Source organism: Galleria mellonella, unplaced genomic scaffold (assembly GCF_026898425.1).
Source record: "Galleria mellonella isolate WM207_F2 unplaced genomic scaffold, CSIRO_AGI_GalMel_v1 utg35, whole genome shotgun sequence".
In the NCBI taxonomy this organism is placed as follows: Eukaryota; Metazoa; Arthropoda; class Insecta; order Lepidoptera; family Pyralidae; genus Galleria; species Galleria mellonella.
In genome coordinates, this window is record NW_026442082.1 from 4,374,421 (window position 1) to 4,518,599 (window position 144,179).

Below are 144,179 nucleotides of genomic sequence, written 5' to 3' on the forward strand. Positions count from 1 at the left end.
TTCCAGGTGTATTCATCACGATGGGCTAACTAATCTACCTTTTCATACTCACCTATCATCCGTCACTGGTACTCCGCCAGCGTATGCCGACAGCGTGGACGGGGTAAGTATTCCATTATCATCCATTAAAAAAAAAACCACCGCGATGGTGTCTTAGAGAAACCGCGTGGAAGTAAAAGGGTATATTGCTAGTACCGGGGCTTTTAAATCTTCATTACTAACAATCTTTTTCTCCTACAATTCTTATTTAATATTTAATTAATTAAATAAATAATTTAATTAATAATTGTCATTATAAATGACAATTATTACGGTCGAAATATGTAAGATAAAAGTGACAAAAAGGTCAAGTAAGTGACAATAAATCACTTTCGATCACGTGAAGTAAGATCATATGCGAATCTGTCGTGCGGGGGGGGGGGAAGGGATTGTTAGTAATGGGGTCTAATTGACCCACTGCTAGCAATACACCCTATCAGGTCGATCTCCACGTTGTTCCCCCTAGAAACCATCATGATTAATTCTAGTGGAATTCGTCATGATGGGCTAACTGACCTGCTTTCACTACTACATTATCACTCATTAAAAAATCCGTCGTGCGATAAAAATGAAAAATATTTCTGTATAGACGTAGACTTCTCATGTAACACGGAACCCTACAATGTAGACGTGCTTGCAATTTATTCTTAAACCACTTTAAGTGGTTTCTAGTTTAGAAGAAACTTTAAACAATTTTACTCTATTAAAACCTTACCTTCAATTCAGTAGCTAGTAATCAACCGACTTTAAAAAGGATGTAATTCTCAATTCGACAGGTAGGTAACCTTCCGAATCCCACAGCAGTTTAAAAAAAATTACGTTTTAAAAAAACTTGTAAACAAGTCTATTTAAATAAAGATGATTTAAATTTGAATTTGATATTACACTGAGAAAACAATATCTCTGGTGTTGTGGGTGATCATGGGTGGCGGTAGTCACTTACCATCAGGTGAGCCGCACGCTCGTTTGCCCCTTGTGTTATAAAAAAAAACAATAGGCGACCTTATCGCTAAGAGCGATCTCTTCCAGGCAACCTTTGGATAAAAAAGAGTATATATATATATATTGTGACTATTAATAAATAAATAAATATGTAATTATAGAATAGATACTTCATACATTAATATATAATTTACCAGAGGGAGACTTTCTACAAAAGTCGATTGCTTGGGTACCTCTATCCCATTCGTGTTTCAACCGTGAAGCAGCTGTGTTTGCATGGCTGTGTTTCGGTTTGAAGGGTGGGATATTGCGTAAATTTACTGGGTACAGAGGAATAACACCTGAGTCCTAAGGAATGGCAACGCACGCAATATCATGGGCGAAACAGTATACTCTGTTACGTCCATGGTACTGCTCATGTCTATAGGTGACGTTTACCACTTTACATCAGGTGGGCCGTCAGCTTGTTTGCCATTCTAAGTTGTATAAAAAAAAATATAATACTATATAATATTAAATTATTTTTTATCCCTTACTGTTGCTTTGAAGTTTCATACCAGATTGAGCTCATAAATTCAATTACATGAGATGAGAGAAAATACTTTTCACGTGCGTAGAGGTATAACAGTAATATTACTGATTAATATTATATTTTGCAAGATTTACCAGATTTTGTCTTGACAATTGAAAAATCAATTTTATAGAGGTTTTGCTGCATCGGCAGTTATAAAAAAGACTTGGTAAATAATTTCAAATTTGATTTGAAACTAACTTTAACTGGTTTTAACTGGTTTTTTTTTTTTTCTGAAAATAATATACAGCGCATATAGGTCGCTGATAATTTGGCTTTCCATTTATTATTATTATTTCAGCCGTTGACTGTCCACTGCTGAGCAAAAGCCTTGCCCATAAGGGGAGTTTTGCCAATAGTAGCCACGCTTCGCAGGCGAGTTGGCAACAACAATTAGGCTTTTAGAGATGTTTTAAGAGAGACGTTACTACTCATCCCTTGCCACCACCTTAGTCGCCTTTTACGACACCCACGACACACTATAGGTGGACGAATTTTAAGAAATCAAATCTTTATTATAATATTAGTTTAGAAAACCTATTTCGATCATAAAAATGCATATGGAATCAATTTTATTGATAACAAAATTAATCTTCAAAATGTTTTTCAAATTTATTATTAAATCCTGTCTACCCCATTTCCTAAAGGGGAAACAGGCATATGATAGATGTGTAAATTTAGTGAAAATCATTTGGAATCATAAACAATGCGTCTATAAATACGGAAAATTTGCGTATTACCCTTAATGTATGGAATACAGGAAGAAATCAAATAATAAAAGTTCGAAGAGCAAGTAAGCAATACAAAAACGTCAGTAAGCAAAAGTTTGTATTCTGCTGACCCACTTAAGTTTTTTTACCTTTATAAAGGTACTTAACCCTTCCCGCCTCCCTCCTGCTCCCGTAATGGAAAAAATCTTGGAAATACGAAGCCCCTTTTGTAAATTCAAACTCTAGTCACGTATTTGATTGACGACACCTATGGTATTGACGGCAACCGGTGGAAAGAAAAGGTTCTTGAATGGCGACCCCGTACGGGCAAATGCAGTGTAGGACGACCGCCCCACTAGATGAAGTGACGACCTCAAATGCATTGCAGGGAGTCAGTGAATGCAGGTGGTTCAGGGCCGTTTTTTATGGCAGTCCATGGAACAGATTTATGTCAGCAGTGGACAGGTAATGGCTAAAACGATGATAATGATTTGATTCCACGAATTATTCGTAAAATCTACGATTTCTGTCATCCATAAACATTGCATTTTATATGCAACAAAGGATGAGCCTCCACAAGATAAGATGAGGCGACGACTTCGAATGCATTGCAGATAATCAATGTATGGAGGTAGCTTCACCAGAGGGAGACTTTGTACAAAAGTCGATTGATTGTGTACCTCTGTCCCATTCGTGTTTCTACCGTTAATCAGTTGTGTTTGCATGGCTGTGTTTCGGTTTGAACGGTGGGATATGGCGTGGATTTACAGGGTACAGAGGAATAACACCGGAGTCCTCAGGAATGGCAACGCATGGTGGGTATTATGGGCGAAACAGTACACTCTGTTGTGTTCATAGTACTGCCCATGTCTATAGGCGACGGTTACCACTTTCCATCAGGGCTGACGGCCCCAGCTTGTTTGCCATTCTAAGTTGTATAAAAAAAAGCTTGAGACCGTTCTTTATGGCATTCTAAGGAAGAATCCTATATTCAGCAGTGAACAATTAATAGCTGATACGGTGATGATGATGATGATGAAAGAACAATCGATCATACAGTCCGCCTGATGGTAAACAATAGACAATCCATAGATTAAGAACAGTACCTGTGATTATACAGTTTATAAATAGGTATTAGTTTATTTTGTTTACTGTGTAAATACATGCACTGATTGATGATTTTAGTGGTGTGTGAATAGGGGGAGTTGCTAGTAATCACTCAGGCCGACCTCCACGCGGTCCTTCTGGAAATCCAATTAATTTGAACTAATTCTCATCTTAGTTTTTATTGAGGAGCAATGCCCCGCCTTATAAGGCCCAATGCTCCTACGTTAAAATGAAGGGTTACAAGAAAATTAAATACGTTTGGTTTTCTTTTTGAAGCCACTTAAATATGGCTTTTGAACTACCAAGAAATTCTTTTGCCCTACCTTAAACATGGTCTAGCTACAGTTCTGATCGATATATATTGTAGATAGACAAATAAACAAAAAGGTAAATATATATACTATACGAGTACTAGAGTTTTTTGGGGGAAAAGGGATTGTTAGTAATGGGGGTCTAATGAACCCATTGTTAGCAATACCTATCAGGTCGACCTCCACGTGGTTCCCCCTGGAAACCATTGTGAACAATTCTTGTTGAATTCGTCACGATGGGCTAACTGACCTGCTTCATCCTCACCTATCATCCCTCACTGGTGCCCCGCCGGTGTATACCGTTAGCGCGGGTGGGGTTACCATTCCATTATCACCCTTAATGGAAAACTATACAAGTACTTTAATAGCCAAATAGTTCCAAACGCTAGTATCATCACCATCATTTCAGCCATTACCTGTACACTGTTAAACATAGGCCTCCCCTATAAAGAGTATTTTGCCTGTAGTTGCCACGCTTGGCAGGTGAATTAGCTAGTGCAGTTAGACTTTTGGTTATATTTTTAAAGGCACTACTATCTACGTGTCGATTATTTAGTATAATTTTAATAAAACAGTAATATAATTTTGTTTAATAAAATGTTTAAAGTGTTGGTAATTAAAGTATGGATACCTAAAAACAACGTCGTTTATCACAGTTAAGACAAGGTACAAGACAAAATAATGCTTAAAGGAGTACTTCACTACTTACCTTATATATTTAAGCCTTATCTTTTATATAATATTTAAAAAATAAACAATATAACTTAATAAACAGCTGAGTAGGCACTTGTCAACAATTGTGGACTTATGAGTTCGAGTCGGCTATTTTTTCATTTGCTCTTTGGATTTTACTTTTAACTCGCGTCAAAGCGAATTCGTTATTTAGTTTGAGATTCACTTGTTTTTTTTTTTCTTTTTGCTATTTATTTTTTATTTAACATTAGGTTAAAAGTTTTCCTTTTTTGTTTTTTTATAATGGCAATACCGAGATTAAATTCGTTTCTTACTGGGTGTGTACGTCACATGAAGAATATGTGTATAATATGTGTATAATAATCATTGATTATTTGATTAGACGTATTTTGTTTAATTCCGCTACCATTAGTGTGTGTGTGACTGTCAACACTCAAAGATTGACCACCACTATTACTACCAGACGTTACACTTAAGAACAGAAAATATAATTGAATTAAATTAAAATTGTTGTTTTAATATTTTTTATTACGTCACACTGTCAATTATATTTTCTATTTTTTATTGTACGAGGGTGTTTTGAAAAGTTATTAGCCTAACATACTTAATAAAACCACACGATTTTGAGTTTATTTTTCAACATACTCTCCTCCGAGCTTAAAACACTTTTTCCATCGACCCGGTAGGGCTTCGATATTTTAAAAAAATCTTCGTCTAACTCCTCAAAATAAGCGTGCATACTTGTTGCTAAATAATGTAACTACAAAATGAGGGTAGTTATAAAAAAACCAATGACTTTAACCATGTTATGGTTAGGAGTTTTCAAATGACCCTCGTACCTGTCTACGGTCGATTGGTAGATAACGCCGGGTGGTGCTAAGTCCGCTATTTACTCGTGTACTTTCTTAAATAGTTTCTTAGATGTATTAAAGTTTATTAAATAAATAAATATCCTATGGTATTTATTAATTATTTCTGGGTGTGTACACTCTGTCCTTTACATCGCATTGAATATACAATTTTTTTTTAATACAAATTAGAATGGCAAACAAGCTGACGGCCCACCTAATGGAAAGTGGTAACCGTCGCCTATAGACATGAGCAGTACCATGGACATAACAGAGTATACTGTTTCGCCCATATTACGTTCCAGTCTCCCTGCCTTGCCATTCCTGAGGACTCAGGTGTTATTCCTCTGTACCCAGTAAATTCACACCATATCCCACCCTTCAAACTGAAACACAGCCATGCAAACACAACTGCTTCACGGTTGAAACACGAATGGGAGAGAGGTACCCAAGCAATCGACTTTTGTACAAAGTCTCCCTCTGGTCTCCTTCTTAATACATTCCGATTTACTTACGAAATAAGTAGGTATATTTTCGTGTTACTTATCTTCATGTGATAATGTGTTTGCAACAAATCTTGTTATAACGAATCGAGGAGAGAGATTTGTTTGTTATTTACGATTACAGTGACAAAAGCACGTCCATTAGCGGATTGGGGTTGAATAGGCATAGATATGTACAATCTGGGTAAAACGACGATTACATTAGCCGGCGGTGTTGCCAGATAGGGTATTTTTCCACAATTTAGGGTAAAAAATGTTTTTGTTTAAATATTTTAGAGTGAAATGGCTCATTGAAAAAATCTAGGTAACATATCGGCCCTCAAGTGTCCAATGCTGAACATAAACCTTCCCTATAAGGGGAGTTTTTCTAGTAGTTGCCACGCTTGCTTGGCAACCGTAGTTTGATTTCTAGAGATTTTTTTTATTTATTTTTTTTTTATTTTTTTATTTATTTATTTTCTCCACAAATCTTACAGAATGAGTTTCTAGAGATATTTTAAGAGAGACGCTGCTGCCCATCATCCCACCATTAAGTCCCCATAGTGCCTCTTACGATACTCTCGAGAAAGAAAGGAGCAGCCGTTTTTAGGGTTTCGTACCTCTAAAGAAAAAAAACGGATCCTTATAGAATCACTTCTTTGAAACCATCCATCCGTCCGTCTATCAAGACCCTTTTTCTTATGAACGCGTGAGGGTATCAAGTTAAAATTAATATCATATACTCAAGTTTCGGATCTCTTAAAGAAATGAAAAAATTAAGCTTCTAAATCAACGCAATCAATAGAAATGGCCATTTATGTTCCATTTATATCACATATTTTGACATTCGCAAATGGAATGAAAACCTATAGACCTAGAATCATGAAATTTGGCAAGAAGCAATGTTATGTAGCATATTAGAAGTAACAGAAAAAATCCGAAAGCCGTAACTTTGTAGTTATTTCGCAAAAACAATAATTTGATGATTTTGTACGGAACCCTCGTTGCGCGAGTCTTACTCATACTTGACCGACTTTTTTTATATGTAAACCTTACAGCGGTTCAGAAATTTGTATATTACTTTTAAAATTAAATATTTAATCACAGGGACCGTTCTTGAGGTACCATTCTTCTAAACCTAATATTTCCAAATTAATATAATAATAATTATTATTAATACAAAATACGTAAAAATACTTAAATAAGTAATTATTTAAAAAAAAAGAACATTAAAATTGCGTACATTAGAGTCTAAATCTATCTCTAAAATTAAATTTTCTATTTAATACCACAGGGAAATCTTTATTGTATGGACGAATAGGAACAAAGTATCTAATAAGATTGAAAGTAGAATCATTAGAAATTTAATTTACGATGGTCCATAAAACACTAATTTCGTGAAATTATCCAATTAAAATAATAGTAATAGTAATAAATTTATTTGTATTTAATAGGGCAATAAATAACCACCGATACCTAGGTGGTCTTATATTACATAAAGTCTCATGCCTATTTAGCCATTACAGTATAGCATGCAAATGTCCCCAAAATAAGGTTAGAGATGAGTTTAGAATAAGAAGAATTAAAAGCACCTCAGAATCGACACCACTATAATTATATAAATACACACACACACACACACACACACACATGCGCGCGCACATATATGTAATATGTGTACAATCTAAATACATATATAAAATTAAGTTAGGTTAGTTACACCATTTATTTATATTTAAAAAACGATTGGACCGATTTTAATGATCTCTAATTTGCTGGATTCGTCTACGATCCGAATAGCAGAATAACTGTTAATATATCAAGGACCTTCAAGAAAAGAGTATATTCCTTTTTAAAAGGCCGGCAGCACACCTGCAGTGCCGTTGGTGTTGCGGGTGATCATGGGCGGCGGTAGTCACTTACCATCAGATGAGCCGCATGCTCGTTTGCGCTTGTTGTAAAAAAAAATCAAAAATATTCTTGGATTTTTTTTAATCCAAAGGACATTAACTGACCGTCACGCGATACGAAGAATCAATAAAATGTATCAATAAAGATAACAAAACAAAAAATTTCAATAAGAGAAGGAGACGGAAAAAAGAAGTTCAACCAAGGGAACGTTCACGAACACTCAGATTATGGAATGAGCTCCCTGCCGAGGTTTCCCAAGAGACTACAGCATGGAGTTCTTCAAATGGGATGTAAAGAGGTATCTTCAGAGTCAGCAACGCGTAATACCCCTGGTATTGCAGGCAGGAATTCATAGGCTACAGTAACCGCTTACCATCAGGTGGGCCGGTGGGCAGGTTTGCCACCTGAGTGGTATAAAAAAAGAGAACATGCATTTTTTATCGTTCGCTTTGCTATACGAAGCAAAATAACACTACAAACATCCATAAAAGTTTGTAACTGGGTAAAAGGGAAATAAATGGTATCGAATAGGAGAAAAAAAAAATATTTGACATGTGGGTAAAAATAAAAATACGCATCTGGCAACCGTTGACGGATAAAATGACTATTTCACTCGCCGGATATTAGAGCCAGTGCCGGCTGCGTTCGGTTCTAAACAGCGCGACAATACGACACGCGTGTACACCGGATGTTACATTTTATTCGGTACGAAACCTTCATTCGCATCAATCGTGATAAATTTAAGAATGTTACTAGTAACTAGACGTTTCCCGCGGCGTTGCCCGCTTCTATGTAGTTCCCGTATATCATTCCCATTGGAACTCCTCATTGATCCGGTCTTTTATGGTATTATATACTTAAATGATAATTACATACCTAATACCTTCAGCTGGAGGGAAAGGGATTGTTAGTATTGGAGACTGAGAATCCCATTGCTAGCAATATACCCAACCAAGTCGACCTCCTCGCGGTTCTTCCTGGAAACTATCGTGGTTAACTCCTGATGAATTCATCATGATAGGCTAACTGGCCTGTTTTCATTCTCATCTATCACCCTTCACTGGTGCTCCGCCAGCGTATCCCGTTAGCGCAGGCGAGGTTACCATACCATTTTCACCCATCAAAAAAAAATACCTTCAGCTAATTCAACTGATCGGTTATTCAAACCGAAACATAGCCATGCAAACACAACTGCTTCACGGTAGAAACACGAATGGGATATATAGAGATAGACAGACATGGAGAAGTTCTGGATTCTTCGTCAAGAGAGCCATCAGCTTATTTAATATTACAAGACACTTACAGAGGCCTTTTAATCAATTCTACTATGTAGGCGTAATACGGGTTTACATATTGTATTTACCCACTTAAGAGCATTCATACTGAAATATGAAGATGCATTATTTAAGTTGCCGTGTAACATTTCTCGTTTATCTCTCATCGTCACTTAAGATTAAGTGAGATTATTACCAAACGCACTTAAATTTAATGTAAAAAAACTACGACAACGTCTGTTAATTTTTAAAACGTATATTTTTTCTTTTAACATAAGGGGCAAACGACCATGCGGCTCATCTGATGGTAAGTGATTACGGCCGCCCATTAGAGAAATTGCAGGTGTGTTGCCGAACTTTTAGAAAGAAATATACTCTTGCCATGAAAAATTCAATGTCGTATCTGTTCGGAAATACTGCTGCTGGAAGTTGGTCCCATATTTTTCATAATTTACAACCCTTATTAATATTATAAAAGTGAAGTTTGTTTGTTTGTTACCTCTTAGCGTCTTAACGGTTTAACTAATGACTACGAAATATTGTATACACATACTTTTGTATATACGGAGAATATAGGAGCTAGGCTATATTTTATTCGAGTAAATGAATATATTCCGGAGACGCGGACGAAGTCACGAGTAAAAGCTTGTAATTAATAAATCAATTTTTAATCATTTAAGCGACTTCCAAAAGTAGGTTTTTAAATCACTAGGCTGTCAAAGCGCATAGTGGTTTTAAACAAACTTACAATCACATTTAAAATATTAGTAAAAATTAAAATTGATACATATAATTTAAACGCTGCAATACTCAGTACAAACAAACGCACTTTCATATTTATAATATTAGTAAAGATATCTATATACATAAGTAAAGGAAAATTGACGAACTCGCTGTGTTTTTGTCGTTTCCGACAATTGTATCGACTTCATCTGGGAGTTTTCTTGTCTCGTCTCTCACACTCTTCACTATATTCGAGGCGAGACGTAACTCAAAGTGGCAAACGCCTCCTGAAGAAGGCTTCCGGATGAAACAAAAAAACACAGTGAGTTTATTAATTTCCCGTTACATATGTGTATAGACATCAAATAAAAAATGACATAAATATTATAAATAACATCAGGAATGATGAAAATTAACAGAAACGAAAATTACAGAGTAATTTGTTAAGTTTCGTAAACACACATTGTATTTTAATTTAATAACTACCAGTTTAACTTATGTGTAATTAGATTGAAAAAGTTCGACTAGTTTCGAAATCAATTCGTGATCCTTAGTAATGAACAACTGTGACGCGAGCACGAACCTGACTGAAACTAGTCGAGCTCTTTCGATCTAATTGCACGTAAATTAAAACCGGTAGTTATTACATTAAAAGATGTTATTTGGACGTTATCAGACTTCGGTATGTACGCCCTTAACATATTCTATTATGTAGGTGTAACATTTCGTTCTAGTTCTAACTCTAAACCGCCAGTGGCGACGCCCACATATAACCTATATTTCTTAATTTAGACCTTTATTTCGTATCAAAATCAACTTTCTAAATGTTATATTGGTCTGAAAGGTCTACGTTAACATATATTGTATACTTTACTCGTATACTAGCTTTTACCCGCGACTTCGTCCACTGGTATGTTTAATAACACGGTGTCATTAGGGTTGAATAAATTATTAGTAATTGGGACTACTAGCCCCATTGCTAGCAATATACCTTACCAGGTCGACCTCCCTATGTCCCCTCCTGGAAATCATTATGTTGAATTCTAGAAAGAGAATGATGAAAGAAATGTATAACAATAGTGAAAATTAATCGAGAAAGAATCAATAGAACTAAAAAAAGGCGTAAATAAATCATAAAAGTTAAGCTAATCAGTGAATTTTAGTGACAATAAAATACCCTAGAACCAAAATGAACTTGCACAGTGCAGTTTTTTTTTAATAGACGATAATGGAATAGTAATAATAATAATCCTCGAAGATAAGGTGAAGCTGGCATCCAAAAAACTCGGTGTGCTCAATAGAGCGAAGCATTACTTCACGTCGGATCAGCGGTTAATGCTCTAGAAATCGCAAATCCGGCCCCACGTGGAGTATTGCTGTCATTTATGGGCAGGAGCACCTGCTTGAACCCTTCGACTCGTTGCAATGACGAGCTATGAGAATTGTCGATGATCCCAGGCTCACAAGCGGTATCGAAACCGTCTTAGGAGAGATTTTGCCTCACTCCGTGTGTTCTACTGCTTGTACAACGGATTGTGCTCAGAGGAATTATTCAATATGATGCCTACAGCCACTTTCTACCATCGTACGGTTTGCCATCGACAGGGAGTTCATCCTCATGTCCTACAGCTTCAATGGTCGCATACTGCGCGGTTCCAGAAATATTTCCTCCCAGTCCCAATGGTTGTCGAGGTTTTCCAAGAGTCTACAGCATGGTGTTCTTCAAAAGGGGGGTAAAAAGGTTTCTTCAGGGTCGACAACGCACGCGTAATACCTCTGGTATTGCAGGTGTTCATAGGTTACGGTAACCACTTACTATCAGGTGGGCCGTATGCTTGTTTGCCACCTCAATGGTATAAAAAAATATAATATTAACGTTGTATACGCTGCCGAGGCACCAATGAGGGATGATAGATGAGAATGAAAAGGCAGGTCAGTTAGCATCATGATGAACACACCTGGAATTCAGTACGATGGTTTCCAGCAGGGAACCACATGGAGGTCGACGTTTCAGGGTATATTGCTAAGAATGTGACTAGCAGTCCATATTACTAACAATCCTTTCCCCCCACACAGTGCGGTTTTAGAAGCGCTGTCTCCAATGAACGCTCAGGCTATGGAATGAGCTCCCTGCCGAGGTTTTCCCTAAAGACTATTGTATGGGGTTCTTCAAAAAGAGCACAGTAAGGGTTTTTAAATGTCGGCAACGTGCGCGTGTGTCATACCTGATATTACAGGCATCCATAGGCTACGGTAACCCCATTTACCATCAGACGAAGCGTATGCTTGTTTGCCACCATGTTAATTTAAAAACACCTAAATAATAATAATAAATTAAACTCGCCATTTGTACAAATTTTATTGTGCAATAGAAAATAAATAAAATATATGAAAACAAAATGTAATTAGCAACAATGTTGGTATTGTACGCGACACATATTGATAACTCGATATAAAACTTAATGCAATGGAAACCATACTTCGCTGCATAAAGTAAAAACAAAACAAAAACATTTACCAACAGTTACAAAAGGGGCAAAACAAAACGTTATTCTCCGTCTGTGTTCCCCACTTTTGCTTCCAAAGTGGATAATTATACAAACAGTGAGGCGACACGAAAATGAAACGACAAATGTTTCGAATATCTGCTATATTAAAATTGTACCCAGTTCAAATATTTTTTTATGTGCATCCGAATACATACAGATACTAAGTATCTGAGCAGACAAAATGGGCATAAGGTCGGGCCAATTATTAATTTGTTTAAATTTTCATTAAACCTCTATTGAAATAGACTATACGTAGATGTATATGCTAAAGAAAGGCATTCCCCATAAGGGGAGTTTTGCTAATAGTTGCCACGAATGACTGCCTGCCATTCACCACAGGCAACCACAGTTAGGTCTTTACAGACGTTTTAAGAAAGATGCTGCTGCCCATCCCTCCACCATAAGCTTCTTTGGTCGTCTCTTACGTGGGTGTTCCACGGGAAAGAAAGGGGTAGTCCATTCTATGCTGGGACCTACACGGCGAAATAATTTTTTTACAGGCACTAAATACTAATATCAGCTATATTATTATAAAAAAAAAAACAAAAAAAATACAAAAGCAGTGTAGGAAGACCCTTTACTAGATGGAGTGATGACCTCAAATTTATTATAGGGAGTTAGCCAGTACAGGTGGCTTAGGACCGTTCCTTATGGTACTCTATAGGGGGAGGCCTATGTTCACCAGTGAACAGATAAAGGCTGATATTTTTTTATACAACTTAGAATGGCAAACAAGCTGACGACCCACCTGATGGAAAGTGGTAACTGTTGCCTATAGACATGAGCAGTACCATGGATGTAACAGAATATACTGTTTCGCCCATGATACCCCCATGCGTTGCCATTCCTGAGAACTCAGGTGTTATTCCTCTGTACCCTGTAAATTCACTGCCATATCCCACCCTTCAAACCGAAACACAGCCATGCGAACACAACTGCTTTACGGTTGAAACACGAATGGGACAGAGATACCCAAGCAAACGACTTTAAGCAAACTTATGATGATGATGATATAAAAAAGATCAAAATATTTAGAAAGTTCCAGTAACGATATATCTATACAATACCAACCTAATCCCGGTACGGTTTCGTTCAAATATTATATGTATTATTGGATTTGGAATACCATTCAGGGCCTTTAAATGCCAGTCGTGGCTTTCTATCAAATAATGTGAAGAGGGCTCTCCATAATAAATATAGTACTGTTCAATTTATCAATAGAATGAATGAATGAAACCTCTTTTATTTATATATTTTTTTTCTTCATAGAATGATAAAGATTAACAATATTAATAATTACATAAACATAATTACATAAAGGCAAGATAAAGAGGCAACAATAAGGGACCTTATCGCTTAATAGTGATCTCTTCCAGGCAATCTAAGGAATAGAATTTATATGCAGTTTATTACATTCAAATATCTAACAATCTATCCCTTAACTCGTTATGTTTTTAAAATATTAGAGTTTTGAATTCTGAATTTTATATATTTTAAATCGACTTCGAAAAGGAGGTTGAAAAAAAATTTAACCAAATTCGGTTGAATTTTTTTTTATGTTTGTTGCCCCATAACTCCGTCAGTTATAAACCGATTTGAAAAATTCTTTTTTTATCTGTAAGAATATACTTACAGGTTTGATCTGTTTATCAAAATCGGTATAGTAGTTTAATTCAAAATAATTATGGTAACCGTCGCCTATAGACATGAGCAGTACCATGGACAAAACAGAGTATACTGTTTCGCCCATGATACCCCCCATGCGTTGCCATCCCTGAGAACTCAGTTGTTATTCCTCTGTACCCTGTAAATTCACGCCATATCGCACCCTTCAAACACAGCCTTGCAAACACAACTGCTTCACGGTTGAAACACGAATGGGACAGAGGTACTCAAGCAAACGACTTTTGTACAAAGTCTCCCTCTTGGACTTCTTAAGCTACTTTTTGTGTACAAACATATTTCATTACGCTTTTAAGCTGCGGGACCCTATACATAACATTTTACATCGATGAAGCCAACTGCTTCAGATCTTTTGTTAGAGCTATCCACTATACGAGGTATCCCTTCATTGTTGTATGGACAAACATTTTGTGATTGATGGCTACAAAATATGTTGCCAAGTAATAAAGATTTTTATCTATATCTATTAGGATTTTGTTAGGAAACCATAAAATAGGGTAAACAACCATGGACAAATAGATCATACAGCGGTATCCATTCCCAAACTAAATTGAAGTAGCATTGTTTATTAATACTAGACAGATGATAAACGTAAGTTTTTCCCATTGCTAGCAATATACCCTGTCAAGTTGACCTCCACGTGGCCCCCTTAAAATCCATCGTGCTGAATTCCAGGTGTATTCATTACGGTGGGCTAGCTGACCTGTATTTTCATTTTCATCTATCATCCGTCACTAGTGCTCCTCCAGCGTATACCGTAGCGCAGGAAGGGTTACCATTAACCGATGATTGATGGGGAAGAAAGATTCTTGAGTAGCCACCCCGTATGGGCAACCGCAGTGTAGGACGACCCTCCACTCATCTATTGGGGGGTCGTGAGGAGTGACGACTTGAAATGCATTGCATAGAGACAGTGGACGCAGGTGGCTCAGAACTTAACTGAAACAAAACAATGAAATGAATCGGTTGCAGTGACCAGAGCAGACCAGTCCCTACAGACAGCACCCGTCTACGAGTATGACGGGTGAGCCAGCCATCAATTGCGCTCAACCATATTTTAGGGAACTCAATAACCAGGCCCACCATACCACTGCTTGTCTGAACATTTTATTGATCATTACTTACTCAAGGCTCCTAAAGATTCATATAAAAGATACATATACGCTATGCAACTACCTTTTACTGTGAATTGTCACTACTTTATTGGGGGGACCTGGTGTCTGAGATACAAGTTACGACTTAGTTTAGGCTCCAGATCTCCCACAAATTACGATACTTTTATTTCGTATAAAGTAAATAATCAATATATTGTAATTTGTGGAAATGAATAAACTAATTATTATTAATTAATTATTAATTATTATTATTATTATATATTTACTTAAAAATTAACGGAGACATTAACAACTATAGCTGGTTATAGGTACAACAAAAATAATCGATTTTGGGACCTCTCCAAGGTTGGAATACAAATAGATTCCTGTTTAGGGGGAATTGTTTAATACGTGAAAAATAATGATAACGACGTTCGTGGAACTCTTAAAATAAAATTATTTATATTAAAACAAATAATATTTACAAGTAGCTACTAGTAGGTACCTACAGCTTGCTTATTAACGCGACGTGAATACCTTATTTATAAATTTCTATCTAACTTTTGCTTACAACTTTGTTACCATGAATTTTGAACTAATTTAATAGATCGCTTCAATTTTTTTTTTATACAACTATAGTGACAAGTCAGCATAAGGCACGTTTGATTGTAAATGGGGTTACCGTAGCCTATAAACGCTTGTACCTCCAGGGATGTCACGCGCGTTGCCGACCCTTAAGGAACCTTAATATGCTCTTTTTGAAGATGCTGTAGTACCATGTTGTACTAGAGAGAGACTTTATACAAAAGCCGCTTGCTTGGGCACCTCAGTCCCATTCGTATTTCTACCTTGAAGCAGATGTTTGCATGGCTGTGTTTCGGTTTGAAGGGTGGGTTATAGCAGTGAATTTACAAGGTACAAAGGAATAACACCTGAGTCCTCAGGAATGGTGACGCATAGGGAGTATCATAGACGAAACATTATACTATGTTATGTCCATGGTACTGCTCATGTCTATAGGCGACGGTTACCACTTTCTATCAGGTGGGCCGTCAGCTTGTTTGCCATTCTAAGTTGCATAAAAAAAGTAGTTTCTAGGGAAAGCCTCGACAAGAAGATCATCCCACAACCTTAACGTTCGCGGGAGAAAGTTCCTCTGAATCCGCACTGTACGTGAATATTCCGATTTAAAGTTGTGAGGAACCCTGTCTTATTTTGATGACGATAAAATAGCGTAAGCGATTGTTTAATTTCATCATTTTCAACAAAGTGATAACAAATAACATTTTAAAAGTACCTACTAGTGATCACTTTTATCAAAATAAACGTTTATTTTCAACTCTGTTTCATTCTATTACATTACGGGCCACCGACAACCGTATCTAATCTAGTTACGGTTCTATTGTGAATTTATATTGGTTCTCAGAATTATGATTACACTGTGATTCCAAATTAGAATTTAACCCCACAATGTGAGAGTTGTGTAAGTGAATTACTCGTCTAATAACACCCCTTAGTACTCAAGATTGGTAACGTGTGAGGGAACGCCATTTTTTTAATGCTTTTTTTAAAATAATTATTAATATCTGCATTATTTTATAGGTGCCCCGCCAGTATATACCACACTGGTGAGGCACCTATAAAAGAGGATTACTGCGGATGAAAAGATAGATTAGTCAGCCCATCGTGACGATTTCAATGATAAATTAGTCACAATAGTTTCCTCGAAGAAATCTGGTTTCTTGGAGGTCGACCTGATAGGGTATATTGATAGAAATAGGGACTAACCTCCCCATTACTAACAATGCCTTCCCTAAACGCCATAGGTGTCACAGTATATTTTATGTGATCCAACAGATGGGCAATACATTATGCTATTTTTCATTAAGCGGTAGTATGTAGTAGGTATGGGTAATATCATTACCACTCTGATCTATATATTGGGTTACACAGGACACTAATAGCGGCAAAAGGTTATCGCCTATATCAGTCAGATATCTACATTCATTTCAATACTACACTCATATATTAAATAACAGGTATTTAATATATTGTTGATATTGTAATCACAATATATAAATATTTCTATATATTATATTACACATCCCTACTATTTAGACTAACAAACAGATGCATGTGCTGAAATCAAATTTTGAAGCCAAAATGTAATAAATCTTGCATTTTGGCTTCTAAATCCAAAAATAAAAATATTTTATTATTTTATATTACTAATATAATAAAATTATAACTATACGACCGTCAACTGCAGTTAAGCTTTTGGTAACGTTTATAGTGGCACATTTCTGCCTATCCATCGACGTTTTATCATCCATCTAGAACTATATAGAAGTAATTTACCTACTTCTTTAGAACAAATACGAAGTTACGGGCAAAAGCTAAATTGAAATAAAATTATATACAAGTTTTTGTAAACCTTGAACATTTTAATGCAAGGACATTTTACTCAATTTACTCTTTTAAAAGAAAGTGAATATATAAAAATTGAGGGCGAGGTCTCTTCAATAAAATGTCATATCCTGAACACTGACATTGGATGTATTTTCTTTTAAAATTTATATTTTATATTAAAACTGACCTTGTTTGATAAAATTGTGACAACAGAAAAGGGATATGAGTATTTTTGGTTGTTTTGCTATTTGACGCTACAAACAAAATATGGCAGTTATGGCTTATGGGATTAAAAACTTAACTAATAAATGAAGACTCTGTAAAAATATGTCATGCATACGAAAAAGTTTTCTCAGTGCCGTGTCCCTTCCTGGAGAATTCTAAAGCATAATATTTTACGACGCCGTAAAAAACCAATTACATTTTGACAGCCCCCGTTGTGAATTACCTATTGTCCCTTCGTACTCTGTACATTAATTTAAAAAGCTTACATCCCACTTAATATTCGTACTTACTAATGAATGAATGAATGAGTATACTTTATTTGCATTATACACTATAGGAAATAAGCAAGACAATTTACAAACACAACGATACAATTGTATGAGTACAGTAAGGCGGTCTTATTGCTGAGAGCAATCTTTTCAAGACAGCCTTAAGGTAAAGAACTAATTGTTGTACAAGTAGGTATGATATATAATATTATAAAAGAGAAAGTATTGTTACCTCCTGGCGCTTGAACAGTTCAATTAATTAAATAATTAAAACTAATTAATTAATTGAGCTCCTATTCATTTTTCTAAATTATATTCTTATTCTTTCTCCATCTAAGCTATCCGTCTCTGGAACTCTTTACCTCTTTTTATTACATCAAAGCAATGTCTTGTCTCAAGAGGCAGGTAAAATTTCATTACTTACATATGTATCTCTCTAATTTGTTTAGTATATTTATATATTATTATTTATATTATATATATGTTTATGTAATTTAGTGTTATTTTGTATATAAATGATATAATAATATGCATTCTATTAGATTACTTTTTTCTATTTACCGTGTCTGACTTGCGCCATCTACCTTTCTCTCTGTACTTATCTACTATTTACGTAAGAGATTGCTTTTAGCAATAAGGCCGCCTTTTGTATATGCACATTCTGTACAAATACTCCTTGTATACATCTCTACTGTGCGCAATAAAGAGTTTATTATTATTATTATTTATTTTTTACAAAGTTCACATCTCCCCTCTTAAGGAGAGGATAAACTAACCCCAGGCAGAAGCACAGTCGGCCGGGGTTCAGGGCCCCAGGGAGAGAAACAGGCGTAATATGTAGGCAGTATCTAAGAGTACTGCTTTCTGCTTCTTTCCCAGGAGTGAGCCGCCGGCATTCTTAACCGTCTGAGGTGTTGTTCCAGTCTGGTTGGGATAAGAGCGTTCACAGACAAAACGATTGGAATGATTTCGATGCACGTCACCCCCCACATTTCGGTCACCTTGTGAGCCAGGTCGAGATATTTTCTCTTTTTCTCGGTTTCGGCTTTCACGAGGTTTTCGTCATGCGGTATGGTGCCAAAAACACCCTCGAGTGTGCCCGATCCATCACCACGATATCAGGTTTGTTCGCGAGAACTGTAATGTCCGTGATGACAGACCGGTCCCAGTAGAGCCTGACGCTGTCACATTCCAGGACCGGCAGGGGCTCGTACTTATAGTACGGCAACCTCTCATTCGCGAAGCCGTACTTTTTATCTCGGCCAATCAATATATTCCAGTCATGCAAACAAAGTCGCAGCTATTCACTAGTGTTTTACAATTAACTATTGCCCCCTCATCTTTACAGGTACTACTTTCGGAAGCGTGGGAGGGGGTTTGGTTAAATAACTTTTGTAATATAGAAGCAAGTATTTTAACAGTGGCACGTGTAAATTTCCTATTGGAGATATCTGCTTCATCTATTTCTAAACATGTCTGTGGCAATAGCGGTTATGGATATGGCAGTGAAATTATGGGACAGTTTAGTTTTTCTGTGACCATATTTAAATATGACAAAAACAAAGATGTTGCAACCATCAACATTGCGGATATAAAAACGACCCATTACTAGAATATACGAAAACAGATCGACTTCCACGCGGTTCCCCCTGGAAACCATCGTGATTAATTTTCGATGAAATCACGATGTGCCAACTGACCTGCTTCATCTTCACCTATCATCCCTCACTGGTGCCGCACGAGTGTATACCGATAGCGCAGGCGGGGTTACCATTCTATTTTCATCCATTAAAAAGAAATCAACACAGCCTAATCAAAAGTCAGCAGCCAGCCAGCCATTAGCCAGCAAAAGTCGTGGATAAAAGTTAATTTACCATAAATACACCCCGTATATGAACTTATCTACTATATATATATATTTCTGTATAATATTTTTATATAGAGAATAGTATAGTACAGTATAGTATAGTATAGTATAGTATAGTATAGCATAGCATAGCATAGCATAGCATAGCATAGCATAGCATAGCATAGCATAGCATAGCATAGTAGTATATCACTAGAATTTTATATAACTCCAATAAGCTTGTCCCGTACTTGAAGGATCTTTTATGAAAATATAATATAACGTTATGAATTATTCGACAGGAATAGTAAAGTGAGAGAAGGACGTCTATCCTGAACGCTCATATAAGATTACATAAATATACAATGACACCGACATCACTAGCTTATATCTTATTTCCAATGTTATAATAATCTAGCGATCCACTCCGGCTTCACAGGGGATGATAAAAAGATAGTGTTTTTTTTTTTACATGTATAAAACTAATTACAAATTATTGGGGGGATTGTTGGTAATGGGGATTAGTAGCCCCATTGCTAGCAATATACCCTGTCAGGTCAACCTCCTCGTGGTTCTCACTGGAAACCATCGTGATTGATTTATTGTTAGATTCGTCACGGTGGACTAACCGACCTGAACTGACCTACTTCATCCTCACCTATCATCCCTCACAAGTGCCCCGCCAGTGTATACCGATAGCGCAGGCGGGTTCACCATTTCATTTTCATCCATTAAAATAAATTACAAATTATTATTATGTAAAACGTGAAATAAGATATAACCTTGCTTATATACCAGAGGGAGACTTTGTACAAAAGTCGATTGCTTGGGTACCTCTGTCCCATTCGTGTTTCTACCGTGAAGCAGTTGTGTTTGCATGGCTGTGTTTCGGTTTGAAGGGTGGAATATGACGTGAATTTACAAGGTACAGAGGAATAACATCTGAGTCCTCAGGAATGGCAACGCATGGGGGGTATCATGGGCGAAACAGTACACTCTGTTATGTCCATGGTACTGCTCATGTCTATAGGCGACGGTTACCACTTTCCATCAGGTGGGCCGTCAGCTTGTTTGCCATTCTAAGTTGTATAAAAAAAGAAAATAACTTAAGCACTGCAACTAGGTTACGTTAATTAAATTCATGGTCACGATTACACAATGGTGTACGCAGAAAATAAAAATTTAGTACCAACAAACAAACTACGTATCAGTAAAACTTCAGCCGAATTCCAGACTTTATTCGTACCTGTTCAAAAGTTGTACGTATGTTTCCTGATTAAACGTGACATTGTATGAACAATATTTAAAACTTATAAAACCAGAAACGTTGTATCATTCTTTGAAGAGAACAATTAGAAGACAATGACGCAATACTGAAATGCCATATCTTTTAACCTAAATTTTTTACTTCTTTTTTTAGAACACAGGGGGCAAACGAGCATGCGCCTCACTTGATGGTAAGTGACTACCGCCGCCCATGATCACCCACAACACCTACGGCATTACAGGTGTGCTGCCGGCCTTTTAAAAAGGAATATGCTCTTTTCTTGAAAGTTGTGATTCTTTTATTTCTTTTTTGCGTATATAGGTATTTATGTCTGTTATTACTTATGTACTGTAAACGATACAAATAAATTATATATCTATCTATGTATTTATCTTTATAACGTTTAAAGTAATTATTTTCTGCGTAGAAAAATGTAGACACTTGTATTATCTGAAAACACAAATGAGAATTTGATACTCCCACGAGAAACAAACCGGGCATCTAATTACATGAAAGTAATCTGAAATGAAGCGAGTAATAAAGCTATTTTAAGGACAGGAGAGCCTTGAGTTCTCGATATTTCTACCAGATTGACGAAAAACGGTAGGTAATATTTTCAACCGACTTCAAAAATGTGGAGGTCCTCAATGTTGTTGTATTTTTTGACGAGTATGTTTGTCATTTTATAACTTTATTAGTTGTAAACAAATTAAAAAAAAATACTTATATTATCTGAAAGGATATACTTAGAATATATATATATATATATATATATATATATATATATATATATATAACTACCTGAACTATGATACACAATAAAGACATATAGATAGAGCATCGAGCCTCAAAAACGCGTCAACTTTTCATCAGCTAATTGTCAAAATAGCTGACTTTTTTTATCAGTGTTCTATATACTTATGCGCATAATGTATCTTGACGTATTGTTTTTAATAAATAAAATGAGTATTTAGGCATTAAAAAGATGCAGAAATTATAAGACAAAATAAATATAGAAGTTATAAAGGAATCACTCATAACTATTTATCACGCAAAATCGTATGAAAAAGTTGACCCGTCTTTCTCGAAGTGGAGATATTCTATCTATATAATCGAAGTATAGAACAAACACAAAGGTAGATCCGTAATTGATAAATAACAAAATGTATTTCAGTTCAGTTCAAAATGTACACAAATTTTGAACTCAACTTATATAAATTTTGTAATTTATTAATTCATTACCTACTCAGATATCGCGTTTCAATTGTACAATGAAATAAATGGCTTTCCTTAACATATTTAATTTTCACAGATTTTTTTTCTAAGTTTTTTATATATCGAATATAAAAAAGTTTTTTTTTTTAAATATCTAAGTGTATTTGTATATAAATTTAAATAATATGTTAAGAGACGGATTTAGAGAAATGACATACATACATACGTACATCTCCCATTAGGGTAGGCAGAAACAATGGAACGCCAAATGCTTCGATTCAAACAAACCTCTTTCGCTTCTTCCACATTCATCAATCTTTTCATACACGCTTGCCGGTTACGGGTACTTTTAATTTGGCCCTTCTTCAGCACGTCGCCTATTTGGTCGACATACGTCCGTCCGTCTAGGGCGGCCCCTACCGACATCTCCATTCATTCTAGCTCGATAAATCTCTTTCGTAATTCTTCTTTCATCCGTCCTCTCCAAATGGCCAAACCAACGCAACATTCCTTTTTTGATTTTTGTCACTACATCGTCTTTCAGTCCACACTTCTCTCTAATCAGACACTCACTAAGAAACAACCCCACTGTATACTTTGGTAGTAGGCAAAAACACGAGTGAGACAGAGATTTCTATTCACATGACTTTGCAGTCCACCTAGCTTCCAATTTTCAATAAACTGAGACCCAATAAAGTTCAAAGGTCAAACAGTTGGCGGCGACCCAATGAACGTGGACCTATTTCACTTCGTGATCTGAAGTTTTATACATTATATCTACAAAATATGTGAGAGGAATGAATTCATGTACTCAGTAGTGAATGAAAGTTAAAAATTAGCAGTCGATTGCTTGGGTACCTCTGTCCCATTCGTGTTTCAACCGTGAAGCAGTTGTGTTTGCATGGCTGTGCTTCGGTTTGAAGGGTGGGATATGGCGTGAATTTACTGGGTACAGAGGAATAACACCTGAGTCCTCAGGAATGGCAACGCATGGGAGGTATCATGGGCGAAACAGTATACTCCGTTATGTCCATGGTACTGTTCATGTCTATAGGCGACGGTTACCACTTTCCATCAGGTGGGTCGTCAGCTTATTTGCCATTCTAAGTTGCATAAAAAAACTACTAATATTAGAATTTTGTATTTTTTTTTTATCAGCCGTTGACTGTCCACTGCAAAGTATATGTGAGGTTTTTCCAATAGTTGCCACGCTTGGCAGGCGGGTTGGCAACCGCAGTTTGGATATATATCGCGCGGCTAAATGTTAAAAATATGAATTTTTAATTAAAATATTTAATACTCGAATACGCTTAAGCAATTAAATGGATTTGAGTGAAATTTAGTACTGTATGGGATTCTTCAAAACAGTGGCAAAGAGGTTTCTTCGGAGTCGACATCAAGCGCGTAATGTTCATAGTCTTGCAGATATTTGTAGGCTACGGTAACCGCTCACCATCAAGTAGACCGTATATTTGTTTGCCAATTCAGTGGTATATTTTTAAAAGAGACAAATACTCATACGTAAAAATATTTTATTTTTAAAAAAATGGAATAAATCTAATAAAATTCTTTAACTGGGTCAAACTAAATGAGTACAAATTAAATATGTAGGGCACAATCTTTGAAAACTTGTGAAAATGACATGAGAAATGTAACAAGAGAAATTTACAGTCCTCGTCACGTTCCTCTGTTAACAGAGATAATTAACTTTTATCTCAATTAAAAAAATACCAGTATGGCACGATTCGTTTGGATTTTTTTAATGGATTATAATGGAATGATAAAGCTACCTATGGTATCTGTATATGCTGTCCAGACACCATTTTTTTAATGGATAAAAATGAAATAGTGACTTCCCCCGGTGTATACCTACCGGTATACACCGGTGGAGCACCAGTGAGGGTTGATATACTAAATAACTAACAGAGATTTTTTTATAGTTCTATCCCAACTATCTGGATGAGTGGCGGTCTTCCACCGTGCGTTTTTCAAGACACTTTCTTCCACGCACAACCACTCTTTGAAATCAATTTCCAGCATCAGTATTTCCAAATAGATACGACATTATAATCTTCAAGAAAAGAGCATATTCCTCTTTAAAAGGCCGGCAGCACCCTTGTAATGCCTCTGTTATTACGGGTGATCATGGGCGGCGATAGTTACTTACCATCAGGTGAGCAGCATACTCCTTGGCCTGTGTTATAAAAAAAGTTCTCGATCGCGTAAGTGACAGAGCGATCCGTCCTAGCTATTGGATACGAGCGACGGGTCAGCTCGAAGTAGGTATAAGAGATAGATTCAATCAATCTTTGCCTATTTTTAAAAACTTAGCTAAATCCCACTACCTATCCTTATAATCACTTAGTCCTCCGTATATATGTATGTATATATATTTATATATGTATATGTATGTGTATGTATATATTTGGATGTATGTGCATATGACTATGCTGTCACAGATATTTATTAATTTTACAAATCTATTTTTTTAACACGCCACCTACCTATTTATGCTTTAATTCCATCTACCCAAAGGTCATCTGGAAGAGATTGCTTAGCAATAAGGCCGCCTTTTGTACAACACTATACGTATTGAAAATTGTTCAACAAATCCTATTATGTTGGTACAATAAAGTGTTAAATAATAAATAAATAAAATAACACCTAGTTCAAGTAAATATAATCCCTTTCCCCTCCCCTCGCTTGGATTTCATTCAGTAGCCCTTTCCATTTCGCGTATAGCCCAAAAGGTTAAGAAAACAACAAATCAAAGGTTAGTCACAAAACGGCCGGGACGAATTCAATCAACGCCGATGAATTCGATCCGTGATCCGAAATCTAATAGGTTTATCAAAAGTCCGCTTTTATACGACTCGCTTTAGAATTTTGTCTTACTTTAGTGATAGTATGAATCACCTCAATAAGTATAAGCTAATATTACTACTACTGGGGGAAAGGGATTGTTAGTAATGGAGACTGGGAATCCCGTTGCTAGCAATATACCCAACCAGATCGAACTCCACGCGGTTTCCCCTGGAAACTATCATGGTTAATTCCTGATGAATTCATCATGATGGGCTAACTGGCCTGTTTTCATTCTCATCTATCACCTTTCACTGGTGCTCCGCCAGCGTATCCCGTTAGCGCAGGCGGGGTTGCCATACCATTTTCAGCCATAAAAAAAACCTGGTATGTACGATAGATAGATAGAGACTCTTTATTGTTTTCTTCAAAAGATTACAATAGTATATAATATAAAAAAAAATATTACTACTAGTAAAACTTATGACCTACTTATTTGTTTGAGGCGAGACGCTGCGACGCAAAGCACCGTGCTCACCCTGAAAAAGACTTCCGGATGAGGTCGAAACTATTGTTTGAAAAGAAAAACGTAGTAAGTTATTCAGTATGAATAATATTAATAATTTTATTTGCTATGATTTTGGATATAAAACATTTGATCTTATAAATTAAAAAATACTTTACAAAATCTGCTAAGGTCAAGCGTGCAAATATTGAAAATAAAAATTACAATAATTTCAGTTTAAAATTCGACTCATATGGGGACCATAATGGATGGTAATTGACTACCGCCGCCCATGATCACCCACAACACCAGCGGCATTGCAGGTGTGCTGCCGGCCTTTTAAAAAGGAATATACTCTTTTCTTGAAGGTTATGTTGTCGTATCGGTTCGGAAATACTGCTACTGGGAGTTGATTCCAAAGAATGGTTGTGCGTGGAAGAAAGTGCCTTGAAAAACGCACGGTGGAAGACCGCCACTCGTCCAGATGATTGGTATGAAACTTTAGTTTGTGGCGGGTTGTACGGTAGTGAAAATCAGCAGCAGGTATCAATCCGAACAATTCCTCAGAACACTCCCCATGATAAATTCGGTAGAAGATGCATAGAGATGCAACATCTCTGCGCAGTTTCAGTGGGTCGGACAGTAAGAAAATGCGACTTTAATCCTCTTAAATACACTAATGTCGAGTTTTCTGAAAAAACAAACACCTTTACTTATTTATGGGACATTACAAAAGCTATAAAAAATAAATAAAAATATCTACCTGTATATCTCTTTATTTATTTATACCGCAAATGCAATTTTATCTTGTTTGAACTACATCTCAAAAAGTCTGGTGAGTGGCACAACGGAGAAAATAGCACCAATAAGGCATCACGACGGCATGCACGGGCGGTAGGATTAAGATCATATTGGCTGGCATGTAGCGATAAATTCTTTTAAAAAAGAAATAAATTAAGAATAATAAAGAATTTTTTTTGGATTTTTTTTTTTGTTTTGTATGTAACAGGACTTGGCGAATTTTTATAAATGAAATGTTGTTAATTTCGTAGTTCTTGAAGTATCTACATAATAACAGTGGGATCGAAACCAAAGCAAGACTTCTCTAAATCAATTTCTAAAATTATAATTTTAATTTGATATCACAGCAAGATTTTTATTATAAGGAATAATAACAAATGATTATGATGATTCGGAAAACAATAATTTCACGAAATTATCAAATAAAAATACTTATTAGATAAAGAAGTCGATTTAAAGAAATGGCGCCTGAGCGTAAAGTAGATATGGCGTTCGTAAACTGTTAAAAACTTCAATTTAACATATTTTTTGAGGTAAGGTTACGTCATGCAAAAATAGGAATCAAGCATACGGTCTATATGATGGACAATATCAATCGTCATCGGTGTACTAAAATTAAAACACAAGAAAAAAAAGTTTTCCTTTGTCTCTACACTAGTGTGTCTATGTGATACTTAGATTATATAGATAGAGTAGCTCCATACAAATACTTCGAGAGAAGCGGGTCAACTTTTTCCTACAACTTTCCGTGACAAATAGTTATAAGTATTTCCTTTATAATTTCTATATTTATTTTGTTTTATACTGTTTGCATATTTTAATGCGAAAAAACTCATTTTATTTATTACATAATTTAATATAAATACGTCAAGATAGATTATAAGTATTATATATAGTGCGTAAGTATATAAAACAGTAATAAAAAAACGAATCAGCTAATTTGACAATTATCTGACGAAAAGCCGACTCGTTTGTGAGATTCGATGCTCTATCTATATATTCTAAGGTATGCTGCATCATATTTCAGTTTCATTATCAGGTCAAACAAATCGCTATGGCTTGCTACTGTGACCACAGCTCACAGCTGTTTGCTCACCTAACAAGATTTCGTAGACGGAAATAAACTTTGTACCTATTTGTTTGTTGCTCTATGTCTATACCAATTTGTAACCTACTATTCCTTTTAAATATATTTTTATTGGTAAAATCATAGAGTATTGCTGCCTTTTATGGACGGGAGCATCTAGATGCCAGCTTGAACCCTTCGAGTGCAACGACGAACTATGAGAATTGTCGATGATCTCAGGCTTACAAGCGGTATCGAATCGGGGATTTTGCCTCACTCTAAGTGTTCTACCGCTTGTACAACGGACTGTGCTCAGAGGACTTGTTCAATATGATGTCCACGACCATTTTCTATCATGTTCAAGGACAGGGACAGAGAGTTCACCCCATACATACCTTAGAGTCTGGATGGTCGCGTACAGCTCGGTTTCAGAGATGTTTTCTCCCAATAAGACTCAGGTTATGGAATGAGCCTCCCTATCGTTTTTCCAAGAGACTACAGTAAACAAGTTTTAAAAAAAGGAGTAAACAAGGTGCTTCAGAATCGGCAATGCACGCGTAATGTCCTGGTATTGCTTGCGTTCATAGGCTACGGTAATCGCTTACCATCAGATAAACTGTATGATTATTTGCCACGTTAGTGGTATAAAAAAAATTAAAAATCAAACCTTATACTTTCTTCCTTCTTCTTCCTTTCGGGTTTTCTAGGTTGACTAGAAGGAATCCCTTTAAGGGATATGTCCACCTGTGTACATTTTTGTTATAATCTATGTTAAAAGTAAATATATAAGAGCAAATAAATAAATAAGAGTCTAAATATGTTTGCTGCATGGGTACTTCTGTCCCGCTCGTATCTGTGCTGTAAACTAGCATTACAGTGAAATCGCGAACAAGGCTAAAAAAAAAACTCTCAAGTCTAGCTTTTATGAATAGCAATACATGAGGGACTCACACGCTCACAGTAAATTCTGATGTTCGCAGTTGCTCAACTTTAGTGGCAATTGGCTGATGGTTTCTAGCCAAAGCTTTATGGTAAACAGAACCTGTAGTCTATGGACAACAAGAGTGAACCCTGAAGACACCATAATATATCTTTTTTGAAGAGCCCCTTATTGTAGACTGTATGCTCTTTTATATTCTATTTCACAATCATCATCATGATATCATCATCATCATGATAGCCGTTTTCTGACGATTATTGAACATAAACCTCCTCCATCGACTGTCATAAGGAACAGGGCTGTTTCTTACGGCAGTTTACTAATGGGAGGATTTTGCTAGTAGTTGCCACGTTTGGCAGACAGGTTGGTAACTGTAGTTTCAGTAATATTTTAAAAGTCTGTCCATAGTGTCTATTCCATTCCTCGATCATAACGTTTCTTTAGACGCCTCTTACGATAGTTAGGGGAAAGGAAGGGGCAGCCCATTCCATGCCGGGACTACACGGCAAGATATTGTATTTACTATTTTTGATATAGTCAAATTCTGTATTTGAGTTTTATTTATATTTATTTTTTCACTTCATTCATGCCTCTGTATTATAACCAAATACACGACTTATAAATCTCATCTTTCTATTACTAATAAACGTCAAAACTTTTTTACAAACTTACACGTCTTTTTGTTTACCAGAGGGAGACTTTGTACAAAAGTTGTTTGCTTCAGTACCTCCGTCCAATTCGTGTTTCAACCGTAAAGCAGTTGTGTTTGCATGGCTGTGTTTTGGTTTGAAGGGTAGGATATGGCGTAAATTTACAGGGTATAGAGGAATAACACCTGAGTCCTCAGGAATGACAACGCATGGGGGGTATCATGGGTGAAACAGTATACTATGTTATGTCCATGGTACTGCTCATGTCTATAGGCGACGGTTACCACTTTCCATCAGGTGGACATTGTTTGCCATTCTAAGTTGTATGCCTCCCCCATAGAATGCCATAAGCAATGTAGTCACATGCAGAAATAAAAATGCAGATATAATATTAATAAAATTATATTTCAGAAAATTATGTCACAAAAGAGAAAATAAAATAGAGCTTAAATATAATTTGAAAAAAAAATACAATCTTACTCTAATGGCACGACTAAGTTACAACGTGATGTGCTGAATATATCTATAATAAACTTTGGACGGTAAATACGTAACATTGGACGGAAAATATATCATAATTTAAGGTACATAAGACAAATTACTGCTATTCTACATTCAATACTTGGGTCCGTTCACGATTCGTTATTAATAATGTTTACGAAAAACGAAACGTTCACATTTAAAAATCGAATCTTGATGTGGACTACATAAGGGTTGCCACAACAACAAAACTATTGCCACTTTAGCCATTTCCGAGCAAAATCTGGCAACATTTTTGGAATGTCAATAATAATTATATTTACTCTGTGATGTATATAGTAGGCAGGGGTAATATGGATATTGAGCCGATATCTATGTATTGGGTTTTCTGGACATTAATGACAGAAAAAGGTCATCATCCATTTCGATATCGCCCATATCGGTCGGATATCTATTTTCGAATAAGTTAAAAGTTTGTTATCCAATATTATTTGTTGGATAACAGACTTGACATATTCTTAATTGGACCAGTATATATATATATATATATATATATTTATTACCCATACCTACTGTGATGTCAGTGATATAAAAAAAAATTACAAGTACGTATACAAACTCAGCTTACGACTAATATAAGGTTTATATAAAAATATATATAAATTGGACGGAAACATTTACATTTCAGTTAAAATACCAATATACTTCACAGTGCCCATAATCTATTTTATATGTGAAACATAAATCACGCGTGAAACCAACAATAAACTGAAATATAGCTACAAAATGTACACTTGTATATAAGCGCTTAAGAATGTTCGTAAAAAAACAAGATAACATTTGAATTATTTGTCAATTTTCAAAAATAAAATAAAGTAATGCCTAAAGATTACAAAGTATTTTTTTTAATATTTCATACGTCAATCTGGCAGTCGTAATGCCAAACGCCTATATCTGTGGGTAAAGGTGTCCCTGAAAAATTTACACGACAAATCTAATATTCAGTTTTCATTCGTGTTTCAACCGTGAAGCAGTTGTGTTTGCATGACTGTGTTTCGGTTTGAAGGTGGGATATGGCGTGAATTTACTGGGTACAGAGGAATAACACCTGAGTCCTCAGGAATGGCAACGCATGGGGGGTATCATGGGTGAAACAGTATAGTCTGCTATGTCCATGGTACTGCTCATGTCTATAGGCGACGGTTACCACTTTCCATCAGGTGGGCCGTCAGCTTGTTTGTCATTCTAAGTTGCATAAAAAAAAAAAATTCAGACATTCCCTATGAGGCTGGCACAGTAGTATACCTAGGGTAGGTATACTGAAGCCTCAATAAAAATTAGAATAAAAAAAAATACTTTGTGCAAGACAATATGATAAAGATTTAGCCAACTTATTGCTTTTGAAATTTGAAGAACAGGAGAATCTACCATGAAATGAAAATCCGAATTTTCTGACTTAATTTCGCGTTTTTCCCAAACCAAAATTAGCCCAGTAGATGGAGTTTAACATTTCGTTCGTCATAAATCCTATCATAACAGTCCATATTAACGATATTTTAAACGTTATGTTTCATGTATTTTTAACATCAAATTTGTTGGTCCCGTTTCGAAAAACATTTCAGGGTAGGCCCTCAGATGAGTTTTTTTTCTTTTTTTATTTTAAAATCTCTCGCACACTCTACACAAATAATAAAAATAAATTATGGGCGGTGAATGTTAAGAAACCTTAGTTATACTTATATAACTAACTTACACTAACTTCAGCCTTCAAAACGTTAATTTAGTTGAGATTTCTCTTTTATTTATAATACTATGTGTTATTGAAATAAAGCATATTATTTCTATCATTTCCCGCTGTGATTAGCTTTACAGGCTTGCTTCACAAACTATTCAGGTAGCAAGACTCCAATAAGCCATAAGTTTTAAATCAATTTATGGTCGGTGACTGAAAATCGACGTCAAAATGACGAATAATTGCTACCTGGGCACCAATCTTAGTCATATAACAGTTCTATCCTAAGTATAAAACCTGTACTAGTATAAAGCCAGCCTTTAAAACAAAAATTGTGATTTTTAATACTATCATTTTCCATTAGGAAAAACTTCCTTGACCCATTTCACAAGTTACCAACCCTATAAAAACAGGGCTGGATTAACCACGTCAGGGCCCCCAGACAATGCACGACTCGCAAAAAAAAAAAAAACTAGTATAAACTTTATAAAATATACTTACAACAAACATTAACACTTAGTGTTAACTTTTGTTGTATTTACATTTACTTATACAAGTCTTTTGTGTTAATACCAATACAAGTCTTACAAACATACAAGCTCTTACGTGATCTACCAGTTTTGCGTAAATCATTATCAAATTTGAATGCGTACTGTCACTTGATAATATTCAACAATGTGAACAAATTGTTGTTGTAACACATTTTTAGGTCGTAAAAATTTTAAATAGTCTTCAAATTCTAAGTTTTACTTCACAATCTTATACTGTCACTTTGTATTAGTATAAAGACTTTTGTTCTACTTATATATACTTATACAAGTTTATAAAAATTGCATGTTTTGACTTCATACGATAATCTTTCATTTTTCGTTACTGTTAATACTTTTGTTGTACTTGTAATATTATGCACTTATACAAGTCTTACAAACTTGTAAGTTGGACTTTACACTTGCACTTGTATTTTCCGTTAGCGTCAACATTTTTGTTGTACTTATATGTACTTATAGAAGTCTTATAAAGTTACAAGTTTGTTGAATATACTTTGTTGTTTATTCTGTTGAGTACCATTTCCAAAACTTTGTCAGTATCTGCTCTTGATCTGAAACAGTATTTTTATTGTCATGTACAACCAGCAATAAAATTATTATAACTTTTCCATATTTGAGTCAAGATCTGTTTTCTATTGGTTTAAAATTTCGTAAATAAACATCATATTTAAATTCTAAGAATTACCGGACTGATTTTTATTTTTGCGCAATCAGGCCAATGTTGCCAGATAGGATATTTTTTTTTTGCAATTTTGGGTAAAAATATTTCTATTATTGCAATTTTGAAGAAAGGGATTAGTTGAAGTTTTTGGAAAAAAATGAAATGTGAAGCAATTTTTTGGGAGTTTCAATATTTACAAACCGTGTACAGTAATACACAAATGTATAATATATAATATATCAATGAAGGATATCAAGTGAAGTACTCAGTGTAGGGGACGGCATTTTTTCGTCGTTCACAAAATAGTTTTATGGTAAAAAACCTAGTAAAAAAACTACACAGGTTTATGATTAGGTAAAAGTTAAGGAAATTTTATCAATTTCAAAATTAAATGAACGGCCCCGAATAAACTCGATTCTAGCCAAGCAATCTCGACAAAATACACGTAAATCAATCCAGTTACTGTTACAACTAAAATATGAACAACAAATATCTCTATTATTAATAAAAAAAAACTAAATCCAACAAACCTACTAGGCTGTGTTTCGGTTTGAAGGGTGGAATATGGCGTGAATTTACAGAGTACAGAGGAATAACACCTGAGTCCTCTGGAATGGCAACGCATGGGCGGTATCATGGGCGAAACAGTATACTCTGTTATGTCCACGGTACTGCTCATGTCTATAGGTGACGGTTACCACTTTCCATCAGGTGGGCCTTCAGCTTGTTTACCATTCTAAGTTGTATAAATAAAAAAAAAACCTTCTTTAACTATTAGTCTTGTCACTGTCATTCAAATTGACAATTCATCGCAAAAAAAGGACAAAACATTTCAATAGCTAAAATATTTTTATAAGATGTTTTTTTTAGAATAAAGTCTACGAAATAGTACGAGACTTACTTATAACGCTAGTACAACATGATCGCCCCGTTGACCTTCTCCTCCAGCGCCGGAGCTATGGTCTCCACGTCGCGGCCGTCCGACATAGCGACCAGGACGCATATGTCGTTGATGAATGCAGCCACAGCCGCTGCCACTACCAACCTGGAAATATAGGAAAGCATTTGGATGATTTTAAGCAACAAAGATTTCTATCTAATTTCAGTGAATATACATAATACTGGCTTGTATTGAATTTGGATACTAGAGCTTAAAAAGCTTTACAAAGTCATTCTGAGAGAGCATTTTTTTTATACAACTTAGAATGGCAAACAAGCTGACGGCCCACCTGATGGAAAGTGGTAACCGTCGCCTATAGACATGAGCAGTACCATGGACATAACAGGGTATACTGTTTTGCCCATGATACCCCCCACGCGTTGCAATTCTTGAGGACTCAGGTGTTATTCCTCTGTACCCAGTAAATTCACGCCATATCCCATCCTTCAAACCGAAACACAGCCATGCAAACACAACTGCTTTACGGTTGAAACACGAATGGGACAGAGGTACCCAAGCAATCGACTTATGTACAAAGTCTCCCTCTGGTAGCTGTCAGTAGATTGCTCCTTAAAACGTAAAATTTCACAAGATACTATCTGATTATGGCTGTTATGAAATAGCCGACTGTAGATAACGATAGAAGACAAAAAATACAGTTGTCTGCATGGCTATGTTTTGGTTTGAAGGGTGCGATATGGCGTTAATTTAAGTCCTCGGGAATGGCATGTGAGGTATCATGGGCATTTTACTCTGTTATGTCCATGGTACTGCTCATGTCTATAGGCGACGGTTACCACTTTCCATCAGGTGGGCCGTCAGCTTGTTTGCCATTCTAAGTTGTATAAAAAAATTCAGTAAACTTTAGAAAAGTTGATGTCTTCAGAGAGTATTTTACAAAATGGTTCGATATTTTAGGGACGTCCGCCTTTCTAGGGATTTGGAAGTTAAAGGCACAGTTAAGAGGTCCACGGGACTTAAATAGGGGTCACACTTTTTGAAAATGACCCACTTTCTTATCAATTATTAGGTGATTATTATTAAAAAAAAAATATTGGCAAAGACAAGATATTTTTAATTTTGATACTCACCAGAAAGACAGTCCCAGTTCAGCCATGCCGTCTGAAGACCACGCGTTGTCCAGGTCTTCAACGGACATGACGTTGTGCTGCAGCCTCAGGAAGTACTCTGTCAGCCATACTGATATCGCTCCCAGGATGAACAGCACTGAAATAATTATACGCAACAATTTCATTACTTTTTTTTTCTTTCTTTGTTACTTCCCTAGCTTTTTTTATACAACTTAGAATGGCAAACAAGCTGACGGTCCACCTGATGGAAAGTGGATGGAAACCGTCGCCTATAGACATGAGCAGTACCATGGACATAACAGAGTATACTGTTTCGCCCATGATACCCCCCATGCGTTGCCATTCCTGAGGACTCGGATGTTATTCCTCTGTACCCTGTAAATTCATGCCATATCCCACCCTTCGAACCGAAACACAGCCATGCAAATATATATATATATTAGAATTAAAACAAATTAGAATAAATAGAAGAATAGAAGAACTAGTTGTCGGCCCACCTGATAAAAAGTCTTAACCATGGCCTATAAACAGGAATAGTACTCAGAAACGCCAGATAGGCCGAGGATGGCTACGATATGTACGTATGTTCTCACCAGCCAATGAATTAGCAATAAGCATGGGTCGCGGCGAGCAGCGGCAGCGCGCGGCGGACGCGAGCGCGGCGAGTACGCAGGCGCCGCCCGCCGCCGCCAGCGCGGCCGCCAGCTGCGCCGCCGCGCCGCACCACGACCAGCGCCGCGCCGGGTGCGTGCCCGCCTTCACTGCGAACACGGGCCACGGACATCGTTTTTATTCAATGGATTATATTTGTATCCCACATAGGGTTGCCATCGCTAAAATTTTTCAACCAGGACAAGACGCGTGAAAAGCCCGGATTTTAGAGCCCAGAGCTTGGACATATCAACGGATTTTTTTAAACATTAGCGATTAAACTAAATCATAGACGTATCCATTTAGAAACTATGCTTTTATATGATTTGTGTCATAATAGATATGACTGTAGTCCAATTATCAATAAGTTGTGTTATAGAATACCCACTAGAGTGCATTGCCGTTATCCAAAGTCTTTGCCACTAGCCGCTGTTGTACAAATTCTGGAAAACGGTCACCTTTGTATAGACTTGTGAATTCATATAACACTTTATTTAATGATGTTGATATTATTAATGAATGCCCAAGCACTTTTAAAAAGCTAATCTCTAAAAGATTCATGTAATTTTTAGCTGTTCTTGTTTGCCCTCCGGGTGATGATGATGATGTTTTAAGAAGGATGCAGCTGCCCATTTCTAGACCCTTCGTCTGTGTCGTAAGGTGCTGCTAAGTTCCCTTAGTCGCCTCTTACTACACCCACGAGAAAGGAAGGGGTAGCCCATTCTATGACGTGACATACACGGCTAAAACTATAGGGTTCAAAGATATAACACCTCAGCCCTCAGGAGCGACAGCGCATGAAGGAAGTCATGAATGACACAGTGTATTTTCCATTAAGTGAGCTGTCAGCTTGTTTGCCATTTTTAGTTGCATAAAAAAAATCCTGACAACTACCTTGATAAATTAGACGACCGTCGTATATTAGAAACTCTACCAAGCCTAATCCTCGTATATTGGAGGGAAAGGGATTATTAGTAATGGGGTCAAATAGCCCTATTACTAGCAATATACCCTGCCAGGTCGGTCTCCACGTGGTTCCCCCTGGAAACCATCGTGGCTAATTCTAGTTTAATTCTAGCTAACTGACCTACTTTCATCTTCATCTGTCATCCCTCACTGGTGCCCCGCCAGTGAATACCAATAACGCAGACGGGGTTACCATACCATTATCACCCATTAAAAAAAATCCTTGTATATTTCATCTGAATCAGACAAATTTCAAGAACTGGTTTTTCTCGAAACTAAGGCTTAGTTAGGGGGAATTATGTAACCACCACTCAGACGCTGTCATATCGACCGTTCGACCTTAATTGTTAATGTTATGACACATAACACAATGCCTTTATATGTCACGCCTGCGTAAGTCCAACCATTACTCTTAACTACAGGTAATGTCACGCTATGCTTAACTGGAATTAGAGTTATTAACTTGCTGACATCGGGGGAGAAGGGTTAGTAATGCGGATTGCCAATCCCATTACTAGTAATATACCCTGTCAGGTGGATCTCCATGGACCCCCTGGAAACCATCGTGCTGATTATTACAAGTTATTACGATGGGCTAAGTGATCTGCCTTTTCGCGTTCTCTTATGATCCCTCACTGGTGCCCCGTCAGTGTATACTAATAAAGCAGGCGGGGTAACCATTCAATTATCATTCATTAAAAAAACTTGCTGACATCGACTAGTGACTAGATACGGCACCCAATCGACTTGCTAGAACTAAATCTAGCAAGTTTAAGGTAGTTCATAACTTTAAATTACCCAAGTGTGGAACGTCTCGATTGTCTTTCAATTTTGAAAAATAAAAAGATCAATTTTCAATATTCCTGAATTAATGTATTATTTAAAAAATACTCTGTTAGCAAACGTTAACCATGCAAATATATTTTTATTAAACTGTCACCAAAAATTTGGATTTTGATGGCAAATATATATTTAAAAAATTCTACAGCAAAATATAAAATAGATGCAAAATGTAGTTCTAACAAAATAGATCTTGTTGTCTGGCATTAAATGGATTTGAAATAAACCCAAGTGAAGTGAATGAAAGTCGCCTGTGGTCCCGGCATAGAATAGGCCACCCCTTCCTTTCCCATGGGTGTCGTAAGAGGCGACTAAGGGAGGGCGAAGGATGGACAGCAGCGTCCCTCTTAAAACATCTCCAAAGCCTAACTGCGGTTACCAATCCGTCTGCTATTAATTACAACTTAATACCTCCACGCGTTTCTAAAAAAAATGTCTTGACAGACGAACGGATTGATGGACGAACAGGCAACGAAGTGATTCTATAAGGGTTCAGTTTTTTTTACTTTGGAGGTAAGTTATAAGTTTGTTACCGAAAACGAAGCAAAGGAATTTTGTAGCGTACCAATTATACCGTCTAAAACTACGTTAACCGATATATTTTCGTTAACATAACATTTCTTGACAATAAATTGAGAAACAAAACTTACCGCTAAAGTCATGGTTTCTCCATCCGTACCCATAGTTGAGCTCCTTGTGACCTTCGAACAATCCAAAACTGATTCTGCCCTCTGACTCGAGAGGGTTCGAGGTCCTTCGAGCCCTCGCGTCTATCCAGTGGGTAGTTCCCAGCGACGCTACAATCAATGCTATACATAGGCACGACCCGAAGAAGGTCGCGAAAATCATCGATCGTTTAAATAGATTGAGCTTCATCTTGGTCCGCACCACTTTCACTTGAACAAGTTCGACCGTCGCCCCCTAGATGGCGTTACGTCACATCGTTTGTTTACCGCCGTTTTTCGCTTCGATTGCTCTTTTTACGATAATTTCTAACTATTCAGCTTGTGAGAGCCCGCGTGAGATAGATTCATTGTATTATTTCTCGACGAGTCGATCATAACCGCGTCTTCTTTTGTCCTGTTTCTTCACACGACGTTTTCAAAAGAAAATCTGAAACAAGAAGAAAAATTATCGTTTTAAATGTGAATATTAGTATCTTTATAATACCCACATTGTAATTATTCTTCGAAGTTTGAAAACTAAGAGACAATAAAATTTATAGACAACTTATGTAAGCGTTGCTTTATATTTTTACACTAGCTGTATCCCGCAGCTACGTCTGTAGTCGTATAATTATGCTGAATAGCCTATATAACCTTCCTTAAAAAATGAGCTATCAAATGCCAAAAGAATTTTTCAATTCTGACTCCGACTAATAGTTTCAATGACAATATACTTCGTCCGCGCGTCGGGAGATCTTTACTGACTGGGATAAAAATTAGCCTATATCCTTCTGCATCCCATATAGCACATATATACCAGATTTCATACTAATTAGTAAAGACGTTAAAGGGCTATAAAGCAACAAAAAAATAAACGCCCGAATGTTAGGGCCTATACAATATGCTGGCTGAAACAGCAAACGTTAACATAACCTGACACCCCTAGTGTTGCAGGCGTCCATAGGCTACAGTGACCGTTTACCATCAAACAGATTGTATGTTTGTTTACCACCTTCGTGATATAAAAAAAAACTAACGATGTCTCCTATCAGTTCAATCAAATTAGTCATTTCATATTACTAATGACATTTAGGACACCCATACCGTGTGATCCCGGCATAGAATGAGCCACCCCTTCCTTTCCCATGGGCGAGTAAGGCGAAGTAAAATAAAGTAAGAGGCGACTAAGGGAACCTAATGGCCGAAGGATGGTTAGTAGCGGTCCTCTTAAAACATCAAAACCTAGGTGTAGAACGAATCCGTTGGGATTCTGGTAGACTACGAAAAGGCCCCCGGGATCCCAACACTAGAGCGCGGCGAGGAATACCGTGGTGGTTTTTAGCCGGTAGGAGTCTGGCAGTACCCACACATCTTCCGCGGGGATGTGGGTCTGCATGATGCATTTTCCCCACGAAAAAAAAAGGTATAGAACGAATAATGTGTATACCACTCATCTTGTTTTGTTGTATTTCGATTATCTCGATGTTGACAACCCTGGTAATGTGTCACGATACGTTAGCAGCACGCAAAGCCAAGAAACCTGTATTATTGACCTAATGCCACAGTGCAACTCTTTGGCACGCATTACGCAGTAAACGACCTGGTATCACAAAGTACACATTTTTTATTATTTAAGCCGTCAACTGCCCAAGTGTCCATTGCTGGACATAAGCCTTCCCCATAAGGGGAGTTTTGTCAGTAGTAGCCACGCTTGGCAGGCGGGTTGGCATTCGCAGTTAGGCTTTTAGAGATGTTTTAAGAGATACGCTGCTGCCCATCCCTCGCCCTCCCTTACTCGCCTCTCACGACACCCACGGGAAAGTTAGGGGCAGTCTATTCTAAGCCGAGGCACACATGGCCAACAGTATACATTAGGGATGGATAATATATTTCTATATATATAATATTCTATATATAATATTCTATATATAACTATATATTTATATAACTATATACAATATTAACTATATATTTCAGTTACAATATCCATATAAGGTTCCATAAATGAATATGTTAAAAGTATGCTATTCAATATTATTTTTTGGAAAATAGATATTTGAAAATAGATATCCGACCAATATCGCAATAGGTGATGACGTTTTATGCACCATCAACGTCCAAAGTGTACCCAATATATAAATATCGGATCAATATCCATATTACCCATCAAGTATGTATACTATGTATCATAAGAATGAAGCCTCTATTTTTTGCGGGATTCTAGATCCTATTTAATATTTTATTTTATTTTTATTTTATCTTTATTTGGTCTACTAGCAATTGTTACACTGATAAGATTTAATATTAAAATTACTGTCTATTTATACTTAGTGTACAATCATTTTAAAGGAAACACAGCATGCTAATTAACATCATAAATGTGAAAGTTTGTAAACATATTTGGATGTTTGTTACTCAATTACTCTTAAATGGATAAACGTATTTGAATAAAATTAGGTATATAGATTGGTTACTTAATTTTTTTTAATGGAAAGGTCAATCGACTTGCGCTATCCGGTATACGTAGAAGGGGCATCAGTAAGTGGCGATAGGTGAGGACGAAAGCAGGTCAGTTAACCCATCGTGACGAATACCACTAGAATTAACCACGATGGTTTCCAAGCGGAGCCGCGTGGAGGTCGATCTGATACTGCTACCAATTGGGCTGTTAGACTCTATTGCTAACAATCCCTTTCCCCAACAAATTGGTTAGTTATGCTGACTCAATAATACAGTATACATTACATACTGATGCGCGAGCGAAACCGCCAAAAACAGCTAGTAATTATATAAACAACGAATATATATAAATATGTATGATTTTAATCACACATCCAAATAGGATTAGATGACATTTCAATTGCTCTTTGTGCCCCAAGGTTGTTCTCGTATGGTCTAATTTATTTGAACTATGTTCATGTCAAAAGAAATAAATATGGTATGTATCTAAATAAGTATGCAACTGACGTAAATGCAATTTGTCTGCCTATTAAAAAAAAAACAATCATTTGTTTGATCGATAGGTTGATTGATTTATTTGTAGGCACGTCTAGCAGTTCTAGTACATGCGTGACACATTTATTATATAATTGGTAACGAGTAATTTAAACACTTACGACTCAACAGTGAGATAGTAACGAAGTGTTCCCAATTTCTTTTGTACTACTCACTGTTTTTTTAATACTTTTCAACTTCTGCGTTTCATTTAATAACTTCGATCAATTTTTATTCTTTTTTTAAATTAACATGGAAATGGTATAATCGGTATAGGTACTTTTAATAGACGAATATGGAACGGTAACCCGGCCTGCGCTAACGGTATACGCTGGCAGGGCACCAGTGAGGGAAGATAGATGAGACTGAAGCTGGTCAGTTGGCACATTGTGACGAATTAAATAATTAATCACTGTGGTTTCCAGGTGAAACCGCGTGAATGTCGACCTGATAGGGTATATTGCTAGCAATAGGTTTGCTCATCTTTATTACAATAATCCCTTCCATCTTCAAGCAATATAGATGCATTGACGAGGTACCAAAAAGACAACAAGGAGTGATAAGTGAAGATAAAATCGACTGCTCAGATCAGTGGCGTCCAAACTCCAAAATCCAAACGTGGCGAAGTCACTAAGAGTTGACCACGATGGTTTCCAGTGGATACGCACGAAGTATGGCGTGAATTTACAGGGTACAGAGGAATAACACCTAAGTCCTCAGAGTGGTAACGCATGGGGGTATCATGGGCGAAACAGTATACTCTGTTATGTCCATGGTACTGCTCATGTCTATAGGCGACGGTTATCACTTTCCATCAGGTGGGCCGTCAGCTTGTTTGCTATTCTAAGTTGTATATATATATAAAAAAAAGAAGTAATTGCTAGTAATGTGGACTAGTGACCCCTTTGCTAGCAATATACTCTGACAGGTCAACCTTCTCACGGTTCCCCCTAGAAACCAACGTGATTTATATTTTATATAAATAAAATTAAAAAAAATCTATTTTTTTATTGGGTGATAATGGAGTAGTAACCCCACCCGCGCTATCGGTATACACCGGCGGGGCACCAGTGAAGGATGATAGGTGAGGATGAAGCAAGTCAGTTAGCCCATCGTGACGAATTCAACAAGAATTCACGATGGTTTCCAGGGGAAACCACGTGGAGATCGATCTAATAGGGCATTTTGTTAGCAATGGAGCTGTCAAACTCCATTGCCAGCAATCCCTTTCCCCCATCCCCACCTACACCCCCACCTATTAACCCTCACTGGTGCACCGTCAGCGTACACCGACAAAAAAAGAGATGATTCTATATTAGTGTAATCGTGCGAGAGAGGAAGTATCTTGAAAAAACGCATGGTAGAAAATCACCACTCAACCAGATGGTCGATATAGATCTTTAGGAATAGGAGCAATAGTGCTTTCCAGATAGTATTTATCTAGTTTTTCATTGTACTAATGTTAGAGAACAGATAAGATGAGTAAATTACTGTGATGCTATCAATATTTTGTTCTCCGTTTGAGAAAAACTGTAATTACACCACCATCTTGTAGATGTGTGGAATAATTACTGGCACACCCATTAAATTAGGGTTGTCAACCAGCGACATTAAAAAATAATTTATTTCTTAACATAAATGTTTTTTTAAAGATTGTGTTCCACAAAAAAAGAAAACCAACTACAATTGAAACATAACTATGTAGATATTATGATCTAAAAATTAAACTAATAAAGTGATTTTGATAAAATTTTTAAAGGACTAATCCTTTTAGATAAAAAAGAATTTTTGCTAAACGATTTAGAAGTAACAGAGTTATGAGGTAACAAACATGAAAAAGTACACCAATTTATAACCATTTAAAAAAATGGTTATAAATTGGTGTACTTCAGATATTCCAAGATGAATACTCTGATCTTAACTAGATACAATATCCTTTTATGAGATTAGCGATTTATGAGAATTTAGATACATATAAGAGATTTATGAGAGAGCTAATTATGAGATATAACATTAGAAAGTTAAATTTACAATTACAATATGATTTAACTAATCATATTGTAATTGTAAATTTAACTTAGAATTATTTTGTTTAATGTAAGCGAATAAGTGTGCATGTAAATATTTGAAACGTTTTCAAACATACTTTTATGTTTTAGGTACACTATCGGAACTTAACGCGACGATAATTGCAGGTAAATAGTACCTACATACCTGACTTTTATTGCTGATTTATTATTACTTTTATTATTAAGTCCCAATTGTATTTAAAATATGTGCCAACAACGTAAAAGTTTAAAATTATCTTAATTTTTATATTTTTAACCAATGTTTTTATGAATATGTTTATAACGTTCCGTGTTTACATTCAAAGTGATTTTAAAGAAATCGTTAAAAAGAAATTTGTATCTAATTAATAATATAAAACGTTATTTAATTTCTATTCAAAGAACAAAGTGCCCCTGGCAATCTTAAAACAATATAAAAAGTATTTAACATGTTGTAAATGCAATGAATTAAACATGGAATCACGCGTGCCTCGAGTAGAAATCATATAGCCATAGAGTGGATAGTAGGATAGTCAAGTTTGTGTTTTACCGACATCAAAAACGACCAATTCCCTTTAAACATCTATATTTATGATAATATAAAAAGGAATGATTTTATATTTTTGTACGTTATTTTGTTTGTAATGGATAAATTCGAAAACTAATTTTAAAAAAACCTTTAATTTCTAATAAACTACATACAAGTAAGATAGGCTACATTTTTATACAACTTATAATGGCAAACAAGCTGACGATCCACCTGATGAAAAGTGGTAACCGTCGCCTATAGACATAAATAGTAATAACATAAAAAAGTCATCTAATTGACAACTTTATTTTTGAAATCGGTTAAAAATAAAAACATGCCACTTTTTAAAACCGTTATAAACCGTTTACCATTACATAACGTGGACCCCGGAACCCCTTACTCATTTACCCTATGGTAGGTCAACCTTGACAGTGCCTGTTCATCTGTCCCGTACCCAGTAAACGTTACGGTAGGGTAAGCATGGCTGACCACTCCGCCATAGTTTCATATTATGGTCCTCATTACCGTGAAGGTCATTGGTACACATGTGGTTATGGTGTTATAATACAATAGATGAAATGTTCTACAAAGTACTACAAATCTTTTGTTCTAAGGTTAATATTTGGTAAAAATGTTACCTTCATAAATAATATGTATTTAGACCACATGCATGTAAAGTTTACACTGTAAATAAATTTTTTTATACAACTTAGAATAGCAAACAAGCTGACTGCCCACCTGATGGAAAGTGGTAACAGTCGTCTATAGTCATAAGCAGTACCGTAGACATAACAGAGTATACTGTTTCGCCCATGATACCCACCCATGCGTTGCCATTCCTGAGGACTCAGGTGTTATTTCTCTGTACCCTGTAAATTCACTGCCATATCTCACCCTTCAAACTGAAACACAGCCATTCAAACACAATTGTTTCACGGTAGAAACACGGGGACAGTGATGTCCAAGCAAACGACTTTTGTACAAAGTCTCCCTCTGATAGGCAGTTTCTTTGGTGTCAAAACAGCTTCGAATAAAATTGTCATCTGTGGCCCCTGATTCTGTTCAAATGTTTCTGTATTTTAAACTACATTCAATTCCGTTCAACCATTTAATTGTGATTGATAAACAAACATCTTTAATAAACTTTCACATGTATAATATTGGTAAGTTATTTTCCATGGAAATTCTCATGCGATCGGACGAAAGAATAAAAAGGCGTTTGTCGAGCGAAGCGCAGAAAAATAACTACACATACATAAATATACATGAGATATAAACTTATGAGATGCAATGTATGTATATTTTCTATAATTTATACATTCACATATTGTATTCGTCACGAATATAATTACGCACGTTATTTCTACTATCATAGAGACGAGACACTGTTGTAACTTAGAAGGAAGTAGTTAACCATCCGACTTTTCCTGCAGTAATTCATATGAGGAAATGATCTGAGAACATTGCGAAGTCTGTGTAGGCACTGTAATGAGAATAATAGTGTTTTTATAGTACCATAAAACTAATAATTTACATACACAGTAGATAGCTACTTTGTATGTAAATTACTAGAGTTCTTACAATGTCATTTAATTGACTAGATGTTTGTTTGCAAAATATATATGTATGTATTAATACACACACGTACAGATATACTCACATACATGTAAGCACACACACCCAGCCTTTAAAATATCTCTAAAGCCTGACTGCGGTTGGCAATACGCCTGCCAACCGTGGCAATTACTGCCAACCTCCCCTCTCCCCCTTATAACCGCAGCTGCTTGGCAACAGAATTAAAACAGAACAATAATACTGCACACAAAGAAATTAATTTTATTCCTCGTAACTTGCCATCCACTATGTGGTTCTAACATAGAATGGGCCATATCTTCCATTCCCGTGGGTGGTAAAAAAAAACTGCAATAGTAGAGCCATTGCAACTTTACAGAACCTCAAAAGCATATTGCATCACTTAACAATAAACTTTCTAACAATAAACATTCAGCAATTTTTATGCGAATGTAATTCAATGTTTATGAGCGGTATCAAAATGGTAGATATTAAATTAAACGCTAGAGGTTCTATGAAAAATGTAATGACATTGTGAACGGTGCTTCATGTTGTCCGTGAATTATTGGGGTTCCGTCCATAAAAATGAAGATACAGAAATTTTTATAGAAAGAAAGAATTTATTCAGAGAATCATAAGACTCATAGAGTAAGAATTAAATTAAAAAAAAAATCTTAATTGAGAGGCAAAAGTTAGATGTTCCAGCAAGTTATCTCTATGTTCCATTTGTCTGCTAGATAGACTGTCATATCTCTCTGTTTACTGTATATCTGTCTATTTACTGTAATCTAGTAGTATTATTTTATTGTTACCCTATTCCCTTTGGCCACAACAGAATATCAGTGCTTTGCTCTTTTGAGGGCGAAGCAATAAACTGAGTTGTGACCATTTTGTATTGTTATGGCACACGCACAAAAGGAAAAATTGTACTTGGCTTTATGTATTTTTTTTGTAATCATTTATGTAATCTCGCTTTTTATGTATATCTGTATATGTTATAATTTGTGTGCAGTATGTAATGCAAATAAATTATATATATAATATAAAAGAAAAGCTAAGTGATATAACAGTACCAAGGAGATCTTTTATTCCCCAAAAACCAATAGAAAGAAAATAATATAGTATATTATTTCCTTCCATAAATCAAATTACTGCTTCCGTATAATTTATATTGCTATATAATTTAAATTCCGTATAATTTATATAACATAACTGTCAGTTTATTTTTCATCTACCTGTGTGAAGCCAGGTTTTTTTTTAAATGGGTGAGGATGGAATGGTAGCCTGCTTGTGCTGTGGGTAAATATTGGTGAGGCACCAGTGAAGGGTGACAGGTGAAGATGAAGGCGGGTTTGTTGGACCATAGTGACCAATTGAACCAGAATTAACCACTATGGTTTCCAGTGGGAACCGCGTGGATGTCAACCTGATAGGGTATATTGCTAGCAATGGGGCTATTAAATCTCATTACTAACAATCCCTTTTATTCCCTTTATTCCGCAACTATTGATAGATTTGTATGCGACTTGCACAGGGAGGCAGTTTACGAGTTAGGATAATTCATACTTAATTATAAAATGTTGTCGATTTCCATTCAAGTACTTTCAATTGACTATAAATGCTTATCGAAATGAATCAGTTATTACCAGAGGAAGATTTGGTACAAAAGTCGATTGCTTAAATACCTCTGTCCCATTCGTGTTTCAACCGTGAAGCAGTTGTGTTTGCATGGCTCTGTTTCGGTTTGAACGGTGGGATATGGCGTGAATTTACTGGGTACAGAGGAATAACACCTGAGTCCTCAGGAATGGCAACGCATCATGGGCGAAACAGTATACTCTGTTATGTCTATGGTACTGATCATGTCTACAGGCGACGGTTACCACTTTCCATCATTTGGGCCGTCAGCTTGTTTACCATTCTAAGTTGTATAAAAACAAAAACATAAATATCATTAGGATTTAGTACTTCAAAATGTAACCGAAATCCTACTATCAAAATCCTTTTTCAACCGACTTCAAAAAAGGAGAAGGTTCTCGATTCGGTTGTATTTTTTATGTTTGTTACCTCATAACTACGTCAGTTATAAACCAATTTGAAAAATTCTCTTATTATATGAAAGTATACACTTTCAAATTTGCCCCATAACAATTCTATTAAAATCAATTTAGTAGTTTAGTTTTAAAACAAAATATTTAGTTTTGGCACATTTGAGGTCAATTTCTTTTTATGGAACATGATCTTAAATCATATAGACTTATGTAATTAATTATATTATTATTATTTAATTATACTTACTTACTTATTGCTCATGACTCAAGTTTTTTTTGGAAAAAAATGTAAAATTTCATTAGTACAAGTGCTTTAAAATTATGTTCATATTTTTATTTATTTATTTATTAAAATAGTGATACATAGATAATAATGGATGGTAAAACAAGATAAGTCCTCTATGATCAACCCCATATATCGAGGTATACAAATTTGCAATTATATAAGAAAAAACAAATTGTATTATTAAAAAAAATCAACAATGTAACATTTACAGTAAAAAATTATAATATTATGGAAATTTATTACATTTATCTTCAAGGAAATCGTCAATTGAATAGCATGTTCTGGGTATTTTACTCTATATAGAGCTTGCATTTTTTAACATAATAATAAAATAATAATAAAATAAAAAAAAAAAACATAACTGCAATCAAAAAGTTACAAATCCTCTACTAACATATACATCCAACGATACCGAGCCATTCTTCACTATGCGATATACCGTTCATAATCGATTACATTGACTCAACACAATCGAACGGTTATATTAACTGTATTAAGTTAACCGCCCACCATTAACTCGGTATGGATAATTGTCTAACAACAAAACAGTTAACGTCTTCTAGTAAAATGGCGTATGTAGAATCCATCGCGGCGTGTAAGTATGAGTTTCAATAACCTAGAAACATGTATGTATGGACAAACCTTAATTAGTTATATTTAAAGGTTTTTTTCCACAACACAGGGGACAAACGAGCATGCGGCTCACCTGATGGTAAGTGACTATCGCCGCCCATGATCACCTACAACACCAACGGCATTGCAGATGTGCTGCCAGTCTTTTAAAAAGAAATATGCTCCTTCCTTTTTTCCTTGAAGGTTATGATGTTATTATACAATATTATGATATTATTATGCAATTTGCAAGTAAATAATAACGTTTGGCAATAAAAATAGAATGGTTAATTAAATCCAAATACACATTTAAAGACTACCACTCTAAAAAACTCAGTTCCAGCCTGTTTTTGTAACCCATTAGCAAAAACTGTATGGAATTCTAAAGATTAAATTAAAAAAAAAACCTCAGTTTCAAACTTAGATTATATAGATAGAGTATCTCCATACAAATGCTTCGAGAAAAGCGGGTCAACTTTTTCGTACAATTTTGCGTAATAAATAGTTATGAGTGATTCTTTTATAACTTCTATATTTATTTCGTTTTATTACAGAGCCGTAATGTCTCCACCTTTATACCCCATAATTTAACTTCCACATTCCAAAGTTAGGACATTATGCCATTTATGGATGTACTAGTTGTATCCCGTGAACTCATCACCGTAAACAGTTATATAAAAGTATGTTTTAAATTAGAATATAACCTATCCATGTACCAAATTTCATTCAATCCATTCAATAATTTTTGCGCGAAAGCGAAACAAGTATCCATCTAGACAAACAACCAAAGGGAGACTTTGTACAAAAATCGTCAGCTGGGGTACCTCTGTCTTATTCGTCCTTCTGCCGTGAAGCAATTGTATTTGCATCGCTGTATTTTGGTTTGAAGAGTGGGATAGGACAATGAAATTATAGGATACAGAGGCATGATACCTCCTCAGGAATGGCCACACAATAAACTGTTATGTCCATGGTACTGTTCATGTCAATAGGCGACGGTTACACTTTCCACCAGGTGGGCCTTGAGCATGTTTGTCATAAAAAACTTTCGTACACAAAACACTACTAGAATCGTCCGCACTGTCAAAGTGATTCGCTGCACAATTTCACGCAGCTCCGTCTCAATGGAGATCGTCATCATTCCTTGGATTTGCTAATCGCAAGTGAAACTGGGCGCTCGCAATTGAGACGTTTTGGTTGAATTTAATGATCAGTAGTTACGCTCTTTGAAAGCGGCGATTTCTAAATAGCGAACCATGGATGGATGTTTTCTTTTTCTTACGTTGATGATTTGCTTGGACGGAAATTGCTATTGTTGTTGACAACAGTGTTTTTTTTCAATTAAAATCAGTTTTGAAATTAATGACAATGTTATGAACGCTATAACTTTAATGGGGCATTTTTTATAAATAATAAGTCCTACACAATTTTTTGCTATTTGTTAGGTCCTCAAGTTTGAATACTGTATATTATGAGGAACAGGGAATAGTGTAGAGCACCCAGAACTAAACTAATTTAGAAAAGTCTGTTTCTAAAATTGGCCCGACAGGGAATCGAACCCGGGATCTCATTTAGGTATGCAAAACAACGTGTCCATCACTGTTGGCGTTGTTGTAAACTTAAAATGTCCACGTCTCGGCGACCATATTAGAGATCCACAGAACAGTGGGGTGATCTATTGCAGCCACTCAAATTAATTTGGTTTGTTATAAGAAAATATTTTCAAAAATCATATTTGTTTCCAGTTCGAAGATGTCTTTGCAAATTCCAAGTAACAAGGGCTTCAATCCAATCTTCTACTTTGTATTTTAAAGTAATGATGCCTGGCTTGATCTACGCTAAAATTATATTAAAAGCTGGTATCTTAGTAGTGATTAGTAACCTCTTAGCATCATACCCGCACAGTTACTTGCAGGTTGCGTAAAGAGAAAAAAAAAACCTAAACGTGACCAGAAATGTATACAGAAAAGAAGTCGAGAATTGCTAATTTATGCAAAGACGATAGGAATATCAAATTAATCAATCCGATTGGCTACCCTTTCTTAGCGTTGATGCTAAGGTCTAATAGATCTACGTGCCATAAATAATTGTTGGAACATTAAAAATTACTTTTTAAACGATTACATAATCATCCAATAGGTAAGCTACTCTTACGTAAAGACAATGAATACTTCGCGTGACCTCCGCCAAATGCGCATAAATCTATTAAAGGGAGATGGAAGATTTTCTAATAAAGGAAACTAGATGCTGTTACTAGTAATATAGGGTATATTGACGGCTGACGACTGCGCCGTCTCCCTATAGATACCATCGCTGTTGATTCTGAAATCGTCATAAATGTAAAATAGCTTATATGGATATACCACTCCATTTTCGTCCATTAACAAAATTTATAATTATAATAACTACATGACAAACATCGAAGCACTGAGACGAGAAATTGCTACTAATGTCAGAAAGAAAAATATTTACATTGATATACACATGATCCTATTAGAAACCATAGTGGCCAATTCCTGGTAAATTCATTACAATAGGCCAACCGACCTGAGGACCTACATACAAATGTTTTCCGAAAGTTCGGGATCTAACGAACCACAAATTTGATGTTAAATATTACATAATAAACATCGTTCAAAGATATTGAAAATGTTAAAATATTGTTCTTTTGGACTTTCATGGTAGGATTTATAACAAACCAAATGTTTAACTTCATTTACTGGGTTGATTTCGGTACGCATGAAAACACAAAATTGAGTCCGAAAATTCCGAATTTCATTTCGCGATATATTCCTTAATTTCATCCACATCTATCCCGCCAACATAAAATAGCGTACGCCGAGTTATTATCCAGTTTTCATCTATTTAAAAATCTATAGATTAACAAGCATCTAAACGAGTACACTACGTAAAACAACGAGCTGTGTAAGTACGCGGCCAGAAGTTTAAATAAACGTTACATCAACGGAAGAGAAAAAAGAAATGGCCTTCTCTGACGGAACTGTTACGCCACCTGTGACCGATTATGGTAAACAATCGTTGTGGAGTAATGTCGAACTTGGTTGACTTTTGAACGGACATTATCATGAAATAGTGTAAATTGTAAACTATACAAAAGATTTCCTACGATATTTAGCAACCGTTCCATTCTTTAGATTTAATGAATCGGTTATTACATGGTAGTTCGGTTCACATGGTTTATCTGTGTTTTTATTATTTATAATTGTAAGATTCACTGTTACATTTATAACATTTAAAAACCATAGACAAGAAACACACAGCTGTAGTTCCAGACGGAATAGCCAGACTGGGGTCGATTCTGCAAGGATTCGAGGATTTCGAGAGGCCTTTTCTCCAAACCTATGTGTAATATTAAAATTTCTATTTGATATCATAGCCAAATCTATATTCTAAAGATCTAACTACGATGTGTTGAATGTATATGAACAAAAATTGTAATAGATTTAAATCAAAATTATTATATATATATCATGGAAATAGAAGGATCTTGTTTCCTAATAAAAATATAAGATATTTCTAATTCATATTTACTACAACCTTACGAATTAATTAAGTTTGTTAATGATTTCTACCGTAAAAGTCAGAATACTGATACGTAGCATTTTGGTCTCAAACATCACCTCGCAACCATTATTGAATTTGTTTACAACTCCAATTTAAAAGCAAAGTTCGACTCTATTTATGCTACTAAACTCTTTATATTTGAAATCAAAATCCTCTCCATCGATAGTAGGCAGAGGGAACCTCTTGCTTCCTGCACTTTCATAAATCTCTCGACTCCTCTATCAGATAAAACATGCTGTATCTGATATATTTATCAAACTTTAACAAAATATATACATGTATGGGACAAACTTGAGACAAAATCGGGTCAGTCAATGATATACCATAAAATTACATGAAAAACAATTATAAAAATGTTAAATCTCCTTTTATGGAAATCTAAATTAATTAAAAACAACTTAGTTTTTTTATACAACTTAGAATGGCAAACAAGCTGACGTCCCACCTGATGGAAAGTGGTAACCGTCGCCTATAGACATGAGCAGTACCATGGACATAACAGAGTATACTGTTTCGCCCATGATAACCCCCATGCGTTCCCATTCCTGAGGACTCAGGTATTATTACTCTGTACCCAGTAAATTCACGCCATATCCCACCCTCCAAACCGAAACACAGCCATGCAAACACAGCTGCTTCACGGTTGAAACACGAATGGGACAGAGGTACCTAAGCAATCGAGCTCCACTTTTTGAGACATTTTGGTATATACGATTTTATCACTTGTCAACACGCAGTCATAAATTTAAATGCGATGCCCTGTTATTTAGATAAGTCGCTGTCGTGTTCATATATTGTGTCATGTTTGCAAATACGCAGTTGAATATATTAGCATTAATTTGTCTTAGTTATTACAAAGGTGAAATTCTTGGTAACAATTATTTGGCACAAAACCGACGATGATCAATGTCGAAAGATATAGGTATATTGGGGCTATTCAAATGGTTTTAGTCTATAGAAAATCCCCCAAATGACTGTCAAGACTCTTATACATAAAGGTTTCAAAAATAGATTCAATTCTTAAGAAAACAATGCAAATTGTAGAAATTCAATATTACGATTTATTTTATTAAGCGAATTTTAATAGAAATACGCTCTTAATTCGTCTATTTTCAATCGACTTCGAAAAGAAGGAGGTTATTAATTCAGTTTTTTTTTTATGTCTGTTACTTTATAACTCTGTTAGTTAACTCATTTAGAAATTTATTTTTTATCTGAAAAATTATTCTTACAAATAGATCGTCATAGTCGTAGAATACTGACGGATCTGACAAATATTACATATATAGATCCGTCAGTATTCTACGACTATGACGAGATACCCATAGAAATTCTGTCAAAATCAGTGAAGTAGCTTAGTTTTTAAATAGAAATAAATGATTTTGCTACAGCTGAAGTAGTTTTTTTTTTTTTTTATTGAACACAATCTTAAATTATTTGTGTGTGTCTATGTTAATACTTTTATCCATACAATAAGTATACCACTATTTTCGTGACGATAAAAGTTTAATTGTAAAGTTAATGATAAATATTTCTGGCGGAGCAAAATTTACTTGTAAATATGTTTCATCATCATCGTATAAGCCTTTAACTGTCCACTGCTGAATATAAGCCTCCCCCATGGGGGGCTTTGCCAGTAGTTGCCACGTTTGGCAGACGGATTGGCAACCGCATTTAGGCTTTGGATTTAAGTTTTAAGAGGGACGCTGCTGCCAAACCGTCGGCTTGAGAGGGACTGTTAGTAATGGAGAGGTCAGTCCCCATTGCTATCGATATACTCTATCAGATCGTCCTCCACACGGTTCCCCTTGTTCCCCTTTCCCATTTATCATCTTAACTACCGTGACCAAGTTATCATTGAATTCTTACGGTATTATGGTACCTTTATACTTATGGTACCTGCTCACTTAATGCTCACTGGAATCCCCCCCCCCCCAGCGTATACCGTGAGCGCAGGCGGGATTACCATGCCATTTTCGCCCATAAAAAAAACCGTCGGCCTCCCTTAGTCGTCTCTTACAACACCCACGGGAATAGAAAAGGTGGCCCGTTCTATGCCTGGACCACACGGCAATTGTAATTATAAATATGTTTATGGACATTTAAAAATAATGGACATTGTTCAGAGCGTAAATGCGAATTAAAAACACCGCCCTGCCACTCAATAAGCGAGTCACGGGCAAGTGTTAGAAAGTGGAAAGTGAGAAATTATTCACTCTTAACGTGGAATATTAAACAAAACACATTGAAGGCATTAAAGAGGCAGTGCAAATGGCTGGCATGTGTCCGATTAAATTATGGAAGTATAATCGTGCTTAATTTTTTTCTTTATTGCCTATACCTATTGGAAGTTGTCGTGGAATGCCACGGAGTCGGGTTTAACCGTGATTACACTTATAGGTACGTGTTAAACATTTTTTAATGCATGATAATGGAATGGTAACCCCGCCTGCGCTAATGGTATACGCTGGGGGGGGGGGGGGGGGATTCCAGTGAGCATTAAGTGAGCAGGTACCATAAGTATATACACCGGCGGGGTACTAGTGAGGGATGATAAATGAGAATGAAAGGCAGGATAGTTAGCACATCGTAATAAATACACCTGGACTTCACCATGATGATTTCCAGGGGGACCGCGTGGAGGTCGACCTGATATAGTCTATGATTAGAAATGGGACTGGTAATCCGTAAGACTAAGAATCCCTTCCCATCCCACCCGTGGTAAATCTTCATATTTAATCAAAATAAAGAAGAATATGATACACGTGACAAAAACTGTTCATGCCACACAGATCGACAAAAATAGCAACATAAATAAAATAAAAAAAAAATTAAGTAACCCCGAAATGCCTGAACAGATCTTCATAAATTGTAGCTAAGAACCATCTCGATCACGTCGGATTTTAAACAAACAAAGAACACATCAGAATCAGTCATTTATTTAAGAGCTATGATGCTATAGACATGTCAAACTTATAACAGTCCTTTTTTGGTTAAAAATCTATTGCAAATAGATTTTATTGCAAAAATCAATCCCTCAGATCGTAACAGCTTTAATATGTTATCAACGTGGGCACGACACCATTAAGAAATGGTGGAAATATCGCGTAACATACAGACAAAAGATATGCAGGCGAATTGAGTAATTCCTACTTTTTGAAGTCGCTTAATAAAGTATCCAAGCATCCAAGCGACCTGACATCAGCTTTAACGGCTCAGAAAAGAATTAATATTAAAAAAAGACAGATTACAGATACTAAAATTTAGCTTATGTCACGGCTATATATTTTTATTATGAACATAAGAAATATTAAATATCTATAATATATGACATGGGTAACTCTTTCCCATTCGTATTTCAACCGTAAAGCAGTTGTGTTTGTATGGCTGTGTTTCGGTTTGAAGGGTGGAATATGGCGTGAATTTACTGGGTACGGAGAAATAACACCTGAGTCCTCAGGAATGGCAACGCATGGGGGTATCATGGACAAAACAGTATACTCTGTTATGTCCATGGTACTGCTCATGTCTATAGGCGACGATTATCACTTTCCATCAAGTGGGCCGTCAGCTTGTTTGCCATTCTAAGTTGTATAAAAAAATATATATATTAAGAAGTTTTCGCAAAAAATGAAAATAAAATTTAAAATTTTGTGTGTCAATACAATTTCATTACAAATTAAAAGAGTCATAAAACATAAAATTTGCATTGAAATGCAAATTAATTACCAGAAACTTTATATGACATTATTATTATATGCATATCAATTTTTTTTTTTTTTTTGCGAAACATAATGAAATATGGATCAAATGAAAGGTAAAAATGTCATCTCAACACGGTCAAGGTGCGACTCGAACCTCATAGCTTATGGAATGCGACAAACTGAACCTACGTATTATGGAGGTCATCATTCGCATACGATTTGAATTTGAAAACATAATCTAAATTATATGGTTTCGAAAGTGACCAAACATTACGCGTCGCGTTTACGCAAAGAGAATAGTGTATGTTCTATACACTACTTTCCCGCGTACACAGCTATAATTATTATCTCCGTACACAGTATGTGTAATATTTCTCGTGTAGAGTAATTCGGATGCGGTTTGTAATCTTCCATTTGAAGTCACAATAATAACACATATTTAGAATTAGCAGTGATATTGAAAATTTAAATAACCTCAGACAATGCATATTTTTTTTACAACACAGGTGGCAAACGAGCATGCGGCTCACCTGATGGTAAGTGAGTACCGCCGCCCGTGATAACCCACAACACCAACGGTATTGCAGGTGTGCTGCCGGCCTTTTAAAAAGGAATATACACTTATATATACGAAGTTATTCATGATGAGTATACAGTGTCTATACGGAGAAAAATGTGATTGTTAGTAACAAACTGACCCATTGCCAGCAACACACTCCTATCAGATCGACCTCCACGCGGTTCCCCCTGGAAACCATGGTGACTAATTTATCGTTGAATTCGTTACGATAAGCTAACTGACCTGCCTTTTCATCCTCATCAAATATCCCTCACCATCAGCCAGCGTATACCAATAGCACAGGTGGGGTTACCATTCCATTATCACCCATTAAAAAAACGGACCTATTGCCAACATTATACCCTATCAGGTCAACCTCTGGAAACCATCGTTGTTAATTTTAGTGCAATTCGTCACGATGGGCTAACTGACCTGCTTTCATCGTCACCTATCATCCCTCACTGGTGCCCCGCTAGTGTATACCGTCAGCGCAGCAAGGGTTACCATTCCATCATCACTCATTATAAAACCCGTGCCGAAACAGATAAGAATGGAGTTCTGAATCGGTGACAAGTTGTTGGGAGAAAAGGAGTATCATTGGATCTTATGTGATGTTATACTAGTTAACATCACAAAAATTCAATAATTTTTTTTTATACAACTGAGCAAATAAACACCAATATAGTTGAGCACTTTTATGGAAAGGTGGCGATCTAGATTAATTTTTTTATGGTACACAATTTTAGGTTATAATAAATATCTAATACCAGCGACTTCGTCCGCGTTTCCGTCGTTTTTCGTAAAATAAGTAGCCTATGTCCTTCCACACGGTTCAGTGGTTTTGATGTAACAGACACATTTCCCTTCACTGCTCTGCTCCTATTGATCGTAGCGTGATGAAAAGTATACTATAACCTGTCCAGGAGTATGAAGAATAATTGTACCAAGTTTCGTTAAAATACGTCGAGTAGTTTTTGTTTCTATAACGCACATACAGACGGACAGACAGATAGACAGACAAAAATTTTACTGATTGCATTTTTGGCATCAGTATCGATCACTAATCACCCCCTGATAGTTATTTTGGAAATATATTTCATGTACAGAATTGACCTCTCTACAGATTTATTATAAATATAGATAGATTTAATTATCTATTTAAAAAAAAATATACATAGGCTACCTCACTGTAGATATAGGTAAGTCAATGACCTAAGCAATTCCTATAAAAGTTCACCTCTATTATAATATTATACCAGTATTTTGTTTATTAATAAATATTAATTAACATTGCAGATGTAACTTTATGGGACGTTATTTGATAATATTGAATATTAATTCGAATGGAGACAAACATAGCCGCTAATAACTGGAAATGTAAACGAATACCAACCTACTTTTTTTAAAAGATTACACAATTCAAAATCTTGGTTTTTGTATTAATTTATTTTTGATTAACAAGGTCAGGGGTGAAAATGGCACTCTTAAATGAATTATTACAGGATTTAATTCATATAACTGCAAAAAAAATATACTAGAAGATGTCTATTTAATTTGGTTATGTATTTATTTATTTATTTACTCATTAGTACAAATATGTGTACATGTATAATTTATTTTGGTATTTAATTTAAAATTGGCCATTTTAATTTCGGATTTAGTTATTCCTCTAGTTAAATATCTATAGGTAGAGTATAAATATAAGATCTATCACAGAGAACAAATCATGTTTCTTTTGGTTACAGAATGAAAATTGTTTCGAAAATACTTTAACATTGGGAACAATAACTCAGTTGTAACTGATTCAGTTTGATAGCTCTTCTCTCACATATGGTGCTAATTGGCCTAGTATTGCGTTGTGTGAGATCAGAGGAAAGTTGTAAATAGTTGAGGTACAATATGTGGTGTATTTTTAAATTTAGAACTCATCTGTATGTATATATTTTTTAACTTAGCAGTGCTGTTATTTAGGCATTCTGTGCTCCCTATTTGATACAAGTGATGAGATACCTGTTACAATAAGTGAAATTTGGATTTAATTGTGAAATTTTGTATCAAAAATGCTATAGACTTATACTTTTTTCTATTATGTGTCTGCTCGCAACTTTGTATGTGTAAATTTTTTAAGTAGATAACACATATGACACATGTGTGTCATAAATAGCTCAAATAAAGTGTTTATCTATCTATCTATACCAGATTTTAAGTTACATTTTCAGGAACATATCTGTGAAAATCATATTCAATTTGGTACAGTGGCTTATGTATGATACCAAAATAAAAATACAGATAGACAAAAACTTCAAAAAATGATTGTTTTAATATTTTTATCTTGAATATCTCTTATGCACAGACATTGTCTAGTTTCAATTTTATTATAATAGTAAGATAAGATGTTAAGTCATACAGGTAAGCTACATGTGAAAAGTGAAATCCACATTTTATCACTTACTCAAATTATACCCGTATGGATTTCACCAATTTTCACATTACATTTAATTTAGCAAACATTATAAACATTAACCTCATGATATGTAACAATAATGAACCCACATGTTCACTTCACTCTCTACAACAACTTTAATTTGTTTTATAATAATATAATGTACCTGTTTTAATTTTTAATTTTTCATACATAAATAATTTATTGCAAATAAAACAAAAATAATCTTGAGACAAATAATTCCACTTGAATTATTTGTCTCAAGATTATTTTTTCCACAAAAAAAAAAAAAAAACTGACTTCAATTGTGACTTCAAATTCAATTATTTTGATTTAAAAAAATCAAGTCATGCTGACTAAAAAACTAAACTACCCAGATTTGGTAAAATACTTATATAACCAATATGAAAGTATATCCTTTTAGGTAACAAATAAGATCTATAAATTGGTTTATAGATGACAGAGTTATGAGCTAATAAACACTAAAAAAAATACCACTGAATTGAGGACCTCTTCCTTTTTTGAAGTTGGTGAAAATGATATCTTAGATTTGATTCTTAATCGGATTAAATTACAGAACAGTCAGTGAGTACCCTTATAGTCTTTATTGGTACTGCTACGCACAATTAATAAAATATGAGGACTACAAATTAGGATGAATTTTATTTTAATTGTTTATTTCTTCATCAGTACATGTGAGTCCTTGTACACCCATGAACTTTATCCTAAAAGCATTCTCTCCCAGCATGTTAGGGTAATTTTTTTTTTACATTTTCTTTATCTATTTCTATATAAATCTTGTATAAATTCGAAAAATATTTTATTCATTGTGCCCGCTATAAAAAAAAAAAACAGACCAAACTTGGCTAATTTAGTAAATAAACAATTTTGGTACTTATTTTTTAAACAAAATATATTTCATAAAATAAATAAATTACTGGAATAAAAATGTTACTGTGTTAAATAGTTATTTAAAAGGTATGTTTTGTATTTACTGCCTATATTTCGAAAAAAAATAGGTCTATAGTATTATAAGTTCTCGTTTATTGTAACACGTATTATTTAAAAGTTGTTATCCTTACCTAAATAATCAAGGTCTTGCAAACTTAATACTAGTGTTGTGATGTCAGGAAACACACAATTTTGAAAACTTGTTCACTCGTCGACACAAAAAAAAATAGAACACGTCCGTGACACGTAAACTTGTTGTAATATGTAAACATTCACAGGTAACAAAGAATGCTTTTTAAAGGGCGTTAAGTTCTTGTTCTTTATCTAATATTAATTCATTTTAAACTAGTTTCAAATACTCATCTTAAAAATATTTTGTCGTCAAACGTGTTGATGCGACGACGAAACAAACCAAACGTCAAGAACGAGAGTTAGCGAAACGAAAAGCACAAAACGAAACAGTGACATTTAATCAGGATTGCCAGATGCGATTTTTATTTTTACCCCAATGTCATTTATTTTTCTCCAAATTGACACGTCTTGGTTGTTTTAAATCGGCCACCACAAACTAAAATAAACAGAAATCTTTATTCTAAAGACCAATATAAACTAAATTTCTAACAGATTTATAAACGTTCTCATGAACGTTTTTGAAAATTAACAGATAATTGCGACGTTGACACACTTCATCGAGCTAAAGTTATGAATGCTAAGTTAAAATTATTATTAATTCATAATGGTCCCTAAAACAGTAATAATTTCTTTTTAATAGTATTAGAATGGCGTCTAAAATATTCGCGTAGTATCACGATAGCTAAAAATTATATTTGCTGTAATTTTTAACTTTTTTTTTATACAACTTGGCAAACAAGCTGACGGCCCACCTGATGGAAAGTGGTAACCATCGCCTATAGACATGAGCAGTACCATGGACATAACAGAGTACACTGTTTCGTCCATGATACCCCCCATGCGTTGCCATTCCCGAGGACTTAGGTGTTATTCCTCTGTACCCTGTAAATTCACGCCATATTCCACCCTTCAAACCGAAGCACAGACATGCAAATACAACTGCTTCACGGTTGATACACGAATGGGACAGAGGTACCCAAGCAATCGACTTTTGTACAAAGTCTCCCTCTGGTTGACTGTTGTTATTGTATTATCATAGTATATGTTATAACAATAAACATATAAAAGTTGTTGCAGTTAGCTAGTAACACACCAGCGGTGTTACCTTTACAGAACCTGAGTTCTCAGAAATGGTAACGCATAGGGTGTATCATGGGTCAAAAAGTATTATTTCTCTATTATGTTTATGATACTTACATCTCATGTCTACAGGCGACGGTTACCACTTTCCATCAGGTGGGCCATCAGCTTGTTTGCTATTCTAAGTTGCATATAAAAAAAAAGTTTGAAGAGTTAAAATTTTAAAAATTATTTCTGTATTTCGGCACGTGGTTGCAAATAGCGCTATTTAACACAAAGTACATTTAACCCACTAGAAATTAAGAAGAATTAACGTAATTCCTGAATAATATTAAAATTCCTAAGTAGCTACTTAAGGTAATTAACATGTTACATGTTATATATTCTTTATTGCACTTGTAAGTTACATATAAAATAATGTATTTATAAATATTGTGAGCAAGGGTGGACTTATCTCTGACAGAGATCTCTTCCAGTCAACCCAGTACAGTAAGAATATAAAAATAAAAATAAAATTCAAATTATTATAGAAGTAACAACTTTATTGTCCCTCACCTAAATACTAATAACTAATGCCTATTTATAAATATATTGGAGTCAATTTTGAAGCGCCATTCTATAAACCTATTTTTACAATTAAAAAAAATATTTGCATAGTTTTGGGGATAGAATAGTATCAGCGTGCATAAACTAAGTAAGTATAGATTGTCTATGATAACATGGTGCGCCCTTCCAAAATCCAAAGAATTAAAATACAATTGTACACGAGTAAAAGTAAACAAGGTTTCAACAAAGTAATATAACACTTGTCTAGCCGGATAGCTACTGAGGGAGAGAAGGTAGACTACTAGTCACATTACTAGCAATATGACCTCCACGTGGTCCCCCCTGGAAACCATCGTGTTGAATTCCAGATGCATTCAGCAGGATGGGCTAAGTGACCTGCTTTTTCATTCTCACTAGCGGCGGCCTTACTCATTGCGTGGCTACGGTAGGTCTATGCGAGCCCCTTTGTCCTTCGTGAAAAATATGTGATACGAAACTAGGTCTGGTTGTTTGATTTAGGTATTTGGTATGTTTGATGAGAAATGTTAAAGTTATACAAATAAATAAAATTTGAGTTTAAAATTATTGGAAATTTTTCGCTGAGTCAAGAAAACTATGTCTTATTTTACATATTTTTTACAATAGATTTTTTTTTATTTGTATATTTTAGTGTTGTTAATGTTATTCATTTGCGATTAAAATGCCTAAATCGGGAAGTTTTTGCAACTTGCCACTAGACAAAATGTTACTCACTGGTTGTTTAAAATTTGCTTGGGTTGTTACGCGAGACCCTTGCAAGAGCGAGGCCCCAGGCGATTGCCCTGTTCGCCACCCCTTAAAGCCGCCGCTGATTCTCACTATTCATCCCTCACTGGTACCCTGCCAGCGTATACCGTTAGCGCAGGCGGGGTTAATCGTAACCCACTATCATTTATTAAAAAAAAAGATAGCCACTGAAGATGGTTCCTCACAAACAAATAGAACACGTCTATATATGGTCACACAAGTTAAAGCAAAAAAATTGGAGGGGCGTGCCATGTTAACGTAGACTATATCTATCTACCTAATTTTGATTCAAAATAAATTTAGTTCATACTGGTTCTCGAAACAGATTTATCTATAACATTGAAATAAGTAGATTTAAAAAAATAGCATTCCATAATTAAAACCATTATCTTTGTAAAAAATTAGTAGGTACTCTGTATTTAAAAAAATAGATATAATAATAATAGTAGGTACTCTGTTACTAAGTACAAATAGTACTTTTGATATTATTTATTACTAATATTAAATAAGCATATGTAAATTCTATGCTTGATATTTACATGCTATTTCATGTGGCAAATCATAATGGACATCTTGTAAACTTGACAAATGCAACGACAACAATGTTTTTAGTGAATAATTTCATTTCATTTAATAATTAATTATATATTATTATTATTGTCTCTGTGGTCTCACCAAAAGGTAGTGGACAATGACTTATATTCTGTACACAATACATATGTACTGAGATTTTTATTAGGTAACTAACAGATGTAATAAAATATTTATTTATTCTTTGGTGGTCTGGCACCAAAAATAACTGATCCAACACGAACTGTAGTTGCGCCTAATTCAATCTGAAATAAAAATTTATTTATTGTTATTATGAATATTTATGAGGAAAACAATTTGGTACATTAATTAGTAGTACGCAAACATAGTGTGGTCCCGGTATAGAATGGGCCGCCCCTTCCTTTCCCGTGGGTGTTCTAAGAGGCGATTAAGAGGATTTAACTATTGAGGGATCGACAGCTGTGTCCCTCTTAAAATATCACTAAAGCCTAACTGCGGTTGCCAATCGCTTGCCAAGTCTGACAACACCCTCTAAGTCTGATATGATGTAGCAAGCATATTGGTCTATCTGATAAAAAGAAATAATCATCTATTGATTCATGTTGGTAAAGCAGTGAGATATAGCTAGTAAAAATACAGGTAAAATGGGAAGATTTTCTTATTTGAAACTGTTAAAAATTGTTCATAATTTAATGAAACAATGAAAGAAATCCATAACATTTACACTTTAACAAACATTTAAATAGTAGGTTAAGTATGAGTAAATATTTAATTATACTATCTCGACTTTGATGTGATAACAACATCAGTCCATCTATCCACTAAGAAAACTAGAAAAATATATATTACTTACAGCGTGTTCAAAATCTGATGACATGCCCATAGACAATTCCACTTTATTTATATCCAAATTAAGATTTTCACATAACTCCTGTCTACATTTGGAGAGGGTTAAGAAATCGGGATTAGGCCCTTTTGAAACATCATAATCATATTGACCAATTGTCATAAGACCTTGGAAATCCAAATTTGGACAATTTTTTAGTACATATTCTACTAATTTGGTTGTCTCCGATGGATGGATTCCATTTTTTGCTGAAAATTAAAAAAAATTAAGATTTTCAATTTCTTTTTAATATATAGTTATCTATCAGGTCTGTTATGTCACATGCACTGTGTTCTGTTTTCAAATTTGATTCAGTTTAATTCCATTTAAAAATAAAAAAATAAGTATATTTACAATTTCCTTAATTATATAAATTAAGAAAACTGGAAATATATTTACTTTCTTTATACTAGTGATTGTTAGCATTTGGAACTTTATAATGAACACTAAAGGTATATATTAGTTCTTTATGATTTTTGTAAAGGACTTCAATTATTATTTAAAAAAAAAAGAATATTTTCTATTCACTAATGTTCACTAATATTACAGATATCACATAAAATCTACCTTCTTCATTGCTTGTATTTATCTGGATCATAACTTTCAACTTCTCTTCCTCTTTTCTATATTTCAACCACTGTTTGTTTAAATTCTCTGCCAGTTTCTCAGAATCAACAGTTTGCACCATAAAAAGACCAGGTGATCCCAACAATTTATTAATTTTATTTGTCTGCAAATGTCCAATGAAGTGCCATTTGATGTCCTTGCATTTATCTAATATACTTGGATCGCTGGCTTTTTCTGCAAGTTCATTTACATAGTTTTCACCGAAATCTCTCTGTCCAGCCTCATAAGCTTGTATTATTAATGACGCAGGTTTTATTTTTGATACAGCAACTAGCCGTGGTATGACTTGAGGAAGATCCTAGAAACACATATATTTATAATTAATTATTTATTTTTAATAATTATACTTTTTTTACTAATCGGTCACATTTTTTTTTTATTTAAAATTGGAAATACCTATTTATTTATTAATAAAAAAAAAGGAAAAATAATTTCTCATTGATATGAAAAGACACCATAAATAAACAATTCAGAACGTATTTTGTTTATTTTATTAAAAATATTATTGTTCTATCAGTTGTTGTTGTTGTAACTGCCCACTGCTGAACATAGTTTCCCCCATAAGGGGGGTTTTTGATAGTAGTATATAACATTTTTATTATATACATTATTCTTATTATATATAAAATATTATTATTCTAATTAAAATAATTTTCTCTGACTTAACAATATTTATTTAAAAAAAAAAGATCTTTAAATATGTAACAGTGGTTAATGTATGTTTCCTTGTAGTGATTATAATCGGATGCCTAGAGATTTCTCATTTACAACAATAAGTACATTAATTGAACGTGATAACAACAATGTTGAAATAATATTATCAGTTTATTTAAACATTATATAGAAATGTCGTTATCTACTTACTTTATTTCTTCTCCCAACAGCTGCTTCAATTTTTGTCAAGACATTTTTTAAACCAAACATAATGTCGATTTCTGGATCACTTTCCGACGACATATTTTTAAAAAGAATTGATGTTTTCTTCTTGCAATAACTATAGGTACCTATTCTATTCTTATCCTTATCATACTCAATAAGTACTTATTGTAGGTATAAATAATAATATATGCTATTTTAAAATCAGCATCACTTTTATATGGCGTAATTGAAAAAAATTCTATGGTACCACTTACAAATATTAACAAAAGAATATAAATTCACATTTATGATATGTCTTTATCTAGAATATCAATACTAACAGTACAAATAATATAATACTATACTAGTATTGGTAAGTCTAAATCTCAAAAGACAACAATTTTATAGTTTAAAAAGTTTAAATTCAAAGAATTGGTTGCATAGTTTCATTAAAAAAGAAACTTCTCATAAGTCTGTACAACGCAATGATCGGAAACTAAAGTTTAGAAATATACATTTTGTATTATAAATTTTATTTTTTTTATAAACTAAGCCTTCTTTGTTCAATTGTATGTTTATAAACAGGAAAATTTATATTAGCAAACAAAAGAACTTTAATTAAAACTAATTTTGGCTAGAATGAACTTTAATGAAAAAGTATATATTTTAATGCATATTTATTTCTATTTAAATAGTTTTTGAAAGCAAATACTTCCGTCAGTGTAATTGATTGAATGAGGGATTTAGACTGACAGATTGACTGAATTTTTAATTATAAATAAATAGACATTTTCGTTTACCTTGTATTTTCCTATTTTTCCGATGATTTTTCTAATAAAATCGTGGCGATAATGCTAAAATTATTCAAATTAATCGACTGATCAAGAAAAAGCCATGAATTTGTTAGAGAAGGCAGAAAAAGCATTGGAATATTTGAAAGCGAACGATGGATCTACGAAGTAATTTTGTGAACGCTTTACATGACTTGATTATGGATTAATTTAAATATTTGTCTTTTGTGTTAATCATAATATGTGTATATCTTTTTAGAAGTCATGATTTGCAATCGGCGGCTGGTACATTAGGGCGATGTCTGGGAGCTTTAGGAAGCCGCCCGAATTTTGCAAAGCACTATGCAAATTTACTGCATACAGCCATCCCTACTTTGCTCTCTCTGGCCAGTAACAATAGTGTAAGTATTTATTTTTCATTGTAAACATCTTATGAGTTAGATTATTATTATTTCTTGACAAATTTATTAATTTATTGCAAAAAAAAAAACCTTATTTTTGTAACTTTATAATTATAAAATATTTATTGATCTTAATTACAAAATCTATAACGAAACAACAGGTACAAAATTATTTCTGTAAAGATTCTGTTAATATGAGTCTTATTAAATTGTGCCAGTTGTTAATATTATTTAAATTCAATTCCTGTTTTAAATAAAATGAGACAATTAGCTTGTATTTATTGTATACTATAATAGCTTTTACCGATGATCTTCTCTGTGTGACAGGAATATGTTTACTGGCTAGTATCAAAAGTAGTTTATACCCTATCTCCATCCCACATAGTATGTGTATACCAGATTTTGTGATAACTGGTGAAGATAGTAATGGGACAGAAGCAGATTATTCTTAAGATAAATTTGGTATGTGTTAAAACTAGGGGTGCAAGGTTAAAACATGTAAAACTTTTAAATAAAGAAAAATAACATAAAACACATTGAATCACTAGGTATCTATGCATATTACTTTTCTCTATTTAAAGGTTGCCTGGAAGGGAGGCCATCCATTGTTTTCTCAGTGTAATTTTTTTTCCAATTGTTTGTATTTATAATAAGTTTACTATTGTAATCTTTTGGAGGAAACGATAAAGAGTATCTAACTATCTATCTATCTATGCACCTACTTCCACAATATAAAAGGTTCTTTAATTCTATAGAGATTTAGAGTCTTTAGAATGCACACATCAACGGCAGTCAGCAATTGCAGTGATGAGCAGAGATTTTCTTGTTTAAATAGTGAAAAATTGTCTTTGCTCAACCATGACAGATGAGAGATCAAATTCCTTAGCAATACTTAACATTGAATCAAACATATGTATTTTTTCTTTATTGCACAATAAAACTTTGTAGAAGTGACGAGTGTAATGCCATAATGCCTTTTCTATCAGTTACCATTACGTAAAACAGAAAGCGTAAAAAGGGCAGTGGTGGTGAAAAAATATGTGACATAATTATTGTAACATACTAAACTAATTATATACAATACATAAGAAATACATATATAGTACATAAAAACTTTATATATATATATATATATATATATATACTTATATATATATATATATATATATATATATATATATATATATATATATATATATATATATATATATATATTAAAATAATGATAAGTATTATGAGATAATAACTACTGATTAATTTGTAGATAGAGTTAATCTTGTTGACTTAACAAATAATTGCAGTGTTCTTTTAAAAATAGGCCTACTGTGGCGGTCTATAGGGATTTTATTCCAATGGCTGATAGATTGTTACTATCTTTAAACTATAACGATTTTATTGACAATTTTGCAAAATAAAAATGTAGAAGAAGAAACTTGTAATTTTTTCCAACATTTGTCATTGAATGTGATTAGTATAAATTTTTAAATAAATAATTAATTATTAAAGTAACCATAGTTCTCCATCTTCCGCCGGTATCATCCTAAAGACTAAGTAATAGCCTAAAATCATTAAATAGGCACACTAATCAAAATTACCTACTACAAAAGGTTACTATTTTAAATACCTGCCATATTACGAGAAAATTCCTCACTTCCTCTAATATTACATCTTCCTTCTCTGAAACCTCTCCCACATTTTCGTTAAAGTCCGTGTGGGTGATTAAATCCCCTTCCATAAGAAGGAGAGAAAAACTTTTCTAACTTTATTTCTGAAAGTATTACATTTTTTTTTCGTGTTAACACTACAAAGTCTAATCTACATTTCCAGCTTGTCCTTCGACATAGGCCTTCTCAGTGTTTTTTTTTATACAACTTAGAATGGCAAACAAGCTGACGGCCCACCTGATGAAAAGTGGTAACCGTCGTCTATAGACATGAGCAGTATCATGGACATAACAGAGTATACTGTTTCGCCCATGATACCCCCATGCGTCGCCCTTCCTGAGGAATTTTCCTCCATTTTTCTCTATCTATCGTTAATCTGTACCACAACATTCCCGCAATTCTTTATATGTCATTCTCCTTTTTCTGGCTTCCCGTCTTTCTTGTCCCATATCTTGGATACCAGTCTATGATTCATTTTAGACAATTTTAAATATTTAATTTTTTTTCAGGCGGAAGTACGTCTGGTAGGCGATGAGGCACTCAATAGAGCTGTTGTGGGTGGTTTTGCATTCCATTCGCATAAAACAAACATTATTCTGCAAAATTACATAGACACTACTAGAAATGCAAGGTAAATCGATTTATGTTTACATTTTTTTTTTTATAAAATATACTATATATACTAATAATACAAAAACCTATGCTTTTTATACTTAAAAAAATTAATATCTTCTGTATCTAATTAAAACATAATGCAAGATGCAAAACATCAAAGCGGAAATATCGAATATTATAAATACATTAGCTGATCCGTACAACTTCGTCTGCAACGGAAGTTCACAAAAGAAATAAGTTTTTACCGTTTTTGCAAAAAAATTTTATTGATACTCTACTCCTATTGGTCGTAGCGTGATGTTATATAGCCTATAACCTCCTTCGATAAGTGTGCAACAATAATAATATTTTTCAATTAACATATTAAATTAATCCCTTCAATTCAACTCCTTTTTGTATGACTAATATTATATTTTATTATAAATTTTTGTTAATTTAATGTTAAAAGTTGTTAGTTAATCGAAGTTACTGTATGACAAATCTTTTTTTTTTATACAACTTAGAATGGCAAACAAGCTGACGGCCCATCTGATGGAAAAGTGGTAACCGTCGCCTATAGACATGAACAGTACCATGTACATAACAGAGTATATTGTTTCGCCCATGATACCCCCCATGCGTTGCCATTCCTGAGGACTCAGGTGTTATTCCTCTGTACCCAGTAAATTCACGCCATATCCCACCCTTCAAACCGAAACACAGCCATGCAAACACAACTGCTTCACGGTTGAAACACGAATGGCACAGAGGTACCCAAGCAATCTACTTTTGTACAAAGTCTTCCTCTATTTAAAAACGATTAATTATTTTTAGTTTTAATTATTTTTATAATATAATTTAACGTCTAAATCGGAATTAATGTTACGGGAACTACATACTTAGAAGCGACCAATACCGCGGGAAACGGCTGGTAAATAAATAAAACAAAGTTTTCAGCTTTATTATATATTTAATACATTCTTTTTAATTAAATGTTTTACCAGATGGATTCGATCAGCTTTAACCCGTATTTGTCTCGGCGACTCCTGGCTTCGTCCTGGCACTGGCAAGATACGATCACAAGCACAGACATTGATCCCGAAACTAAGCCAAATAGTGCAGCAGACAAGCGAAATTCAACTCATCGTGGAGGCATTAGAGAACAACTTATCTCGGATATTGACTGCATTGGCTGAGTACACAACTGATGAAGAGATGTCTGGTATGTTTTTTTTATTATAAAATATTGTGTATTTCTTTTTGTAATTCGTCAGAAAACGTTAACTGACTTGCTTTTATCCGTATCTGTCATATCTCACTAGTGCCCCGTCAGCATAATAATACCGATAGTGTAGGCCATAAATTAATCCATTAATCTACAATATTAATTCTAATACGAGAACGAAACAAGTTCCATTTTTAAATACGATACGATTTTAGATACGACAACTTTTATTCGAACGAGTTGAACTACAGATTCAAATTTAATTTTTTTATTACTTTATAAAACGAAATTGTTGCAAGGCGAATTATTTTATTTTCCAATTTTTTAAATTAAGAATTGCACATTACCCATATATGTTGGTTAACAATATCTCTTAACAATCTGCCTTATAACTAACTTTGCTTTCCAGATTTATCTAAGGCCCTGTTGTCCCACGTGGAATCAACGGAGCCTGCGGTGAGGCGCGGCGTGTCGTCGTGCGTAGCTTACCTCTGCTCGCATAGAGAACCTCTGCTTACCAACATTTTGGGGAGAGTATTTGGTAAGCTGTCAATTGGTTATCATTATTATATCCACTGTTAACTGTCCTGTATTGGACATAGGTTTACGCCATAAGGGGAGTTTTGCCAGTAATTGCCACGCTTGACAGGCGGGTTAACAACCGCTGTTAGGTTTTAGTGATGTTTTAAGAGGGACACTGCTGCCCATTCCTCGATCGTTTAGCCCCCTTAGCCGCCTCTTACGACACCCGTGGGAAAGGAAGGGGTGGCCCATTCTATGCCGGGACCATAAGGGATACTTAATGTCGTCATCGTTACATGAGCCCTTATTTGTCTACATAGGAAGGGATGGCCCTTTCTATGCCAGGAACACACTCTTATATGTATTTAGTAATAAAATAAATGTTTGTTTAACAGAGAAATTATGGCCGATGTCATCAGAGAGCACCACGATAATGGGCTGGTTTTGCGTTGTCAAAGCCATCTTCCAGATCAACGATATTTCGAAATTCAACGACAATGAGTTGTTCACAGTACAAGATTATTTAGAGGTTAGTTATTCAATATTTTTATTCTATATGGTGTACAGCACAATGGAGTATTTTAAACGATTCGCCCGCGCGGAAGTCCTACTCACGTTTTCATTACAACTAAAAAAACTAAACCTCTTTATGCTTAATTCTTGTTAGTTCAAAACATAATAAAATTTTTCAGGGTTTATAAAAATTATTGCTAGCATGGTTATACAGATAATCAGAATGTGGAGCATCTGATGTTCAAGTGCCCATTCCCATGGGAAAGTTAGAAATTTTAAAATGTATTTTGATAGTTGAATTGTATGCATTTCATTATTAGAATTTTTTCAAAATCGTTTTTGGGGAAAATAGCGACGTTATAGTGAATGAATTTTTATAGGACGGCTAGTGTTTTTGGAATTCTTGCTTACGCAAAAAAAAAAAAAACTCCCTGATTTTTGGGTAATTTCTGTGTAATACCCCAAACACTTATTTAACAAATGATTAATGTGAAATATTTATTTCAGTTATATCATCTGTGTATTCACTACATAGAACAATGTGCTGAACATAATATACAGAACTGTGTGATGGAGTGTCTCACAGTATTGCTGACTCACGCTACTGGAAACTTCAGGAGGGCATTACTGGATAAACACCCTCATATTATCTGTTTGGATGACAGGCAAAGCGATAAAGGTCATAAGAGGAATATCAGTAAGTCTTTTTTTATATGGGCAATTTTATTTCTGATATAACGATTTACCACCCATTTGCTTGCCATATCGGTTACATTTTGCTCTTTGGCTAATTACTGTATCAGTTGTAACCATGATATAAGATTGTACCACAAAAAAAAAAAAACCTCACTTGAAATGTGAAAATCAATTATTTTAATTTAAAAATTGAACTATTGAACAGATTTTCATAAAATTACTATACTATATATATATATATATATATATATATATATATATATATATATATATATATATATATATATATATATATATATATATTATAGTATACTATATATATATATATTATAGTATAATATATATATATATATATATAGTATACTGTTAGCGCGGGCGGGGTTGCCATTCTGTTGTCGTCCATAAAATAATCTTTCTAACATCTGTCATTATGCACGATTGCCGCGAAATTGGCTCTAATGCAGTTAAAAAATAACTCGAGTTCTTCTGTCAGGTTCAGTGAGCATCGTGTCAACACGTTACGTGCCCAGTCCATCGTCTGAGCCGCTGAATACTCTCGAGTTATCGTTCACTGGAGAATTGCAGCTCGGCAGTCTTTTGCAGCTCAACACGCCGAGTTTGAGCGTCGAAGACTTGAGCATACAGGTAATATGGTTTATTGACTATAAATTAATATACATCATTAAAGACAAGGTTCTTAGTGCTATTTTTTTCTTTAACTAAATACAAATTTCAAGGCAATACTTGCTATAATTTTTGGTCTTTTATAATAAGACTAGGTTTTACCCGCGGATTCGTCCACGTGACCGGCATATATTTCCTGGTCGGCATAAAAAGTAGCCTATATCCTCCTCCATCCCATAACTATGTACTGACCAAATTTCATTGTGATTGGTTAAATCATTAAGGCGCTAAAAAATAGGCCTTTATTCAGATATATACAAAGTAAATATCATTAGAATTACATTATTAATATATATTTTATTTATTATGCATATCATGGACTAGTCTATTTGCCACTATTGCCTATTTGGCATGGGCCTCATCCAAGCTCATATATATCTAAGGTAGACACTTTCATATAAAACTTCCTATATATTTCTATAAACTTCCTATATATATTTAGTTACCAGCTTTTACCCGAGACTTCGTCTATGTGACTGGTACTACGTGTACATAGTGACTTATGTCTTTCTCCACCTTTTATATCATGTGTATACTATAGTAATAAAGTAACAAACTCACTTTGATCTAATTAATTGTAGACCCCAGAATCGCCAGCAAGCGAGCCCGATGTCCAACTGCCAAACACAGAGGACCTGACCAAGGAAGTATCGGAGAAACTGCAGGAGTATGGGGAGTGTGATGATAAGGATTATGACCAGGTGGATCAGCCCCAGGATATTGGGTTCAAGGTATCATTTTTGGTTTTTTTTTTCATATTGTATAGTATTGAATTCCAGCAAAGGAATATTAAATGTTTATATAACTGAATGGATTAAACAAGCTTATTGTTATACCCATAGTCTATGGGTCATAATTATGTGGTATCTAAGCAAGCTATTTGATTTTGTGCAATTTATACAAATAATAATTAGTCGTAAGAGGCAATTAAGGTTATTTAATGGTCAATAGAAAGGCAGCAGCATCCCTGTTAAAATATATCAAAGCCTAACTGTGGCTACTTAGAGCGTAACTTCTGGCAAAACTCCCCAAAGGCCTATGTTCAGCAGTGGAAAGCTAACAGCTGATATGATGATCCCATTATGGGATAAGTCCGCCATTGTAAATTAAATCTTTTAATCTGTCCAATGTCAATTATGTTCAATAAAGTTTTTACATCACATTATAATGAAAAACATTTTTTAGGTATTACTTTTTGTTTGACTATTTTAACTTGGCTATTAGTTCCTAGTCAAATTTAATCTCCCTAGTTAAATATCTGTCGATAGAATATAAATATCTACTACAGAGAACAAATGATGTTTCTTTTTCAACAGAACGAAAATTGTTTTGAAAATATCTTAACATTGAGAACAATAACTCTATTGTAACTTTTTTTTTTTTATACAACTTAGAATGGCAAACAAGCTGACAGCCGACCTGATGGAAAGTGGTAACCGTCGCCTATAGACATGAGTAGTACCATGGACATAACAGAGTATACTGTTTCGCCCATGATACCCCCATGCGTTGCCATTCCTGAGGACTCAGGTGTTATTCCTCTGTACCCAGTAAATTCACGCCATATTCCACCCTTCAAACCGAAACACAGCCATGCAAACACAACTGCTTCACGGTTGAAATACGAATGGGACAGAGATATTCAAGCAAACGACTTTTGTACAAAGTCTCCCTCTGGTAATAACTGATTCAGTTCGATAGGCATTTATAGCCAATTGAAAGTACTTGAATGGAAATCGACAACATTTTATAATCAAGTATGAATTATTCTAACTCGTATACTGCCTCCCTGTGCAAGTCGCATACAAATCTATCAATAGTTGCTATTAAAAACGGTCGTTTCGTATCGAAAATTAATTTACAAAAACATCCCATAGATGGCGCTGCTATCAAATAAGAATACACGTCATGTTTTCATGAATCAAGTTAATTCCAACCATCACTATCATTAAGAATATATTTATGAAAATATTAATTTTCAGATAAACATTGGTTCCTCCACGGATGATGATGTCCCTCTAAGATATTGTTCGAGGCTCCTCGCTTCAAAGTATTTACTGACAGGCAACAAAGGAGAGCTCATACATGACAGGTATTAAAGATATTTTCTTATATTATCAAAATTACTGGTTTTGCCACAGTTGAAGTCTGTTTCTTTAATAGAATATGATCTTAAATTATTAATATCAGTGTAAGTATATCCTTTCAGATAAAAATAGTACATTACTGCAGCGGCCAGCAATTAAGGCATTGATGGACGAACGTGCAAATGTGGGCCGAGGCATAGCCGAGGCACACATACTTGAGTCCATTAATGCCTAGTTGTGGCCAAGGCTTGTATAGTACTTTTCTCAAACAATGCGCGGAAATCAAAAACATAATTTTACTATTTAAGTTCAATGACGAATAACGAACAATAATAATTTTTCACGCGCCATAATGTTCCATTGTTTTTATTTCAATAAACAGCTTTTTATTTGCAAGCCAGTTCGAAATTTAAATAAAACCTTTTATTAATTACCTCCTTGGTAGCCATGTTTCGAAGTAAGAGGTCATTCCATTTTTAAATTACAGGACAGATATGAGTTTATATAGTAAATTATCTGGCCGCAAAACACGACAGACATGGATTTTCATACAACTTTTGGCGGCCGCTGCCCGCTTGTATCTAGCCAGTACGGCAATTTTGATTTATCTCGAAGAAGATTGTCAAAATAATGCTCACATTTCCAAGCATGTTTGAGAAAAAATAATTTACCAAATCGTTTTAAAACTGACAGAGTTATGAAGTAACAAACATAAAATAAATATAACCGAATTGAGAATCACCTTCTATTCGAAGTCGGTTGATTACTTTGAAATGTTTTTAATTATACATTATTCATAAAAATTTGCATACCTACTGTTGAGGCAAATATTTTGTTTGTAGAGACGTACCATTTCTTTCACATATACGTTTCTGCTAATAGATTGAGGGATTGTTTGGGAAACAATATGTACTTGTTTTTTTTTATTATTGAATGAAAAGGGAATGGTAACCCCACCTGCGCTAACGTTATACGTTGGCGCAGTGAAGAGTGATCGATGAGGATGAAAACAGGCCAGTTAGCCCATCATAATGTATTCATCAGGAATTAATCATGATAGTTTCCAGGGGGAACCGCAAGAAGGTCGACCTGGTTGGGTATATTGCTAGCAATGGGATTCTCAGTCTCCATTACTAACAATCCCTTTCTCCCCTATGTACTTGTTTTAGGTCAGTGAGGGTATCTGTTAAAGCATCAGCTCTCAACTGTCTATCAGAGATCCTGCACCTGTACCCGCAGGCTATTACTATGTACCTGGACAAAGATGCAGACATGAAGAACCATAACATATCAGGTGAGCATTGTGTTTTTTTTTTTACAACACAGGGGGCAAACGAGCACGCGGCTTACTTGATGGTAAGTGGCTACCGCCCGTGATCACCCACAACACCAACGGCATTGCAGGTGTGCTGTCGGCCTTTTAAATAGGAATATGCTCTTTTCTTGAAGGTTATGTTGTCGTATCGGTTCGGAAATACTGCTGCTGGAAGTTGATTCCAAAGAATGGTTGTGCGTGGAAGTGCCTTGAAAAAAAAATTGCCTTTAGTTTGTGGCGGGTTATAATCGTTATTTATAATAAACCTTCCATAAACTAATATTTCATCCCAACCATCTGGACGTGTAGCGATCTTCCACCGTGCGTTTTTCAAGACACTTTCTTCCACCACCAGGTGGGATGTGGCAGTGAAATTACAGGGTATGGAGGCATAACATCTTCATCATATCAGCTTTTAACTGTCCACTGCTGAACGTAAGAATCTTCCTTGTGAGGGTTTGTCAGTATTTGCCACGCTTGGCAGACGGATTGACAAGTATTGTCAACAAACAATCAAATCTTTCCTCTTTATAATATTTTTATAGTTATTTATTTATTTAAACTTTATATGCACAGTAAAATTGTATGTACATTTGGTGGTCTTAACATAGGTTAGTGTTCCTTACCAGTCAATTATTGGGCAAATCGAGAAATAAGTTGGTGTTGCATTATTGAATAGAGGAAAAGTAAAGATATGATATTATTTAAAATACTTGTATTTTGTTCCACTGTATTTATAGCAAAAGTTTTTTTTTGTATTTGTACATGCGACACTGATGCATTTTTTAATACATCTAAGGATGACGTTTCGAAAAGCATTATGTAATATATTTTACGAGGTTTGTCCGGAAAGTACGTATAAAAGTTTTTTAAAAATTTTATTTTACAATTATTCAGGTCAATCACTTTTATCCCCTTCAAAGTACTCCCCTGTGACATAATGCACTTGTGCCAACGCCGTTTCCACTGTGAGAAGGCTCCTTGAAAGTCCTCTGGTTGTAGGTTTCTCAGCTGCCCCGTCGTAGCTTTTTTTATCTCATTTATGTCCCCCAAATGCCGCCCCCGAAGTACCAATTTGGTTTTTGGGAACAAGAAGAAGTCACACGGGGCCAAATCCGGCGAATGGGGGTGTTCGGTCACCGTAATGGAATTTTTACTCAAAAACTCACGGACAACAAGAGAGGTGTGGGCAGGGGCATTGTCGTGGTGAAGAATCCAACGCCCCTCTCGCGCCAATTCTGGACGAACTCGTGCCACACGATATTTTTATCGACGTAGAATTTTCCATCAACTTCTTGGAGGGACGAATTCTTGATGGACAATCCCCCGAACATCGTAAAAAACAATCAACATTGTCTCGGCCCTCTCTGAATCTTTTTAGCCACTTGTGGACGGTTGGTTCCTTCACAGCATCATCCCCATAAACTGTTCTGAGATCGGAAAAATTTGGTGTTGCATTCTTGCCGAGTTTCGAGAGAAAGTAAAGATTACGATGCTCTTCAACGGAAGCGGGCTCCATGCCGACGGGGTTTCGTTAAGAGGTAACTTTTTTTTTTTCGTACCGCACGGCGGTCAGACCAGAACTGAAGCATTGTTAGGGACATAAGGAAGGGGTCATCTACCTGGATGACTCCTCTTTCTCGCATTCCAGAACACTTTTATATACTTTCCGGACAGACCTTATTTATTTATTTATTCATTAGTACATATATGTGTACATGGCGGACTTAATGCTAAAAGCATTCTCTCCCAGTCAACCATAGGGAAGTGTCAGAATACACGAATGCGGTACTACTAATTATTAATATACATACATACTAATATTACATATATAAACGAATAAATATATATGAATAACAAATATACTTACACATATATGATATATACTATATTATACACGAATTTGGGAATAATATAAAGCACTTACTGTACAATTACAATATATCAATCATATATAGATAAATAATAAAAATAAATACAATAATGAAACATCATTCAATTTCAGGGTCATCAGAAGGCACTGATATGCACCAAGAGCATATAAACGACTTCATTCTAGAACGAAATGTTTGCTACCAAGACTCTTCAAGTGACTCCATGAGCCAAGACTTCCTAAACAGAAGTATGGACAGCCAACAAACGTCAAATTCTCAGCAAATGTCGAAAAAGGAGAGTAAATCTCTAGAAAAGTCGATAGACAGCGAGCAGAAAAGTTCAACTAAGGATGTGCCAAGCGCAATTCTAGATAGCAAATACGCTAAGAGCGATATGGCAATGAGTATCGATAGTACCAACCCTAATATGACTAACAGCAATTTTACAACTAATTCCAATCTGACCGGTAGTACTTGGTACCCAATGTCCAGTAGTGGGGATGTTCTATCGTCCAGTATAGATTTGGACATGAAATTTGATCACTTCGGTGAATCGCCGACTAATTTAGACAACTTGGATGCTTTAAAAGAATTAGAGAAGAAAGAGGACAGGCCGAAAAGACCACTCAGACGTACGGTAGCTAAAAAAGAAGATGAAAAAGACTTAAAAGTGGAGGAAGTAGTGGAGGTGGTAGAGAGGGACTTTGTTTTCCAACACATGTCGGATATTTTCGTGTTATTGGAGGGCCACAATGACCCCCAAATTAGAGGGTTAGTCCGGGTGTGTATTGGGAAGTATTTGAGTGCGGCATTGGACCTATCGCACGGTGATTATCATAGGTGGAGGAACTTCGCGGTGTTGCCCAAGGATGTGAGCAGTAATATCAGTACAGAGAAGCTGGTTGGCATTGTTCTAAAGGTAATATCTTGTAACAAAATTTAATTTAGAATTGGCAAAGATAAAGATCAATTTACAGAATAGACTTGGCCCCTTCAAAAATAGTATGAATTTTCCTATATGTCTTTGCGCGGAGCTGTAAGCTCCGCTTGCATTATTAAGTGGGTACCAGACAATTCTGGGGTGGGCATGGGATGATTTTCAATCGATAGGATAGGGTTTATTCCTTTGTTTCGTATTGACTTAGGAATTTGCCGTATATAATAAAATTGTAACTAGACAATGTCTGTACATGGGAGATATTAAAGAAAAAAATAATATGAGGGGTAATAATGATATTACTACTCCAATGTTTGTTTTGGTTCGAAGTTTCTTTTTTTAAAAAGGAAAATATGCTTTATTTTAGACTTTTCCATTGTTTACACATATTTTAAATACACAATTGGGATTTAATGCGATGAAAAATCTGTTGTGACCACGACGTGGTGCAATCCACGTCGAAAAGTCTGCAATAAAGAAGCAGGTATATAGGTATTATTTACCTGTAAAGGTTTTTCATTACATTAAGTCCCGATTGTATATTTAAAATATACCAGTTATTTTAAAGAGCTATATTTCTTTCAGGGCCTATCAGACGATATTCACTCCACGGTCAACCACACGCTCTCAGCCTTAACCAACATAGCGTCAGCTTTGTGTACAAGCACGCACTGGTTCCTACTGGTGGACGCGCTGAACTCGCTGGTTGCCGTCGAGAATAACGGTTACTGGTTGTGCAGGGTTAACCTTTGTAAGTTCTATGAGAAACTGCCTTATCAGAGGTATGTAGTTGTTTTTTTTTATATGATACTTGGAATAACAAACATGCTTATGGCTTACCCTATAGAAAGTGGTAAACATAGTCTATAACTGTGGACAGTACCATTGAGATTACGGAATGCATTTTAAATACCCATGGAACCTCTCATATGCTGCCATTCTCGAGGACTATGGTCTTATGTCTTCGTGAAGGTCCCGGCATAAAATAAGCCACTCCTTTCTTTCCCGTGGGTGTCGCAAGAGGCGACTAAGGGAGTTTATGGTGGAGGGATAGACAGCAGTATCCCTCTTAAAACATCACCAAAAGCCAAACAGTTATTGCTATGCGTGGCAACTACTAGCAAACTTCACCCCCCCCCCCTGCCCATCCGGAGAAGGCTATGTTCAGCAGTGGACAGTTAACAGTTGATGCAATAACAATATGGTCTTATACTGGTGGAATGGAGATAAACAAGCAGACAACTTACAAAGTCTCCTTGTAGTAAAACTTATTTCCTCTAGGTCCTTTTATATAAATTATCGTCTAGAACATATACTTAAAAAAAAAAAAAACAAAAACTATAAGCCAGCCAAAAGCATAATTTGTTTGGGCTTAATTTAAAATAAACATTTTTCAATGTTGCTGGTAGGTAATTCGATTAAAATTTTCCACATTAGGTTTTTTTTTTTAATATTTGAATTAAGAACTATTTTTCTCATATAATCTGTCTATACATGCTGTGATACTCTACATTATATTTTTTTTAGATTATTCATACTGTACGCAGGATATCATATAAAAAGTAAGGTTATAATGGATACACTGATACGATTATTGGCAGACCAGGACCAAAAAGTGAGGAAAGCAGCGGCCGAAGCCATAGTTAAGTAAGTCACCGTGTTTTTGTTTTTTTTATGTTTTGCATCGTAGCAGTTACCATGTCCCATGACTCATATCAGCAATTTTATATTGTATTTAGTTTTTTTTTTTTTATATTTCTCACTATAACAAGTAATTTTAAAGTACTGTAAATTTTCGTCAAAGTCACATAACTTGGTGTAAGGTGTTATTTCTAGTTTATCTATTCTTATGCTTAAGAAAATAAAATTTATCTTTATTATTAGTATAATGTTGTAAAATAATGTGCTTTGCACGCTTAAATAGCTTTCCATTGTAATAAAAAAAAAACTTACAAATAAAAATGAATTTTAATATAGGACGCCATGACAGAGAGAAGAGTCGTATTATATTTACAATGTTGCCAACCTTAGGCACAAATATCATAAAATATACTACAATTGTCATATTGTTTTATACATTTCTTTTTTCTGCAGCATAATACCAAGAATTTACCCGCCAAAACGTTCCACACCTATCACAATGGTCGCGGACATGGCAAAGGAACACAGCCAAAAGTTTATATTCGACCAGAACAAACTCTCGTTGGATCTGGTCCGCAATATGTACTTCTATAGCGATTTACCGGATCAACTGCGGAGTGGGGATGTTATCAGCAACATGGATAGTCTCAGGATAGTTGTCGCTGATTTGCTGTCGAGAACTATGTCTTCTTCATGTAAATATTATACGGTAAGTATATTTTTTTTTTGTGGATGATAATGGAATGGTAACCCCACCTGCGCTATCGGTATACACCGGCGGGGCACCAGTGAAGGATGGTAGGTGAGGATGAAGCAGGTCAGTTAGCCCATCGTGAAGAATTCAACAAGAATTGTTCACGACGGTTTCCAGGGGGAACCACGTGGAGGTCGACCTAATAGGGCATATAGCTAGCAATAGGGCTGTCAAACTCCATTGCTAACAATCCCTTTCCCCCCAACAGTAAGAATATAATGTTAATTAACTGTGCAATTCTGGCATAGAATAGGCCACCCGTTCCTTTCCCGTGGTTGTAACAGGTAACTAAGGGGAGGTCAAGGGATGGGCAGCAGCGTCTCTCGATAAAACATTTCCAAAGCCCGACTGTGGTTGCTAACCCGCCTGCCAAGCGTTGTAACTACTAGCATACCCCCCAAGGGGGAGGCTTATGTTCACCATTGGACAGATAAAGGCTGATATCATGACGATGGTATACTGTTAATTGTCAATAGTTTATAATCCTATATGTTTGTCTAAAAACTTCCTTAATTCCGTTTTTTTTTTATTTTTTTATTTATTTAAGGAACACCAACAGCATATTGCATTATAACATATAGGTATAACAAACATTAAATACAATACAATATATAAACATAGTTTTATTATGTTTGTTACCTCATAACTTCGTCAATTGTAAACTGATTTGGATTTTTTTTATCTGAAAGTATGTACTTATAAATTGGTCCCATAGAAACTTTATCGAAATCGGTTCATTGGTTTAGTTTTGAAGTCAACCGGTTGTTTTTGTGGTTTATCTATAACATAATGTTAATATATCAATCTATGACAAAAACTATAATAATAGGTGGCAAACAAACCATAGACAATGAAGACTGCGCAGTAGATTTTTTGTATGTAAAACTGTTATTGCGCAGGTTACGTGGCTAAAAAATTGGGTCTATGTAATTTTTATAAAAAATTGAATGCAATAAAAAATGAATCATAATATCAATAATGTTGTAAAATATTGAATGTTTTTTGCACGTTTAAACAACTTTTCCTTGTAATTAAAAAAACGCTTAAAAATACAAATGCACTTAAATATTAGAACGCCATGACAGAGAGAAGTATTACATAAATAATGTTGCTAGTCTTAGGCACAAATATCATACAATATACTACAATATCCTCAACCATTACCCATTTTTAATCATCAGCAAGGCCTACTTGAAACTCTTCAAGCTATATGCAAAAAATGGTCTCCGTGGAAACATGTTGATGCGTACAGCGAGCAAGGCATTTTAAGCTATTGTTTGGACAGTCTCGACTATTGTAACGGAACGGTAGCGGCCAGGACTGTATTGCTGAACTTATGTGCTGCGGTGTACCCTGGTATGTATGTTATATAGGATGTGATGATTTTATACTAATTCGCGAGCAAAGCCGCATGTTACAATTAGTTTATCGCATTTTTTAATGGATGACGGTGGAGTGGTAATTCCGCCTGCGCCAACGGTAGGCGCTGGTTGGGTACCAGTGAATGATGATAGGTGAGGATGAAAAGGCAGGTCAGTTAGTCTATAGTTATTAATACACCTGGAATTCAATACGATGGAGGGGGGAACACGTGGAGGTCGACCTAATAGGGTATATTGCCAGCAATGGGACTGATAGTCCGCATCCCTCCCCCAGTTTATAGTATTACCACTTTGAGCCGGGCGCTGAATTTGCTGTCCTTTCCGATCAGCCGGCAGCCGGCGAGAGATATAATGTTGTATGCTATCGCCAAGAGATTACTTTAGTACTAATGAGATAAGGAATTCTTTGTCGCGCTATTTTGGACGTTTTGGACGAAAGACAGCTACAAATACATATTACTAAAAAAGTTGTTACGTATTGTAATATGTGTAAAGATAAACCGCAGTTTTGTTTAGAATGTTCCAATAAATTTCATTAAAATTATATTTGATTACATTTCATTGAGACTAATTTTATTTTTTAACTCTAATACTGTCGGTCCCACAAACCGACGCCAGCCAAACGAAAATTCTAGTGCCGGTCCCCAGGGACCGACGCTGGCCACACGGAAGGTTCGCTGCCGGTCCCCAGGGACCGGCGCCGGGCCCAACGTGTTAATGATACTATGAAAGGTAAACAAATAATTCATAATTTCAGTGGAAATTCATAATGTAATGAAAAACAAGACATTCAACCGTGATATATTCGAGCGGGACTCCTCAAATGTCAGACAGAGATGGCAACACTTGGAGAACGAGAAAGTCAGTAACCTCGCTGAGAAATTCTTACAAGTGACGTTAAAGATGTTGAATGTTCTAGTCCATTTGATAGAGGAAGTTAATCCTAATGTGCATTTGAATAAGGGTGGTATTGCCTTACCGGGGAGTCCAGTTAGGAGGAAGACTCAAGGTAAGTAATATGTTATTTAAAAGTTTTTTTTTTATTTCTTAGATAGATAGATAATTTATTTGCATTACTTACTTACAGCACACAAATTACAACATACATATACAAAAAAAAAGCGAGATAACATAAATGATAAAAAAAAAAAATACATAAAGCTAAATACAATTTTCGTTTGTGAGTGTGCCATAGCAATACAAAATGGCCACAGCTCAGTTTATTGCTTCGCCCTTGATGACTTATGATTAAGTTAAAGTCACGAGTTTCTCATTTGACTCTAATCTTTGAAGACTGTTTTTTTATACAACTCCCTACTCGAAACAAACAAGTTGATGGCCTGTCTGATGCAGTGATAAGTCGCTTATACCTATGAACATTTTAGAATACATTGTGATCCCCAGGGTACCCGCTGTATTACTATTTTTTTTAAATAAGATGCATCGGTACTCTGTAATTAAGTCTTTAATTGTTCACACTTGACAGGACCCTCGTTATTTCCACTATACGAGGTCTGTTTTTAAAAAATGCGAGAAAAGAGTGCCATAAGCGCAGGGCTTCAGTTCTGGTCTGTGTGAACTGGCTTGTCACGCCATCTGTGAAGTTACCTCTTAACGAAACCCCGTCGGCTTGGAGCCCGCTTCCGTTGAAGAGCAGCGCGTCGTAATCAAGTTTCTCTCGAAACTCGGCAAGAATGGCCGTGAAATTTTTGCCGATCTCAGAACAGTTTATGGGGATGATGCTGTGAAGGAACCAACCGTCCACAAGTGGCTAAAAAGATTCAGAGAGGGCCGAGAAAGCGTTCAAGATGACCCACGTTCCGGACGTCCTTCCACTTCACATTCCGACGAAAACGTGGAAAGAATTCGAACTTGTGTTAATGGGGACCGTCGTTTAACGGTCAGACAGGTGGCTGAAGAGCTTAATTTGGGCAAAACCGTGGTCCACGAAATTCTAAGAAACGAACTTCAAATGAAAAAAATTTGCGCCAAGATCGTTCCGTGAGTTTTTGAGTAAAAATTCCATTACGGTGACCGAACACCCCCCCTATTCGCCGGATTTGGCCCCGTGTGACTTCTTCTTGTTCCCAAAAACCAAATTGGTACTTCGGGGGCGGCATTTGGGGGACATAAATGAGATAAAAAAAGCTACGACGGGGCAGCTGAGAAACCCACAACCAGAGGACTTTCAAGGAGCCTTCTCACAGTGGAAACGGCGTTGGCACAAGTGCATTATGTCACAGGGGGAGTACTTTGAAGGGGATAAAATTGATTTACCTGAATAATTGAAAAATAAAATTTTTAAAAAACTTTTATACGTACTTTCCGGACAAACCTCGTAAATATTAATAATAATGAAAAATATGTTTCCCACAAAAAAAATTCAATTGTGACAAAACCAGTTATTTTGATCCAAAAGTTGAACTACTAAACCGATTTTGATAAAATTTCTATTGAACCTATCTGTAAGTATGTACTTTCAGATAAAAAAATAACTTTTCAAATTAGTTTAGAATTGACGGAATTATGAGATAATAAAAAAAAAGTACAATTGTATAATTGAATCGCTTTTTTTGAAGTCGGCTAAAAAGGCTATCTATGCTTTTCCAGAATCGATACCCAGAAAGGCGAGTAACGCGGGAGAAGCAGTGGACGAGAAAGGCTCTCTAAGGAAGAAGGTTCCAGTGCCGGCTACTAGTTTAAAAGCCAATTTCGCTGGCCACTTCTATACTGAAATGTTTTATATGAGGTTTTATGAGACGCTGAGGGCTACATACTCTAATCATAAGGTACTGGTTAATCATAAGATTTACAACCGTGTTATATATGTATGTATATATATTATTTTTCAAAAAGGTTTGTTTTGTAATTTTTTTATACAACTTAGAATGGCAAACAAACAGACGGTCCACCTGATAAAAAGTGCTAACCTTCACCTATAGACATAAACAGTAGCATGGACATAACGGAGTATACTGTGTCGCCTATGACACTCTTTATGCGTTGCTATTCCTGAGGACAGGTGTTAAGCCTCTGTACTCTGTAATTTTACTGCCATATCCCACTTTTCAAACCGAAACAGCCATACAATTACAACTGCTTCACGGTAGAAACATGAATAGGACAGAGGTACCCAAGCAAACGACTTTTGTATAAATTCTCCCTCTGAGAATGAGTCAAATAAAAATGTATATGATTTGTGATATGTTAGATCACCTGAGATTTGCAAAATTTCATTAAAATTGGTTAAGCTGTTTCAGATATTGTTACTAATTGAGATGTGAGGGAAATATAAATTAATTATTTAATTTAATTTATTTTTTTTATATATTTTAGATATCTTGGATCCATTTTTGTTAGTGAGTGTACTTAAAAACTATGTTAATACTTAATCACTAATAATAATCTAGTCCTCTCGACGAGCATTTTCACGAGAGGACTATCTAATCTATTTACAAAATGTTCAGGATACTGTTGCTACTCCCGCGTATTCGACGTAAAGTGAAAATAAATTCTTCCACAGATAAATCTAGATCCAAAGAACAGTATGTTCCACGATTTCCTATCAACCGTGCTCGATTGCCTGGCTATCCAATTAGAACTGGCCACCGAAAAAGAATTTGGCCCCGTCACAGAAGAAATACTTTACTATCTCAAAGTAATAATGCCATTACGACCTGATACCACAGTGTACTGTGTTACACAATTGTTAAAATGTCTATTCGGTACAAATATGATAAGTCAATATCCAGATTTTATGAGTATATGCGACAAAATTGAGGCAAAGGACAAAACGAGCTTCTTCCACGACGTGATGTTGATAAATTCGTTAAATACCATAGACAAAAGCTCCAGAAGGAGTAGTGTGTGTTCGAATGCTAGTCAAAAATTGTCTCTGGACAGCAAGAATCCTAGGATGATGGAGGAACGGCAGATGTTGATAGCTATGGAGAATTTTTCTAAAAACAAAACTGATAGAAAGTGGAGTACCAATAAGAAGGAGTTGGAGAGATATATAAGGTTGTTTGAGCCTGTTGTCATACAGTCTTTAAAGGTAAAGTTTTATTATACATAGGAAAATGTTCTATATCTAATTTTATATACCTGGGGAAAGGGATCGTTAGTAATGGAGACTGAGAATCCCATTGCTAGCAATATACCCAACCAGGTCGACTCATTCGCCGTTTTTCCTGGAAACTATCATAGTTAATTCCTGGTGAATTCATCATGATGGGATAACTTGCCTGTTTTCATTCTCATCTATCACCTTTCACTGGTGCTCCGCCAGCGTATCCCATTAGCGCAGGCGGGGTTACCATTCCATTTTTACCCATAAAAAAGCTTTATATACCTACACCTTTTTAAAAGACTAGAAAAGCGCAGGCTACTTCTATGGCGTTGTTAGTGTATGTGGGCTGCGGTGAGAACTTACGATTAAGATCTAGGTTATTTAAAATTAAACTTTATTTACAGGGCTATACAATGCAAAACGACATACCGTTGCAGTGTAAAGTCCTATGCCTGCTCAACCAACTCCTCACCTTGAGAGTCAACTATTGTATGCTGGACAGTGACCAAGTATTCATCGGTTTTCTAATGAAGCAATTGGATTTAGTTGAACAACATGAGATACCGTGAGTGTTATGCTATTTTAGACGTTATAATAAAAGCAGTAAGGTGTAATTAAGTTGTATTGATGACTAGTCATCCACTTTAGCTAGATAGAAGTCCAACTCAGCCATATATATTATGTCAGGCTATATTATTTTTATAATGTAACCTATTTTGCTAAAAATATAGCTTTCTAAGATTGAGAGAATTCTTAATAATTAATTTGTAGAGAAGTTTTTGAGTTACAAACAAACAATCAAGCAAGTAGAAACGGCAGTGGGCTGGTAACATAGCTCGAAGCTCCACGTGGTTCCCCTGGAAACCATCGTGAACAATTCTTGTGGAATTCGTCACGATTGGCTAACTGACCTATTTCATCCTCACCTATCATCCTTCACTGGTGCCGCACCGGTGTATACCAATAGCACGGGCGGGGTTACCATTCCATTATCATCCATTAAAAAAAAAACATAGCTGGAAGAGTCGACAACGGATGAGGAAGAAAGGTTTTTAGGATTTTAAGATGTCGATGTTTGGATGAAAAACGTGCATGGTGTTAATATATCATGTATGGGTTTTTAATGACCGTTTAATAGACATATTCACCATCATCGTCATGTCCGCTTTTACCTGTGCACTGCTGAACTTAGACTTCCCCCTATTGGGGGTTTTTTTTCAAGTAGTTACCACGCTGGCATGCGGGTTGGCAACTGCAGTTAGGCTTTGGTAATATTTTAATATGGATGCTGCTGCACATCTCTCGCCCATTAAGTTCTCTTAGTCGCCTTTTACGATATTCACGGGAAAGGAGGGGGTGATTCATTCTATGCTGGGACCACATGATGAAGATTGTATATTTTTTTTTTATAATCTTTATTGCACTTGAACAAAAGATACAGCGATTAGTTTAACAGCTTTTTTTTATGCAACTTAGAATGGCAAACAAGCTGACGGCCCACCTGATGGAAAGCTGTTTATAGACAAATCCGTCATCTATAGACATAAGCAGTACCATGGATATAACAGAGTATACTGTTACGCCTATGATACTCAACAATAACAACAAGTAACAACTTGTTAGCAACGGTGGGCTTATCTCTAAAAGAGATCTTTATACGATATTGTTTAGTAAATAATTTTAACTTTAATTTTCAGGAACTGTTGCGACCTAGTGTACAATATACTACTATTTTTAGTTCAGTTATCGTCATCGAAGCACCATACCAAGCAAATTATAGAGATACCTAAGGTAATCATAGTATTTCTTGTAATTATTTATATTTATAATAAGTTTACTATTGTAATCTTTTGGAGGAAACAATAAAGAGTATCTATCTATCTATCTACGTCATAGATGACCTTCGACTATTTTAATGTAATAACTTACGTGTAATTAGATCGTAATACGTTAGTTTTGGAATCAATTCTGGAACCCTTAATCGTGAGCGGCTATGACGAAGGTGGGAATTTCGTCTAAACTGTTAGCCAGAAATAAAAGATTCATGTCCACTTTTAAACTTTATTAAAAAGTGATCATTATTGTCACCTTCGTGTTTAATACATTATATCATGCGTATTTGTAAATATACTTGTTATGTATATTTTTTTATACAATTTAGAATGGCAAACAAGCTGACGTCCCACCTGATGGAAAGTGGTAACCGTCGTCTATAGACATGAGCAGTACCCTGGACATAACAGAGTATACTATTTCACCCATGATACTCCCCATGCGTTGCCATTCCTGAGGATTCGGGTGTTATGTCTGTGTACCCTGTAAATCCACTGCCATATCCCATCCTTCAAACTGAAACACAGCTGTGCAAACACAACTGCTTCACGGTAGAAACACAAATGGGACAGAGGTACCCAAGCAAACGACTTGTACAAAGTCCATGGTATATATACAATATGTATATATCTATATAAATATGAGTATGCATGTGTATCAATTAATACTAGTACAGTGAACGCTCTATATAAGCAAGCTCTCTATAAGCAACATTCTTTATATTTTATTCATTCTACTCAGCTTAGTTAGTAAAAGAAATAAGTAAAATATTTTTCAGACGGTATTTTTATACTCATTTTTTTCCCTATAAGCAACTTTTCCCAATAAGTTTTTTTTTTAAATTGTTTCAAATGAGTTGCTTATATAGGAGCGTTTACTGTCCCGCATTCGAGTTTTCCATCGCTTCTGTTTGCAACATTTTGCATGTTGCTGGTAAAAAAAAAAAATTAAAAATGTCACCACAAAATTGTACAACTTTATAATCGCGCTATTTTGAAAAAAAAAAGCCTGTGTCTCTCATGTATTTGTAGGGAAACACTCGAAAGGTTATTTATCTAAGTTATATTAATTTTTATTACCATATTTGTGTAAACTACAGCTAATCCAATTGTGCGACGGTCTCATGGCTTCCGGGGCTCACTTGGAGTGCATCGCTGGCTTGGAGCCGGTCGCTGTGAAGGTCTTCAGCAGTATGGGAAGTAAGTTATGGAATATAATGTTGCAGTTTTTATTTGTCGTGTGGTCCCGGCATAGAATGGGCCATCCTTTCCTTTCTCGTAGATGTGAATTGGTGGAGACAAAGAAAAAATAATGGCTAATCACAAAAAGGAAGGGGGGAAGGGATTGTTAGTAATGGAGACTAAGTGTCCTATTGCTAACAATATACCCAACCAAGTCAACCTCCCCGTGGTCCCCCTGGAAACCATCGTGCTAAATTCCAAGTGGGCACGATCACGATGGGCTAATTGATCTGCTTTATCATTCTCACCTATCATCCCTCACTGGTGCCCCGCCAGCGAATATCGTTAGCGTAAGCGGGGTTAATATTACATTATCATCCATTAAAAAAGCAAAGTGAAAAACAAAACAAAAAAATAGAAAAATGATAGGTATTACAGTTTCAACACGAGCACAACATTGATAATGGACAACATAACAAATCTAAATAATACCAAATATATCTAAAAGGATCATATCAAATTAATCAGGCTTTTAAGGGTTAACATTGTATACGTTTATATATGTTTCGTCAACTTTTAATTTAATTTGTCGTTCAAATGCATCTTTTTTCGATCAGGTACAACCGTATTGGGCAGAGCACAGCAGCAAGAAGCCCAAGCGACGAGGGAAGTTTTATTTTATATGCTTCAGAAGACGATGCACCAACATAAGGTACGTATTTGATTTATTTCAGGCACTAAAAGTGTTAACACTTTCAAACACTAATAGGGTAACACTGTCAGAGTCGGCAACGCGCGTGGGATGTGTGGTATAGCGGGCAGGCTACAGTAACCGTTTACCACTAGACGGGTTAGTCTGTCTCGTTTGTTTGCTTGTTTGCCCGTACCAGGGTGGTAAACAAGCGTATATGCTTCTTTGCCACCTTTGTGGTATAAAAAACAAAACTGGGATACAGAAATAATTTAGTTAGATTGATTTATTTGCCAAAACATTATTTTTACAGATTTTTTTTGTCAACTATTTTATTTAAGTAATTTATAAGAAATATTGTAAACGCTCGAGTTACCATTCTTAAGTGACATTTCTTTATTTTTTTTTATTTGATTTTTATTTTTCTTAATTTATTTTTTTATTTCTTTTTTTTTTAATGCAACTTAGAATGGCAAACAAGCTGACGGCCCACCTGATGGAAAGTGGTAACCGTCACCTATAGGTATGAGTATATACCTATAGGTATGAGTATATAATACCATGGACATAGTAGAGTATACTTTAGAGACAACTTTAACAATGTACTTGTTAAACATTTAATTAACCACTTAAACATCTCGAAGGAGACCTTCTCGCGCATCGAAGGTGTTCCGATTTGCGCTATTCCGAGTACCTCTCGCCACTTAAAAATATTATGTTTATATTTTTATCTGGAGCGATACCTTTTCGCCCGTTTCTATTTCATAGAGCTTAGTGTATATTCACTGTATGCTCGTTCGAATTTAGTGCGTGCGCCAGTGCACCAGTTGACCTCATTTCACAGAAAAAACCCTTGCATTAAAGTGGTTAAAATAAATAATTGCATTCATTCATTACTATTTAAGAGCTGCACTCTTGCCGGTGGATCTCTAGCCATTCACTACGATTTTCATACACGAAATCAACTTTTTTCTTGATCTGCCTGATGTAAGTATGCCTTGGTCTCCCCTTCCCCTGCTTCCTTCTATCTTACCTTCTATTATAATGTTCATAAGCTCGTCGTGTCGTATCAAGTGTCCCAATATTTTCTCCCTACTGTTTATATATGCAATAGTTTCATAGTTTCTTTTTTTAAATAACTGCATTAGTTTTTTTTTTTATTTATTTAGATAAAAAAATAATAACAAAATAAAGAATAATAAAAAATATTATTTAAGGGAAATAATAGGTGAAGTTGTCTTCAACACCGGTTACCACAGTTTAGTAAGTTCTACCATGAAGCAGCTGTTTTTGCGTGGCTGTGTTTCAGTTTGAAGGGTGGGATATGCCTCGAATTTACTGGGTACAGAGGAATAACACCTGAGTCCTCAGGAATGGCAGCGCATGAGGGTATCATGGGCGAAACGGTGTACTCTGGTATGTCCATGGTACTGCTCATGTCTATAGGCGACGGTTACCACTTTCCATCAGGTGGGCCGTCAGATTGTTTGCCATTCTAAGTTGTATAAAAAAAAAATAGTAAAGTTAGTTGAAATATATTTGTCTATTTCCCTCCAAGGTACTGGACTTAGTGTCTTGCGTGCTGTCACTCTCGCAAGAGCACCCGGAAAGCTATTACCGCTGGTCGGAGTTAGCGACGGACACGCTACTCAATCTACTAACCCAGAGAACGATCGAAATAGATTCCACCGAGGCCATATCGTCACTGGAGAGGTTATTGGACTCCATATACAAGGATGTACTGCTGGAACCTACCAGGGTGGAAATACTGATGAAGATATTGTTCAAAGCGCCACCAGATCAGGTATTGTGTTGTTTAATTAATATTGTATTTGAATAAGGGCAGTAAGATGATGATGATGATGTGATGTAAATTTGTAATAACTAAAGTTACGAGCATACATACATACATACATATCTGCACGCCTGTCTCCAATTGGGGTAGACAGAAACAATGGAACGCCAATCGCTTCGATTGAATCAGACCTCTTTCGCTTTTTCCACATTCATCAATCTTTTCATACACGCTCGCCGGTTACGGGCACTTTTAATTTGGCCCTTTTTCAGCACGTCGCCTATGTGGTCGATATACTCTACCGACATCTCCATTTATTCTTGCTCGATAAATCGCTTTCGTAATTCTTATTTCATTCGTCCTCTCCAAATGGCCGAATTAACGCAACATTCCTTTTTTGATAAATGGAATGGAGAATATAGCTTACTTTTTATCTTGGTTAATGAACATATATCGGTCAAGTGTAAAAGTTAGTTTTGAATAAATCCAATAAGAAGATATACTAAGATTATGTATGCCTTACTATGTGCGTTCATATATATAATAAAATTCCAAATGAATTTAAATATTTGAATGTCACTTTATTTAGGAAAAGATTATATAACTGGCTAAAGGAACAGAATTTTTATGACATAAAAGATTTCCTTGGTAGACGTTTTTGACATTTGGTATTAACAAAAATTTTTGTATTTCTAACAATGATTGATAATAGGAAACTGAGTTTGCATGCTATATGACTTTAGCAGGACATGTGCACTCTTAAATATAATTATTACATCACTGTATACCATGTTTTAAGCAAATAAATATTTATTATTATTATTATCAATTTGTAATTCTAACATCTTTGTTTCACTTAGGGGGTAGAAGCATTGTTAGTAATCGAGACGTTAATCCCTATTGCTAGCAATATACCCTGTCGGGTCGACCTCCACGCGGTTCACCCTGGAAACCATCGTGATTAATTATCGTCAAATTGGTCGCGATGGACCAACTGACCTGACTTCATCCTCATCTGTCATCCCTCACTGGTGCCTTGACAGTGTATACCGATAGCGTAGGTGGGGTTACAATTTCATTATTATCCACTAGCGGCCTGTCCCGGCGCCACACGGGTGGACATTTTTACATTTTAAATAATGGCCATTAAGGCTGCACACGCGACGGAAGCTTAAAAATAGAGTAACTCCTCCCGTTTTCCCAACATTTTCCTTCACTGCTCTGCTCCTATTGACCGTAGCGCGATGAAAAGTATACCATAACATACCCAGGAGTATGCAGAATAATTGTACCAAGTTTCGTTAAAATCCGTCTAGTAGTTTTTGTTTATATAACGAACATACAGACAGACAGACAAAAATTTTACTGATTGCATTTTTGGCATCAGTATCGATCACTAATCACCGCCTGATAGTTGTTTTGGAAATATATTTCATGTACAGAATTGACCTCTATAGATTTATTATAAGTATAGATTATTTTTTTATTTCAGGCTACAACACCTGCGAAGTTTAAACTTAGATATCTCTCAATAATAATGGTTCTACTTAGAAAAGTATTAATCCTAATACCTGAAAGTGAGATTTTGCTTACAATAAACGATCTCAAAGCGAGCAGCCTCTCACCACAGTCGATCTTCTTCAACGTCAAACCCGACGTAGATCCGTTGAACGTGCAAAACGTCAACGAGAACTGCGCTAACCTGTCGCCAGATGTCGTCCTAGTCAGGTTGTTGTTTAAAACGTTGACGTACGTGATCATCGAAATGGACGGATGTTACGACACTAACTTTGACAGTTCGAATTTGGACCCTGAGAATATTGGTAGTAAGGTTCGAAATGACAAATTGTTGTATTCAGTGTGCGTTAATATTATAGTGCAAGTGAAACACATGCTACATTTGACTAGTAAGTACTTCTTAAAGTTTACTTTGTATTCTCTTAGTATAGTTTATATATTATGGTAGTCAATGAAAATATATATATATATATATATATATATATATATATATATATATATATATATATATATATATATATATATATATATATATATATATATATATATATATATATATATATATATATATATATATATATATATATATATATATATATAATTTTCCTATATTACTTAACATTGTTATTACTTGTAGTTAATGTTTGTATGTGTAGTAAATTCATTCCTTTATTGAAAATATTGCCAAGCGTGGCAACTATTGGCAAAATTCCCCTTATGGGGAAAGTTTATGTCCAGCAGTGGACAGTTAAAATGTTTAAATCGGTTAAACCATTTCTGAAAATAACGTGCATAAACGTACAGACAAACGGACAAAAATTCTAAAAATCATTGCTTTGGCTTCTATCGCGTTCGTAAAGCCCCTTCTATAATAGTTTTTCTTATATATCTTCCATGTACAGGCAGCGATCAGTTATGGTTTTATTATATGTATTAATTATTTTAATGCAAAATTTTAGAAATAAATTCCATATGAAATATTTGCACGCCACACGGTTGAGTGCAGAGGGTCTTTTCTTTAACGTTAAATATATCTAATGTATTAACCTGTATTCGAGGAAATAAAGTTATCATTAATTAACTAATTAATTAATTAATTCATTCATAATTATAAGAGGGAGACTTTGTACAAAAGTCGTTTGCTTGGGTACCTCTGCCCCATTCGTGTTTCAACCGTAAATCAGTTGTGTTTGCATGGCTGTGTTTCGGTCTGAAGGGTGGGATATGGCGTAAATTTACAGGGTACAAGGGAATAACACCTGAGTCCTCAGGAATGGCAACGCATGAGGGGTATCATGGGCGAAACAGTATACTCTGTTACGTCCATGATATTGCTCATGTCTATAGGCGACGGTTACCACTTTCCATCAGGTGGGACGTCAGCTTGTTTGCCATTCTAAGTTGTATAAAAAAAAATAATCCTCAGACGGCTGTCTCTTCCCGCTAACGGCGAAAACGGCGCAAACAATACTGCACAACGAACAGAGTGGGCTCAACACGGGCCTCTACAGCCCCGACGAGAACATCCCGCTGGACCTGCTCAACCTGATCTGCCTGCGCTCGGCGCACCGGGTACCACTGCTCACTGTCCACTGGTCGCATCTCTTGATCAGGTATTTGTTAAAAGTGTTTAGTATTTACTTTTTTTTTAGTGTTCCGTACCTACAAGGGGGAAAATGGAACCCTTATAGGATCACTTCGTTGTCCGTCTGTCAGGACCGTTTTTCTTAGCAACGCGTGGAGGTGTCAAGTTGAAATTAATATCATATATTCAGATCTGCAATCTCATAATATCAAAATAGATAGATTTACTATTAATGAAATAAGTAAATAAGTAATCGATGAAAAGAGATAACCGTTGTGAAAAACCGTAAAGCTGTGTTGTGTTTGCATAGCTGTGTTTCGGTTTGAAAGGTGGGATATGGCGTGAATTTACTGGGTACAGAGGAATAACACCTGAGTCCTCAGAAATGGCAACGCATGGGAGTATCATGGGCGAAACAGTATACTCTGTTATGTCCGTGGTACTGCTCATGTCTATAGGCGACGGTTACCACTTTCCATTTTCCATCAGGTGGGCCGTCAGCTTGTTTGCCATTCTAAGTTGAATAAAAAAAAATCTAAGTGTGAGATATTAACATTTCTTTATTTACTGTTTCAGATTGAATTTCCTAACTCACAAGTACTGGCAGAAACTGATCGGTTTTGCTCGCAACCTGCCGCTTAGAGCGGATAGTGCTGACAAGCAGTTGCTACGAGTCGATCTGCTACAGATTGCATGCGTTATGGCATACTGTGAATATTTTGTAAGTTACCGACATTTTTTATATTATAAATTCCATCTTCATCACCATGTCATCTGTTTCCCACAATCCCTTTTCCCCCACAAAAGTAGGGTAGTGTACGATAACAACCGCATTAGTTAGGGGGGAAGGGATTGTTAGTAATATGAACTACCAGGCCCATTACTAGCAATATACTCTATCAGGTCGACCTCCATGTGGTTTCCCCTGGCTAACATCGTGGCTAATTCTAGTTGAATTCGTCAGGATGGGCTAACTGACCTACTTTCATCCTCGTCAGTCATCTATTATCGGTGCCCCACCAATGTATACTGATAGCGAAGGTGGAGTTACCATACCATTATCACCCATTAAAAAAAACCTACTTTTGTAATTGTAACAAAATTTTTTGGTTCCAATAAAGATTATTATTTTTAAATTTTTACTCAAATTCTCATCTCCTCTCTTAAGGGGAGGAGATGGCAAGTAACCCCTGGTAGAAGCACAGTCGATCGGGTTCAGGGTCCGAGGGAGAGAAACAGGCGTACAATGCGGGCAGTATCTAAGAGCACCGCTTTCTGCATCTTTCCCGGGAGTGAGCCACCTCGGAATCCCAACCGTCTGAGATGTTGTTCCAGACTAGTTGGGATAAAACCGTTCACCGACATAACGATTGGAATAATTTCGGTGGATGTCACTCCCCACATTTCGTTCACCTCGTGAGCCAGGTCGATATATTTGCTCTTTTTCTCAGTTTCGGCTTTCACGAGGTTCTCGTCATGCGGTATGGCGACATCCACCAGGTTATTATTATTATTAAAATATGAGTCAGTGGAGATCTTAAAAATAAATCTGATTGACAGGTGGAAAATGGACTATCAGAAGTGGTGCATCTAACCTGGCTGCTAGTCAACCGGGGCCACATTCTCATCAGCCAATACAAGGAGAGCGTGGTGCAGAGCCTGATATCCAAGGTGCAACAGACCGACAGTGCTTCGGGGTTGTTCCTGCAGGCTATCGCCGCCAGATGCCAGAATTACTTGAAGGTATATTAGACATGGAGTTAGATTACAAAGCGACCAATACTTCTTTTTATTCCTAAGATAACTGTTTTGGGTGATCATGGCCTGCGGTAAGCCGCATGCCCGTTTGCCCCCTGTGATGTAAAAAAAAAATAAGTAACTACAGAAATAAAGCGTAGTAAACCGTGCAAATGTTATGAAATCAAATTTTTTAATACATCTTTACCTGTTATAGGGGGTAGGGATTAGTTCTTTTTTTTATAACACAGAGGTTAAACGAGCATGCGGCTCACCTGATGGCAAGTGACTACCGCCGCTCATAATCACCTACAGTACCAAAAGCATTGCAGGTGTGCTGCCGGCCTTTTAAATAGGAATATGCTCTTTTCTTGAAGGTTATGTTGTCGTATCGGTTCGGAAATACTGCTGCTGGAAGTTGATTCCAAAGAGTGGTTGTGCGTGGAAGAAAGTGCCTTGAAAAACGCACGGTGGAAGATCGCCTCTAGTCCAGATAGTTGGGATGAAACTTTAAGTTTATGGCGGGTTGGAGCATAGAAAGCAGTCTACTAATACCCTTAGTATTAGTGGACTTATTACTATCAATGTAATGTAATATCGATAGCAGTGGGTTCAGGTTTTACCAGAGGGAGATTTTGTACAAAAGTTGATTGCTTGGGTACCTCTGTCCCATTCGTGTTTCAACCGTAAATCAGTTGTGTTTGCATGGCTGTGTTTCGGTTTGAAGGGTGGGATATGGCGTGAATTTACAGGGTACAGAGGAATAACCACTGAGTCCTCAGGAATGGCAACGCATGAGGGTATCATGGGCGAAACAGTATGTGTGTGTACTGTTATGTCCATGATACTGCTTATGTCTATAGGCGATGGTTACCACTTTCCATCAGGTGGGTCGTCAGCTTGTTTGCCATTCTAAGTCGTATAAAAAAAAGGTCAGGTGACTTCTAAGCGGTTACCACTGGATATCAACGTGGTTTATTCTTAACTAGCGACCTGCCCCGGCTTCGTACGAATGCAAAACTGATACTAAATAGCGCCGCATTATTTGCCCCCCAACATGTATTTTAACCTATCTCATAGGATTCAGCCAGCGTTTGCAATGTAAGCGCAAAAAAATGTGTTTATTTACGACATCACATTAGAAACCTCTAAATTTATCAGTGTTTCTCTACAATATTATGCATGTATTATACATATAAACCTTCCTCTTGAATCATTCTATCTATTAAAAAAACCGTTTCAAAATCCGTTGCGTAGTTTTAAAGATTTAAGCATACATAGAGACGGACAGACAGCGACAGCGACTTTGTTTTATAATATGTAGTGATGAATTTGTCACGATGGACCAATTGAGTTGATTTTATCCACACCTATCATTGCACACTGGTGCCCCGTCATCGAATACTGATAGCACAGGAGTCTCTAAATCATTATTATACATAGGAAGCTACCATATCGATCCTTAATGTCTGTTTTATATATTAATAATTGGTGGAAACTTTATTGGTTTTTTTTTTATGGGTAAAAATGGTATGGTAACCCCGCCTGCGCTAACGGGATACGCTGGCGGAGCACCAGTGAAGGGTGATAGGTGAGAATGAAAACAGGCCAGTTAGCCCATCATGACGAATCCATCAGGAATTAACCATGATAGTTTCCAGGGAGAACCGCGAGGTCGACCTGGTTGGGTATATTGCTAGCAATAGGATTCTCAGTCTCCATTACTAACAATCGCTGTCCCCCCAAACTTTATTGGTTACTATATCAGCCGTTAATTGTCTACTGCTAAACATAGGTCTCCTTCTTGAGGAGACAGCAGTTGCCAAGCTTGGCGGGTGGATTGGCAACCGCAGTAGGTTTTTCTATGTTCTAGGAGAGACGCTGCTGCCCATCCCCCGACCATAAAATTCTCTTAGTCATCTCTAACTACATTTACGGGAAAGTATAGGATAGATTATACTATACCGGGATCACGCGGCAATTTTGTTAGTTAGTGGCTATTAAATAAAAAAATTGGAACATATTTATACTGTTTGTTTCACAAGTATATTATTTATTTTATTTATTTATTTAACTCTTTATTGCACCATAAATAAAAATATACAATGACAAGTGAATAATTCAAGTGAAATACAGTAATATAAATACAGATTGAAATATACACATAAAGGTACAAAAGGCGGTCTTATCGCTAGGGCAATCTCTTACAGACAACCTTTGCTTAAAGGAGAACAGATAGAAGTGGGCAGGTGGCGCAAGAGTGAATTAATAATTTTTCGTGCATAAAATACAAAAAACTGTAATGCACAAAAATATCAAATACATATAATTTGTTAAACTACTTTATATATATATATAAATACTAAAAAAATCAATTGTTTCAGGATGAATTTGCATTGAACACTTACAAAATACTATCATTGTGCCACGAAAGTGAATCGGGCGCTTTGATATTCTTTATTTGTCGAATAATTGGCAAACAGGAGCCCGCGATAGCTGTAAGGTAAATATGCATTTATTTATTTACTAGCGGCCCGTCCCGGCGTCGCATGGGTGGACATTTTTACATTTTAAAAGTGGCCATTAAGGCTGCACACGCGACGGAAGCTTAAACTTGGAGTAACTTCTCTCGTTTTCCCAACATTTTCCTTCACTGCTCTGCTCCTATTGATCGTAGCGTGATGAAAAGTATACCATAACATACCCAGGAGTATGCAGAATAATTGTACCAAGCTTCGTTAAAATCCGTCTAGTAGTTATTGTTTCTATAACGAACATACATACAAACAGACAAAAATTTTACTGATTACATTTTTGGCATCAGTAGTGGCCATTACACTTTTTAAAATGTAAAAATGTCCACCCGTGCGAAGCCGTGACGGGCCGCTAGTGTGTAAATAAATTTGTATTGTAGGCATCTTAAGTATGAATATTCTAATAAATTTGTTCATTTCATAATTAATAACACAGATTCGCAAAATTAGCTATCGAAAGGTGTGGGATGCTAAAAGAGTTGAGCGAGGACAAAATAAACGAGCAGCTGTCCAAAGAAGACGTCCAGATTGCGCTCGAGATGCTGCAGCGCGATCAGGCGCATGTGCGGTGAGTGTTCATAAAGATATTTCATGAAGGTAGCTTGAACCTTTTGTTAAACTTTATTTTATTTATTTATTTAGTCATTAGTACAAATACGTGTACATGGCGAACTTAATACTAAAAGCATTCTCTCCCAGTCAACCATAGGGAAGTGTCAGAATACACGAATGCGGTACTACTAATTATTGATATACATACATGCAAAAATTACCTATATAAACGAATAAATATATATGAATAACAAATATACTTACACATATATAGATAGATAGATGACCTTTATTACCATTATTAAGAAAATAAAAAATTAAAACAACAAAAAAAAAAATATTTTCAGGCGGCCCCTTAACTCCTTTACCTTTAGCATATAATTAGCATGAATCACGGTTGAAACACAAATGGGACAGAGGCACCCAAGCAAACGACTTTTGTACAAAGTTTCTCTCTGGTATGATCTTATATAAGAAACACCATCGCAAATTTTAAATACACATTAATGCGATATAAAAGTTTTTACAGATTGCATTACGTCTACCGTGAAGCAGTTGTGTTTGCATGGCTGTGTTTCGGTTTGAAGGGTGGGATATGGCGTGAATTTACAGGGTACAGAGTAATAACACCTGAGTCCTTAGGAATGCCAACGCATGGGGGGTATCATAGGCGAAACAGTATATTCTGGTATGTCCATGGTACTGCTCATGTCTATAGGCGACGGTTACCACTTTCCATCAGGTGGGCCGTCAGTTTATTTGCCTTTTATAAGTTGTATAAAAAAAAATGTTTTGCACGCTTGTTAATTATCTAGATTGTAAGTAATTCAATTTTCGTTAACTGTATGTGGTAGCTTTTAATTAGCTTATTGTTGTCATATATATTTAATTATTAAGTTATTACAGCTCTAAGCTTCCCTTAAAAATAATAAATAAATATTATTTTTTTATGCAGATATCCGTCGCTGGTGATGGAACTCAATTCCCTGGCGTCGACAGTATTCGCTCTCTCTCCCCTGGACTTATCACAAGATCGCGCTGTCAACCCGCAGTATATATCAACCACAAACGTTGATAGCAACTGGTTGCTGAACCAGGTGAAGAGCAGGTAATCGTTTATAGTGCATACTCATAGATATTTCTTTTTTTTTTTATAATGTAGGAAGGTTGACAATGAAGTATTAGTCTCGTTTGACGGTAAACGGTGACCACTGCATATAAATAATTGTATAATGCAAATAATTATATTATCTATTATTATTATTATTATAAAAAAGAGAGATTGGATTTTTGTATGTATGTTATAGATAAACTCAAAAACTGCCTAACAATATTTTTTTATTTATAGAAAGTTACATTATTAGCGAGTGACGTCTATAGGCTAAATATTATTTTAAAAAATTAAACATCCCTGTGAAAATTACAATAGAGTTACCCGAGGAAATATGAATTTGCCTATTAACGCTAATATAAAATACTAATTTATCTTTTTTCTATATACCTGTGCGAAGTCAGGACGCTAAAATTTAAAAAAAAATCAAACCCACTATACCACCCATAAATAATACATACATATACAATAAAACTTTGATTTAACAGGTGTTGTCAAAAAGATTCTACAGCACGAAAGGCGAATAATCAACACGATCTCGCTCTCCTTATGTCAAATCTGTCACAAGAGGAACTGACAGCTGTCACGTCATGTCCCGAGTTTGACAGGAAAATACTCGGCTCATGCTTTAAGATATCTTCTGATAGTTACATTAGAGAATTCTTAAATGTCGTCTCCATTTACGAGTCAAAAGAGATAGAGAAAGATCGGATAAAAGAGCATATGGAGATGAAGAGAATGAGAGAGGAGATGACGTCATCGGTCGACAGTAACAAACTCAACGTTGTCAACACATTGCACGTATTCAAAAGGAGTGATAGCAAAGAATCCAAATCGCAGTTTTTCATACCAATCACGGAAAGTGAGAATGTCAAAGAAAATTTTGGTAATCTCGAGTTGTCAGATGAAGAAACCGAGCTAGTGCTACCGGAGTTGTCAGAATTGTACCGGACGGCTGTGGCGACTTTTGACAAGTCTTTGACAGACGTCATTAGGTTGTTCCCGAAGCAAAATCGGCCGTTGAGCCAATCGGAGAATTTTAGTTTGAATATCGAACAGTCAATAGACCGGTACACGCGTAGATGTCACCAAGTCTTCCAAGATAAACTATTCTACCAGGAGTACACCACTCTTCATACAATTTTGACGGGATACCTTGACGCTTTGAATCGATTAATCGGAACAATCGATGAAACCGATTGCGATTTACTAGAGAAAATAATCGAGATTATTCTACCGAGTAGTTTATCGAAGAATATAGCAATATTTTCAGTGATGTCTTTGCAATATTTATCGTTTCTTATAAAAAATAAGGAGATTGTCGAGAGTCCGATACACACTGATGTGTCGTTTAGAACGACAGATGTCGTAACGGAAAATATAGTCATAGACAATGTAATATTGATAACTGTAGACAATGTTGCAAAAGCACTAAGCTTTCAAGAGATATGGAATGAATTGAATGCAAGCAATATGAATAAAGCTCAGTCGGCCATCAGTTGTTTGTATGCGGTTGTGAAGTATTTAGTTAAGGTAATGTATTTGCCGTATGGTCCTAGTATAAAATGCCCCTTCCTTTACCGTGAAAGTTATAAGAAGAAAGTTTGTGAGGATGATTTATGAATGGATCATTATTATTCTACAGCGCCATCTAGTGATGAGTTATAAAAAATGAATAGCTTAGGTGGTAGGATCAGTTTTCCTTTCTCACAATCTTTTCGTCTTGTCTTTGACTAGCCTTTGTAAGTGATTTTAGTGTTATAGTTATGTTAGTTTTGTATTATTTATATCAAATATCACTAGATTTAGAACACTAGATTTTACATTATAGTAATCTATATTTATATAACTAGCTATCAGGGACGTAGGTTGATCTTAACTTCATATATTAAAAAACCAGTGTGTTCATCGATTTGAACGTACTTTAATAAACGTACATTGTTTGCTTTAACTTAAGAGAATATAGTTTTTATATAGATAAAAAAATGTTTGCTATTTCATTTATACGTTTTCTCTCCAGGATACAAAGCCCTTGGTATTGAATCACTACATTCAACCTCAGGACTCTGGTCCCACCTCGGACATGATCATCATTGGTGATAAACTCATCAGCCTCATCAGTTACTGGGAGCAGAATTTTTACTCGAAACCCAACTGTGTCCTGGGAAACTGTTACGCAAAACACATCGAGAGTCTTCTCGTCAGTTTGTCTCGGTAAGTGTTTTGTATTACTTTTACAAGCTATTAGTTATTTTCTAAAGGGGAGATCTTTCTCGAATAGTCTGTATATTTTTTGGTTTGTATGTCTGGTAATTAAAATTTGTTATTATTTTTAAATTAAATGACCTTATAAATTAGTTTTTTTTTATTTTTTTTTGTATGTTATGGGATTATATTTCCAATTGTGAATTGAATTTTGACATCGTTTTTATGTGGATAGGGTTTTCTTTCGCGTCAAAAAACTGTTTACTGCTAGTTTTAAGATAAAATATACTTTATTCTTTTTTGAAAATTAATGAAGAATAAGAAGAAAATAGACGACGAGCTGAAGAAGGGTCAAATTAAAAGTACCCTTAATCAGTGAGCGTGTATGAAAAAAATATATGGACGAAGCGAGCGGAAGCAAATACCACAAATTAAATTTTTTATAGGTTATTCATTATTAAAGGTTATATATATATATATATATATATATATTTAATTGTAACTGGAAATAATCTCATATATGAAAAATATAATAATAATATTTTTTAGCCTCCATGTAGTCAGCAATATGGCTCTAATTCCGCCAATAGCCTGGTCGTCAGTAGATGTTACATCGAAAAAAGATCAGCCGCTGAAGATAGATTTGCCCCTACAAGCGTTGCAGGACATGGATGTATTGGAAGCATTCTTGTTCAGGTAACTTCATTATTTACTTTTTAATAGACTAATTTTTATTCGCGACTTTGACCACGTGACCGAAATATGTCGATTGATTAAAATAAATGGTATTTTATGTCCTTTTCCATGCCAAATTGCGTGTATATCAAATTTCATAGTGATTGACTATGCAGTTATCGTGCTAAGAGGCAAGGAATAAACAAACACATTTTATTATATATAGTATTGGTAAGAATATTCGGCAGAGAGTGCCTTGCCTGTGTATTGTTAATAAACAATATTATGCTACAGCGCCATCTAGTGATGAGTTATAAAAAGTGGATAGCTTAGGTGGTGTGATCAGTTTTCCTTTTTCACTATCCTTTCGTCTTATCCTTGGCTAGCCTCTGTAAGTAGACGTAATGTTATAAGTATATTAATTTTGTATAATTTATATCTAATAACACTATTGTGTTGTAGTTCTCGCATAGAATGGGCCACCCCTTCTTTTTCCGTGGGTGTCGTAATAGGCAACTAAGAGAATTTAATGCTCGTGCATCAGCGTTCCTATTAAAATATCACCAAAGCCTAATTGCGGTTGCCAATCCGTTTGCCAAGCGTGGCAGCTACTAGCAAACCTCCCCCAACCCCCTTATAGGGGTGGCCTATGTTCTGCAGTGGTCAGTTAACGATTGATATAAAAATCACTGACATTTTCAGAGTAAACCTAATCAGCTGGTCATCAAAGAAGCAATTCGAAGAGATCTGGGTGGCGCTCCTCGGAGCGTTACAGGGTAACGGTACCCACTGGGCCATAATGGGAATTACCGAGCTAATACTCAGTACTGTCCCCAGAGTGCGCACTAAGGGCATGTTACACGTGCCTCGATCGCGGTTACATGTGAGCAATGGGTACGTATATGTAATAATATTTTTTAAGTCTGGCAATATTTGTTTTTTTTTTTTATTATGTGATTGGATCGTTTGTAAATAAACAATATTATGCTACAGCGCCATCTAGTGATGAGTTATAAAAAGTGGATAGCTTAGGTGGTGGGATCAGTTTTCCTTTTTCACTATCCTTTCGTCATATCCTTGGCTAGCCTCTGTAAGATATCGATATAAAATATCCTTAGATTATAGACTAGTAGATAGAGCATCGAGCCTCAAAAAGGGTCAACTTTTTGTCAGCTTATTGTCAAATTAGCTGACTTGTTTTTTTTTTATCAGTGTTCTATATACTTACGCATAAAATGTATCTCGACGTATTATTTTATAAATAAAATGAGAATTTACGCATTAAAAAGGTGCAGAAATTATAAGACAAAATAATTATAGAAGTTATAAAGGAATCACTCATAACTATTTATCACGCAAAATTGTATGAAAAAGTTGACTCGCTTTTTTTAAAGCATTTTTATGAACATACTATATCTATATATCATCCATTCGCTTGAATTACCTGTCATTTTTTAAAATTATATTCGTGTTTTCAGTATTGTTATAGTTTTTTTTTTTTATTTAAATAGCAAACGAGTTGACAGCCCACTTGATGGATAGTGGTAACCGTCGCCTATAGGCATGTAGCAGACCCTTAAAAAGCGCCTATATATATCCTGGGTCATGTTTTTGTCTATAGCTGAAAGCTCCATACAATATTATGGGGTGAGCCTGGAATACCCGGCTCTTTCTCTCTTCTAAATGTGATTATAAATTTACCATAATTTTTGAACATTAATGAAAATTAATCAACTTACTGTGTTATGTTATCACATAATAATTATTATAGTGAATTATTTATATTGCATGTTTAGTTAATTATTCTAATATATTGTTTATGCATTATTTTTATATGTATGTATCTATATAATATAATTTTTGTCTGTTAATTTATTCATACAGGGTTACGCTCTGGGTTTGTTGTACGCATCCGTGTAGCCTAACTTCAGGCTGCAGCTGAAAATCAGTGCTTTGCTTTTAAGCAAAACTATCACTGAGCTGTAGCATATTTGGGTCATTGTGACACACATAGCGGAAACATATTTCTCGTATTTTATCTTTTGTTTTATATTTAAAAAAATGTAATTGATTTGATTGTGTGAATTTATTTGTTATAATTTACGTCACAAATATCTCAAATAAAGTTTTTATCTATTTATCGCATAAATCGTAGTGAGTGGCAATAGCTCCACCGATAAGAATATATATATATATATATATATATATATATATATATATATATATATATATATATATATATATAACATATAATATATAACCGAGATAAATATATCTATCTATCCTATATTAAGAGGTGCGCTCTTAAATGGAATAGATAGATATATTTATCTATCTATATATTAACATTAAATATTTCTCTTTTCATTTAAGAGTTCCCTCTTGTCGGTGCAACTAATTCATTCATTTCCTCCAGCTAGCTCTATCCCATGCCATATCTTTGACCTCCCTATTTGACATGACACCTGGTGTTTCCTATATCTGTCCCATGTAGTTATTCCTCAAACTTTCCCTTCCTCTTTTGTCCTCTATTTTGTTTTTCTACTTTGCTCTATAAAAAATCGTCATGTCGTATAAGGTGGCCCAGCATTTTGTCTCATTTTATTCTCTATTGTTATTTATTATTGTTCTTTTCTCATTCACTCTCTTCAGGACTTCGTCATTCGTTAGTTTTTCTGTCCAGCTTATCCTTTCCATTCTCCTCCATGTACACATTTCGAATGCCTCAAGCAACTTTCTTTCCTTTTGCGTTATTGTCCATGTTTCACGCCCATATAATGCTATGCCCCAAATATAAATATTTACAAATTGAATTTAGACGTCGAGTAAAAAAAGAAAAACAAAATTTTAAAACAATTTTATTTTGCAGTATGCAAACACTACGCAATCTCGTGGTCGGCACGTCCGCGTACAAGATATTCGAGTGCGTCAACTTGGAGCGCATACCGCTCATGAATGATGGCTACAACGGCTATCATTATGCACAGTTCAACGCTGAATATTTGAAATTGGCCTCTGGTATGTTCACATAGCGTCTATTTTTCTATAACGTATGTTGTTTTTTTTTTAATTTTTTTAATTCAAGTTAGACCTAATTACAAACTTTTGAATAGGCAGTTGATACAACAAAATGGAATTGGTCAGGATTTTATTATAATTTTAGTGTAATAAATCAATGATTTTATTTAATTTATTAAACCGTCTGATGGTAAACGGACTCAAAAGATATTTGTTTTGAAAAAGACTTGAATTATTAAATTACTGTTTTTTATTTTTTCTATTTAGATATTGGTAATTTTTTTTTTCTATTTATATATATTATTTATATATATATATATATATATATATATATATATATATATATATATATCAGTTGGAGTACTGAAAATTCAGTACTAATTTCAAACGTACTAATATTCGAGTATTAAAATACACTATCAGGACTTAATGCAATTAAATTTTTTTGTAAATAAATAGTACATACATACCTACTTCTTGATTGCCAACATTTCGAAGTGGATTGCATCTCATCGAAAAAAAAATATTCATCGCGTTAAGTTTTTTTTTTTTTACACAACTTATAATGGCAAACAAGCGGTCCACCTGATGGAAAGTGGTAACCGTCGCCTATAGACATGAGCAGTACCATGAACACAACAGAGTATACTTTTTCGCTCATAATACCCCTCATGCGTTACTATTCCTGAGGACTTAGGTGTTGTACTATGTTATGTACTATTATACTATACACCTATCCCCCGATTTACACGGTACTTGTTTTACACGTTTTCGCTTTTACACGGTTTTCCAAATAAGTTTTTTTTTTTGTTTTTATCGCACTCTACTAAATGCTACTGTGTTTGAACACGTGCTCAATATGAAGAAGTTCACAAAGATCTTACAAAAAAATCGAAGCAATTGTTAATAACCGATTTTATTACCACCTCTCAGAATGTAAATATTTCTGCTTCAAACATCGAATCGGCACAAATAACTTCGAGTGAAGAAAGTGAATTCCAACCTTCGATTCCGAAAAAAAGAATGAGAGTAATTTCTGATAGTGATGAAGGATAATAAAACACCTTTGGGTTTATTTTTTGTTCTTCTGTTTAATGTATTGTAATTAAATAAAAAAACAGTGTTTCCGTAATATATTACATATTTTAACCTGTCAATGCATTTTATTTTTATTTCTGTGTACACCTAAAAATATTGAAAAAAATCACAACTGTTAAATAGCAAAATTATGCATTTTCTGCAAGCTTTTTGATTTACACGGTTTTGACTTGAAAATTTTTAATTTTCGATTTACACGTTTTTCTCAGGAACGTATCTACCGTGTAAATCGGGGGATAGGTGTATATTATATTATACTATGTACTATTTACCAACAAAAATTTGTAATCGCGTTAAGTCCCGATAGTGTATTTAAATATGTGTAAAAAACGTAAAAGTTTAAAATTAACTATTAATATTCGAGGTAATAGAATAGACATAGAATGGGCTACCACTTCCTTTCCCGTAAGTGTCGTAAGTGACTAAGGGAGGGCGAGAGAAAGGCAGCAGCATCTCTCTTAAAACATCTCCAAATCCTAACCGTGGTTGCCAATCCAAGCGTGGCAACTACTGGCAAAACCCCCCAAGGGGGAGTTAAAGACTGATATGATTATGATGATTCGAGCTAATATAATTTATTCAATTAATTGACCAATTAAAAAACTTACGGGCGTGTATGACAAGATTGATGAATGTGGAAGAAGCGAAAGAGGTTTGTTTGAATCGAAGCATTTGGCGTTCCATTGTTTCTGCCTATCCTAATGGGAGACAGGCGTGACAGATATGTATATATGTATGTATGTTTAAAAACTATACTGAATTTTTTTTAAGATTAATTATATATTTGATGGTAATAAATTGCTTAATAGTACATCACTGCAGCGGCCAGCAACCGAGGCATTGATGGACGAACGTGCAAATATGGGCCGAGGCGTAGCCGAGGCACACATACGTGAGTCCATCAATGCCTAGTTGTGGCCAAGGCTTGTATAGTACTTTTCTCAAACAATGTGCGGAAATCAAAAACACAATTTTACTTTTTAAGTTCAATGACGAATAACGAACAATAATAATATTTCACGCGCCATAATGTTCCTTTGTTTTTTTTTTTTTCAATAAACAGCTTTCTATTCGCAAGCCAGTTCGAAATTTAAATAAAACCTTTTATTAGTTATCTCCTTGGTAGCCATGTTTCGAAGTAAAAGGTCATTCCATTTTTAAATTACAGGACAGATATAAGTTTACATAGTAATTTATCCGGCCGCAAAACACGACAGATATGGATTTTCATACAACTTTTACCGGCCGCTACCCGCATGTATCTGGCCAGTACGGCAATTTTGATTTATCTCGAAGAAGATAGTCAAAATAATGTTCACATTTCTAAGCATGTTTGAGAAAAGTGTTTTATTCGAACATTCTAGATTTAACCGACGAGGCGTCGTTCAAAGTACGTCAAGACGTGAAACGCACGAAGATGAACCGTGACCTCGACGTGAACAGCTGTCTGCAGATCTTAATGGATGTCGCCACACAGATGTTGGAGCCGAAGGTAAATAAATATCATCACAGATGTAATCTCATCAAGAAATATCCACTATGGTTTCCAAGGGATAGCGCGGGCGGGGTTACCATTCCATTTTCATTTATTAAAAAAAAACTTGATGAAGTATATTGCTAGGACTATTGATAGGACTTTTTAGAAGAATGCCATTTCTTCTGCCATGAATGCGCATTCAGCGCGGAGCGCCGCGTTCTGGTCGCGGAAGTGTGGAACGACCTCTCGCTGCCGAATGTAGTTTGGAGAATGGTCAGTAGCGAGAGGTCGTGGAAAGCCGTACTCACCTTCTGTGACGCGGTGATGTCGCAGAAGGAAGCAGCCGAGCGGGTGCGTGAGAGTGCCTCCACCGCTCCCGCCATTCGCCGCCGACGAGTCAGGCGAAGGAGAGGGGGCGCGCCCTCTTCTCTCCACCTCACTAGGGCCAGGGTGCAGCCTTGAGGGAGGCACACCCCATTAAGTTCCCTAGGAGGTGTGCGCACGTACTCGTGCGCCTCCTGAGACGGTAGGATGGGAAGGGCATTCCCCATCCTAAATACGAGAGGTGGCTACGCGACGGCCCGCCCTATAGATGTTATAGGGCATAACATCTATAGGGCGGGCCGTCGCGTCGGGCTCCGGTCGTTTTCACTTCGGGAGATTTAACGTTAAAAAAAAAAGAATAGGACTCGTAGTTCGCATTACTACACCCCCTCCCCCCCTCCTTAATAGAGGTAAGATTAGAGAGATTTTTTTGTTGGATGATAATGGATTGGTAATCCCACCTTCGCTAACGGGATACGTTGGCGCGGCACCAGTGAAGGGTGATAGATGAGAATGAAAATAGGCCAGTTACCATGTATCAGTAACCATGATAGTTTCCAGGGAGCACCGCGAGGAGGTCGACTTGGCTGGGTATATTGCTAGCAATGGGATTCTTAGTTTTTTTTTTTTTTTTTACAACACAGGGGGCAAACGAGCGTGCGGCTCACCTGATGGTAAGTGACTACCGCCGCCCATGATCACCCACAACACCAGCGGCATTGCAGGTGTGCTGCCGGCCTTTTAAAAAGGAATATACTCTTTTCTTGAAGGTTATGTTGTCGTATCGGTTCGGAAATACTGCTGCTGGAAGTTGATTCCAAAGAATGGTTGTGCGTGGAAGAAAGTGCCTTGAAAAACGCACGGTGGAAGACCGCCACTCGTCCAGATGATTGGGATGAAACTTTAGTTTGTGGCGGGTTGTACGGTGGTGAAAATCAGCAGCAGGTATCAATCCGAACAATTCCTCAGAACACTCCCCATGATAAATTCGGTAGAAGATGCACAGAGACGCAACATCTCTGCGCAGTTTCAATGGGTCAAGTCGGACAGTAAGGCGTTGACTATCGATAATTCGAGCCGCCCGACTTTGAATGCGGTCTAACGGAAGGAGTTGGTACTGTGGCGCTCCTGCCCACAGGTGAGAACAGTATTCCATATGCGGCCTGACTTGGGCTTTATATAATTTCAGGCGGTGTTCTGGCATGAAATATCGTCTCACCCTATTGAGCACTCCTAACTTTTTGGAAGCTATCTTAGCCTTCTCCTCCAGATGACCGCAAAACTGGACGTCGCAAGATATATCAACGCCCAGAATTCCTAGACTTGACTTTTTATCAAGGGAAGTGCCCTGAAAGTGAGGAGATACGACAAACGGCGTCTTTTTTGCGGTAAACGCGCAGACTTGTGTCTTTTTGGGGTTAAATTGGACAACTTAACTTGGGGTTAAATTTTCATTACTAACAATTCCTTTTTCCCTCCGATCAGAGAAATAGATAGATAGATAGATAGATGACATTTATTACCATTACTAAGAAATTAAAACAACAAAAAGGAAAAAAAAAACAATTAATGTTGCTGGTAATAGGAGCCGCCTCAGCTATTGCTATATATGTACAGCTCCAGCGAGATGTACCTATATAGCGCTGATTTTCAGGCGGCCCCTTAACTCCTTTACCCTTAGCATGCGTGCGGGTCGCTAATACCTATTTCTCGGATGGGAGACTCAACACGCCTACCAACAAATACATAATACATTACAACACATACATAAAACATTACAATAAATACATAAAACATTACAACAAATACACAAAAAATTACAACCAAAACCGAGAAGAATAAACTCTAAATATGAGATTGATTGTTGTGTGCCGGCAGGCGGGCACTGGCACGGCGGCGCGCGTGGCGCTGGTGCGGTGCGTGGCGGCGGCGGCGGGCGCGTTCGCGGCGCCGGCGCCGTGGTGCTGGGCGGGCGGGCTGCTGCTGCGCGCCGCCGCGCACCGCGCGCTCGCGCACTACGCCGCCGCCGCGCGCGCGCTGCTGCTCGCGCTCGCCACCTGCCTCTGCGTGCTGCACCGCGTCGACGGCCTGCAGGTACGCACCACCGCACCACCGCACCACCGCACTCCGTGGTGCTGGGCGGGCGGGCTGCTGCTGCGCGCCGCCGCGCACCGCGCGCTCGCGCACTACGCCGCCGCCGCGCGCGCGCTGCTGCTCGCGCTCGCCACCTGCCTCTGCGTGCTGCACCGCGTCGACGGCCTGCAGGTACGCACCACCGCACCACCGCACCACCGCACTCCGTGGTGCTGGGCGGGCGGGCTGCTGCTGCGCGCCGCCGCGCACCGCGCGCTCGCGCACTACGCCGCCGCCGCGCGCGCGCTGCTGCTCGCGCTCGCCACCTGCCTCTGCGTGCTGCACCGCGTCGACGGCCTGCAGGTACGCACCACCGCACCACCGCACCACCGCACTCCGTGGTGCTGGGCGGGCGGGCTGCTGCTGCGCGCCGCCGCGCACCGCGCGCTCGCGCACTACGCCGCCGCCGCGCGCGCGCTGCTGCTCGCGCTCGCCACCTGCCTCTGCGTGCTGCACCGCGTCGACGGCCTGCAGGTACGCACCACCGCACCACCGCACCACCGCACTCCGTGGTGCTGGGCGGGCGGGCTGCTGCTGCGCGCCGCCGCGCACCGCGCGCTCGCGCACTACGCCGCCGCCGCGCGCGCGCTGCTGCTCGCGCTCGCCACCTGCCTCTGCGTGCTGCACCGCGTCGACGGCCTGCAGGTACGCACCACCGCACCACCGCACCACCGCACTCCGTGGTGCTGGGCGGGCGGGCTGCTGCTGCGCGCCGCCGCGCACCGCACCACCGCACCACCGCACCACCGCACCACCGCACCATCGCACTGCGGCGCCGGCGCCGGCGCCGTAGCCGATGGCATTGAGGACATCTATCGGGCATGTCGCCATCCCGAAAAGTCACTCAGACATGTGCTTTCGGGTTGTTCAGCTCTTGCCAACACTGAGGACTTGCACAGACACAACCAGGTAACCAAAATACTCCATCAAGAGCTAGCTCTGAAGTACAGCCTTGCGAATGAAAGGTTGTCGTACTATAAGTACGAGCCCCTGCCGGTCCTCGAAAACAACAGCGTCAGACTCTACCGGGACCGATCCATCATTACGGACAGGACAGTTTTTGCGAACAAACCTGATATCGTGGTGATGGTTCGGGCACTCTCGAAGGTGTTTTTGGTGGATGTCACCATACCGCATGACGAGAACTTCGTGAAAGCCGAAACCGAGAAAAAGAGAAAATATCTCGACCTGGCTCACGAGGTGACCGAAATGTGGGGGATGGCGTCCACCGAAATTATTCCAATCGTTTTGTCGGCGAACGGTCACTCACTCACTCCCGGGAAAGATGCAGAAAGCGGTACTCTTAGATTCCGCCCGCATTGTACGCCGGTTTCTCTCCCTGGGGCCCTGAACCCCGGCTGACTGTCCCTTCTGCCGGGAGTTAGTTTACCATCTCCCCTCCTTAAGAGGAGAGATGTGAATTTTTGTAGAAATTTATAAAATAATAATAATAAATCTTTATTTTACTTTTTGTTACAATATAGTTTGAAGTCCCTAACTCCCGAGGTAGGTATAAAAACCCTGTGTTTCAGGAGTAAGTGCCCTATTCCATATGTTAAACTAGCGGCTCGTCCCACCTTCGCACCGGTGCACATTTTTAAAACATTTCATAGATCCGCCTGCCCTCACCTGCCCCGCCCACACCGCTACGATGCCTGGCTAGCTAGCCACGCGGCCGACACGGCGCGGGCGTCGGGCGGCGCCTTTTCTATATCTTTTTAACATAATATCTTTCGAGTGAAATATACCCACGATTTGAAAAATACAAAAAGTAATCCTATCATACCTTAAGCAGACAGTTATTATACTGTTTTCTTCGTATTAACATCATCAGGAACTGACAACGGTACACCAGAAATTGCTCAAATCTCTAACTTCGAGCTACGCGCCGCTCCGTCAAGCGGCGCTGCAGGGCTGCCTCCTGCAACTGAGCAGTAAACCGGTCTTTGTCCAGCCGGGAGTTCCTAATCCATTCCAAGAACTGGTCGCCCAGCTAAACGTCGCCGTGAGGCTGAACCTAACACCGAATTGCAAGTGAGTTTGTTTAAAATATATAACACAGTTTGTCTATAGTAAAGCAAGGAGTACCAATCAGTAATTTATCTGTCAACTAGCGGATATGTTTTAACTCGGTCAGTGAATTAAGTGGGATAATTCGCGTAGGTATACCAAATTTTATAATCTCGCAGCAGCTAGAAATAAAATTATAAGATTTTGTATTAACTAATCCAGTCGTGTTTACTAAAAAATCCGTTAGATGGAGTTATGGATGTTATTATGTTACGTTTTATGAATTTTACTATTACAATGCGGATAAAGTACAGGGTATAGCTTGGATGCGTACGTTATCATTGTCATTTACTAGCAATCCACCCGATTTTGCACAGGGATATAGAAAATTATTATTAATTATATTATTCTTTATTATACACAAAAGGTTATTGAAATAGAAAAAAGTACAAAAGTCGATTACTTGGGTACCTCTGTCCCATTCATTCAATTTCATTTCATTTCATTTCATTTAATTTCATTTAATTTCATTTTATTTCATTCATTTCATTTCATTTCATTTCATTCGTGTTTCTACCGTGAAGCAGTTGTGTTTGCATGGCTGTGTTTCGGTTTGAAGGGTGGGATATGGCGTGAATTTACAGGGTACAGAGGAATAACACCTGAGTCCTCAGGAATGGCAACGCATGGGGGTATCATGGGCGAAACAGTATGTGTGTGTACTGTTATGTCCATGGTACTGCTCATGTCTATAGGCGACGGTTACCACTTTCCATCAGGTGGGCTGTCAGCTTGTTTGCCATTCTAAGACGTATAAAAAAAATAAAATAAAAAAAGTGCACAAAGGCGAGCTTATCTCCAAAAGAGATTTCTTCCAGCAAACCCAATATGAGAAAAACTTAGTTTATTAGTAGTTACAGTCAAACATGTGTACCAATCCACTCAAATGGTATAGTTAAAAATAAATAAATAAAATATCTTTACAATTAAAAACACCGATAGGTATAAATAAAGGAATTAAATATATATAAGTAAATATATGTAAATAGATAGATTATATTATATTACCTTTAATAGACAAGCTTTTGAATTACATTATTATAATTTTCATAAGAAGCTATAATTTTTTTAAATATTATTACTATATCGTCTATATTAATCACTGGCAATGAAGCTTTTTATAGATGAACTATATTTTATATATATATATATATATATATATATATATATATATATATATATATATATATATATATATATATTCTTTATTGCACTAAAACATACAGTAACAACAATAAGTTAATAACAATGTTAGCAAAGGCGAACTTATCTCTAAAAGAGATCTCTTCCAGTCAACCTAACACAGTGGCATAGGAAGTAGTGAGTGGGCAGTAGTAGTGCTAAACAGAGGTTAAAATAAATATTTACATAAATAATTCATTATAAACGAACATAGAAAGAATTATTATTTTCTTTCACGCTATATTCTCTGTTCGTAAGAAAGTGACAAAGGTTGTTTAAAGTATGTTTTTTTTTTCTTTTCAGAATATCACTATATGAACAAAGTTTATATTGGACAGTGCTGTTCACGTTGATTGAACTCGGACACCCGGATCTGATAAATGTTGCCGTTGACTTTTTGTTGACACATCCGAGGCATTATTGTGGAGATCTCGTTGTTAAGGTAAGGGAAAAGTGAATACATGCAATCGTGCTTCCCAATGAGTCAAGTGGTCGTTGATGAGATATCGTCATAGTCGTAGAATACTGACGGATCTTTATATGTAATCTTTGTCAGATCCGTCAGTATTCTACGACTATGACGATATAAGCTCCCGGAGTACTATCAAACAAATTAACCTGTCCTTCATTTTAATTTAATCAACTATGCACGTGAAACGCTGATTTTCAATTATGATTTTTTATTTATTTGGTTCTCGACTTTTTTTTTTTTTATACAACTTAGAATGGCAAACAAGCTGACGGCCCACCTGATGGAAAGTGGTAACCGTCGCCTATAGACATGAGCAGTAGCATGGACATAACAGAATATACTCTTTCGCCCTTGATACCCCCATGCGTTAGCATTCCTGTAGACTCAGATATTATTTCTCTGTACCCTATAAATTCAGGTCATATCCTACCCTTCAAACCGAAAGACAGCCATGCAAACACAACTGCTTCACGGTTGAAACACGAATGGGACAGAGGTATCCAAGCAATCGACTTTTGTACAAAGTCTCCCTCTGGTAAAATTGTATTAATTGCCTTAAAAAAATAGTATTCTAGACAAATTCAAGTTCAATATTTTTAATAAATAAACAGGGTCAGTTTTCTGTAATTTTTAAATTTATTATTTTATGATCCGTATAATAGAAAACATTGGGGGAAAGGGATTGTTAGTAATGGAGTCTAATTGACCCATTGCTTGCAATACATCCTATCAGGTCGACCTTCACGCGGTTCCCTCTGGAAACTGTCGTGGTTAATTATAGTGGAATTCGTCACGATGGGCTAACTGACCTGCTTTCATTCTCACCTGTCATCCTTCACTGGTGCCCCGCCAGCGTATTTTATCACCCATTTAAAAAAAATAGAAAACATTAAAAAAATTAATCTTTTTATTATAACAAGGTGTTAATGATGTGCGTTTGCGTTTTGATGATGAACGGATGATGATGATGATGATGAATGTATACACCTAGTATTTGAAGCGGTTTAACTAGGGTAAATAAAAAATAAATAATTTTGAAGCGTTGATGTAATATAAATTTAATGTAACACGCTGAAGTTTGTTTTGCAAGTAAGTTACAGTTTGAAACCTGAAAGGTCATGTAAATTTCACCTGCGTTATGGTTGGCGTTCTCGCGATGTCGTGATGAGCGACACTTGTGACTGGTTGATGTTGTGGGTGATCGTCTATTAATAACTTAGCAGTCGTCTATTGGCTTCACCGCTGAAGACGCTTCATTATACGCAGCAGTGATCAGTATTCATGGCATATTATTTATGCTTTAACAGGGTATATGCACCACAATCCGACAACAGGTATTGCCTAAAGATCTGAAGAATACGGTGATAGAGAGACTTCTGGACAACATGAAGAGCTACTGTGAACATCACGCGGTGCAGATACTGATGGTGCATTTGTTCTCAGGTGAGGTTTTGTCATACCTAGATTCTGTCCGTCCTAGATTTATTTCTAGTCATTAGGAGTGGAAAATATATAGCAGTATCTATATATTGGTCTAATAACGAGTATGTTGAAAATCTGTTATACAAATATCTGTAAATAGATATCCGACCGATATGCCGCTTCAATACCTCTGTTAAATCCTACTACCTCTCACTTTAGTACTATTTTCCTGTGTTCTCTCTTCGTTTTCCTTCGTCATTTTTTCTTCTGTTGTGTGTATGTATGTGTATTTATTTATTTATTCTTTATTGCATTGACATGAGCAATACCATGGACATAACAGAGTATACTGTTTCGCCCATGATACCCCCCATGCGTTGACATTCCTAAGTTGTTATGTTATTGAATTTCATATGATTTTAACTAGTATAACATCACATAAAATGCAATGAAACAATTTTTCTCCCAATAGCTTGTCACCTAGTCCAGTTTAACTCTAAATATTGATACATTATGTCTTCGCAGCCGACAATAAACTGCTAAGCCCAAAACTCACATCCGACGTGTCGAATATGGATCCAGACGTGCTAATGAGCTCCATGGAACGCATCACTTTGCTCTACAAGACTCTGCGGCAAGTTAGGAATAAAGAGAGCAAGACTCTACTCACGTCCGCCATGAAGTACTTCCTAAGAGAGACTCTCCCGCCGGCGGCTACTTTGAGCAGAGTCGTGATAGAGTTTCTGGAGACTTGCAAGGACGCCGAGAAGATGAAGTTGAGCGTTATAAACGATAGGGGGCGCTGGATAGAGGGCGCTGTTTTGAATGCTCAGATCGTTTTTGAGGTTAGTGTTGCTTTAATAGTATTTTTGAAGATCAAAATTTGAAATGATATTGATGTAGTTTTTTTTTATTGGATGATGAATGGAGTGATTACCTCGCCTGCGCTATCGGTATACGCTGGCGGAGCACCAGTGAGGGATGATAGGTGAATAATGAAAAAGGCAGGTCAGTCAAGCCATCGTGATGAATACACCTGGAACTCAGCACAATGGTTTCCAGGGGGAACAGCGCGGAGGTCGACCTGACAGGGTATATTATTAGCAATGGGACTGGTAGACCGCATTACTAACTATCCCTTCCCCCCGATTTTGATGTAGTGTTATATTTGTATTATAATTAATATTTGTTTATTTTTACTGGACAAATAGTAAATTAATCTATTGTTAGGCATGTTTTCGTCACTGCACCCAAGTGAAATGGCAGGACACCGGAATTTGCTGATTTTCTATCTTGTTATAATATTCTATGTGTGGTGGCGAAAGCGAATTGTTGTACTAGGGGTTTGTTTGTCTTGTTAGGGAGACAGAAAAAGGACAAAGTGTAACTAAAAAAAATGGTAGTAGCGCTCTCAATATTATGGATGGTTATTTATATATTATGTACCTCTGTCCTATTCGTGTTTCAGCCATGAAGCAGTTATGTTTGCATGGCTGTGTTTTGGTTTGAAGGGTGGGATATGGCGTGAATTTACTGGGTACAGAGGAATAACACCTGAATCCTCAGGAATGGCAACGCATGGGAAGTATCATGGGCGAAACAGTATACTCTGTTATGTCCACGGTACTGTTTATGTCTATAGGCGACGGTTACCACTTTCCATCAGGTGGGCCGTCAGCTTTTTTGCCATTCTAAGTTGTATAAAAAAAACAAAACACGCTAGCCAACCGCAGTTAGGCTTTGGTGATGTTTTAAGAGGGACGCTGCTGCCCATCGCTCAACCATTTAATTTCCTTAGTTGCCTTTTACGACATCCACGGGAAAGTATAGGGCTCTTAGTCTTAGTACGGACGAAATATCTCCCATGGTACTGTTATAGTTGTAAAAGTACTGAACGTTCATTTTAAATGGTAAATTCTATAAAATGCATTCTTCTCGCAGGTGTTCGAAGCAGCAGTGTCTCAAGATCAACTGCCGGTGCTCAGCGGTTGGATCTTTGAAGCGTTATGCCATTTGCTAAATGGAAAAGTATCACCGACTCTACTGCCGTATTGCGTAACAACATTATTGGTTTCAGCCAGTCCGAACCAGTTCATAAGGAAAGTGGCGCCGCTGTGTTTTAGCATACTTAGAACCGGCTTCCAGAAGTCCGTCGAAAAAGAGATCGCATGGGGTATATTCCGGAATTTCCTCTCAAGCAGCGAGGGCGTCATGTCGTTCACAGATAGAAGGTTGATGTGTGTGGCGTCCACACATTCCAATTTCAGTGGATCTCAGTTGGAGAGGTTGAAAGAATTGTGCGAGAAGAATGATTGTCTAGAAGATGTCTTGCGTTGTTTGAACTTGTAACTTTAGAGCAAATGTATGAGGGAAAAAGCTTACCTAGTCAGTATTGTAACTGATTTTTATGTAGGAACATAGAGTAGTAAATGTTACAGTCTAAAGGACATTCCTGTCAGTCGTCCAAAATGCAAGTGCGATGCGTTAGGAATCGTGATGTAATCGTTCGTGATATGTAAACATGTTGGACTACTGGTAGTATCTTACTCTGTGTAAATGTTTTGAGATGGTAACAAATCGGCGGTAGTTCGATGAAAGCGCATAAATAATCAGACATATTTTATATTTAAATAATAGAACTTAAATTGATTTTTTTTTTAATAATTGACCATGAGCGGCGGTAGTCACTTACCATCAGGTGAGCCGCATGCCCGTTTGCACCGTGTTGTAAAAAAAAATTATTATTTACTTTTTATGTGTTTTATTTTAAATGATTATTACAAATAAAAATACATACATTAAATAGATCATTTGTAGGCTTTTAGACATTTAAAATGTTATCGAGTAAATGGTCCAAGACCATAAATAATTTCTTTCTTCTATATTGCTGGAGATTGTAAAAAAATAGTAGATATCCGTAGACGTTTCATACAGCGCCATCTAGTAACTAAGACTACTAAAAAATCGATAGTCATATTTTTTATAAATACATAGAAAATGGCCAGATCAATACAAAGAATATACATACGAATATAAAATGTTTGTATTGTGCGGAGATTAGTCTAAACGTGAAATAAAAAAAGTGTCATTAGTTTCTCATTGTGCAAGTTCACTTCAGTACGCGATAGATGGCGCTGTATGGCAAGTGTTCAAGGACATAAAATTCATGTTCATTTATTCATCTCAAACCGGTACTACTTATTTTAATGGTGCTCGAAGTATTTTTTTTTTTTTATCAAGTAGAAACAAATCGCTTTTATACTGTCAATTGCATTTTTGTCTATCTTAACTTAATACCTAAAGGTACAAAGTAATTAAAATACATTTTAGATAGTGTAGAATTAATCAAAAAAAAAAAAAACCACTTCATACTACTTTTTACATGACGGCCCAAAAAATGGGTGTAACGTTTTCAAAGATCGTGTATGTCTGTCAGTTTCTTTATTTCATCGTAACTTTTTAATAGCTGAATAAATTTGGATGTATGGGATCGCTAGATTCGTTCATTCTGAGTGATTTTTTGATTTATTTTTTTATAGTATCACAGTTGTGTATTAAAAAAAGTTACTTGTTTATAAAAATAACTCACTTTAAGCTAAATTCACGCTTCTTTCCGGGCACAGAGTAGATTTTATGAAAAACTAAATTTATCTACTCGTCATAAATTTTATTATGAAAATAAAAACAGGATAATGTGTATTAAAAATAAAGACAATTAGAAATAAATGTAAATATTCATATTATGCAATGTATTTCCCTAACAAAATAATGTAGAAATATATGTTCTTTTTTAATTTCTTTTTTTTTATATTGCCTATTTATTTATATATTTTATTTTATACAAGCGAGAAATTATATAACTGAGGCCGATTTTGTGGTGCCATTTGTCTGAATCTATCTCTTAACCCTTTGAGTGCCGACGAGCGCCACCGCGCTCGTGCGCATTGCAACTAAAAGTGCCACGAGCGTCATAGTGCTCGTGAAATCAGTCGCTGTTTAGCTTGCTGTAAAAAAAATATTAAAATTGGATAATTTTTGGAGGAGATACAGTTTTTTTAGAGACAAGGGTAAATGACATCAACACGACAAAGATTTCTTTGGCATTTTTAAGTAGATATGAGTAGAAATCAATGGCACTAAAAGGGTTAAGGTTTTAATTTGATAATTTTGCGAAATTACAGTTTTATGGACCATTATATACTAAAATTATAGTCATTTTGACTTAAGTCTATTAAAAAATTAATTAATCCTTACTAGAAATGGGACCAATATATATATATATATATATTGGTCCAATAACGAATATGTTAAAAGTCCATTATTCAAAAAATAACATTATATAACAGATTTCAACATATTCGAATATAGATATCCGATTGATATGGCCAATATCGAAATGAGTGATGACCTTTCCGCCATCAATACACAAAGGAACTCATTATATAGGAATCGGATATCGGATCGGTATCCATATTACCCATGCCTAGTCCTTACAATACTGTTGCTGATTTTCACCATCGTACAACCCGCCATAAACTAAAATTTCATCCCAACCATCTGGACGAGTGGCGGTCCTCCACCATGGGTTTTTAAGGCACTTTCTCCCACGCACAACCACTCTTTGGAATTAACTTCCAGCAGCAGTATTTCCGAACCGATACGACAACATAACCTTCAAGAAAAGAGCATATTCCTTTTTAAAAATCCGGCAGCACACCTGCAATGCCGTTTGTGTTGTAGGTGACTATGGGCGGCGGTAGTCACTTACCATCAGGTAAGCCGCATGCTCGTTTGCCCCCTGTGTTGTAAAAAAAAATAAAGATTTCGCTATGATATCGAATAGAAATTTTAATTTTACAGATAGTTTTAGAGAAATATCGCCTACAGAATCGAGCCTATTAGCATGCTTTTTAATCAATTTTACCAATGAACCTGACCGTTTTATTCAGGAAAACATGGGTTAACAATGATAGAAAAAGTTATTAAGTACTTAATAACTTTTTCTAAAATGTAACTTCAGTTCTCCATCTCAAATAATACGTGTATACTAAATTTCATAACCATTGGTTGAGCCGTAGGGTAAGAGATAACAGTCTTTTTGTATTTATAATATTACTGTTTCCGCGGCTTCATCCACATAAATCAGGATATAAAGTATTCTGTGTGCTTAGGTTATAACCTATCCATGTATCAAGTTTTATTCAAGTTTAACAGTTTTTGTGTGAAAGAGTAACAATCATCCAGCCATACATTTTTTCGCGTTTATGGCGGTAGTAGGATTAGTAACGACGGACAGATAATTCAGACATTGCTGCCCTTCGCTAAAAAAGCTATTAGATTGTTCAACACCAAAGAAAATGTAATATTTTTGTCCGGCTCGAAGGACCAGGACGATATGAGGGCCGTTACAAAGTGATAACATGATAATGCACAGATTGATAGCCCAATAATAAATTTTATTGATTAAAATTAGATTAATCAATAGATAGATTAGATAAAACATTGCTAAATAAAGATAGACGCCAGCAATATCGCTCTACGATTGAAGTACGTTGATTTAATTAACAATTTTTGTGTCTATGCTCTATATATATAGATTAAAAGTAATATATATATATATATATATATATATATATATATATATATATATATATATATATATAATTAATGAAATGTTCTTCATGAAATTGGGGATCTGCATGTTACAAAAGTTCATGGCGGTTGAGTCATATGTCATACGAGTACGTCTGCAAACACTGCGCTCCTGAAACTAGTCAGACATCTAGAAAATTAAGACTTGAGTATATTCCACATAAATATAATAATTACTAGGACTCACGATTAGATTTTGTTATTCGAATAATTTGTAATTATTAATGTCATAATTCGACTACTGAATTAGTAATACACTAATTATCGTATTCCAATAATTTTACTAATTAGTAACAACTAATTCTGTCTTATGTACTACTAGTACTACCATAGTCTGTTCCCTGTCATCCACTATTACGACATATACATTAGCAGTGCTCTAGCCCATTCTTAAATAAACATTCCAGCGATCGGGTCGACTCGACTATGTTCGTGCCAGTTCGTACATCAACGATTACTAATAAATGAAATTAGTAGTCGGGGGAAAGGGATTGTTAGTAATGGAGACTGAGAATCCCATTGCTAGCAATATACCCAACCGGGTCGACCTCCACGCGGATCCCCCTGGAAACTATCATGGTTAATTCCTGACGAATTCATCATGATGGGCTAACTGGCCTGTTTTCGTTCTCATCTATCACCCTTCATTGGTGCTCTGCCAGCGTATCCCGTTAGCGCAGGCGGGGCTACCATACCATTTTCACCCATCAAAAACAAAAAAAAATTGTAGTCGGACGATATTAGTACGCCGGTTAAATTAGTAGCCGGATTAGTAAAATTGCGCATCGCTACTCACGGTAGTTTTTATTTTTTTATTTTTTGTTTATTTTTGTGTTTTGGTTCTTAGCAAAGATTGTCACTTAAATTGTTAACTTGAACAAATATATGAAATATAACTATATCGAATAAGTGTAATATTGTACAATTGTATATTTTATGAAACTATGTACAATAATTGAAATTATATTTTTTAAATGCAACGCTTCCGCATGAGGTAAATAAATAAATAAATAGTCATTAAATAAATTAGTTTCATTTATTTATCCAAAAGTGTAGAGGTATTTGTTACAACAACCTCGGTTCCTTCAAATGTAGCGTGGAAAAAGACTTAGTAATCCGGCACAGTGCGGCCAACCGTCGAGAGTAGAATAGTCTTTTTTTTCCGTTTGATTGCATTCATGCACCATATTGTCGTTGTCTTTTAATAAATGATAATGGAATGGTGACCCCGCCTGCGCTATCGGTATACGCTGACGGGGCACCAGTGAAGAATGATAAGTGAGGTTGAAGGCAGATCAGTTGGCCCGTCGTGACCAATTTATAAATAATTTAGCACGGTGGTTTCCAGAGGGAATCGCGTGGAGATCGACCTATTAGGGTATATTGCAATGGGGTTGTAAAACCCTATTAATAACAATTCCTTTCCCCGGATCCGGGGGTTAAAAAGGCCTTAATGGAATGGAATTTACTTTGAAAAACTTGTTGATTATAATAGAACTCACACACTGAGGGCGTAATATGTATGTGCGTGTGTGCGTGCGTGCATGCGTGCGTGCGTGTGGGTGTGCGTGCGAGCATGAGTGCCTGCGTGTGGGTGTTGGTGGTGCGTATGTGTGTTTTAATTCACATTATTTGCTTTGTAGTACGCGACAATTATGTAGTGATATCAAATAATATTATCTTCTAATGAGATAAGCGGGTGGGCTCAATTCTAATTGGGAATTTTGTAAACAAAACTGAATGCTATGGTCATAAGGTTTGGTTTAGATGTATGCTATTCTTTATACATCTTAGTATGGAAAACAAGCGTTTTTTACGTTTGATTGCATTCATGCACCATATTGTCAATGTGTTTTTTGATAAATGACAATGGAATGATACCCCCGCCCGCGCTACTGGTATGCGCTGGCGGGGCACCAGTGAAGGATGATAGGTGAGGATGAAAGCAGGCCAGTTAGCCCATCGTGACGAATTCCACTAGAACTAACCACGATGGTTTCCAGGGGGAATCGCGAGGAGGTCTACTTGATAGGGCTAGTACTAGGATTGCTCATCCTCATCATTAAGATTTCCTTCTCCCCTAATATCCACCCCCCCCCCCCCCCCCATCCATATTACCCATGCCTACTACTTAGTCATTAGCGTATTTAAGATTGTTTTACCATAGAAAAGTGTATATGTATTCTCTAGAGATTTCTTTAAATATTAATATACAATATAATACAGGCAAAACTGAGTTGGAAACATACCCCCCCCTGTCCTCTCAAATATGTACTTAAGTAAAATATTGTAATTTAAAAAAATATGAATGCAATGAATTTTTTAGTCCTCTTTAAGGACCTTATTTTATCAACTTAGAATGGCAAACAAGCTGACGGTCCACATAAGACATAAGTAGTACCATGGACATAACAGAGTATACTGTTTCGCCCATGATACCCTCCATGCGTTGCCATTCCTGAGGACTCAGGTGTTATTCCTCTGTACCCAGTAAATTCACGCCATATGCCACCCTTCAAACCGAAAGCATGCACAGCCATGCAAACACAGCTGCTTCACGGTTGAAACACGAATGGGACAAAGGTACCCAAGCAATCGACTTTTGTACAAAGTCTCTCCCTGCGTCCGAATATGTGACATTTCCAGTTATATGCGATTGCTTAACGTTTATTCGTACTCTGTAGAATTTAAATATAAATCCTGTGTTTCTTTATCAAGCCATGAGTGTCTTACCTACATGTACATATAGATTGACACATATATATCGAATGATAGTCACCATATCGTTATCTATTCATAATTATTAGTCTTTTGCTATTTTATCAGTAATGAAATGCCGTCAAAATGGCCGTAACGCGACGCGGATATATCTTTAGTGCGTTTTTGTTGAGTGTTCTTAGTATATTATTAATTATAGTTGCCATAGCAAGTGATAGTTGGGTAAGTATCGATGCACACCGTCAGGATTGCATTTTTGTTTGCGTGTCCAATTGCACGTATGTAATCGGACGATATATGCCTCTGTCAGGTATTGTATGTATTATGAATCTATGGATATATTGATATATACTGCCCTGTAATCCCGGGATGGGATGTGGCACCCTTTCCCCGTGGGTGTCGTAAGTGGCGACTAAGGGAATTTAATGCTTGAGCGATGAGCAACAGCGTGCTTCTTAAAACATTATTAAAGCCTAACTGTGACTGTAAACACTGCCAAGCGTGGTAATTTTTTTTTTAATGGATAATAATGGAATGGTAATCCCACCCGCGCTATCGATATACACCGGCGGGGCACCAGTGAATGATGATAGGCGAGTATGAAGCAGGTCAGTTAGCCCATCGTGACGAATTCAACAAGAATTGTTCACGATGGTTTCCAGGGGGAACCACATGGAGGTCGACCTAATAAGGCATATTAGTAGCAATAGAGCTGTCAAACTCCATTGCTAACAATCCCTTTTCCCTCTACCTTTTTATTCACCTGTGAGAAGCCGTAGCGGTTCGCCAGTGTAAAATAACTGAGGGCTGTTTCAGATAGTGTCACGTGCGTCGGAGGTGGGCCAGGAATTAGACAGCCACTTAAGGTATGGCTTGTTTACGGGGTTATGGCAGGATTACACGTTAATTACGCCCGTAATGAGCACATTACACAGTAAGTAATGTTATATCTTATTACTATTGTTAGTGCTGTTTAAATTAAACTTTCATAAAATTTATAATTACTCGTATAGTTTTTTTATTAAAAGAAATAATACTTAAAATGCTTAAGTTATGAACTCATTACAACAGTAGTAGCTAGTCATATTTTTTTATATATTTATCTAGTTGTAATAAATATGTATATTGCATTGTGGTCCCAGCATAGAATAGGCCACTCCTTACCTTCCCCTAGGTGTCGTAAGAGGCGACAAAGGGAGGTTGAGAGATGGTCATGTTTCTCATGAGTAGTGTTTCTCTTAAAACATCTCTAAAGCCTAACTGCGGTTGCCAATTCGCCTGCCAGGCATGGCAACCACTGGAAAACCCCAAGGGGGAGGTTTATGTTCAGCATTGGACAGTTAAAGGCTGATATAATGATGATGATGATATAAATATTATATAAATATTTATATACTAAATTAAATTTAAGCGAATGGCTGTAAAATTGTTTTATTGTTTTCCATCTTTCTAAATTATTATTACATTACCTGTATACCTTTATTACTATTAAAATTCATAAATTTTCAGTGACATGTGTGCCTGGTAAGAACGCGTGTGCTCAGAGTTGCAAAACGACAAGAGAAGCGAGACTTACAGAGGTAATTATAGGTTTTATCTACATCTACACTAATATTATAAAGAGGAAAGATTTGTATTTTTGTGTGTATGTATGTTTGTAATGAATAAACTCAAAAACTATTTTGCCGATTTCAAGAATTCTTTCACCATTAGAAAGATACATTCACCCTGAGTAACATAGGCTATATTCATTGTTAGGAGAGATTAGGGATTCTTACTAAAACTTTAGTAACGTAACTCAAGGTGTAAAAAATGCTATAAAATACCTTTCGTCGTGTGCGCTGCGGAAACTATTGGTGATAGAACAAAATATGTTTTTACAAATATTGAAGAAAATATCAATAACTACAAAAAACGTAGCGATACTATATGTCCAACTATTATCGTTATGTCACAATAATCACTTTTTAAAATGTTGTAAAAATGTCCACCCGTGCGAAGCCGGGACGGGCCGCTAGTCAATACATATAATAAAATCGTAATTGATCGCTGTCTGTACATAGGAGATATGTATATAAGAAAAACGATTATAAGGAAGCTTTATGAACGCAATGGAACCCAAAACAATAACTTTTAGAATATTTGTCTGTTCGTCTTTACGTCTGTGTAAGCTAATCTCAGAAACGGCTTAATCGCTTTGAATGCGCTTTTCACTAATACGTTGCCATTTGCTCCACTTAACATTTAGTGTTTGTTTTATTTCAATCGGTTCATAAATAAAAAAGTTACATCAATCTAAAGAATCACATATAAAATGCTATAAAATAACCGATCAGTTGAATTGGCTGGAACTTTGTGAAGGTATTAGGTACGTAATTATCATTTAAGTATATAATACAATATAAGACCGGATTCATGATGAGTTCCAATGGCAATGAAATACGGGAACTACATAGAAGCGGGTAATGCCGCGGGAAACGGCTAGTTGTAAATATATCTACTTAATTTGCTATTTCTTGTTAATATAAAGGATTGTATTTTAAATAACTCTTCGACATAATGCCTACAGTTACGTTTTATCATCGCACCGCTGGCCATCGACAGGAAATCCATCCTCATAGTCTAGAACCAAAATGGTCACGCACAGTGCGGTTTCAGATGAGCTTCCTCCCGGAAACGCTCTGGTTGTGGAATGATTTTCCTAGACATTACAATTCTGGTGTTACAAGCTTTCATAGGCTACGATACGAAATGAAAACCCCGTTTACAATCAGGCGGGCCGTATGCTTGTTTATTTATTTATTTTATTTATTTAACTCTTTATTGCACCATAAATAAAAATATACAATGATAAGTGAATAATTCAAATGAAATACAGTAACATAAATACAGATTGAAATATACACATAAAGGTACAAAAGGCGGTCTTATCGCTAGGGCGATCTCTTACAGACAAACTTTAGTTAAAGGAGAACAGATAGATTTACCACCATAATAGTATAAAAAAAATCCTACTCTCGTGAAAATGATGTTTGCAATTTTTAACCTACTCATGTTGAACTTGAATTAATTGAAGTTGTTCCTATAGGAAATAGTTGACTCGGCAAATTTTGTTTCGACCGTTATCAGCCGCCTCAGCTGTTGCTGTATATGCACACTTCCAGCGAGATGCACCTATTATATACAGCGCTGATTTTCAGGCGGCCCCTTAACTCATTTAACTTTAACATTCACGCGGGTCGCCAATACCCATTTTTCGGATGGGAGACTCAATACACTGATCAAAAAAATTAAAAATAAAAACTAGAATTAAAAAATAATAAACTCTGAATGTAAAAGGACAATTGACAAGGACAGCATCATTGTAAAAACTTAAAAGAAAAGAACGCGAAGCGTCAATTTCTCAGCAGTTTAGTTCAGTAAAGCCTCTATGAATGAGCTAGTATCATTACCACATTATCATTAACAACATATCAGCCATTATCCGTCCACTGCTGGACATAAGCCTCCCCCATAGACTGCCATAAGGAACAGTCTCGAGCCACCTGCATTCACTGACTCCCTAATCTAATCACAGCTTATAAGAAAATAATAACATTCACAGGTGGAAGCATTGGCTGATGGGTACCGACCGATGGTTACCTGCACGTCTGTGACGTTAGTTAACACGGAAGATCCATGTAAGTGTATACATTTTTTAAAAATAAAAACTAGGTTAAGAGGAGAAGGGAATTCTTTTCTTAATCAAGTTGGGGTCGACCCCAATTTCCTATTTAGTAGTAGACTGAGGTCGAACCTGTTTTTAATGACGATAAAAAAATAAACAATACGAGGTCGCCAATCTTTAGCTGAGGGGAGGGGTATCTTTTTTTTATCGTTTTTTCGTCGTACCGTCCTCGCTATTGGATACGGGTGACGGAATGCCTATACAAGAGGGTACATGGTGGACGCAGTTTAGACGCAATATTTGAGAAGCATTAGGAAGGTACTACGGCCGGATACTGCAACAAAAGAAAGAGTATGTGGTCGGCCCCCGAACTGGCGACCTCTGCTGTCTACCGGTCTCCAGTTCGAGGGACGACCGATCACCGGCCGTAAAAGATGACACAGGGCGTCTATGAAAACACAGAGGGGAGGAGGTAATGATTGTTAGTAATTCGGACTACCAATCATATTGCTAGCAATATACCCTATAAGGCCGACCTCCACGTGGAAATACGACGGCCCGATGACTTCCAGGGTGGCCCACGTGGAGGTCGAACTGACAGAGTATATTGCTAGCAATATGATTGGTAGGTATTACTTACAAACCCTTTCCCCCCTGAAATAGTGCTTAACACGTTGCTTCGTGTCTCGGGTTTCGATTCCGAATGGGATAATTTGGGAAATGATTTTTTTTAACTATCTCAAAAAAAAGGTCTGGGTGTTCTGATTTGATATTTACAACTCAATTTTTTTTCTGCTTCCAGTACCAACTCCGCCTGTGATATCTTTCGTTTTCTACTTGTTCCTACTTCTTGTGGTAATCCTGCAAATGCTGTTCGCGATATTCTCTGCGGGCTTAGCTATCATCAACTCTATTAAGAATCCGACCGAACCTGTATTCAGTTTATTAGGTAATTAGAATAATTTATTCCAAAAAAATATGTGTAAACCAATATTCATTTAATTAAATACTGATGGAATTGCCACGGATTTGTCACTACAAATCACCCTTCGACAAACATAGCAGAGGCACTTCTCTGCTATGTTTGTCGAGCCGAAGGGTGATGGCTTTCATACTATCATATGTAAACGCAGTGCCTCTTGTTTAGTCACCAGAGGGAGACTTTGTACAAAAGTAGATTGCTTGGGTACTTCTGTCCCATTCGTGTTTCTACCGTGAAGCAGTTGCGTTTTTTCATGGCTGTGTTTCGGTTTGAAGGGTGGGATATGGCGTGAATTTACAGGGTACAGAGGAATAACACCTGAGTCCTCAGGAATGGTAACGCATGGGGGGTATCATGGGCGAAACAGTATACTTTGTTATGTCCATGGTACTGCTCATGTCTATAGCCGACGGTTACCACTACAGCGTGGTATCAGAGATGTTTCCTCCCACGAACATTCAGGTTATGGAATGAGCTCCCTGCCGAGGTTTTCCCAAGAGACTACAGCACGGGGTTCTTCAAAAGAGGGATAAAGATGTTTCTTCAGGATCGGTAACAAGCGCGTAATACCTCTGGTTCTGCAGGTGCTCATAGGCTACGGTAACCACTTACCATCAGGTGGGCCGTATGCTTGTTTGTCACTTCAGTGGTATAAATTTTTTTTTGTTACTAATACATATTATTTTATATTTCTTGCCGTGTGGTTTCAGTATAGAATGGCCATCCCTTTCTTTCCTGTGGATGTCGTAAGAGGCGACTAAGGTAATTTCACAAATAACAATTGGGAAAATGGTGATGATGATGATGATGATGATGATGTGTCTAGTATAGAGTAATAAATTAATTCTACTATTTTTTTTTACAATTTTTAATATATTTATCTCAATAATCTCAAGGTTGCCTCTGGTTCAACTTGGTGACAGTAGGCCTTGGGATCGTAGCGCTGATGATGTTCGGCATATACTGGGCCACCTCTGGTCTACAGGAGCACCTGGCATTCTCATTCATAGCTCTGGGCTCCTACCGTCTTTCACCGTCGCTTGGCTACTCATATTGGTAAGTGCGTACAGTAATTTTGTCATTATAATGTTAGCTGTTAACTATTCAGTTCTGAACACAGGCCTTCCCTATAGACTGACTTTGTCATTGAGGGGTACAGTGATTTCCTTGATATGTATTAATACAACTAGTGTAATATTTTTATATAATAACTATCGGTTTGATTTACGTGTAATTAGATCGATAAAACTCGACTAGTTTCGGAATCAATTCGTGATCCTTAATCATGAGCGACTGTGACGCGAGCACAACTGTGATGCGAGTATTACTAAAAATCGCATTCCTCTCCTTTCCCCCCACCAGAAAGGTAGGTTAGATTAGATTTAATTTGGTAAAAGTCCCAAAAATGAACTTATTTCTTTATAAAATCCTTACATTTATCGACTCATATTGGTAAATTTTGAGATTTACTAGTAAAACCTTACCAATATACGGGTTTTTACAATAACAGTTACGATACAAAACTATGTGATTTTTATTATATTAATGTAATAGTTAATTATGGATTGACATATCATCAAACGTTGACGATTAATGACATAGTTTTAGCTGACTGCATCATTAATAAACTGGTCACATAACTCGAGGAACTGTCAATTAACAACGCAGTGTAGTATATGTAATCTACCATTAATAAAGATATCAGGAAAAGTTATTTAATATCACATTTTAATAGTGCCTTTTTCTAAATAATAATATGAGATATACATACATACATAATTGTCACGCCTGTCTCCCATTAGGGTAGCCAGAAACAATGGAACGCCAAATGCTTCGATTCAAACAAACGAGATATATTTTTTTATTATTTCAGGCTTTTAATTGTAGCTGTTGTAGCTTCACTCCTGAACATTGGACTTCTTCTACTGAGGGAATATATGCTGGAGAGAGACCCACCACCGCCTACGTTGAAAATTGAAAATCACTCTGATGGCACCATATTTTTATATTAATCTACCTAGTATATTAAAAATATTTAAATATTATGAAATCACATTACAATTATGTATAGAATATTTCAAAAATAGAATGTAAAAAATCATTAATTATACAATAATTATAAATAACATTTACGACTGCTCTTTACAAAAACTGTTACAAGTAACACTATGTGAAAAAACGCATGTTTAACATGCGTTTTTTCACATAGTGCAATAAATATCAATTGTGAGACTAGATTGTTATAAATGATAATCACTGTGATTTTTCATTAATAAAATTGCTGTAATTATGAAAAAAACTTCACTAAATAATAACAAATTAAAAGTAACAAAAAATTTGGCATGTTTAATTACAACAACTGGTCTATACCTTTTGGTTCCCCTTAAGGGGAGGATATTAGCGTACTGAGAATAAAACTGTATAATTTATTAAATCATTAAAATTATGATTTTAATCTTATATGATTTATATTATATTACTTATATTATTATTTCTATCCAAAGTTGGCTTGAAAAAGCTTGTTTTTTTCTGCAACTTGAATGGCAAATAAGCTGACGGCCCACCTGATGGAAAGTGGCAACCATCGCCTATAGACATGAGCAGTACCATGGACATAACAGACATAACATGTTTTCAATGATGGCTCCTAATTGTTTTCTCAGTTTAATTATTTATTTCTTGTAATTAATATTTCTATAAATTATTCTACTGTCACCTTTTTAGAACAAAACAATGTATAGTATAACCACACTAACTAGACAGTTTGAAGTACGTGCGCTTTTATTTTGGGCTTGATTTGTCCTAATTTATCTCTAGGCACCACTTTTTACATCTTGGGGATGAAGAAAGTGATGACATATCACATTGTTATTCCATAATCACAAGTGGTACATTGGTGTGATTAAAAAATAATTACACTGTGATTTTTATTACACATTTAGAAACACAATTTAGAAAATAATACCTATTTCTTTTTTCTTTGTAATTATTTTGAATTAATTAATTTAAAATTTAGTTTATTAAATTATTAAATATGTTTCAATAAAGATATTATTAAGTCCGAACTTACATTTTTCAATGTCTACTATTTAAATATGTATTTTCACAGACGTATTGTACAATCATCATATCATCATCATATCTGTCACGCCTGTCTCCCATTAGGGTAGGCAGAAACAATGGAACGCCAAATGCTTCGATTCAAACAAACCTCTTTCGCTTCTTCCACATTCATCATTCTTGTCATACACGCTCGTCGGTTACGGGTACTTTTAATTTACAAATATAAATAATTTAATTACAAATATAAATAATTTAATTACAAATATAAATAATAATTTAATTGTACAAATATAAATAAAAACGGCATCTGAATATTTAATGAAAATTTATGTAAGCGAGCATAATAAAACTCAAGCTCTCAATAAAATTTGAAGAAATTTAATGCTCTAGGGAAGTTGCAAGTTTCTTTGAACAACAAAACACGGTTTTTCATACTCATATTTTACATTTAAACTCAGAGAAGATTTCAAGTTTAATGTGGAGGGAAAATATATTTTGCGAACTTTTAATAAGTAACTTTTTCCTTCATGGAATGGTCTATCTCGTGATGTGTTCGTTTCGTCCGTCGATATATAAGCTCGGATTCTTCAAAAGTAACGTGAAAAAGCACTTAGTGAGCGGCCATCTGGGGGGAAAGCGATTGTTAGCAATGGAGTTTGACAGCCCATTGCTAGCAATACATCCTATTAGATTAACGTGTTTCCCTCCACATGGTTCCCCCTGGAAACCATCGTGAACAATTCTTGTTGAACTCGTCACGATGGGGTAACTGACCTGATTTCATCGTCACCAATCATCTCTCACTGGTGTCCCGCCAGTGTATATCGATAGCACGGGCGGGGCTACAATGGTAACCCATTACCACAATTGAATGCAATTATCACTTATTAAAAAAAAAGTTCGGTCATCTGTTGAGACTGGAACATTCTCTTATCGGTTGATCGTATTCATGCAGCATGTTATCTATGTGTTTACTCAGGATAATATTGTCACCTGTCGTGTTATAATAAAAAAAAATGACATTAAATTTGATAGAATTAACATAAATGTAACATGACAATACTAAACCTTTCTAATTTTTTTATACCACTGAGGTGGCAAACAAGCATACGGCCCACCTGATGGTAAGCGGTTATCGTAGCCTATGAACGCCTGCAATACCAGATGTATTATGTGCGCGTTGCCGACCCTGAAGAAACCTCTTTACCGCCCTTTTGAAGAACCCCATGCTGTAGTCTCTTGGGAAAGCCTCGGTATAACCTCATTCCATAACCTGAGTGTTCGTGGGAGAAAACATCTCTGAAACCGCGTTGTACGCGACCATTTAGGTTATATGTTACATGTTACATTTTCATTATCATCATATGATGATCATGATGAACATTTCTCATTTCAAAAATCACCCGTTTGGTCGACATACATTCGCCCGGGGCCGCCCCAACCGATATCTTCACACTTTTGTAAGTAATTCTGTTATCCATTATTAATTTAATCACCATTCCATGGATACTTTCATTCATTCAATACAATTTTATTTTTGTAAAACGATTAAACTTTTGGTGTATCAGTAAAATTGGAATTTCTGAACGAATAAGTAAAGCTTGAATAAGAAAAATAATATTGGGAGTATTCTCGGGCTAACCGGATTAGAGCGATTCATCTTCGGACCATTTTGTGTAAGTTGTTGAATAAGCTGATTTTAAAAATTGTACGGATTATTCAAATAAAATAAATTCATAAAATTCATAAAAGAAAACGTGTAAATGCTATTACGTTTTTACATTGAACTAATTTGAGCCCGCTACTTCGTATGCATAGATTTTAGAAATAGGAAAAACAAAGAAATAGATCATTCTAGATCAGGTATTGAGATAAAATATACATTCGGTTTTAAGTTAGGAAACCGTATCCAATTGTATGCCGTCAAAACATATTATACCAGAGAGAAACTTTGTATAAAAGTCGTTGGCTTGGGCACCTCTGTCCCTGAATTAATGAAGAATGGCAAACAAGCTGACGGATCACCTGATGGAAAGTGGTAACCGTCGCCTATAGACATGAGCAATACCATGGACATAACAGAGTATACTGTTTCGCCCATGATACCCCTCATGGGTTGCCATTCCTGAGGACTCAGATGTTATTCCTCTGTACCCTGTAAACCCACGCCGTATCCCACCCTTCAAACCGAAACACAGCCATGCAAACACAACTGCTTTACGGTTGAAACACGAATAGGACAGAGGTACCCAAGCAAACGACTTTTGTACAAAGTCTCCCTCTGGTAAGTATAAGCTTAATTAAACTCAAAGAGATTGCATTTATGCTAACATCTTTAACACGCATCATCGGCAAATTAATCGATTACTCTAATAGCATAAAGGTGAACGTTCGACCTCCAGACTAGAGCTGATAGATCTTCTAAACTCCTCAGATTGAAAGCCTTAGCTTTTCTACATAATCGTATCAGTAACAAATTATAAAATAAACATTTCACTTTGAATATAAAATTGCATATTATTTCTAGAGAATCAATTTTCTTTCTCAATTTTGTTATTTGAGAATACTTTGCTTTGGTCGTGACCAGAGGGCCTACCATGAAGTATTTTCCGAAATTTCGGGGACGAACGAAACAGAAATTTGATGTTAAAATTACATAATACATGCTGTTTAAAATTATTAAAAAGGTTAAAATATCGTTTCTTTGGACTATTAGAATAGGATGTATGATGAACGAAATGTTAAGCTCCATTTACTGGGTCGATTTTGACACGAACAAAAACACGAAATTAAGCCCGAAATTTCGAAATTTTATTTCATGGTAGACTGACTGTACCCGAAGTTCTTGAGCGAGTTGTTTATGACATATAGAGGGCGCCTGTTGACGCATCAAAAAAAAAAATTTTCTAAAGACAAATAAGAAATATTCATCACTCATCATCGAATTTTATTGAAATTGTTATTATCTGTTTTTGTATACCACTGAGGTTGCAAACAAGTATATGGTCCGTCTGATAGTAAACGTTTACCGTAACCTATGAACGCTTGAAATACTAAGGACATTATACGCGTGCTGCCAACCCTGAAGAAACTTCTTTATACATTTTTTTTTATGAAACCCGTACTGTAGTGTCTCGAAAAAATTCGACAGAGAGTTTATTCTATATCCTTAGCGTTTGTGAGAGAAAACATCTTTGAAATTACGCTGTACGTGACCATTCAGGTTTTAAGTATGGGGCTAAATTCCCTGTCGATGACGAGCTGTACAATGATAGAAAGTGACCAAGGGCATCATATTAAACAATTCCTCTGAGCATAGCCCGTTATATAAGCGGTAGAACACGCATAGTGAGGCAAAACTTCTCCTAAATCTTAAGGGTTTGATACCGTTTGTAAGCCTGGGATCATCGACAATTTTTATAGCTCGTCGTTGCACTGAGTCGAAAGGTTCATGCTGGTATCTAGGTGCTCCCGTTCATAAGTGACAGCAATACCAACTGGAAATGGATTTGCGGTTTAAAGAGCAATAGTCGTTGATCCACCATTTTAATGCTTTGCTCTTTGCGTCGAGTTTCTTGGATGCCAGTTTTATCTTATCTTCGAAATGATCACAGAACTGCACGTCACTAGAGATGTCGACACTAAGGATCACAATACACTTAAGGATATTAAGGTACATGCCCTGGAATTGTGGAGCCACAGCAAATTGGATTTTTTAGCGTTGAACGCGCAAGCTTGTGTCTTTTCGGGGTTAAATTGGACGTTTTGTCATCCCAATCAGAGACCTCAGTTGGCTAAGTACAAACTTTAAATTTAAGTTGGTATATAGATACCTACTAATTGTTTGTAACTTGATAAATTGTGTAATAGAACAGGTGTAATATCCTTTTAGAATTAGAATGATTATATGCAAATTGGAGTTGGCGTATTCTACTCGTAAGCGACTGACTTAATGCTCTAAGTCAGGAGCAAATAGCGATTTTATATACACTGATTTTCAGACAATTCGGATGAAAGAAAGCGGTAATCGCCGCCTATAGACATGAATTGAGAAGAAATCGAAATTATGTTGATTAATCGACATATAACGTCTTTTTCACGTTTATTCAGTGCGATTTCGAATTACCCGCAATTCGATTCAATGTCACTCACACAGTAACAGAACCAAAGGTTTCGATTCTAAGAACAAAATAAGTAAAAAGGTAAATATAGCAATTGCCATATGTAATATTAATCTGTAGTCGTATTATCCTTAATCAATTTATATAATGTACATATATAAGTTATGATCTGCCATTGTGTCAATTAGCGTGCGTGTATGGAAAAATAAAAATTTGTTTATCACTGGGTCTAGTTTTATTAAGGGAGACTTTGTACAAAAGTCGATTGCTTGGGTACCTCTGTCCCATTCGTGTTTCAACCGTGAAGTAGTTGTGTTTGCATTACTGTGTTTCGGTTTGAAGGGTGGGATATGGCGTGAATTTACTGGGTACAGAGGAATAACATATGAGTCCTCAGGAATGGACATAACAGTATACTCTGTTATATCCATGGTACTGCTCATGTCTATAGGCGACGGTTATCACTTTCTATCAGGTGGTCCGTCAGCTTGTTTCTAAGTTATTTAAAAAAAAAGCTATACTATACTTTTGATTGTTTGATTTTTTTAATAAAAAATACCTGTATTTGTTACTATTATAATCTACTATCTGTATACCGTGAATTTGCTCGCGTAAATTTACGTTTAAAGTATTATATCTTACCTGTGTCAAATTATATTCAAATCCGCCTCGTCGTTTAACATAATCGTCGGTAAATATCCAAGCAAACATCTTTACAAACACATTTTTAACATTACTATAATTCTACTATAATAATTGTCTCTGAAAGTATTCCAGTAAATTACATAAGTCTTATAAGGCGTTTAAATTTTTGGTAATTCTCCTATAACTTATACCACGCACACGTTATAAGCATGGAGTCCCAAATTGCGCCGGCCGGTCGCAGTGGGCTCTGTACAATTTGGGCCCTATCATTAATCATCTCCGTCCAGCATCAGTTAAGGGAGCCGAGAAGAGAATGATTTTATTACAAGGTCCAGTATTTGCAAGTAACACATTGAGATATTTAAGATTATTTCCCAGGGTGCGCCTGGCCCTTTAAAAAAGGTTTGTGCGTACTTCGCCTCTATATATGTGTAGAGTGTATGTACGTATATATATATATATATATATATCGTGTGGTCCCAGCATAGAATTGGACACTTTCCTTTCTCGAGGGCGTTACAAGAGGCGACTAAGGAAACAACAGTCGAGGGACTGGCAATAGCATCCTTTTTAAATCATCACCAAAACCTAACTGCGGTTGCCAGCTCGCCTGCTAAGTGTGGCAACTACTGGGAAACCCTCAAGGGTGTGGCCTATATTACGCAATGGACAGGTAATGATTACAGTACTGATATGGTTATGTATATATATAACTATATTACATAATATACTATATCTTGGAATTAGTCATGATGGGCCAATAGATCTGCTTCATCCTTACCAGCCACGTGTCACAGGTGACCCATCAGCGTATTTCGATATCGCAAACGGGGTTACCATTCCATTTCCATCCATTAAAAAAAATCGCCTGCACGCTAAATAGGCTTGAAATAGATTCTTATAGGGGTTTTTTTAATGGGTGACAATGGAATGGCAACCCCATCCGCGCTATCGGTATACACCGGCGGGGCACCAGTGAAGGATGATAGGCGAGGCATAAAGCAGGTCAATTAGCCCATCGTGACGAATTCAACAAGAATTGTTCACGATGGTTTCCAGAGGGAACCACGTGGAGGGCGAGCTAATAGGGCATATTGCTAGCAATGGGGCTGTTAAACTCCATTGCTAACAATTCCTTCCCCCCATTTTTATAGGGTTAACTTTATATTTCCTACCTACGGAACCTGAGAAGCTCACAGCCAAAGTAGCCTAGTAATTATTGACATCAGAGGGCACTACGGTATTCAATGCAACTGGTCAAGAAAAATGTATGATTCAGCAATGTCTTGCAAAAGTGGTTGGTGGGTCATTAATCATGGCGATCCGAGGGTGTGTCTTTGACGGGAAAAATAATGAGCTTTTATAATTAAAGCCACAGATATACATAATAATAGATGACGCAAACACCTGCTAAGGTACCTACTACGAAATACGGTCAAAAGATTCGATTTTTATAAGTGACTTTCCAAATGTATTGACCATGTTCAGGGTTTGTTTTATTAGTTTTAAAACAAGATTAGTAATATTACTAGTCTATATTTTTTATTTTAATATTAAAGTAGATGTTTTTTTTTTTACAGAGCCAAATCTCCCTGTTTGTAAATTTAATTGTTAATAATTAGAATGCCATGTTACTATTTAGTTTAAATGAATTAAACCTGCTTGTTTGAGTAGTTTAACGTGTCGTCAGTTAAACTGTAAATAAATCTGATTGGAAGGAATAATTTGAGTTATAAATCGAATACGTAGAAACTTGTATATCATTTGTGATTTCAAGGTAAGAGTAATTTGTATTTTTAGGGTTCCGCACCTTCAAAGAAAAACAGGTCTCTTTTAGGATCACTTCGTTGTCCGTCCGTTCGTCTGTCAAGACCCTTTTTCTTAGGAACGTGTGAAGGTATCACGTTAAAATTAATATCATATACTCAGGTCTGCAATCTTTTAAAGAAGTGAAAAATTTAAGCTTTTAAATCGATGCTACCAAAAGATACGCCCGTTTATGTTCCATTTATACCGCATATTTTGACATTCGCAAAGGATCAAATCAAAGGAATCAAAATCTATAATAAAGTATTTCCCGTTGACCTAGAATCACGAAACTTGGCAAGAAGCAATGTCATGGTAGCAACACAAGTAAAGGAAAACGTTTGAAAACCGTAAATTTATAGATATTTCACAAAACATAATTTAAACATGATGATTTTGTATAAAACCCTCGTCGCGCGAGTCCGACTCGCACTTGATCGATTTTTTTATAAATATTTTACATTTTTTTTTGACATAATATTGTTATTATAATAAATCCGCTGTATAATTAACTGTGTGATAGGTTTATACTCTATTTGTACTCTCTAAGAATACTCTAAGTATAAAAATGTTTTTAGAATTAGAGGAAAATTGCATTGTATATTTATATGGCGGTTACATCTATTTAAATTTATATCTATGTTTAAAACCTAATATGTATTTTGTATAATTTCAGATTAATATGATATTTTGTCTGCTAACAAAGCGTTTATAATGAATATTATTCCAAATTATGATGCAGGAAACCCGAAGAAACAAATTCCTGTGATATTTATACGAGATTTAGATTGATTAGAGGATCTAAATAAAGTTGAAAGCATTTATTAGCCAATTAGATTTTGCTGGCTACTTTGTACACGTGGATTTTAGAAAATCAATGAAATCGAGCGCTTCTTTATTTATTTATTTATTTATTCATAGGAAAACCAGGGCTACACTACAGCAAATAGATACAGTTTTAGGATAACAAAATAAGCCACTAATAGGTTTTCACAAATAACTTCTAGATGACGTATCGAAATGAAACATGCACAAGTTTTTAATTTGGACCTTTAGGAATACTATTGCGAAAACGGAAGCCAATTTGGTGTAGTCATTTTTGAGTAATACCGAAACAAATATATAGACAGTCAGACAACAAAAATTTTTTTTTATACAACTTAGAATGGCAAACAAGCTAACGGCTCACCTGATGGAAAGCGTTAACTGTCGCCTATAGACATGAACAGTACCATGGATCTAACAGAGTATGCTGTTTCGCCCATGATACTCCCCATGCGTTGCCATTCCTGAGGACTCAGGTGTTATTCCTCTGTACCCTGTAAATTAAAAATTGTTATGACATCTATTGATCTTATTACGACCCCTTATATGTTTATTTTTTTTAATATCTCTCATGTACAAACATCATTATCATTATCTCAGCCGTTATCTGCATTATTTACACTAATTGGTCCTGAGCCGCTTGCATGCAATGCATCCTTCAATGCATTTGAGGTCACTCCATTTAGTGAGTGGTCTACCGACACTACGTTTACGCGTATGTGGTCGCCATTCAAGAACCTTTCTTCCCTATCGGTTGTCGATTCTTCTATGTGACCAGCCCATTGCCAATTCAGCTTGCTTATCCTACGGGCTATGTCGATTACTTTAGTTCCTTTGCGGATATCCTCATTTCCGATTTTGTCACGCAAAGAGACTCCGAGCATAGCCCTCTCCATAGGCCGCTGAATAACTTGAAGCCTTTACATACTGGTGGTCTTGCAAGACCATGTTTCGGTTCTATAAGTCATCACTGGCAACATGCACTAGTCAAAGACCTTCGTCTTCAAACTTTCAGGTATTTTGGATGTACAGACATCGTAACGTTAACTTTATTATATTAGTAAGCTAGTAAGGATATTTTCTCCCACGAACACTCAGGTTATGGAATCAGCTCCCTGCCGAGGTTTTCCCAAGAGGCTACAGCATGGGGTTCTTCAAAAGATGGATTAAGTGGTTTCATCAAGTACGGCAACGCGCGCGTAATACCCTTGATATTGCAGGCGTTCATAAGCTACGGTACCCGTTTACCATCAGGTGGGCCGTATGCTTGTTTGCCACCTCAGTGGTATAAAAAAAAGGACTCGGTTGTTATACAAAACACATACATCGCACTGACGTCAACGTTGAGTAAATTATTATTATTATAAATTAATTCCTTAGAAATATGTAGATATGAATCAAAACATATTAAGACTCCCACAGAGTTATCAAATTCCTTGAAATGTAATGCTTTATTGATGAAGCGACAACGAATGGAAATAGTGGAGCTTCGTTTGTTATTATATAATATACATAGCTATATCCAGGGCTCCGGTATCAGGATTGGATTCGTTACACGCACTATTCGAGAAGTTTCCTGTAATCCGTTTAGATGTAGGTAGGTATTTCTGAATTGTGCCTATATGTGAAGTAGTTAACGACAGGTTGCCATGCCTTTGACATATTACAGGTAAAATTCCTTTTTATTTGTAACTCGATTTGTCTAGTTCATTTAATAATTTTTAATAAATGACTTTGTTAGAATTAGAATTTATTTATTTAAATTTTGCTAATCAATAAAATGTGGTACAAAAGGCGGACTTAATGCTACAGGTATTCTCTACCAGTTAACCTTTACTACATACTTACAATCATTCATAAAATAGACATACATATTAATATAGTATTTATATAGGCACGCGCCGCCGGCCGGGCCAATACCGCCGCACCGCTATGTTCCTCCATTTTAAATCTGTAATATCATCGGAAATATTCATTTAAATTACATGCTGTAAAGGACCATAGTGATCTATATTAAATGGACAATATTATTAAAGATACTTACTTGAATAAAAATTTATGCTGTATTGCTTAAAATCACTTCGTAAATAAGCCATTTTTTTCTGTAAAATGTAAAAGATAAAAAATGGTTATTGTGGATTAATTTTAGACATATATGTTGAGTTTAATTGTTTGGTATCTCCAGCCTCCACAATTATTATTTTTAACAATTGCAACATTACACATAGACAACGGAAGAGAAGTTACGGTAGAGTAAGCGAGAGGGCGCTGCTGCTTGGTTCTCTCTGGGGTGTTTGTAACAAGTAATATATATGGCTGAGGAAATTGTAATAGATAAATATAATAAAAGTATAAGTGTATTTCAATACGTGTTTTTTATTGCTTGGCGCAAGTGCTCATGCTTCATTATATCAAACATAAATAAAATTATCAATAGCACGCTTCCACTGCGCAGCGCCAAACAAGATAGGTATGGACGCCACGTGTTCCACGAAGTAAGTTATGTACATGCAGAATTAATTATAAAGAAAAATGGCATCAAGTAAGGAATATAATTATAATATCAAACAGTTCGAAGGAGAGAATTATAATACATGGTTTTATCGATTGAAAGCGATACTAGATGAACATGATTGCGTCGACGCCATATTAGAGCCGGCATTTTCCAGTGTACCGGGTAATAAGAAAAAAGAAACACGAGCGAAAAGTATAATTATAAGTTCGGTCGCAGATAGTCACATCGAATATATAAAAGACATCGATACGGCGTATTGCATGATAAAGAATTTAGAGGATAATTTTATGAAAAAAAAATACTCGAAGCCGCATGTTTTTACGTAGACAGTTGTCAGATATAAAATATAATGAAAAGGAGAAATTGCAAACTCACCTCACTCAACTAGAAGAAATATTTATTCAATTGCGAAATGCAGGATCAGATTTAACAGAAGAAGAAAAAATTAACTACATATTACTATCCATGCCCAAATCATATGATGTGATAATAACAACATTAGAGACCATGCCCGAGTTAAAAATAAATTTCGTCAAGGAAAGGCTACTAGGCGAGGAAGAAAAAAGGAAAAAAGGTAAAAAACAGGTGGACAATGAACAGTTTCCTTCAGCATTCAATTGTTTCAAGTGTGGACGACCTGGTCACAAACAATATAACTGTAAAATGTATCAGAATAATCAAGTTCAAAGGTCAAACTTCAACATGAAGGCTTATAGAGGAGGACGAGGAGTATCTAATTATGGAGGTGGACGTTTCCAAGGACAAGGACATATACATGGTCGAGGGACAACCAGACAGCATCATGGTTATCAAAGTCAAGGACATTATATTCATCAGGAAGAGTCTAACATATTTTGTAGTGAAAGTTGTGATAATAAAATAAGTTTAAACTGTGAGACAAATAAAAACAGTATAGTGTTTTGTATAGATTCAGGGTGTACAGACCATTTGATCAATAATAGGAATTATTTTTCAGATTACATTGAGTTAAGTGAACCTAAAAATATTGCAGCAGCCAAGAATGGAATTATGTTGCAAGCGGTTGGTATTGGAAACATAAAGGTAACTTGTCGTGTTGGTAACAGATTTAATAAGTGTACTTTACAAAATGTATATTATGTGCCTGATTTGCGAATTAATTTGTTATCTGTTTCAAAAATGGAAAGTTGTGGCTTAATAGTATCTTTCTCTAATGGCAAAGTCAGAGTATTCAAAAATAACAACTTATTATTGATTGGAAATAAAGATGTATCATTGTTTACAGTCCAGATGCATATTGATCAGTCAAGTTGTAATATTTCTTCATCTAACAATAATAGTGAATTAGTAACTTTATGGCACAGGCGTTTCGGTCATTTAGGTATGAATAATTTAAATATTTTGGTTAAAAATAATTTAGTATATGGTTTGAATGATTTAAAATGTGATAAAATTCAAAATACATTATGTGAACATTGTTTAATTGGTAAAATAACTAGACAGCCTTTCAATAAGGTTGGTCATAGAGCAAGTAGGCCATTAGAATTAATTCATACTGATGTATGTGGACCTTTTAACACTCCTTCTCGTAACAACCATAGTTATTTTGTAACATTCATAGATGATTTCACTCATTTTGTTATGGTTTATTTAATTACTCATAAATCTGAAGTTTTTGAAAAATTCAAAGAATATTATTACTATGTTACAAATCATTTTAATAGGAAAATATTAAAATTACGATCTGACAATGGTGGTGAATATATGTCAGAACAATTTAGAAAATTTTGTACAGTGAAAGGAATTAAAATGGAATACACAGTCCCCTATAATCCTGAAATGAATGGTGTCGCTGAACGTATGAACAGGACTTTACTGGATAAAGCTAGAACTATATTATCAGATTCAAAATTAGGAAAAGAGTTTTGGGGTGATGCCGTGCTGTATGCAGCTTATGTAACAAATAGAAGTCCAACAATTAATAAAAATAAAACTCCAAGCGAATTATGGGAAGGCCGGAAACCAGATGTCACTAAAATGAGAGTATTTGGCAGCATAGCTTATAATTATATACCCAGAGAACTGCGACAAAAGTTGGATAATCCTGGAAAGAAAATGATCATGTTAGGTTATGTTA

General features: G+C 36.0%; 4 protein-coding genes across 4 annotated transcripts; 2 read left to right on the plus strand and 2 right to left on the minus strand.

The window, feature by feature from the left end:
- Positions 1 to 29,318: 29,318 nt before the first annotated feature.
- Positions 29,319 to 59,300, minus strand: LOC113513499 (uncharacterized). Its single transcript, XM_052896833.1, has 6 exons — positions 58,972 to 59,300; positions 37,492 to 37,954; positions 34,978 to 35,145; positions 34,385 to 34,520; positions 33,255 to 33,398; positions 29,319 to 32,243 (listed from the first exon to the last, which is right to left on the minus strand). The coding sequence occupies exons 2-5, from the start codon at positions 37,715 to 37,717 to the stop codon at positions 33,263 to 33,265; spliced, it is 666 nt and encodes a 221-aa protein (XP_052752793.1). The 5' UTR covers positions 37,718 to 37,954; positions 58,972 to 59,300; the 3' UTR covers positions 29,319 to 32,243; positions 33,255 to 33,262.
- Positions 59,301 to 60,573: 1,273 nt separating this feature from the next.
- LOC113514250 (pyridoxal phosphate homeostasis protein) lies at positions 60,574 to 64,506 on the minus strand. The gene is made up of 4 exons (XM_026898285.3): positions 64,314 to 64,506; positions 63,390 to 63,747; positions 62,790 to 63,031; positions 60,574 to 62,220 (listed from the first exon to the last, which is right to left on the minus strand). Exons 1-4 carry the CDS (start codon positions 64,404 to 64,406, stop codon positions 62,149 to 62,151), a joined length of 765 nt encoding a protein of 254 aa, XP_026754086.2. The 5' UTR covers positions 64,407 to 64,506; the 3' UTR covers positions 60,574 to 62,148.
- A 551-nt stretch (positions 64,507 to 65,057) lies between these two features.
- On the plus strand, positions 65,058 to 119,861 carry LOC113513239 (huntingtin). The gene is made up of 43 exons (XM_052896812.1): positions 65,058 to 65,266; positions 65,358 to 65,499; positions 67,673 to 67,794; positions 68,762 to 68,979; positions 69,392 to 69,523; positions 69,900 to 70,033; positions 70,525 to 70,714; positions 71,207 to 71,358; positions 71,979 to 72,128; positions 73,380 to 73,489; positions 74,654 to 74,778; positions 76,805 to 77,592; positions 78,196 to 78,392; positions 79,138 to 79,257; positions 79,705 to 79,960; positions 81,187 to 81,361; positions 82,145 to 82,396; positions 83,998 to 84,176; positions 84,911 to 85,441; positions 85,861 to 86,021; positions 87,154 to 87,247; positions 88,389 to 88,488; positions 89,088 to 89,182; positions 90,720 to 90,965; positions 92,449 to 92,863; positions 93,901 to 94,087; positions 94,636 to 94,780; positions 95,620 to 95,802; positions 98,181 to 98,299; positions 98,767 to 98,898; positions 99,838 to 99,990; positions 100,482 to 101,526; positions 102,014 to 102,207; positions 102,748 to 102,894; positions 103,576 to 103,767; positions 105,743 to 105,891; positions 108,354 to 108,481; positions 110,669 to 111,568; positions 112,758 to 112,957; positions 114,479 to 114,617; positions 115,955 to 116,090; positions 116,595 to 116,914; positions 118,011 to 119,861. Exons 1-43 carry the CDS (start codon positions 65,202 to 65,204, stop codon positions 118,416 to 118,418), a joined length of 10,026 nt encoding a protein of 3,341 aa, XP_052752772.1. The 5' UTR covers positions 65,058 to 65,201; the 3' UTR covers positions 118,419 to 119,861.
- A 4,640-nt stretch (positions 119,862 to 124,501) lies between these two features.
- Positions 124,502 to 132,153, plus strand: LOC113513400 (uncharacterized). Its single transcript, XM_026897391.3, has 7 exons — positions 124,502 to 124,661; positions 125,256 to 125,373; positions 125,949 to 126,019; positions 128,044 to 128,119; positions 128,909 to 129,055; positions 129,985 to 130,144; positions 130,962 to 132,153. The coding sequence occupies exons 1-7, from the start codon at positions 124,566 to 124,568 to the stop codon at positions 131,098 to 131,100; spliced, it is 807 nt and encodes a 268-aa protein (XP_026753192.1). The 5' UTR covers positions 124,502 to 124,565; the 3' UTR covers positions 131,101 to 132,153.
- The last annotated feature ends 12,026 nt before the right edge of the window (positions 132,154 to 144,179 follow it).

Excerpts from the sequence above, each read along its gene's own strand:
- LOC113513499 (XM_052896833.1), bottom strand. The coding sequence starts at position 37,717 with ATGAAGCTCAATCTATTTAAACGATCGATGATTTTCGCGACCTTCTTC. Across the intron at positions 34,521-34,977 it reads TATTGCTAATTCATTGGCTG|TGCTGTTCATCCTGGGAGCG; the intron begins GTGAGAACATAC and ends TAATTATTTCAG. Across the intron at positions 33,399-34,384 it reads GAACTGGGACTGTCTTTCTG|GTTGGTAGTGGCAGCGGCTG; the intron begins GTGAGTATCAAA and ends CTATATTTCCAG.
- LOC113514250 (XM_026898285.3), bottom strand. The coding sequence starts at position 64,406 with ATGTCGTCGGAAAGTGATCCAGAAATCGACATTATGTTTGGTTTAAAA. Across the intron at positions 63,032-63,389 it reads AAATACAAGCAATGAAGAAG|CAAAAAATGGAATCCATCCA; the intron begins GTAGATTTTATG and ends TTTAATTTTCAG. Across the intron at positions 62,221-62,789 it reads CATCAGATTTTGAACACGCT|ATTGAATTAGGCGCAACTAC; the intron begins GTAAGTAATATA and ends TTTTTATTTCAG.
- LOC113513400 (XM_026897391.3), top strand. The coding sequence starts at position 124,566 with ATGGCCGTAACGCGACGCGGATATATCTTTAGTGCGTTTTTGTTGAGT. Across the intron at positions 125,374-125,948 it reads CGTAATGAGCACATTACACA|TGACATGTGTGCCTGGTAAG; the intron begins GTAAGTAATGTT and ends ATAAATTTTCAG. Across the intron at positions 128,120-128,908 it reads AGTTAACACGGAAGATCCAT|TACCAACTCCGCCTGTGATA; the intron begins GTAAGTGTATAC and ends TTCTGCTTCCAG.
- LOC113513239 (XM_052896812.1), top strand. The coding sequence starts at position 65,202 with ATGAATTTGTTAGAGAAGGCAGAAAAAGCATTGGAATATTTGAAAGCG. Across the intron at positions 82,397-83,997 it reads AGTTAGGAGGAAGACTCAAG|AATCGATACCCAGAAAGGCG; the intron begins GTAAGTAATATG and ends ATGCTTTTCCAG. Across the intron at positions 114,618-115,954 it reads GTGGAGATCTCGTTGTTAAG|GGTATATGCACCACAATCCG; the intron begins GTAAGGGAAAAG and ends ATGCTTTAACAG.